The sequence below is a fragment of the Centroberyx affinis genome, unplaced genomic scaffold (assembly GCF_046629955.1).
Source record: "Centroberyx affinis isolate AG114_WGS23_722 - 3 ecotype Tasmania unplaced genomic scaffold, CSIRO-AGI_Caff_v1 ptg001421l_1, whole genome shotgun sequence".
NCBI classification, from domain to species: domain Eukaryota; kingdom Metazoa; phylum Chordata; class Actinopteri; order Beryciformes; family Berycidae; genus Centroberyx; species Centroberyx affinis.
Genome location: NW_027279898.1, coordinates 35,284 through 179,462, shown reverse-complemented (window position 1 = coordinate 179,462; position 144,179 = coordinate 35,284). Strand labels below are relative to the sequence as shown.

Sequence of the window (144,179 nt, the reverse complement as noted above, 5' to 3'; positions counted from 1 at the left end):
AGAAGATTAGGTATGGAGGAGAGAATCAAGTATATGGAGTAGGGTGTGACTGATATGAGTTTTTCAAGGCAAATGCTGATCATTTTGATAAATTTGACCATTTTCATGCCAGAAATTTAAAAAAAAATCCACGTATTCAGTGTTTCTCCCAGACATGTATTCTTGGCAGAATTGAAAAGCCTCTGATCCAGGATAATAATCATAATCCCAATCATATTCATGCATAGTCATGTGAAGTCTGATCAAAATATTGCATTAGAAACAGCTGCCATAGACAAGCAGTGTAATACTGATCAATTATTCCATAAATATGTAATGAAACAAACTGCATCATATCAGAGATGGACAACATGACTGGCCAATATCAATATCAAATAAAAGGACAATATCGGCAAATTAATAAATCAGTCTAGGTAGAAGGTTAGCGGAAGTAAAGCAGTTAAGGCAATAAAACTTGATTGTACAATGACTGTATTGTTTTCAGATACAGTATAGTGAGATCATTGCATGACTAAACATAACTTGCTTTTCTGTTGGTCAGAGGTTAGTGTGGGTAAACAGTGCTGTAAAGGCAGCATGACTGTCTCATCATTACCTTGTTCAGAGGAATTCACCTAAGTGTTTCTGGCCTGTGTTTTTTACTGAGTCGAGGTGTGTCTGTTTTAAAGGTGCTTTCCATCCAGCCAGTGATGTAATGGTAAAATAAAAGGTGGGTAGACTATGACCTCCAGTCTGTTATCGTTATCATAAAGGCAAACAACCACCAGTATAAACATAAATCAATCATATTTTTCAGAAAAGCACTAATTTATGTTTAAAAAACCCTGTCCTTATATAACTAGCATCGGTTTTATACTACTTAATATGATGTATACTATGAATTTACATCATTAACATTTAAGTCAGCCTGAAGAGGAGGGTAAAGTGGGTCAACTGTGTTTATGGGTTTACCCTCCGTTATATTCCTACATACAGGGAGCAGGTTAATACTGACAGCTCAAATGAGCAGTGATATCATTTTTATGGATATGCGTTTCAGAGCCAAAGATCTGGCCGTAACTCCATTAAAGCTTCAACGGACAGATCTAAGATTAGTCTTTTCTTCTGCCTGAACCGGCCATTTACTACATCAAACTGACGGCAAAGGATTATTAGGAATTCATTACCTCATTGTAACTCTAATTGAGCCAATCACACCCCCTTAACTTTCTCCATTTCTCTCTGTCACCTTGTCACGCCGAGCTAAACCGCTCTCCCTCCGGGGGATACTTCCAAGTCCTCCCTGCCCTTTGACCTCCCCCTCCTCCGACCCTTTGATCACATGACCGGAGGTCGTCGGCCTGAGGCTCGTCCTATGTAGCGCTGCCGGGACTGTGAATGTGCTTTTTTGCCGCAGGAATGCCGAGTTCGTCTCTTAATTGCTTTTACCTGCCTCGTGTCTTTTGTTCTCTGTCAGTCGTAATTTGTTTTCACGTCAGGCCACCAGATATCTTCTCCCCTCTTAAGCGGTGTAATGTACGATCCAACCCCCGCCCTATGCCCTCTCACTCTGCATTCGTCTGCCTGCAGTCAATGAGTCTTTGTGTATGTATTCCTGGGTGTTGTTCGCACAGAGGGAGAGCTCTGTCTCCCAAAGGCCCCATTGTCCTCTGCTTCATTGCCCTATGGATGAGCATCACAAGCCCAGCTGGAGGGGGAGAGAAGAGGTACGACTGTGAGGAAAAAGACAGAGGCAGAGAAAGAATGAGGAGGCAAAGGATTATGGGTGTAAAATCAGCAGAAACAGAACTGGAGAGAGTGATTTGAAAGTTCATGAAAGGCTTCTTCCTTTTACTATTTCAGGACAATCTCAAACAAACAGACAATATCATCTTTAGATCATCGTGTCAAAGATTAAACCAAAATAATCCAGTGCCCGCCCCAGATTATAATCAGCCATTTTAATCAAAGCCCAGCCGAGCCACGGTCAATATTTCTTAAGTGCTCGCTCAATCGTGTAAGCGCTGATTCCCGGTCCTCGCGGAGGGACAATAGGTAGCATATGGCTCCGCGTTTGAGCTGACAGATGTCCACGCCGGACAAATAGAGAGAGGAAGGAGAAAAAAAAAATAATCATGACTTTAGCTTTGAGCCGACGCGGCGGCCGGGGGGGGGGGTCAAGGGTCAGAGTTGGGGGCAAACAACAGTGGCACGAGGAAATGATGATGGAGGAGGAGGAGGAGGAGGAGGGTTGTAGGACCAGTCTGGTTAAAGAAGTAGGTCGCATTAACATCTTGTCTGGAGTGACAAAGAAGCACTTTGACTTCAGAGGGAATGTGTGTGCTCCTATGTTGAAACTGAGAAGCTGAAATGGTGAATCAAGTATGCATTTTGGAAATTCCATTATGCATTAAGGACTTCTCACACACAACTAGAATATAATAGATTGTTGTATGCACTTGTATTTTTTTTCCCTCTGGTGCAATGACATGGGAAGTTCCAGAGGTTTCCCTGCTCTTCCTATAAACGAGCCAAACAGAAAGTCTAATGAAAGAGAGGCAGCAAGCAGTTTCTGGGAACTGATTGGGACTTTCCTGTTAATGCTGAAATACTATACTGTTGCTGATAGGAGTCACTGGGTCATCCTGCCAAGCGTAATTGCAAAGTATCTGGGCCTGCTGTTTCACTTTCGCTTTCTGTCCACTTCTTATTACTCTGCCTCATTAGTTATGGTCAGAGACGGGGGAATCCCTGTGGGGAATTCCCTAGAAAGGATGTTACTGTGTACATGTTGGTGTGGGATGGGTTTCACCCAAACTACACAATACAGAGGGGATGAACTGGCAGAGGGTTTTCTGAACCACGTGTGTGAATTTTGATATTTTCCAGTGTTTGTCATGGTCCAATTTTTTTAAGATTTTGATTTTGAAATCTGTGTTCGGGAAATGTAACTTAACTTGCAATACTAACGGGATTTAAGCCTAGCTGTTAATCAACCAAGTAAGAAATGACCAGACTCATTCTCCTGGTCTGTCTTTGTCTAACATACTGTATGTACACACACACACACACACACACACACACACACATGCATACACACATGCCTGGCACATGCAGCACTGGAAATGGTGTCAGCCCAGTATAAATCCCTTTTGACATATGAGCATGCCAGTGACCTTATTACCATGACAACAGTTTCTCCAGCATAATAACGTTATGGCAACGCTGACACAATATGACACAACAACACAGACAAGGTATTGCTGAGAGGTTTTTTATTGTCTCTTTTCTCTCTGCCTCTTGCCTCTTGTCGTTCATGTCCTTTTCTTTCTCTTCATTCGCCCTGGTTTCTGTGGGTTGCTGCGTGTGTGTGTGTGTGTGTGTGTGTGTGTGTGTGTGTCGGCATGTCTCTGTGTTTGCTAATGTGTAATGCATCTTGAGAATACAGGTATATGGAAAAGTCTTAGGGCTAGAGAGCCGGCTCAGGGAAAAGCATCCTCACAGCAGCTTTCAAACACAGATTGATGTAAAGGTAGGTCAGGCCTATCTCTGGGCTTTGGCGCTCTCACTTCCCTAGTGTGTGTGTGTGTGTGTGTGTGAGTGCACGCATGTGTGTGTGTGTGTGTGTGTTTCAAATCTGTGTACACCCACGCAAGAGTCCTAAAATAAACGCTTCTCCTTTCATACATGTGAGCGCATTCAGCAGAACTGAACAACACATCCACCCCACCCCCCCTTTCCTCCTCCTCCTCCTTCTCTCTCCTTCGCTTTTCTCCATCCATCCTGAGAGTAGGCAAGAGATAGAATGTGAGAGGAAAGTAGGGGAAAGGGAAAACCAGGAAAAAGAGGAAAGGGAGGGGAAAGAGAGAGAGATTTTGAACAACAATATCTTGGGTTTGGTTTGTCTTTTTGCGTTACATCTCATGAATGTATCTCATGAATACATGTGCAGAAGGAAAGATAAAGTGGGAATACATGAGAGACACTGAACTTGGGGAATTCTGGTCGGCTGGAGCAGGAGACTAGGGGAAGACAGGAGCTCAATGGTTCACTAATAACCGGAATAATAGCCCAATCCAAGTAAAAATGCCTCTTCTAACCACCTGAAACAGAACAGACTAGCCCATTCTGAAGTAAATGTATGTATAAAACAGGTGATATAAACCTTTAACAACCTCTTCAATAGGAGAATATTAGCAGCTAACTGAGGGAAAACCAGTCAACATTTCAACATTGCGTAGATGCTGATACGACACCAGAATTAAAGTTGATTGTTTTGTGAAATCAGAACCTAAATATCTTTCTGATATCAGTTCAAAATAGCTTCCAAAGCTGTTTTAATATTATTTTTTACCATGCGATATTATCATATTGAGAAAACGTGTTGCTCTTTTGGGTCCACGTCGACCTTTGCCACCTCCTCCTTGGTGCATGAAAACACACACCTCATCAGATCCCTTCACTGGAACAACTCATTTGACTGCTTCCATCTTCCCGTCTGAAGGAATTCAATACAAATATTCTGCACGCAGCCACAGCCAGACCTGAAGAGAGAAAAGGAGAGGCAGTGAGATATATAGATCCAGCAGGCCGGGAAAAGCGAGGGATAGACGGGTGGATGGTGAGTCAGAGGGGAGATGGAGGCAGAGGGAGGAGAGGGAGAGAGAAGTGCTGATGAATGGGTTGATGGCACACTGACCCACTAATGTTGCAGCTGCATCGCCAGTGGCTGCGCCTGGCCTGGAGAAACTTACACACACACACACACACACTCATACATGCACATACACACACCAAATTAGAAACCCTTTTTGTCTGTCCTTACTAGACCCTTTACATCACTCAGCCCAAACAAGCGAAAAGGCTTTTTAGCCTTTGTTGGATATGTGGTGCTGCTGAACCTACTGCACCAAGATACTGGCACACTGGTTTACTTCTGCTAATATCGCCAACTGACTAGCATTAGAGGTCATGACAAGTCTTGCGCTCACAGGAAACATGCACCGTGTTTCACAACCGTTAACCACCTCCGAGTGTCTAATTCTGTCACATGTATTTTTAGGATATAAGACCGATTGAGACTCACTATAAGGTCTTTGTCTCAACAGTGAGGGCGAGATGGACTGAAGTTCAAGTGGAAACGATGACAAGTCTTGTGAGATATGATCATCATGTGATGTTTTCCTTTTTTTTTTTTTAAAGCCCTTTAACCTTTTTTTTTTTTAGCCCTCAGCCCTTTAGGCCTACCAAGGCACCCAGGCTTAGAATGTAAAAGTGGTTGTTTAAAGACATTATCACAAAAGTCTTTTTACTGAGAAGATATTTCATTTTGAGTTTTAAGTGAACAGAAATAACTCCTATAGAGAAAAATATCCTTAGTGTTTCACACTGCAGAAAGAAATGTGCTTTTAAGTTGAATACAAAGTGTAAAATTGGAGTTACACTTGGAATTGAAGTTGAGCAGCCATCAGATTCACTGTTACAACTCCAGTGGTTGAACTGCAGAGCCAGCATCAAGGCCAGCGTCTCATTCTGCCAAGTCTCTTTCTCCTTCATCTTCCTCCTCTTCCTCTCACACTTGGCCTCGCTGCTCCTGTGTTTCCTCTGCAGTTCCGGTTGGACAGGCTCAGGCTCCAGGCGTTTTGTCTTCCTTTTACATCCAAGGATAACAACACCAATGTCCTTGTCTTCTTCTGACTTACTCCCCTCCTTTCTCTTCCTCTTCCTCTGCAGCCAGGCTGGGACCTGGACCACCGCTTCTCCTCAGGATCCCACAATGGGATCACAGGCTGGTGGTTTTGAACCTGCTGGTCTCCATAGGCCTCCTGAGTTTCAAACTTAGTAAGCAGGGGAGGGAAGACATAAAAACAAATAAATGAAAGTGCCTCTCCGATAACAAGGACAGAACATCTTCCAGAATCTACCGGCTTTTGAACAGCAAGCTTTAAAGATAAAAATATTATGCTCCTACTTTCCATCGGTGTTCTGCAGCTGATCCTGACCTCTGACCTCTGACCTGCCTGTGGAGGAAGGCAAAAGAAAAGAGACTTTACCTACAGCATCAGCTTCAACCAATACAGGTTTTTCAAAGCCGACACCAATATTTTTGAATTGAAGTTTTCAATTTTGTGCCGATATTCAATATCTTCAAATTTGATCATTTCAATGCCAACAATCCCAAAAAGCATTGATCAGGATCAGCATTTCCCCTGGAACTGCATTCTTGTCAGGGTGGAAAAGCAAATTTAGACCATCATGAGACACTAAAACTCCATTGAAAGCCAGACTAATGAAATTCTTTCAGGTGGGTCAGCACCTCCTTAAGGCAGGGTGAGGCAGGGTTCATTGCAGCTTTTATAGACTGACTCCCCTGAAGCTGTTGAGTGAAATTACACCCTCACCTCCATTATATTTGTCATTATTATTGTTCTTATTATAAAGAAACCAGACAACCTATCGCTTTCAGGCCCACGAGTTTCTCTGCCCTGGCTTTGATGGCGGCTATTGAACGAGGGTCTGTTCAGTCGACTAATTAACTCAATCTGAGAGACTGTTTGCTGAGGAGATATAGATCTAATTAAAAGCTCAACACCTTCTAAGGACATCAGCATTTCCAATGATGGATGCCGGCTCGGAACGATGCCAAGACGTGTTATGCACACATATACACACACACACACACACCTTTTTATGCCCACACACATGCAAATGTCATGATGGCGCGTATCCCCGGGGAATGGAATCACACACACACACACACACACAGTAATACAGTCTTAGGATGCGATGTGACTGAGAGCTAGTGACAGGCCAGCGTGGGGAGGCTTGGAGGCTGGCTGGATGTGAGCTATTTCAGGGCGGCTTCACACTGCCTCTTTAATATCACCGTTAAAGAATCTCCTGTCTTTACACAACAGGCCAGACTGAGTGTTGAGGACTCGGGTCTCTGTTTGTCCTCCTGGTTGTGTGCGGATGTGTGTGAATAAAACAGATGAAGAAGGTGCGACCATATGGGGTTTTTAACCTACAGCGCTGCTTACATAAGATAAGGCAGTCAGCCGGTTAGAGGGAATAAAGGCCCGCTATGTAAAGCCTAGTCATTAAAACCACACCGTGCCCCCGAGGCTAACCAAGACCGCAGGCGGGTCACATCGTTTGCGAAGAATGCGGAGAATTCGTATCATTCTGGGTATGAGGTGAATTTGTTTGGCATGCGGGCCCGCATGACGGTGAGGTAACGAGGTCGCGCACGGGTGATGGAGGAAGGCCGGGGGAATGCGGCGAGAAAACTGTAGCGAGAAAAGGGCAGTGGCGCTGACAAAACTGGCAACGCAGCCCGAAAAAGCTACAGTGGCAAGGCTGCCCTTGCATACACACACACACACACACACACACACACACACACACACACACACACACACACACATATCGGCTTTGCCCTCCCAGCACACCCTCCAGGCTGGCACATGGAGCGGTGGGGGGAGGGAGGCTGCATGCCCAAGGATGAGAATGGAAAGAGAGAGAGAGAGAGAGAGAGAGAGAGAGGCTAGGGAAGAAGGAGAGAGAGAAAGCGATCGGGGCGGACGACAAGATGGCAGAGCGGCCGAACCCTCCTCTCCTCTCCTCTCCTCTCCTCTCCTCTCCTCTCCTCCAAATTAAAGACTGTATATGGACCAGACCGCTCCACTAGATGCACTGTGTGGAATAATTCATTCGGTGGCATCGGAACATCTGCAGCTTTCGCCATCAGCCATCGCAGACGGCCCTTTTTGAAAATGCCATATCAAAGAAACACACACATCCCATATTGGGCTCAAAGTCTCCAAATGATTTCCAGCAGATCGTTCCCACTGATTCTGTGTCTGTGAACCTGCACCTGAAAGCCATGTAATTTGCTCTTCAGTTTAGTGTACATGTGCACAGTATGGTGGGAGTGATGGAGGGGGGGGGGGGGGGGGGGGATCTTGTGCTACAGGCTGCCGATTATATAAATTACTGTAAAGAGAATTTATAATCGGGAACGTAGACGAGGCAAATGAGTTGGTAATCAGGGAAGACAGAGAGAGAGAGAGAGGGAGAGAGAGAAGGAGGGGTGTTGTGTGGAGAAGTGTTGACCTAATTCTACGCAAATGGCTGCTCGCGTGGTAGACAGAATTGTTGGCGCTATATATTGTAATGCCTGAGACTGGGTTTGAGCCAGGCTTGTGTGTGTGTGTGTGTGTGTGTTTAGGCTCTCGCATGTGTAATCTGTGCATGTGTTCAAATATGATATGATGTGTTGTTTTTATTGCCACGCTGCTTAAAAATGTATGGTTCCGGGTGGGGGTGAGGGGGAGGAAAAGTAAGAGGAGAAACTGGGAACAGATTCATGCGTTTAGGCGAGTTCTTCTGCCCATCCAGTGCAGAAAATTCCAGGGTTTCAAAGCTGAATTTAAGGTGAAATACTGGGTTTCCACTGGTCATCGAATTTCTATTATAGAATACCGTGGGATTTTGAGAGGTGTATTCCAGGGAAAGTCGGGGAATTTGCTAAATTCTCTGGGGAAGTCGGTGGAATATCAGGGAATTTTAGAAATGGGACACTTTAAAGGAACATAGCAGAATGAATTTCACTTTCATTGCCTTAGATGATGGTTTTTCACCTGTTTTTCTCTACAGTAAGCTCAACTGCAGTGGAAACCAGACTGTTTATGCTTTTAAAAATCACATTTTTAGGTCATGATGGAAGTGTTATGGAAAGTCATAGAAAAGTCATGGAATTTTACATTAGGGCCACCAAGGGAGCTCTGGAAATAAATAAGTGAAAGTGTTTATAACTTCCCCTTTCTCTCTCTCTCTCTCTCTCTCTCTCTCTGTCTGTCTCTTGTTACCTGTCTTCCCAGCTGACAGAATCATGTGTGGCACCACTTACCCCCGGTCTCAGCCTGTCAGGTGGAAGAGAGCAAAGTGAGAGGAAGTCAAAATGACAGCAGAGCGTCTCTTCACCCTCCGCTGTGGGGTTAGACACTCTCACTGTACCTGGGATACACACCTCTGATCAGAGTGTGTGTGTTTTTGTGTGTGAGTATTAGGAATAAACCAATATATCGGCCTTTTCTTAGAAATCAGATATCGGCCAGTCATTGTCATCCACCTCTGATATGATGGATATGATGTGGTTTTTATACGTATTTATTGTAGAATTGATCAATACTACACTGGTTGTCTATGGGAAGCCCTTAACCTGAATTCTAATGCAACATTTTGATCAGATTCCACACAAGTAGGCATGAATGTGTTTTATTATTATTATTGTTATCCTGGGTTTTAGTGTCTGAATGCTGTTTCAGAGGCTTTTCCACCTGACAAATTGTACATTTTGGGCATACAAATTGTCAAATTTATAGATACTGAATATCAGCACTGAATATCTTCAATCCAACAAAACCGGTCTTCAAAAACCCGTTACGGTTTAAAGTGTGTATTTTTACGTGTGCCCTTCTGTGTGCTTGTGTATGTGCGAACTGCGCCAGGAAAAGTCTTTGGGCTCTTTAGTCAAACGGCCATAAAGTGCCAAAGTGAAACCAAACAAATGCTTTTCCTCTTGCATTCCAAATGAGTGTCTATCGTGTGGAATGCATCTGCAAGAAGTGGAGAATCTCCCTTGATCCGCTGTCGGTTATCAGCAGATGGCTGATTAGCATTTCCAAATCTGTGTTCAAACTCTGGAATGATTGGGGAGCGATTGGAATTCCAGTTAGAGACTTTTTCTCTACCCACATACTATTGAACAGCCTCTTTCTCTCTCCTCTCCTTTTCCATTCTCTTGCCTTTCCTCCCTTTGATTACCAAGCCAAACATTATTTTGATGGCTCATTGATCGGCTGGGAGTTTTACACAGATATACAGTATTTATAGCTATGGGCTCCTGGAAAAAAGGCACAGCGAGACCAGCAGAATTTACTACTGCTTTCACACCGCTGCCTCCTCATCCATAATACACACTCCCTCTCTCTCTCACTCTCCGCTGGTGCTTTGTTCCCTCTCAAACTCTCTCTCTCTCTTTCTCTCTATCTCTCATATCACTTTCCAATCAGCTGAATTCCCCGGGCACACCTGTGTGTCATCATTCACTATAGCAAGGGCACATAAACACACACACACACACACACACACGGTGGCCCAGTCCTATAATGCCATTATGGCACCCACTGAGTCAAATTACAGTGAATCAATAGGTCTTGTTTATCTGCTGGGGGCCTCCCTGCCCCCAATTACAGCCCAGGGGAATGTCTAGGGACGGGGCATGCGTGTGTGCATGTATGTGAGCATGCACATGTGTGTGTGTATGGACGTGCACTTAACGTGTCTTTACGTCTTGGCGTCTTTTTTGAGATTGCCCCGGTGTTATCAGCGGCTGCGGGTTCAGTCCCTCTACCTAACCTGCACAGGAGCTCCGCATCAAGGCAGACTTTGCCAATAGCCAGATAAGCTAATTGACTCCCTGACTGTCTCAATGAAAAGCCCATTGAGATGCAGCCTGGCGTCTGAGCAGCGGCGCACAACAATGAGGGGAATGTTAATGACTCGCTTTTTTTTGACTGCAAGGTAAACAGCGCATCAGCCGACTGCCTGTTAGCGTTCGTTCAGCCACATTATCACGCAGCACACAATGCAGCTGTTGTAGGATCCGCGGCGATAAACATTCCTGGAATCACAGGCGGTTTTTTCGCAGAACGGAGTCAACACCGGGATGCAGCCGGTGGGCAGTTTGCTCTCGTTTGACAGGGAGGGAAAGGGATGCGCGGGTCGTTTTTTTTTTTTTTTTCACAGGTTCACTTTTCTCTCACTTTTCCCCTGTAATTGGATTGCTAAAAAGAGGGATAGACATTTCATTTTTGGTTCTAGCGTGTGAGATATTAGCTGGAGTCGAGGAGGTCAATTCCCTGCATCTGATCTCTTTTGCCGCCATATCTTCCAAACCTGCTTGTAGAAATAGACCAGTGAAGCGATAACTGATGATTGACAAGATATTATACTTTGGTAAATGTGATAAACGATTAGACACAGGTCACCAAACTATCAGTGTAGAGGAAACATTGGCACTGCTGTGATTTATTTTAAGATATGGCTTCCAAATGACTTTCTAGCATATTTTGCGTGATCTTTTCTCTCCATTATAGTGACAGAAGCTACAAGATTAAATTTGGACTCACTTAGGGTGAGATATAGCAAGTGCCCACATTTTGCCGTATGCAATTGACACCCATGATCGGCATATAAGGGAAGTAATGGCAGCAGAAATCACCCTATTAGTTATTTAGGCCTCTGGTGTGGCGCATATGTTCATTTTTGGCTCTGCTGCCAAAGATAGTTGTAGTTTTGTCATTGGAATCTCTGTGTCTCCACAGTGTGGGTGGGCTAGAGTGATTGACAGCCAAGGCGATAAACCCCTCCCATGGGGGGGGCGGTCAACACTTGTATAGACACATTCACAGACAAGCAATTAGCACACTGAATACAGTCCAGACAGCCAATTACAGAGCTGCCGTTAAGTCCCCCTGTATGCAAATCGTCCCAGGAATTGTAGAAATGTTTTGGTATGTGCATAAGTGCTATTGGAGATGGCAAACGCACGAGCAATGCAAGTGAAATACGAACGCGGAGGTAATTAGGAAGCTACCGGGAGTAGAGTAAGACGGAGAGTGTGACAGGGACGCGTCTTTAAAAGAGAGTAATGAGAATCCGAATTAGAGAGAGAGCAGGGAGAGAGAGCGCAGCGATAAAGGCGAGAGTGGGAGATTAAGAGAGGAGAAGCAAGGCGGAGGACAAGAGGGTGAGGGGGTGGAAACAGAGCAGAAGAAGAAGAAAAAGAGAGGGAGAGGTGAGAGTGGAGAGAGAGAGAGAGAGACTGGGGAGAGACCGAGCGTTGGCCCACATGAATGTTTCAGAATCGTAGTGAAACAGGCTTCCAGTCTGCCTGCACACTAACACAGCTCACTATGTATTTATAGGGCATGCGGAGTGTGTTTGAGCGTGTGACTGTATGCAGAGTGTGTGTGTGTGTGTGTGTGTACCTTGGGTTTAGACATTCTTTTTGATCACACAGACTATATCCGAGATTGTTGTGTGTGTGTGTGTGTGTGTGTGTGTGTGTGTTGGGTGCGTGGGAGGATAGGTTCAGCTGCAGAGACTTGATGAGAATGCTGCCATGTGGTGAATTTTGTATGGGATCACGTTACCACGCTTGATCACATGAAAGACTTGTCAGAGCGCAGCGCGGCGTATGTGACACCTTTAACTCACACACACACACACACACACACACACACACACACACACACACACACACACAAGGCCTCTATCTACCTCCCTCCCTCCCCTGTGTTTCAGCATGCTTTATTTATTGAAACACACTGCACATCTGCAACATTCGACTGTCTCAGACGTTACAGATTTTGACAATTTGAAAATTTCCTTTTTCAAATAGTTGGTGTTATTGTTTTACGGTTTTGCAGATTGTTTCCATGCAGGCGTGCGGGTCGATGATGCTCCGCCGCGTCATTAGTTCCTGTGTGTCGCCCCTCATCCCATCCACTCATGTTCCGTAATCTCAGCATGTCACACTCGCCGGCTTGACTGGAACCACGGCTTAGCAGAGGCTGCGTGTGTGTGCGGGAACGGGAATGAGCTCGGAATGAGGGGTTATGGGAACTCCAGTCACATTACTGGTATCCCCCCCCCCCCCCCCTCCCATTTTCCCATGTCAATGCTGCATCCATACTGCACTTTCTCTTTTGTGATATTTTTCTCTGCAAATATGTCCGTTTGGTTTCATATTCATTCTTAAAATCTTCCTTTTTAAAAACAAGTGATATATCAATCAAGAAAATGACGCTTGATTTAAGAAAATCCTTGACTTGCATTGGAATCCAGCAAATTTATCTCACCCCTATTGAAATTTTCTACCCGTTTTACGAAAAATAGGATTTTTAAGACTCAAGTTTAAATGAGCTGTCAAGGCAGATATTCCTGAGTTTTCTCTTTCTTTGTCTAAGTTTCTCTTTATGTCTGCTCTCTCTCTCCCCTCTCTCATATCTCCCCCTCCATTCCTCTCCTATTCTCCGTGTATTGACTCTCTGTATAGCCTCTGTTTGCTGAGAGAGTCAACAGTGGAATGAATGCGCGGGTCATCGCCAGGGGTCACTTTCCCTGCATCCTTTCCTCTCCTCCCTCCATCCATCCTGCACTCCCTGTGGCCCCCCGTAGCCCCGTCCTTCCCCTGCCCCCTGATTATGTGTTTGGTAGTGAGAGGTCTAGACATGCTTGATCAGGATTAAGGCCCGGGAAGGCAGGCGGGCCGAGGTCAAGCAGGGAGCGGCGGCTTTAGCCCGGACACATACACCCCCGCGGGCCTGGGACGGCCACCAAAACACCCAGCCAGAGGTTTTTTAGGAACGTTAAAGGGGCGTGGAGAGGGAGAGGAATTAGGGGACCGAGTTTTTTTCAGTCTCGCTCGGAGCTGATGTGCGACTGGGGCTCCAATATTAGAAGAACAAATCCTGCAGTGAGGTGGCAAGACAGCCTGGTGGATGGAGAAACTGTCTTGTCACTGAAAGGCCACAGGTTAAATCCCCACAGCTGCCAACGTATCAGAAGTGGTAAATAAAAAGGAAGGTAAACCATGACCTCCAGTTAGTAATCATCTTAAGGCAAACAATGACCATTCTAAACAAAAATCAATTACATTTAGCTTTTTTTTTTTTTTTTACTTAAATTACCCTTTCCTCATATCAGTTCACTCACAATGATGCATACTATGAATTTACGTTCTAAAGATTTTAATTTGGTCTAAAAAGGAGGGTAAACTATTCTGCAGATAAAAAGTTGCATAAATTAAGTTTAGGTGGCTGACTGTACCTCTACCTGCTCATTCATTGCCAGTCACTCTGGATAAGCTAAAGGCCTAAAACATAAATGTAAAATGAACAGAGAGGTTGGCCATGGACACCAGTGTAACTGCCTCTTAAATGTGCTACGTGTAGCATGTTTAAACATCAATATATCAGGGTCAAATTAATAGTAATACCTTGGTATAATTATCATAACCAAATCAGACCATGGTCTAGATGAGGATATTGATACGTGTCCACCCTTGCATTCCCTAGCATTGCTAAATTTGTGTTGTCTTTGGCTTTACTGAAGAGAATAAACATGTTGGAAGGGATTTTTCCATCAGCCTTTGACTTCTTCCACTGTCTGCCAATGCGAGAAACTCCGTGATGGAAGAACTTCTTTGGTGTGGTTTGGTGCCGTAAAGCAATCTCCCTTGTGCCGTAAAGCAGTCCAACAGCTTTCCCTCCAACTCCAACACTGTGGTACACAGTGTAAAATGCAGTGTGGAGGCTGGGAGTGGCTGTCAATCTTCTCAGCAATGATCTTACACTAATGTCTCCAAATGAACGTGGTAACGATTTATTGATGTTGAAATTCTACATGTCGCACCTTTAATTGTTTTAAACAGGCTGGATGCAGGATGGGGACAGAAACCACTGGAGATAATCAGGTTTGAAAATGAAGATAGCATTTATAACTCAGATGTTAGATGCTCGAACAAGGTCATCTGTTTTTCATCAGCAAAGCATTTGAAGTATGGCCTTGACATTTTAACCCTTTCATCTTAGTGTTTATTGACTCTTCTCTTTTCAGGTGTAGCTGGTTCGCTCTGTATGTGTGTGTGTGTGCGTGTGTGTGTGTGTGTTCGCACACGGAAATGCATGTGAATGTGTTTCACCGCTCATCCCACGTGTGACATCAGTTGTTGACATAGGTGGGTTTTTCCTGTGGGATTCCTGATACAGAGGAGACAACACACGGCCAACGTCCAATTCTCTAACAGATGGAGCTGATTTGTCGTTGTTCCTAAACAGTCCGGGATGAGGAAGGGATCTTGACACTGGGAATGTCAGGGTTGTGGCAGGATCCTTCAGTAAACACATGTGGACTGACAGGGGAAATAGCCTCCAGCAAAAGGAGAACTTTAAACTTAACCCTGATCACCTTGTCTTGGCCTGACATTGTCTAAACACTAATTGGGCAACAGGGTGGTGTAGTGAGTAGGAAGACTGTCCTTCAACTGGACGACTCGAGTTCAAGCCTCCATGTGGCCAATGTATCTGGAAGATACAAGAGAACTGTGGTGCGGTTCATTAGGAGACAGAATGTAGTCCAAACCAACTACAGGAAACAACCCCAAAATGCAATATAACGCAGTATAAGGACACCGATGGTGACATCTGATTACCAGCAGTTACTCATGCTTGGAAAGCCTAGCAGAACAAAATGAACTAAGGGCAAACTGAGAGTCAAGATGAGGTGAAATTCTTTGAATGAATGAAGACTGGACTGATATCCAGCTATTTCTTCCTTTGTTTTTTAACTGGTATGAAGAAGGTTAATTACAGCAAAAAAGCACAGACAAGTCCATCATCCTTAGCTAAAGTTACAGGGACTGGAATCTGTTTTCTGTAAACCTGGCGGGATGACAGATTACCAAAACTCCCCTGCTACTTATGAGAAGTCATGTGACTTTTGTTTAAAAGCCACTTGTAACTGGTCAGTGTGAACCTAAACAACTCAAATACAAAAATGCATCAACTTTTCCGCTATAGTTCAGACCAAAGAAAATCAACTGTAGGGTTGATCACTTCTTAAAATCCTACTAGCCTCAGAAAATACCTGCCATATAAATGTAGGCTGTGACATTGTCAAACACAAATAAAAAGCTTGTATCCAACAATTCACAGTATCAGTGTAATTACCGAGTACTTTTTGTTGTTAAGTATTTCGGATGTGTAAATGGATGTGTTGGCATATTAGCAAATTGTTGAAAAGCCATATATTCACGCCTCATCCCCATTCACATCTCTCTCCATCTCTCTACACATACACACACACTCACACACACACACAGGGACTCAGGGACACTGAGGGAATGATAACAGAGACATGTTAATGTGTGCTAATGATGCCGTTATCTCCTGACGAGTGCAAATGGAGCGAGAGATTAACACCAACGCAACAGGGAATGAGGTGTGTGTTCACAGTCACACGTGTGTGCGTGTGTGTGTGTGTGTGTGTGTGTGCGTCGGTGAGAGATGTGGGAGGAGGCCGTCTACTGTATGACAGACTGTCCTTTACTGATGTGATGGAGCAGGAGTGGAGATACAAGGGGGAAGTATGAGAGATAACAGCAGAAGAGATAAAGATTTTGTGTGTGCGTATATGTGTGTGTGTGTATGAGAGAGAGAGAGAGAGAGAGAGAGAGAATGATTGTCAGTCTGTTCTATTTTACTGACCCTACTTCCCCCCGACCTTTGACCACCTCTGGCGAGTCAGCGTGTCCCACAGGAAGACACACGGTCCCACCAGAGAGCGGATGAGTGTATGACCGTGTGTGTGTGTGTGTGTGTGTGTTTGTGCTTCCTTCCCTCCCCGCTGAACTGAAACCTCAACACATATTCAAGCCATATTCAAACACACATTTTTGTCTCCTCTCTGGACTGCATGCCACATACAAATTCAAACTACATAAGAACATGTGCACGGAGGAGAGCACAAGGTGTCCCGTTTTTGTCACAAGCTCACTCACATCCATTTGCCTCCGTAGCATGTCATTCAATTGCCACCGCAGCTGTATGCCGAGGAACTTCCATGCGTTTATCATTTCTCCTGTACAGCCACATGCTTTCACAAGCTTGCATCATGCACGCCCACCCGTGTACACGCTCGCGCCTCTTCGAATGAATATCTCACTCCACAGCACTGAGTGTCTTAAAGGAACACACCAAGGTTTTGGGAGAGTGGCCCGTTGGTCAACTGACATGTTAAGTGATGAGAACAAAGACATCAAAATCATCCATGTGTCCCCGGTAGATCATTGGTTCCTGTGGTCCGTGCTAACACTTTAGCATACACTGTGTTGAGTGATAGTAGACTCCATGCTAACACTTTAGCATAGCCTACACTATGTTGAGTGAGCCACTAGCATTATCTCAAAAGTGAGAAAATGAGAACTTGTAGCAGCTGTAAAGCTAACTGGTATTTCATCTTAACCTTGGATAATAATAGTGACCATCACTCAACGTAGTGTATGCTAAATCATCTACCGAGTACACTTGGATGACTTTGGTGTTTCTGTTTTCATCACTTAACAGGCTGACCATCTCCCCAAACCTTGGTGTATTCCCTTAATAATGAGACAGTGAAATCGTCTAAATCTGGGTCCATCACAACTGTCCACTATGCTAACAGAGCTGTCAGTCAACTCTGATGACTATATCCTCCTCTTCGTCCTCTTCCTCCCACTCCTCTCCCTTCACTCTGTCTGTTGAACTGTCAGTCCGTCCGACGCCGTACCTCCACTCTGTCGTTTTCCTCCCTCTCTCTTTCCTGCTCTTTCTCTCTATCATTTATGGCCTATTCCTGTGCTGCTATAACCATGGCTTTGGCTGAGGCTCGGTTGGTCGGGGGGTGGGGGGTGGGGGTGGGGGGTGGGCGAGGGTTGCTTTGCACGTTTTTCGAGCCGACTGAAATATTCATGTATGTGTGCCTGTGTCTCTGTGTGAGAGCGACTTCACGTGTACCCTTCCTTGGTGTGTGTGTGTGTGTGTGTGTGTGTGTGTGTGCATGTCTCTGTCGTATGAAGCAGAGCTGAGAGAGTAAAGAGGTTCTGTATGTTTATGTGTGTACTTTCGTGTGTGTGCGTGTGTGTGTGTGTGTAACGTTTTTTGCCAGGTGATGCGTAAAGCCCTGTCGTTTGATTCAGCTCTCAAAATAAGACTCGCCACATCAATTACCCATGAGCTGCTCTGCATGCGCTCGCGCAACCGACCCGGGGAGGACGAATTAGCAGAACATGCCTCTCTTATTCGCTGTCATCATCTGCGGTATGCATTGCACAAATATGCCCGTCATTTAATCTGATATTTGGTCTTGAAATCGAATTTTTTTTTAAAAAGCAAATGATGATTCCATGTCATTCGAGAGCAATTTAATCTCCAGCAATGTCAAGAAAATTCGAGAAATGATTGAAACAAGCTGAATTGCGTTAGAAATAAATGAAATAATCTCACTCTTATTGGCCGATTTTTTCATGTGTTTTAAGAAAAATAGGCTTTTAAGACTCAATACTAGATTAAGATTTACTAAAATAGTCATATTTGCAGTGCAATATGTACAGTGCATGCCATCAACGCTTATTGCAAGTGAACACTATCAATTATTCAGCCTCTGAATTCATTCAGAGACTGGTGTTGATTGTAGAAAACGCAGCGATACCATGACTAAAAACGACAGTGCTTGTCTTTTATTGCCTCTCTCTCTCTTGCTCCCCCCCCCCCCCCGTAGCCCACATGGCAGCGCAGGCTTTTCAGAGAGCTGTCAACCATGAGTTCAATCTCTTTTCTTTTCTTCTACCTTTGCCTCATCTCTCCATCCTCCGAGGTTTACGGACCAGCTGATCCCCTTGTCTATAGCTCTGTCTCTCTCTCTCTTTCACCCGCCCAGCCTTGTTATATCTCACTCTCTCTTCCCCTCTAACTCCATCTCACACACTCATGCACACAAACCCCCCCCAAAAAAAACCTCACACCAAATGACATGCACGCCCCCCCAATTTCCCAGCCCTCTCTCTCAGTGTTTCCTTCAACCTCCCACCCCTCTATTGCCCTTCGTCTTCCCCCCCTCTCCTCTCTTCCCTAGCGCTCCCTCCCCCCCTTCCACCCCCCACCCCCCACTGCCGAGCCGACCGGAGGCAGCAGCCGCTACATGTATAGCCGGTTGCTATGTGGGCACCATGACAACCGTCATGAATTCGACATGGCGCTCACGTATCCAGGCGGATGTGAGCCTGTGTGGATGTGGCGCTTCAAATGGCGCTCACGTATCTAGGGGATGCAACTCTGGCTCTCAAGGGGTTCAGCGTAGATCCAGACTTTGCTTCCTCTTTTTGTTCAGTGTGTGTGTGTGTGTGTGTGTGTGTGTGTGTGTGTGTGCGTGCGTGTCCATGCATGTATGTAAGGCTCGTCCGTGTCCTCAGAGGATCAGAGTCAAATGTCAACTATTTTCAGACCGTCACAATCCTACATACAGTAAGTCCCTCATTGTCACACATGGATGTAAAAGATGACTGTCGACTGTATTTCAAGCCAATGAGGAGTTATCATTATAGGTATCCAACAGAAATAGAATAGAATAGAATAGAATAGAATAGAATAGAAAAGAATGGGAAAGTAGGGCATGGAATAGAACAGAGTGGAACATAACAGAATGAAACAGTGCTAAATGAATAGAAGAGAGTTGAGTAGAATAGAATAGAATAGAATAGAATAGAATAGAATAGAATAGGAGAAATCAGACCCGACAACAACAGACCAGAACAGACAACCCAGATCAGACCAGACCGGACAGGGCCAAGCCAGTCCAGACCAGACCAGTCCAGACCAGACCAGACCAGACCAGACCAGACCAGACCAAGCCAAGCCAGACCAAGCCAAGCCAAGCCAGACCAGACCAGACCAAGCTAAACAGACCAGACCAAACCAAACCAGGCCAGAACAGATGAGACCAGACCGGCCAAACCAAACCAGACTGGAAGAGCCCAGACTAGACTAAAGCAGACAAGATAAGACAAGACAAGACAAGCCTAAACCAAACCAAACCAAACCAAACCAAACCAAACCAGTCCAGACCAGTCAGTCTGTACTGACAGCAGCCACAGACAGAGCAGATCAGGCTGTGCTGCTTTACTGTAATCTGTCTTTATGCCAGTCGTGCCAACCAGGGCACTTTGTGTGCCACCCTGTCCACATGCCCTCTTACCACCATGGCCAGTAAATCGGTCTGGCAAGGATTAACACACACACACACACACACACACACACACATACAAAACAATGTATGCACAAAAAAAATCTGAATTCATACATGCACATGTTTTCACACTCATACACTCACTCATAATCATACACAAACACCCACCCCCACACCCCCACACACCCAAACACCCCCACACTAACACACACACACACACACACACACACACTCACACACGTTTTGCAGCACTGGGCGCCCAAGGAATTAAGGGATACAGTTTGAAGGTTGGAGGCTACATGCTCTAAATATAAACTACGCATCTCTCTCCTCAGCATCGTTATGTAAGATTTCAAGATATTGTGCGATAATATACACACAAAAACAGATAAAACGCGCCATAAAGTTACAAATAGGTTTATTTCCTCTCCGTCTCTCAGTTTGCATGGCCATTTCCGTCTTCAAAAGGGGAGCAGCAAGCCTAAACCTGGCATGTGGATCTCACATGGCCATCACAACACGTTGGCAACATGTGTTTTTCCCTGCACATACTTATTATGAGTTTGTAAATACAACATTCATAGGCGGAGGTTAGATGCCCTCCATACATACACATCTGAAATGGAGGCAGTGATTGGACACCTCATAGATTAGAGTGTGTGTGTGTGTGTGTGTGTGAGCGAGAAAGAGAGAGACAGATGTTTACTTTTGTTTTCCTGTGTGTGATCCAGGTATAATGTGTTCCAGGTATAAGTGTGTCTAACTGTGTGTGTGTGTGTGTGTGTGTGTGTTTTGTATGCCTAACACACCATCATTTCTCCTCTCAAACTAACACACACTCCCTCATCGTTTCAATGACAGGAGTGTGTCGCACGTCTCCAAACTTCAAACGAGTGTATGCGCACACAAGGACGCTCCCGCCCTCCACACACACACACACACACACACACACACATACATACACACATACATACACACACACTTGACAGTGAAATGCCTGTGGGTTCGCTTTGTCATTATCAAGTGACAAATGACCTTGTGAGCGGCTGCTACATTAAAATGGAATGTGTTTTGCAAAGCTAGAGGGAATAGACCCTGCATGCATGAGGAAGTTTGGACAAGGTAGAGAAAGACACACACACACTTTTAAGTGCTCTCATTTGCCCTTTGATTTCAATTTCTGCAGTAGGTCAATGCAAATTTATTTTCCCTTCCTTTTCACTTTTGAATTTTGTTATACTCTCTTCCTTGTTTGAATTTAAGTTCACCTGCACAACATGTTATTGCCTTTTCTCTGTCTTTTCTGTATTTCATCACTTTTGCACAGAGTGTCAATTCACTAAACTCTAAGTTATGATAAAGTCCCTGCATTGAAAATCATTGACCACCAAAATGTCCAAGCCCACTTCTATTGACTAACCCTCTGGAGACAAAATGGTGCAATGACTGATGACTGATGATATTATTATTTAGTCAATGTGATAAATTATTAGACGCTGGTCACCAAGCTGTCAGCTTAGAGGGAATATTGGTCCTGAATGCTCCCTCAATATGAATTTCTTTAAGATATAGCTTCCAAATAGATTTCCGACAATTTTGTCTCGATCTTTGCTCTCCATTATAATGATAAAAACACAATTTGGACTCACTGAGTCTAAGCTACAGCAAGTGTCAAACCTTGCTATACCCAGTTGACACCCCTGATTTTCTAAGTGCAAATTAATTAACAGTAATAGCATGGGACAAAAACATGATAGATATGTCTCCTTGCTGTGACTAGCTCTAACAACTCCGTGATACTGAGGATTGACCAGGCAGCAGAGGACAAGCCACCACATTCTTACACAGAGCCACAGCGAAGTTGCAAATGTCCAGTAACAAAAGCAAAAGGTCAAATGTGTTTGTTATGAAGGACAAACTCAAAAAAAGAAAGAAATGAACCTTAGACAATCTTGGAGGGAATCGAATAAGATAAGGGTCCAACCTGTGGGCAGTTCCCTTCTTCAGTGTCTGTTTATTTTCTACCCCCCCTCCCCCCCCTGTGGAATGCTGCGGAAGAAGTGTGTGTACATCCCACTGGCAGAAGTCAAGGACCTCGTCGGGGAAAAATATGAATTCCTTTTATTTCCGGGACGTTTTTTGGGGGGATGGAATTCGCGGAATTCGCCGAGAAAGCGCGGAAGGGAGCAAAAAAAGGACAAAGAAGGGTGTTTTCTTTTATGAATGAAAGAGTGTACAGTAGACTTGAGAACAGAGAGAGAGTTGCTTTATGAATGGAGGGGAGAGGAGGCCACTCGCAGAGCTGATTAAGTTACCCTAAAGACAGGCACAAGAGACCGATTTAGGAATTTGGTAAAGCAGATTTAGGAATTTGCACATAATTTGTGCCCACCCACACACACACACACACACACACACACGCATATATTCACAAACAGTATATGCACAAACATCTTGATTGATATTTTAGATGATGTCCAAAATGACACACACACACACACACACACACACACCCCTCTGCTGACTACACAGCGTCTATGCAACAGGTCGGAGGCATATCTTACCATTCCTTTTCCATTATGATCCTCTTTACTTGTTTGTTTCCTTTGTGTTTCGCTGCTTTATTGCCAAACCAGGCCTGCTGTGGTCAATAAGCTCCTATTGTTTTTCCATTCCGGGCTAAAGGGCGCTGAGCAGCACTTGGAGAGCCTGGTGAGCGTCGGGAACTGGGATCTGGGATCAGCACACAGGAGGATTGGCACCTCTAATGATGCCAAAGGCTGGATAAACACTCCTAAGATTTCTTGGAGATTTCATGAACTAATTAAGCACAAATTTGCCATCCCAGCTAAATTTTCTAGGTCGCTACGCTGTAAAAAAAAAAAAAAAAAAAACTCTCTGAGGAAACGTTATGATGCCGGACTTTCTATCCGATCTTCTCAATTTTTGTGTGTGTGTGGAGGTAAGCTTAGTTTGGGGTTCAATCTGGACAACATCTTGTTCTTTCAGTCTAATTTGTATTGTTCTTATTAATCTGATTTTGATCTTTTTCACTTCTTCCCCCGTTTCCATCATTCACTCCTCATATCTCTGCTGTGGTCTCCATTTCTGCCCAGCTATCATTCTCTAGGTTTCAGTGGCATCATGTATCTCTCATCTGCAAACAAACTCAATCATATGCAAATAGAAATGCACATGCTCACACACGCACACACACACACACGCACACACACACACACGCACACGCACACAGAGCAGATGTTTTGCACGGACAGATGAACAGAGACAAAAGGTGGTTGTGGTTTAAGAATGTGGCCAAACATCCGTGTCCTAATCGCTTTAGAGTCAGACATGTGGAATATGTCAATGTCATTACAGCCTCTCCTGAAAGACCCGCATACACCAGACACACACACACACACACACACACACACACACACTCTATCCATCAATGCCATCCACTCATTGTACCCATCCATGGACTCACCATTGACATACCAGAGATGGACAGTTAACAAAGAGGTTTCCATTTACAGCCTTTCTACTCAATTTAAGCGAAAGTGTCGTGCAACAAGTACAAACTATCGGCAAGAGCTTATACAATTCATATCTGAAGCACGGTTATGGCGTTTATTGACTGACTGTGATCAATAGTGTTATTCTGAGAAGCGATGGTGATGAGGGGAATGCGGAGGAAGGAGGCAGAGGGACAGTGGAAGACCCCTTCAGCAAAAGATACTACATAGCCAGCGGCCCTACACACCATCTGTGAGAGGAAAGATGCCTGAGGAGTGTGTGTGTGTGTGTGTGTGGGTGTGTGTTTGTGTGTGTGTGTTATATTCTTTTACTTCCAGCTTTGTAAGAACCAGTTTGAGTTTTAGACCTTCAAAGTGAAGCCATTTCGTCCGGCCCTCACTTCTTTTGTTCTTTTAGGATTAGTTTTGGGATTAAGATTATTCCTAACATTTAGTCCGTTCTGCTACTTTTCCTTCGTCTTGGTTGTGTTTCAAAGTAATTATTTTGAAACAAACGCTGTCTACATATTTTAAGCCGTTTTATATAGCCTGATAATACCGTTGTGATGTAACTTTGATTGTTGGCTTCTTATTCACAGTGATGGATTACCTTTACTGACTGAATTAGAAGTCACCAGAGTTGTTTTCTATGCCGTTTGGAATTGAATTGAGCGAATGAGCCAGAGAAGTATAGCAAACTGCTTTAAAAATATCTTTAATCGTGGTGCATGCATGTACAATCAGTCCGAATTAGCATTAAAGGGATGAAAACATAGAGAAAAATGAGTAAAAAACTCTCAGAAACACGGTTAAGGTTAAGATAAGGAGTTCCTGTAGTCAATGGAAGGTCCTCATAAGGATAGGCGTACAAGGATGTGTGTGTGCTCATAGGATGAAGGACACCTCTGAATGTAATATGTTGTCATACTAATAGTGTCATGTTGTCACACTGTGTGATTTAGATAGCAGTAAAGGACAGTGGTGATTGTGTGTAAATGTCAGCGCTATTGAAAACACTCTGCAGTCGCCCTGGTAATAGCATTTAAACACCGGAGCTGAACAGCGGATGAGTTTCCTCGTCCAGTATCCGACCGCCATCGCATTCTCATGCAGGTCACCGTGGTACAAAAACCCCTGTGTTCTCTACTACAAAGATATCTTATTTTCTTTGAGGAAGAATCTAAATTATGTTGTTTTTGCTCAGCCCACTCCTTCCTTCCGAGAGAAGGCCGCGCGAAAAAAATGCCGAGAGATTGGAGGAAAACAAACAAAAACACTGTCCGTCCAGCGGTTCTGCTGCCAAAACCTACAGCCACAGAGCTACCATTCCAGGAGAGCCAGTGGTGTGTGTGCGTGTGTGTAGGTGTGTGTGTGTGTGTGTGTGAAAGAGAGAGAGATGGAGAAAGAGAGAGAGAGAGGAAAGATGAGAGAGGAGAGAGATTTTGACATTATTCTGGTCACTCTTCTTTTTTTACAGCGACCACAGCCACCCTGACCATTAGAGTTGGAAAAAATGTCAAGAATTCTCCTCAGAAACCCTTTAGTGTGAAAGAAAGAAAGAAAGAAAGAACAAAGAAACCAAAGAAACAACGAAATAGAGAAAGAAATAGAGAAAGAAAGAAGGAAATGAGTGGTGTCCCTGACAATGATTTTAGCCAATGAAACTATGTAAAATTGCTTTCCTAACTTTAGGGTTGTGTGATTGCTGTCATGCCAGAAATTCATGATTTAGTAAAATACATGACTGAAAATATGAAAATATTAAAAGACAACAAACGGACTGAATTTTTTTTTATTTAGCCTGGCTATGACCCTTGACCTTATACCCATCGCAGCCATTTTGAACACTCAGGGTGGGAGACTCTACAATAACATTGGCATATTTTAAATAAAACTAATATTACTTAAACCCATAAGTGGCGGCTTCAGATACATGTAAACCTGGGGAACAACTACAACAGCTGCTTGAATTTAGCAGAGAAGCTAGCTTAATAGCTAGCTAGCTATCAAGGCTAGATTCAGGTAGCTAGCTAGTGGGCCAGATGCATTACCTTAAAATCTGAACCTGCTCCTCCAGATTCTTGAGATCCATTCATCTCTAATACATTTTTCAGAGTGAAATGATAAATGTTCGGTTCCTGACGTTTGTAGCCTATAGCCTTGCATCTTACTGTAATATGTAGCTTGGCTGTTGAGTTTCCCACCGCAAATGTGATGCACGTTCAGAATGACTGCTGTGACAATAAAGTCTATGATCAAATATAGTTGACTATTCTACTTTCTACTATTCTACTACTATTCTACTATCTACTGTTGGATTTCAAAGACAGATCACACATAGCGAGAGAGTTTAGGGAGCGAGACAGAAGTGGACTCAGCTGTTTTTGTCTTCCCACCCATTCATCTTTCCAATCATAAGGCAATACTGTTCAACATTACAGCTTTATGATCATGTCAGTTAGATGATCGTGGTCTGACACAAATATCCAGGGGGAATATGGGCGGTTATTGTGACACGCATGCCTCTCACTGGTAGGCTTCACACACATTTTGGAGGTGGAAAGCTTCTCTCAGACACGTGCCAACACTCCGAGTTGATCCAGTGCCAAAGTATGCAAAAAAATTTGTTAATGGCCACATTTTCAGCCACTCTGTAGAGATAAGCCTCAGCACGAGGTTAAGGACATGAGCGTTGTGCTGAACACGGGGACATAAGGGAGTCCACCTTTCGCCTCTGGCCGTCCGAGATGTTTATCACGCCTAAAGATGTTGGATGAGTCAAGCGCTTGCTACCATAAGGTTTGAGTGACGTTTTATTTTTTTTCTAAGCAGCTCTGACAGGCATGTGGGAGTAAGTCAGCAGCCTGTTTGTTTGGGAGAGCGATAAAAACCACAGGGCCAAACATGTTTGCCTCAGCCTGCGTCCACCGGTTCACGTGGGAGCATGGGACAGCAAAAATTATGCAAAACAAACTGTGGACTGTGAGACACCAGGGTTGTTTAAATTAGGAATTTTACCAGGAATTGTTGTGAATAGGTGGCAAAGACACCAAGAATCCTCCCCAAAATACCCAGAAGTCACATCTAAAAGTAAAATTCACATTAGGGGACCACTTAGGACCAATGTTCCCTCTAAGCTGATAATGACCTATGTCTAATAATTGACCAAATCATAATATCTTGTCAGTCATCAGTCATTGCTCTGCTTTGTGCTCAGAAATGTAGTCGATTTAAGCAGGATTTTGGTGGCATACATGCAGGTACTTTGCAATATCTTAGGATTTATTGAATTGATGCCTTTGTAGACGGACCATAGAATGCAAAGCAACGCACTCTCCACACTTCATTCTTCGGTCAAGCCTTCCACTATGCTCAGTGGAAGTCTTCACAGTTTTCAAATCTGTGCAGTGACCCAAAGAAGAGTAGGAGATTCTCTTGCCATTTAAGTGAATTTGAACTCTTCTGCAAAGAGGAATGGGAGAAAAATCAAGATATGCTAAGTTGGTAGAGACTTATCCAAACAGACAGAGAAAGAAAAGGCGCTTCTACTAAGTTTTAATTGAAGGATCTGCCACAGTGCATTAGCCTTCCATTTTAATGCACTGGGGAAAAAAAGTCTGATTTAATGGGTTTTCATTGCAGACGTCAAGGCAATAAAAACTAGAAATGTTGAAAGCGAGTGTGCAGACTTTTGATACTGTGAGTTTTCACCCTCAGCGAGTCTGAGTGCGTGTTGTTCTTCCAGTCAACCAGAAAAGGCACAAACGCACTCAACCAAAAGTGCACTGCCCAAATGTCTCCTGCTCCCCGCCGCAGTCGCCGGACTCGAGGTCCGTGACACAGATAGCTCTTGTTCAGATCACACATCAATCAGCTCCATTCAATGGCTAGGTAATAGGCAGAGGAGTGGAGCGCCGAGAGCACTTGGAGGGCTCCGACGCCACGGCGGCGAACACAAACTGGGTCACCGGGAGGAGAGCGCCGCGGCCATGGAAACCCCAGCTGTCTCCATGGCAACCGCGGTGTTGACACAGCTATTACCTCCTCATCTCCGCAAACACACCACGATGAGATAGAGGCGTGTTGTATTGTGCGCAGGATGGATAATGAAAATACTCTCGAACCGCCCCTTAATTCACTGCAGCGGTACATTTGCCCTATTTCCCACATACTGGTGTGTAAGAAACGCGGATCGATTCACAGTGGTGCGTGCGTAGGGTTTTTTCATCGATGGACTGTCGTGAAGTTAGTCGTGAAATTGCTTGTGATTGCATCTTGTAGTGCGAGAAAGAAAAAGTCGGTATCACTTTTAAAAACAATAGATCCTAATTCCAATCCCAATTTCTGCATTTTAGGAGTTTTCTAGCTCCTCATGATTAGAGCTAAGTCTTAAGAGAAGCAGGCTTGTGGCCAGAGTGTGATATGAAACAGCGGTCTGTTATTCAGAATTAACAGATCTCAGCTTGCGTTCATTGGCCAATCAGAATCGAGTATTCAATGTAGGCTATAGAATGTAACGGCCAGGTTGAAGTTTGAGCAGTATGGTTGCTTTGGTTAAGACTTAAGATACCACTCTGCAAGTCTGGGTGTCTATCGCTCATAGAGAACATAATACTGTCTATATGTATACTGTCCTGTATAGGTTTATGTGTGTGTGTGTGTGTGTGTGTATGTGTTTTATCAGTCTGGTACATATACATCGCTCAGGCTGCTGGAAAGATTGGCTCCAAGCATGCCTATCATTTAATTGATCTCCAACAGGGAAAGATAGTGCTGGTCACACACACACATAGACACACACACACACACACTCAGACAAAAATATGCACACATAGAAACACAGAAATACACACACAGACACACACACACACACACACACGCAGACAGGCACAGACAAAATACACACACACATAAACACACACAGACAGAGACACATACACAATTGTTTGTAGGCATGCACACAAGCACACACACATACACATACACACACACACCACACACACACACAGACAGGATTAAAATGTAATTTTTCCCTTCGTTAGTGCCAGAAGGGTGTGTGACACGGACAACATCGTTGCAGAGTGATGTCCACCTCCTGATCTCTGACTAGGCGAGAGCGGGATTGCTCTGTGTGTGTGTGTGTGTGTGTGTGTGTGTGTGTGTGTGTGTGATATGCAGGTCACTGGCCACAGAAGAGGGTGAATCTGGCTGGACTTGATTGAAACTGGCGGTTAATTCCAGGGCTTCCCACTGAGATTAGGAGGGGGAGAGAGAGAGAGAGAGAGAGAGAGAGAGGGAGGCGGTAAAGGGGTTAGAGAGGAAGAGATTGGACAAAATGAATTGGCAATAGCCTGGTTGTCTGAAATTGTGTGGATGTTAGTGGGAGAGAGAGGAAAGAGAAAGAGCGTGCATGTGTGTGTGGGGGGGAGAGTTCTGTATAAAGAGTGGATGATGAGGAGGAGAGAGCGGAACGAGGGATGACACCAACACCCAGAAGAGGAAGAGAATTCAGATTGTGTACAGTCCCATGGTGCATATATACTAACCCTAACTAATAGATGAAGAACCCAGAAGTCATTGAATCTCATTTGCATACGATAAATCCCGTTTAAATCCCGTCTCAAAATGAATGCGGTAATGATTTATTGATGTTAAAATGTTACACGCAGCACCTGTACATTTCCCCAATAACACAACTTTTACTTTGTTTTGTTAATTAGACACTGCTCTATAATGAAGGGACTTGATTCCTACAAAATGACCTTTCCACACCATGCTGAAGCCTCATAGCGCCCAGCAGGTACAGACGACTCAAGTGTCTCTCACTTGTGGCTGAGTTTAGCTCTTGAACGCCACAGCAGTGTGGCGAAAAAGGTTGCGGAGGAAGCAAAGGAGGGGAAATAGAAAGAGGAAGGAGACAGGAAGGAAGGGAGGAGGAGAGGTGCTGTCAGGGAGAGAGGGTAGCTCCTGGTACAGAGGTTGCCAGGCTGTGTGTGTGTGTGTGTGTGTGCGTGTGTGAGTGTGAGAGAGAGAGAGAGAGAGAGTGTCTGTTTGTTGCCCGTCTGTTGCCCATTTATTCACAAGTAATTTCCCAGCACAGACTCGGTCAATACGGCCTATTATGTCCCTGAGGACAATACATCAAGTGTATGGGTGTTCTCCACTGTCTGTGTGTGTGTGTGTGTGTGTGTGTGTGTGAGTGTTCGTATGGCGCTCAGGCATAAATCCTCATTTGCACATGTGCATGCGTTTTTGAAGTCTGACATTAACAAAGTATGTCCAGCGTCACTTGCGAAATGTCAGCTCTCGCGGCGTTGATGGGAGCACTCTTACTTTACACTCAATCTGGGTCAGCCTCTCACTGTACGCCAGTGTTGGAGAAATATTGTGACAGCTGTTTTGATGCCGAGGTCTGCTGACTGCTGTAGTCTAAAGATCTGATAGAGCGCGCGGCCCGCGGCAATGTCACACCGAACGAGAACGCCCGTATCGCTTTTTCAGAGAAACCCGGGAAATTCACAAACGATATTGGCAGGGGGGGGGCGGGGAAAAAAAGAACCCGACGCCTTGAAAACAAAACTGCCCACTGCTGCTCTTCCGGCTTTAAGGAGATATTTGGGTAATTCCTTGCCAAACCTGGAACAAAGGTGCACCGTCTTTTTTTTCCCCGTAACACCGTGATATCAAAAATAAACAGCTGCGTCTACACGGGCTGGCCTGCTTTCACCCATGGCTTCCCATCACCCTGCCTCATCCACAGTGTGAAAAATTCATGCATCTTCCCAGCAAAGAGCTGGGAATGATTAAACATTCAGACTCCAACTCTGAAAATGGAGGCTGAAGTGGTCTCTCTCTCTCTCTCTCTATGTGTGTGTGTGTGTGTGTGTGTGTGTGTGTGTGTGTCCAAAGGCCTGATACTCAGTCTCAATCCTTTTCTTAGTCTTTTTTTTTTCCTCCGGTCGTATAGCTTTGTGCTTTCCTTACATGCAGGTGGCAATAGATTTGTCCAGTGGGCAGAAAGGAGTGAGAGAGAGGTTAGATAGGAAGAAAAGACAGGGCAATAGATAGATGGGATGTGGGTTAAAAAGAAGAAGAGCGGGCCTGTGAGAGGGAGGAAAAGAGGGGAGCGATGTTAGAGAAGAGAACTGACTGGAGCCTTCCCAGCCCTGGTGATAAGGAGTGGAGTGGACAGGAGAGAGAGAGAGAGAGAGAGAGAGAGAGAGAGAGAGAGAGAGAGAGAGAGAGAGAGAGAGAGTGGGGTTGAATTCACACATCACACACTGTTGCCTCCTCTGCAGGGACAGTGGGTGACACATGGGTGACACGGGGCAACATGCAAGTCACGTACCACTGCACACCTATCAGGATTAGACTGATATGGGTTTTGAAGGCCGATATTTGTGTGTGAGTGAAGCTTCCGATAGCTGATGTTCAATATCTTTAAACAGGCATTAAGAGATTAAGACATTTATCAACAAAATGTCCTCCAAAGCAGAGTACGGGCTGCAAAGTTAGTTTTAAAGTGTTGAGTTTTGATGTCCATTAAGTTCCTAAAAACCTGTTTTTAGGGACTTTCCCCCTGAATTGTATTCTTGTCAGGGTGGAAAAGCCTCTGAAACAGCACCTAGACCAGCATGGGACACTAAAACTTGAAAGCCAAACTAATGATATTCTTTTCGCTGGGTTAGCAGCTCTTTAAGGCAGGGTTCATTGCAAGTTTTACAGACTGCCACCCCTGAAGCTGTAGCGTAAAACCCACCCACACCACACTGGAATGATTTATCCGACCAACTATTTGATATAATAAACAAAACAAAAAAAAACATATTCACTAGCTGTGGTCTGGGAGGAACCTCCATCATATCAGAGATGGACCCTAAAACCTTCCCAATCTGCATCCAGGCAGACATGAACAGTCTGGCCAATGGTCAAGAAAACTGAAAGCAGTGAAAGCATGCAGAGCATTATGTATTTCTGAGTTGCTGGATTTCATCTGACAAGAGGAGAATTGGGTAATCTATTAGGGAGCTGGTGCTATTTATCAGCGCAGTATTAAATCCTGACGTCATGTGAGCTGCAGAATAGTCTCAGATTACCGGGAATTAAGATTAGCCTGGGGGTTTAATCCCATACAGGTGTAAGGCAGTGGATAAACATTTGCTGTGATATGTGGTTGTGCTAAATGACGTCCTGACGAGATGATCTCACACACACAGACACACACACATACATGCACGCATACACACACACACACTCGTACACACACACTGTTAAATTGTGACATTTAGATCTGGCAAAGAGCTGTGGCCTGCTGATACAGCCTGCACACACACACACATACACACACACACACACACACACACACTGAACTGAATACATGTCTTCATCCATACAGTACAGAGCAAATGTGTACACAGACACACACACATAACAACAGCACACACACATAGCCCACACAAGACAAACAGATTACAATGAATGCTTATAAAGACAAGCACACACAAATCCACCCACCCACACACACACACACACACACACACACATACAGGGATTACAATGAATGTTTGTGTGACCAACTGACCATGCTTAACAGTGTCAGTCACAGAGGGAACGCATGACCACCGATGAACACACACACACACACACACACACACAGATCCACAACTACAGTCATTGTACTTGAATAGATTTTGTAATGCTACTTTTTGGTTTGTTTGTGACAAATTCCTCTTCTGGATTGAATGAAGAAGTCTCGGTGCAGTAATGTCATCACTTTTCCCAGTAATGAGTAGAGTATTGAATTGAAATCTCAATTTTACTGATCATATTACAGTTACCAGTTCAAAAAAAGGAGTCATTTCTGTTGTCACCCCCCCCCCCCCCCCCTCTAAATATTGGATTGAAGTTCAATTATCCAAAAACTGTATCCCACTTCCATCCTCTGATTGGATTTCCTCATCATCAGTCTCACACAAAACTAGTTTAGATGAGAAATGGCAGAGGAGTTTACTCCCTCTGGGTAGAAATATAACCACTGTGATTTTATTAGGCAAAAAAAAGACAACAACAACAATGGACGTCAACGCAATTTGTTTCCCCTGACCATTCACAGGAGAGGAAACTGAATTAGCACAATTTTTGAAGATAAGAGAGGATGCATGCGGCGATTTTAGGGGTGTAACGTAATTACTTTTGAAATAAGTAAAGTAAAGTCAGAAGTAATCTATTCCTTTTTTGGAGTATCAAGCACAACACTACCTACAAATAGCAAGAAATCAGGCCTCTGAACGCATCATAACCCCACAAGATCCACAAAGTCAATCTACACGTAGCTTCACATCGTCTCCTCCTAGCTAGTTTAGATGAGAAATGCTATAGGTGGAAATATTCCCACTCCTTTGATTTGATTGATTTAAAGGATGACAAGAACATTGGATATCAGCATCGTGATAGCATCCGCCTACATAACCCACATGTAGCGCTAATCTCGCATGCACAGTATAGCGGGTGATAGAGCAGTGATCAGCGGCTGAAAAGCGGGGAGTGAATCGACCACTGTGGCGCGCAGACAGGGCCGCATTGTTCCGACCCGGTCGCAACAATAGGCCCTCTGTCGGAAGGGATCATCTGTTTTCTTGGCTAGTTGGCCCGCTAATAGGGCTACTTATGCTCTCTGAATGGGCTGGAGCCAGGTCAATAAGAGACGGACAAACAAACACACAAACAGGCAAACAAGCAGGCAGGGCGTGGGTGTGTGTTACGGCAGGGAATGTGTGTGTATATATCGGTGATGGGAGTGCATGTAAAAAAATTGAAAAAGTGTGTGTGCATGTATGTAGAGGTAAGGTTGTGTGTGGATGAGTGCTGGCGTCTCCGACTCCATCTCCATCTGTCCAACAGTCTCCGGAGAAACGCTTGGAAGTCTATTGACAAGAATAGGTGAGAGGGAGAAGGAGAGATGAAGATAGATAGACAGAGAGAGAGAGAGAGAGAGAGAGAGAGAGAGAGAGAGAATAAGCACACGCCCAACATTTTCCAGGTCAGCCCAAGCGCCCTGGGCTAAACTCGCCGTTCTGTTACTGTTTTTCTTCTCCCTTTTTTTTCCTCCTCCTCTCGCTCTCTCTCTCTCTCTCTCTCTCCCTCTCTCTCTCTCTCTCCCTCTCCCTCTCGCCCGGGGGCAAAGTCGAGCTGCAACAGGATTCGGTCGTTCCCACGGAGACCAGAGAGACGGTGCTGCCATGGCAACGAGGCATCGCTTGCTCAAGCGGAGAGCTACTTCGTCCGTCTCTCCCTCTCTCTCTCTCTCTCTCTCTCTCTCTCTCTCTCTCTATCTATCTCCTTGCACTCCATCAATTTGGTCTCCTTTCCCCTTCGATGACTGCTCCTCTTTCTTTCTCTCTTTCTTTCTCTTTCTTTCTCTCTTTCTTTATTTCTTTCTCTCCACATGCGTCTCTCCGGTCGTCATGTTCCTACCCTTTCATCTTCCACAGGAGGAGTATAATTAAAGTGCCGCTGCCTGTCAAACTGCCATAATTAAATATCCCAGACAACAGCACTTCTCGCAGAGAGAGGAGGGCAGATACTCACTTCACACACCTCACCCCACACCTGACCCCTCTCTGAGTGGCACAAAAGAGGACAATATTTGGATAGAATTGCCAAGTTCATGTACACTCTCCACTAATTTACCAGTCCAAGGTTTTGGTTGAATAGATTTGTATATTTTTCCCCTGCCGCCATCTCTGGTCTGAAAACGAGTGCGGGTGAAAGGTGGGGATTGAATTGTATAACTCCTGACAGTAGTGTTAGACTGATGTATCAGTTTGTCGATACTGGCCTTTTATTAAAAACATCAGCCAGGCAGTGGTGTCCACTCTGTTATGATGGATATGATGCAGTTTGTTTGATTACATATTTATTGAATACTAGTCAATACTACACTGGTTGTCAATGGGAAGCCCTTAATTCTTATGCCACATTTTGATTTGATTCAACACAAATATCTATGAATATTTTCTTTGCCTGTTCAGTCATGGTGGCTATCGCTGCTCATGCTAACTTACCCAGTTCTTCTTCTATTTATTCTAAACAAACCAGAAACATTAAATGCATCACTTTCGGTGCAGCAGAGGATTTTTCCCCCAGGAAAGAGCCACCAGACAGCAAATGTAAAAGCTTTCATGAACCGGCTATAGGTTGAATCACTGTTGTGTTTTATCAATCAGATAGCGAGTATAGCAAAACGGACGTTTATTCATGAAAATGTCACGGTTTGTTACGTTAAGCCTCGCCTATGACTCAGAGATCAGATTGAAGGCTAAACCAGACAAGCTCAGCTATATAGAGGACCCCCCCCCCCCCCCAGCCACCTCACCCCCACCCCACCCCACCCCTTCATTTCTCTCCTTTCCAGCGATCGCTCCCTCGCTCCACGCCGTTCACACTCCCCCCCCCCCACCCTCACCCCCAATGTAGATGACATTTATTGCTGCCTGCCCTTTAGAGTTTGCTGTTTCGTTTTTTTTTAAATTTTTTTTTATCATGTATATAAAAGCCTCCGTCGTCCCCCCATTTACTTTTTTCTCTCGTCCGTCATGAATCATTAGAGGAGAGACGGACGTGCGGACGTTTGAGTGTGACACTTCGTGAGGCGCGCTCAGAGCCGTTTTTTTTTGGGGCGAAAACGCGCGCGACAGTGTTAGTCTGAATTTATAGATTATTTATGTGGCTGTCAGGGACACTCATCGTCACACACACAGCGAGGGGAAGTGGGCGTAGGGGGGGAGAGTGTGTGTGTGTGTGTGTGAGAGGAGAGAGAGAGAGAGAGAGAGATGGCGGCAGGCTGAAAGGATAGAAAGGAGTTTAAGGTCATTTCTCGAAAGCCGTGTTTTTCACCTTTGCTCGCAGCGGCCGCCGTGGGGGCCGGGCTTTCTGTAGCTTGTCGTTAAGCGATGTGTGCGGCGACATGCCCTGCGGTCGGGGGGGGTCTTCACGCACACACACACACACACACACACACACACAGGTGTTGCAGAAAAGGTCGACTTTCTCTCTGTCAGTTCCTATACATCAGCCCTGAAGCATTTTGCTCACTCAAACACTTGCTCTTCCTATAGCCGATACAGTATATAAATCGCTCTGGTGCGCGTGGGATATTTATTTTCCCATGATGCCGCGGCTTTTATTGTCGCTCGCCTTCAAATACAGTATGTCAGTAATGGACTGTATGGATTTTACATATACAGGGCCATTATGGATTGTGAGTGTGCCCCTACTGGTGCCATTAACAGGAACAGTGTGACACATTTATTGATGTGCCTCAGTGAAAGCCATAGTAAGTGAGTTTGTGTGTGTGTGTGTTGTGTGTTACATTGTAAGAAGATCATCCCATACCTACATTATACTTACATTAAGCAATTAAGTTGGTAAAGGTGTTGGATATCCTTAAGATTAAAAGCATCAAAATTGGTATGCAGTACATTTACAGTTAGTTGCATTGAATATTTTAGAATTGGAGCCATCGCAAAAATGGTACTGATCGACCTCGGCAGCCATTTTTTATTACTAGCAAATGGGGTTTTCTCCATACCTGCTGAACAGACCATGATAAGAGTGAAAAATACTTTTTACTTACTTTTGTGTTTTTGGAGGGCAAGAAATACAACAGTGATAAGGAAAACATAAACTGTTCAGATCATTCGTTTATGGCGAATTCAATAATATTGTGTATAGAAAGCTTTCATTTGGATTTACTAACCTGCAATATCAAGGTAAATGCTACTCATCTCTGACAGTGCATTAAACGTGGGAAAAAAGTCAAATGGTGTGTAGAGTTTTGATTTACACTTTAAGTTCATAACACACTCTTACTGCACTGTTCATATGTTCATAACACACACATACACTCTTCTATGTGGAATATTAAACTACACTCCCTCTACACACAAAAGCTCACATAGTTACATAAATACATACGTGTGCAAAAAGGACACACACACACACACACACACACACACACACACGCACTCACAAATACACATGCACGCACCCACCCACAACACAACATGTTTGCACACACACACAGGCACACACACCTAGGTATGCAGGCATTCACACACACACACACACACACACACACACACACACACACACACACACACACACACACACACACAGATACATGCACACACAAATGCCAATGCACCCACATACACAGAAACACACACATATACACACACACACACACACACATACACACACATACACACCGACCCCCTGTTAGGCGTCTAAATAAGAATCCGCCGACCACACCGGATGTGCATCACCGGTTGTCATGGCCACCGTGGAATATTCTTCAGGGTTGCCAAGGCAACAGCTTGGGGAACTCTTCGCCAGGCCGTCATTTGTCTGGGGAGAACAGGGAGAATGAATGTGTGTGATTATATCTGTGTGTTTATACGCGAGTGTGATTGTTTATGTATGTGTGTGTGTGTGTATATGCATGCAGCGGGGCGGCTGAACAACAACACTATGGAGGAGAGTAGTGGTGATTTATGAGGATGGGTTGAATGGATGAATGGATAGGTGAAATAGACATGACAGGCATTTCATGTAAACAGTATTGTTTACTGCATATAGATGGAGAGAAGGGCAGAAGGGAGAGAGAGAGAGAGAGAGAGAGAGAGGCGCGGGAGGTGAGAGATCTCAGTTTTAAGGTCTCATGTTGAGCTCTTAATGGTGAGAGGCGATGGCATTCGTGTGTGTGTGTGTGTGTGGGGGGTGTGTGTGTGTGTGTGTGTGTGATGCGATGAGAGAGAGTGGGAGAGTGTGTGTGTGAGAGAGAGAGAGAGAAGAGAGGGGAGGCTCTCTGTTGGAGCAACTCGTATCAAACCAGCCGCCACTCAAACCGAGGTAGAGAGAGGGATGCGGGAGCGAGAAAGTAGGACCCAGTTGCCATGGCGATGCAATCGACTTTCATTCGACGCTCGCGTCTCCGGGGTGCTGTCAGCGTTCGATCCTACCTGCATAATAAACATATATATAACACACGCACACACATGCACAGAGACACAGATGAAAATATGAAGCAATTATGTAAACCTGTAGCGCAGGAGCTGACGCACTTGTTTGCCAGTTATGAAGGGAGAAATGAAAATATCTGGTGTAAACAGCATTTATTTCATTCATTCTCATGCCTGAGAGTCAGAAGGTGTCACTGAAGCCTAATTCAGGTGGATGTTTAACACGGCTCGGTCAGCCTTCACACCCCACTGATTGCACACACACAATTGATGCACGCACACACACACACGCATATGTACACACTCGTGCATGCACTGCAAAGAATGTCCATCTTAACAAGTCAAATAGTCTTAAAATTGAAAATTTCTGCGATAATTCCAATGCAGTTTTGCTTGTGTCAGGATTTTTCTAGATATAAGTGTCAGTACCTTGAAACAAGGCAAAATAACTCCACTATTATTGAGAAAATGACATTTGATTCAATTAAACTCTGGAAATAAGTTTGTTTGCTTTGGAAACAAGTGGAATTATTTCACCATATTTGTTAGATTTCTCACTTGTGTTAAGAAAAGTAGGATTTTAAGACGAGTACGAGATGAAAAGATATTTTTTGCAGTGTAGACATACTTGCACAAAACAAACACAACACACACTTCCTCTTCCTTTCCTCTACTCCCGCTCTCATTTGCTTTCTCCTCTTTCCTTTCTCTTCGTCTTCCTTTCTCTCTCCTCCTTCTCCCCCTCCTCCTCCTCCTCCTCCCTTGCTCTCCTCTCCCCTCTCTCCTGCCCTATATTCATACTCTAATCTGGTCCAGTCTGACTTCTTGTCTGACTCCAGTAATCTTGTCAGCACAGATGGCCCACACACACACACACACACACACACACACACAGATGCACATTCACTCTTTCTGTGACCCAGATTGGCCTGAAACTCTCACGTTCCGTCACGTTTCACACCGTCAGATCCTTGACCCCCCCCCCCCCCCCCCCACTCACGCCGCCCCATTCCCGAGCCCCAGTCATGTGACCCGGTCAGGAGCGGGCCGCTGGCGATCAACAGGTCAGCGGAGCAGCAGATCAATGTGGAAAACATCTCGCTGTGGATGTTCAGCTCCTCGTCCCGAGAGACAAAGTCAAGAATAAGCCATAAAATGCCAACTCAATAATAATAATAAAAAAAACAACTACATAGGATTATTGGTGTTTGGTCCTGAGGGCGGTGAGCAGGGTCAGGCTGGTAAGGGTTTTGAAACCTGCCTCAAACCTACATCAAATATTCATCCAAAATATCAACTTTTGCTAATTCTAATCCAAAAATATCAGTATCGTATCAGAATTTAAACCCATGTCGCTTTCAACCTAGATCTCACATCCAAAAAGTATTTACTATCTGTTTCCCTCAGAATTGTATTCTTGCCAGAGTGTAAAAGCTTCTGAAACAGCATTTAGACCAGGGTCATCAAACCGTGTGCCATGGAGGGCAGAGTGTATGCAGGTTCTCATTCCAAGACTACATCAGGTGATTTCACTGATTAGTTCCTCCTCTCTGGTTGAAGGTGTTAATCAGTGAAATCAGCTGCTGTAGTCTTTAGCTGGAACGAAAACCTGCATACTTTCGGCCCTCCATGGCACATGGTTTGATGAGCCTGATTCAGACCATCATGGGACACTAAAACTCTCCACTGAAAGCCAGACTAATGAAATTCTGTTCGGTGGGTTAGCTGCTCCTTAAGGCAGGATGAGGCAAGTTACAATACATATTTTACAGACTGTCGAGTAAAATCCTCCCACACCACACTGGAATGATTTCTCTGGCCAGCCGTCTATTATAATAATAATAAAAGCATATTCACCAGCTGTGGTCAGGAAGGAACTTCCATCATATCAGAGATGGACGACACTGACTGGCTGATATACGATTTTTAATAAAAGGCCAATATCAGCGTATATCCGTCTAACCTGAGTGGTGAGTGAGAAGCATGTAGTGAGTAAAATTAAAGAGAGAGAGGCTGTTTGGTTAAATAAATGCCAAGTGGTTTTGATGTAAGGTAAGTCAGAGGTGATGGAGTTGGAGAGGAGAGAAAAAAGAAATACGCCAGTTGAGCGGAAGATGGAGCAAGAGAGGTAGGAAGGCAGAGGACCATGCTAATGAATGACAGACTAATAAGTCCTGCGGCTACACTGTACAGACAAAACTAATCGATCTCCTGATCAGTCGCGCATCCTCTGGTGGCCAGTCACACATTCCTAATGAGCTAACCCATTCAGCCAGGCTCAGAGGATCCCATGTACAGCCAGTATGGATCCCAGCATATTAGATTAAGGGATTTATGTATCGCATCGATTAGCTTTGCATAAGGGTGTGTTTTACAACTTTAGGGATGGCTAGAACATTTACAACCCTGTGTGTGTGTATCTCTGTGTGTGTGTGTGTATCTGTGTGTCAGTGTGCTGATGTATCGCTCTGATATTGGTGTTTTATTAAAACTTGAATAAAGTCCAGTCAGTGTCATCCACCTCTGATATGATGCAGTTTGTTTGATTACATATTTATTGTAGAATTGATCAATGTAGGATATGTTGATCTGATTCAGCACACATATTCATGAATATATTTTCTTGTTAGTATTATTATCCTTGGTGTCAGTGGAGAGTTTTAGTGTCCTATGATGGGCTAAATGTTGTTTCAGAGGCTTTTCCACCCTGACAAGAATACAATTCTGGGGGAAACGCACTGAATACTTGTAGTTTTTGTAGTGAAATTTTAAAATACTGACTATTAGCACAAAATATCAGCTATCTTTAATCCAAAAATTTCAGTATTAGCCTTCATAAGGCCTTATGTATCTGTATATGTGTGTGTGTGTGTGTGTGTGTGTGTGTAGAGAGAGTGAAAAAGGCATGGAGCGTCATTATAGACTGTCTGAGCCTGATCATCCCTCCCCTCAATCCATCCATGTCTCTCTCTGATCACCCCACATACACACACACACACACACACACACACACACACACACACACACACTCACATACACACACACACACACATACACACACACATCTAGCTGCCTCTGCCTGATTCCCTCTATCCTTCGGGGGTTTGGATCGGAGGGGAGGAGGGGAGATGAAAGCAAGGTGGAGGGAGAGAGAGTGAAGGTGAAAACATAGATGAAAGAGGAGTGCCAGAGGGTAGCAATGGCCTTTACCATGAACTGTGATGGATCAGGAAGCTCGGACCTGAGCATTAAGATGGACAGGTCAGAGGAGAGGAGAGGAGAGGAGAGGAGAGGAGAGGAGAGGAGAGGAGAGGAGAGGAGAGGAGAGGAGAGGAGGCTGGCTCATACCTTGTTTTAAGCTGAGATGGCTAAAGCAGTCTAGACTGGGTATGCTACATTTATCCTATCCAGACTCAAGAGGATTGTAGCAACCGATAATGTAATAACTGCCAGATGATGTAATAATTGGTAAATGTGTCAAAAATGCAATAACATCTTCATATAATATGATATGCTGGAGGTGAGGAGGATTTTCCTCAACAAAACCTGCCTCACCTTAAGGAGCTGCCAACCCACCTAAGAATATCCTTAGAATGGGTTTCAGTGGAGGGTTTTAGTGTCCCATGATGGGGGAAACACTGAATCCTTGTCATTTTTTGCCACAAAAATGGTTAAAATTTAAACATCACAAAATATCAGCACAAAATGTCAGTTATCTGCAGCTTCAATAAAAAAAAAATGTATCAGTCGGACACTACTTCTGAATGATATTGTAGTTATTAAAAAAGTTACACCCTTTATGATATGACAATTGCCATAATGTAATAGCATATTATATTATCAGGAAAAATAATGTTACAATATCAGTCTGAAGATGTTATTCCATTTCAATTCAGCACCACAGTTTATTATATAAAAATGTTTTATTACATTTTTGAACTATTGAGAGGGGACAATTAATTGATTATGTTTTTGCAAGTTAGCACATTACCTGGAGAGTATTGCATTATCAGTTCCTACAAGGATCTTTCTTTATATTGTCATTTGTGTTGCAGTAGAGAAGAGGAATCGCCATTCAAATACTCTGCCTCCTTCCTACCCTTCAATTAAAAAACGATAAGGATGAGAAGGTTTACCACCATGTGTGTATGATGACATTTTCTGCCAAGAGCGTATCATCAATTCAATCAGTTTTCAAATTACTATCAATGGACTGCACTCGCTGTTAGTGAAGCAACTAATTGGACCACTACTGTCAATATGAACACTGTACTACCAGTCATGTTTATAGGATCCTATATGGATATCTGGTCTTCTTACTGGGAGAAACAGACATTGAGAGAGAGAGAGAGAGAGAGAGAGAGAGAGAGAGAGAGAGAGAGAGAGAGAGAATGCACATACACGCAAACAAAAATGGTGACAACAAATATCTAACTAGATTTCGAATCTTTGCGTAAGTACATGTTCTCAACTTTGGACTTATTATGTTATTACAAATATTGGTGATTATGTACTGTTGTGTGCTCACACTTGGCACTAAGTCAAGCTCATTCGAGGTGGGGACTGGACTCCGACAAGGGTGTGCCTTGTCCCCTCTCTTGTTTGTGATATTCATGGACAGGATTTCAAAGTGCAGCCAAGGTTTGGAGAATGTCCAGTTTAGTGGCATCTCTGCTGTTTGCAGATGATGATGTCCTTTTGGTTTCACCAGACTGTGATCTCCAATGTGCATTGGAGCAGTTTGAGGCCATGGTTCTCTTGCGTGAAAAGGTGGTCAGCTGCTCCAAGTGAAGGAGTTCAGGTATCTCTGGGTTGCATTCGTAAGTATAAGGGATTGTGAGATTGTGAGCAGATACAAGCGACAGAAATTAAGTTCCAGGGTGAGGGGCTCCACAACCTGAGAGGACCTCAGAGTCGAATTGAAGGGAGCTGGTTGAAGTTGTTTGGGCACCTGGTAAGGATGCCACCCCTGCTTCTGCCTTTGGAGGTGTAGCGGGCACGATTGACTGGGAGAGGAGACCCTGAGGCAGACCCTGGGACTACATCTCCCAGCATGCCTGGGAGGAGAAGCTGGAGGGACTACATCTCCCAGCATGCCTGGAAGCATCTGGGGATCCCCCAGGAGGAGCTGGAGGAAGCTGCTGGGGGAAAGGACGTCTGGGCTGCTCTGCTCGTCCTGCTGCCACTGTGACTTCCACTGGGAGGTTTGAGTGGCAAGAAAATGGATGAATGGATGGATGGGTGGGTGCAGTACATGTTTTCAAACCAATAATTATAGATATTGATGCTTATGCTCTACCGTATCGTACATTTTTAAACCCAGTAATATATAATCGAAATATGGTTTAAATGTATAAATTGCTGTTTGTTGGTTTTCAAAAAAATACATTTTGTATACTGCTTTGGGAATGTTGTGTCTGATGAACAGTAACACCAATAAGGTCATTGAATTGAAAGAGAGAAACAGAAAGAGAAAGAGAAAGAGGAGATTTCTACCAGGGTGAATGTGTGATATTTGGGTAATTCATATCACGTTCAGTTAGTCTGCCTTGCCAACCCATCCCCCCCATCCACACCCTCTCTGTCTCTCTGACTCTAACTCTCTCTCTCTCTCTTTCTCTCTCTCTCTCTCTCTCTCTCTCTCTCTCTCACACACACACACACACACAAACACACATACACGTAAACACATAAGGGGGATCCTCTTGAAGAAGAAAGAGAAAGAGATAGCAGAGAGAGAGAGGAGGGAGAGCGAGAGAGAGAGATTTGATGGAAAATGGTCGAGGCAGAAAAGAAAGTGAAAGTGGGGGTGTTTTTGGGGATGATGGATGATGGTGGGAATGGGAAGCAGAGGAGGAGGAATGGAGAAGCATGGAGACAGAGAGCAGGAGAGATGGAAAGAGAGAGAGAGAGAGAGAGAGAGAGAAGTGGGGGTGAGTTCATATTGGGGAAGGGAGAGGGGGAGGAGGGGTGGATGGTGGGAGACTAGGCTACATGACGTTTGTTTCCATGGTGATCGTCTCTCTGTCTCCCACACGTAGGGAGCTTTAACGTGTGTGTGTGTGTGTGTGTGTGTGTGTGTAATGGCATTTTTGTCAATAAATAACCATGCTCTTGTTTGTGGGCATAATGCTATTTTATTGATACTAAAATCACTGCTATGAATGATCATGGTCTACGCTCCAGAATGCTTCCAGGCTCAATCTGGATCATAATATGTGATGCCCCCTTGTTTTCCCTTAGTGAAGTGAAACCATGTGGCTTTCAGAGCGCAGACGCTACACAACCAACATACAGGGAGACAGTCTGAATGTAAATAAGGGCAGCTTTAACATCTAGCCTCGCCACAGGGAAAGGTTCTTATGGCCGTCACAAGGTCTCATTTCCATCCTCTTTTCTTTTATAAGCGATCACTTTCATCGCTCCAGATGCATTTCACCGATTTCTCCTGTCCTAGATGCAATCTATTGTCTCAAAAACAACAACAAAAAAAATACTCAGTTGTTCTCATATCTGCTGCTAGACAGACGCCATTATCCTGCTTTTCCAAAACCATGAGGGAGATCACGTGTGTCTTAATGCATATTGGCCGCTGTAATCCCGATACATTTGGGAATAAATGCATCACGGGGTAGGAAACGATGCTCAAAATTGTTGAGTTAGTCATCAGTCAGTGTGAATTCATTCCAACGCTATGGGATGGATTGTCGAAATCCATGCCAGAAAGTGCAGTTGTATCCCTGCAAACAGCCACCAAAAGGAATAGACTTGCACTGGGTTGCAGCGTTTTTCAATTTGGTTTCAATTGACTGATCAATTGCAATGAATCAATGTGATTTCCACCTGAGCTGTGTGTTGCTGCCCTCGAGCTTTTCACTCACTGATGACTGTAATAATGGTTAAAAATAGGCTTGTGTGGGCTGATATTATACCATTGTGCTTAGAAAACGCTATAATATGATTGGGGGTGTTTCAGTTTATCGACGCTGTATTTTCGATCTGCAGCTTGCTTTAGATGTTAGGAGTTGGAGGATATGAAGACAGGTTGGTGTGCAAGCTATGAGATGTCTGCTTCTGTGCATGTATGTGTGTATGGTAGACAATGTGCGTGTGATCATGTAAGCTTGGGTGTGTGTTACGTGTGCATGCATGTGTGTGATAGAGTGTGTGTGCACAGGCGTCTGTGTGTATGTGTGTGTGTGTGTGTGTGTGATGGAGAAACAGGCTGATATCTGTGTGGGGCGTGACCGGCATGGCGAGAGGATCTGACTGTCGCGCCGGATCCACTGAGGAGGAGGAGGAGGAGGAGGAAGAAGAGAAGGGGGGAATGTGGCTTGGGATTGGTCGGGAATCTTGAAGGCAACATTGCCATCTGGTGACTGGAAATCAAATCAACAATAAGGGTGTGCATCATGGGCATGAATGGCAGTGGATCAGATGTAAATAATACACAATACGATGTTAAAATAATAAATACAGCTTTAAAATCAATGATGAATTGATAAATCAAAAGATAGGTAAACTATGACCTCCAGTTGGTGATCATTATAAGGCAAATAACCAGCAATATATACAAAAATCAATTATATTTTCAAAAAATATTTTATCCTCATATAACCAACAACGAATTTGATACAACTTACTATGATGTATATGAATTTGTCAGAAAAGAGGTTTACATTATGTACTGTATATGCATGCAATAATTGCATACTACATAAAGTGCATATTTAAATGTATAGCTGTCTGTTTATCCAACTGACACACACACACACACACACACACACAGACAGACTTTCAGGCAGACACCCAAACACTCAATTGAGCATGCAGAGCCTGCATCGTTCATTTTGAGGATTGGCAGATTTCCATGCCAACATTGGAGCAGATGATTCAGAGTACACATCCGTTTCACTCCATTGACTTGATATATCACTGTTAACACCCGCAGAGCTTCATACACACACACGCACACACACACGCACACACACATTACTGTATCTATGTATATACAATATGCATCTGTATCTATCTCAGGTGTAAACTTTTCGTTTTCAATCCAATAGACGTTTGATTACATTGTCTTAAATACTGATATAGGGTGATTTGATTGAAAAGAAATAGCTTTTTTATCCTTTTGAGACAAATAGCAGAAGTAGCAGAGGGTTGACCTAATGCTTTGCCAAGGAGAAAGCTCAATCTGGGGGTCGGGGTCACAAGATCTTTCTGGAAGGTTGTGAGATGAAAAAAACATATTTATACAACATCTGTTTCCGACCAGGTGTTCCATGAGTTAGTGAACATGAAGTATCGTGCTAATTGCAATTAATCTGGTCCTATTGGGACGGCACGGTGGCTCAGTGGTTAGCACTTGTGTCACAGCAAGAATGTCCTGGGTTTGAACCCCGGGCTGTCCCAGGTGTGTGGAGTTTGCATGTTCTCCCCGTGTTTGTGAGGGTTTCCGCCGGGTGCTCCGGTTTCCTCCCACTATCAAAGACATGTATGTTAGGGTTAATACTCCTGTCAGTGCCCCTGACCAAGGCACTGGCAAAAGAACTGGAGTGTGTGTATAGGATGGGTCAAATGCAGAGGACAAATTTCCCCACGGGGATAATAAAGTATACAAATACAAATGACAGTTGAAGAATGGGAAAAATAAATGTCTACAGGCCCCAAATGAACTATGACTGGAATCAAGCAAAAAAGGATGGGGAACTACTTTTTTATTAGTAGAGGGACCAATTAAAATGATTAAATTAAAACCCAAAGGTTGAATCTTGGTTTAATGTAATGTATACTATTATAAAAATGTTGTAAATTGTTGTATTAAAGCCATAACATATAATGGGTTTTGGCATCACTGTGCTGCAGTTGCAGGAGCTGCAGGCCAAGCTCTCCTTTTTAATCTGTTTAATGAATACTCTCATCTTGTGAAATATAGAACATTATTACTGTAGGCTTCCAGGTTTACTCTAGGTTTCTACTCATAATTAATACAGTGAAATAGATTAAAAAGGGAATTCTGCTCATGCTCACATGCATTGGGGTGTTCAAAGTAGAAATGGCTCAGTTTTTAGGTATAAAACCACTGCAGTCCCACTCAGTCACCACTAGAGGGAGGTCTAGGCTCATTCATCGGTGAAAAAAACAACACCTCAACTCTGATGCTTTACTTCTCCTTTGAGACAGTCCTGTTAGGACCGGTGCCATCTGTCTGGAGCCTGTCAGCCTTGAGATTTTGCAGATCCAGTGCTGCTACCTGCCAGCTTTAACTCACCGGACGAATGGCTCGGATCACCCAGGAGTGAAAGGTCACACGCTCAATTTCACCATCTGGTTGTGTATGAAAATTAGAGGCCGGTCCAATCTGTATCCAGCATTCATGGTAATGAATAAAGTGGGTTTGCATAATTGCTCCATCCATCCAGCAAGTCTTATAAGATCCAGAAACATAGAAAGGACGGAGTGACCAAACTCTGTGTATAAGCAGTTTTCATTTAAAAAGGGGATATCTGTAATGATATTATTACTGTATTGTGATTCAACATTTTGATTGAAATAACCCAATTTGCTGCAAGGTTTTGACTTCCCAGATGCAAATATCATACATTTCAACATGTGTGTTATGTATTAACATATACAGTGGTGGGGTGGTGAATAAAAATATGTGTAAACCTTGACCTCCACTGTGATCATCATAGGCAAACGACCACCCAAAATCAATATTTTCAGACATGCGTTAATTTTTGCCTTTTTCCTGTAACTTACATCAGTTTAATACATTTTTGCTCTGATGTATATTATGAATCCAGCTCATAAAGATTTTTGTCAGGCTAAGAAGGTGGTAAACTTTTTTCCACAAATTACAAGGTGGGTTTACCATCCTCTACATCCCGGAACATTGCTATGAACCTTTTAAACATTTGTATTTTCTCTACAACATTGTCTCTGCCCAGCTGTCTTAAATCCTCCACATACAGCGTTGACTGTAGTGCCACTTACAATTCTCTACAGAATTAAAACCATAGAGGTGGTGCATTATTTTAGATATCATTGGTGATATCTTTTATTGATGAGAAATAGAAGGTAAAGGGGGGTGGGGGTGTCAGGTGGTGAGAGAGAGTGAGCACAGGTGTTAGTATGCTCAAGTTTTTGGCTTGAAGCAACTCAGGCGGACTCCACTTCTCTTTTTTCTTCTTCTTTTTCTTCTCCATCCTCCGAGTTGGGGTACAGCGTCTCATCACGGGAGGCTTCTTGGATCTTTTGTGGAGTATTTGATCTTCCTCTCCACAGCCTCCCAGCTCTGCCTCTCTGTTGTGGGCATCCTGTTCCATCTCAATTAACTGACTATACCATCTAGGCCTAATCAAAGATGTCCCAGGTACAAACAGATTATGTTCGTCGACATCAACAGCACAAGTGGCTAAAATACATGAAATTATCGTTTTCTTATAATTGGCATTGATGCAACTGAATAATTTTTCAACAAATGATAGCAGTAGCTCTTAGGATTCCCCTTCGTGAGATTCCTGATCAAAGGCCAGCTCGCATTAGATCAGATTTCGGGCATTTTTACCATTATTTGATAGTTTGCAGTGGAGATAGACAGGAAAGATTTGGAGCTAGAGAGGGGGATGACATATGATGAAGGTCCCAGCTAGGCTAGATTCAAACTCAGGATGTCGCAGTGCGCCTTAGGATGCCCAAGAGCAGGCATTTTTGGATTCTTTTTTATTTATTTCATATTACTTGTTTCCTTCAAATGGCCCCAGAACACTAAATTTGTATCTGTGCCAAATTTTATCAGCGGGATATCTCCCAAACGTACAAATGGATTTCCATGAAATTTGGTGAACAGACATCTAGAAACAATAGATTTTGGTGGTGATCTGGATCTGGGATTTCCATCTTTAGACAATTAGCATTCTTTTTTTTAGCCTTAACTATGAAACTAACAGAGATAGAGACTTGGTTTCAAATCCTAAGGGTGTGTTTGCAGGGTAAAGAAATCAATTTAACTTAAAATTTCAGTGAGAGGAATGATGTGTTTGGGTGTAACAGCAAATTAGAGGACTGTTCAGCATTGGCAGAGGTTTGCGCTCTCCAAGTGCCTTCTAGCTTGTGTATGGAGTAAAATAAGAAAGAACCAACAAGAGTCATCTGAGAGAGTGGTATGATGTCTTTTTTTTTTGACAAATGTGGGTTATTTTGAATACTCACCTGTAACGGGTTGATAGGATTGCAGGGTGAATAATATACAAAAATATACAAAGCCGACCTACTTGAGTTGGAAAGCTGTGGCTTAGAGGTGAGTGATTACCACTTCACTCCTAAATTAACTCATTTATTTTAAATTGCACTCAAGACTTGGAGTTATGGGTAAGCAATGAATCAAAGCATTAAGCATGTGACACTTAGATGTGGTCTTTATTTTTTATTTTATTTGATTGTTCATTCATAGTGCCGGTTAATGTCGGATCAGGGCTGCCAACTCCCATTCATGTGTGAAAGTCTTTTATTTCAGCTTTTATCACAAGCTGGCATGCTGCGAAAAGAAAACTCACAAAAATACAAAAAAAAAATTGCAAATACACTTCAACTATCATCCAGAGACGCATTACAAAATTTACCCTAATTGGCCAAAAGTGCATTTTTACTTGTAGATGACATTCATTGGAAATAATATATTTTGGACATACAGTAATTGCAGATAAGAAGAAAATATTTGAAAATTTCCAGTATATGAATAAACGTCATGACGATGTCATCTACAGTACATGTACAAATCTTTTTTTTTTTTTTGGGGGGGGGGGGGGGGGGGGCAATTTTTGGTCTATTTTGAAACTCTAAATATTGGCTGTATGTTTGGGAGAAAATCAGTAGTTATGTCAGTCCTTTGAATGGTTGCTAACTAAACACCTGTCGCCTTTAGTTTACCTTGATAGTAGTTTGAGTGACCCTGGAGTGGAAGGTCACATGCCCCCATTTCACCATCTGGTTGTGTATGGAAATTAGAGGCCAATCTGTTTCCTGTATTCACACTAACAAATGAGGCAATGAGTTGACTTTACATAATTACTTTAGGATTTCTTAAACTACCCGTAGGAAGCAAAAATGAGTCCCAGGTCTGTCTCCGCATTTAAATTCAAATGAGTACCAGGCGGAAAGAGAGAGGAGAGTCACCATGTTCAAAAAGTCAAAGCCTTTTCAAAGCAGATCCACCTTAAATGTAGTCTTCATTTCTTGTGTGTATAACATTCAATAAGTGTTAAAAGTACTGGCTGTGGAGTGGATCATGACTGTCAACTGGCAGACATTTGGTGTGAGACGCTTTTACTTTCAGCCTCTGTCTCACACTTTCACCCTGCAAAAATAAACCTCAGAAAATATCTATATTTTTACTGAACGCTTATTTAACCAGGTTAGTCCCACTGAGAGCGAGAATCTCTTTTTCAAGTGAGTCCTGGCCAAGAAATCATCAAGACAATCATAAAAGTCACAGAGCAACAACATACAAACAATGTATAAAGCCAAAGTACATTCAAAATCACGCAAACTATATCTCGCTCCTTCAGTAATATTTTTGATGACCCAGCTAAAGGTCACACGCTCAATTTCACCACCCTGATGTGTATGGGACCTACATCCTGCTTCCTAAAGACTGTAGCAAATGAATTACATTGGGTTTGCATAATTACTTCAGAGGAGGGTGGGAGAGACTGGATAAAAGTGAGCGAATAAGACCTGAAGGTTGGAGAAGTGTCAGGTAAGAGCAGAGACAGAGGAAGAGACAAATTGGAGAAACAAAAGTGGAGACAAGCTGGACCTTCCCAAAACCTAGGTAGGCCCCGCGATCATGTACATAAATTTGATGTTGTTGTTATCAATATTAATAGTATTGTTAGTAGTACAGTAATAGTAGTAGTAATAGCAGCAGTAGTAATAGTAGAAAAGGTAATAGTAGTAGTAGCAGTAGTAGCAGTAGTAGTAGTGGTAGTAGTAATAGTAGTAATAGTAGTAGTAGTAGTAGTAGTAATAGTAGTAGTAGTAAAATAAAAGGAAAAATACAGTATTATTTAACCATTATCTATAAAAACATAATCTATAAAAAAAGTGCTATCCAGTACAGCAGAAATAATGTATCCCAAGACTATGTAACTGTACTATTACCATAACAACACACATTTCCCTACAAATGCAATGGCACCATAGACTTACATACTGTGTGTATGTGTGTAATAGACAACATACAGCCTTGGTTGGATCTCATTGTCGGCGTGTTGAAGAATCACTGATGTGTTCTGCATGTTTCTCTTTTCCAGGATGAGGAAGACACTACTACTCTTTTTCACTCTCTCAGGTCAGACATGTTTGTGTGTGAAGGCTGTGTGTGTAAAAGAGTGAGATTGTGAGATAGCTCTGCATGTGTACATTTGTGAGCACGTTTCACCATGTAGCAGCTAATGTTTTTCTTCATAGAACATGATTTGTCTGTTATCAGGGCTGTCCAGCCTCTCTTCATGCCTCAGCAGAGAGTACCACTATGTGGCTCAGAAAATGCTCTGGACTGAAGCTCAGAGTCACTGCAGAGCGACGTTCACTGACCTGGCCACCATAGACAACCAAGAGGACAACGACAGGCTGCTGACAGCAGTGCAAACCCAAGCTGAACCTACTAAAAAGGCGTGGATAGGGCTTTATGATGACATGAGCAGATGGCAGTGGTCCTTGGGAAATGAAGACTACGACAACATCACAGAGTATAACTACTGGCAGCCGGGGGAGCCTAACTTCGCTGCCGCCAAGGAGAACTGCACTGTGATGGACGCACAGGGGTTTTGGCTGGACGTCCCATGTGACGAAGAGCATGGCGCAGTCTGCTATTACGGTGAGGTGCAGTTTTATTGTCTCATCATAATGTACGCGCTCATCTCCCCACCCAACCCAAGCTGCTTTGTTGGTGTGAAATACAAAAGTGCTTATTGCCGAGGCAAAGCATGTGACATTCACAACAATCAACCAGTCAGTTAAGGGACAGATCTATCTTGGGAAATATGGAACTTTTTTTTTTCCGTTGTTAATGCCCCTCCTGTCGGAAATTGTGACTAGTTAAGACCCGTTAAGACATATTTTCCTCCTCCTTCCAAGAACATGTTGCAGTTTTACATATGGGAAAAGGTTTTCCAAATTACCAAAGACAAGTTTCTTCTCTTACATACTCATAGTTATTACAGTGCACTCAATGCCTTTCCCTGACTGTGGTCTCAACACTTTGACTAGACATTGTACAATAGTAAGAGATATGTTGGAGCCATTCGGATTTGGCAAATGCATTTTTTTTGTTAAATCACTACCTTGATTTTCTCCCTGTTTCGTTGCAGATCGAGGCCCCGCCAAGTACATCTTGGTGACAGCTAAGATGACTTGGCAGCGGGCTCAGAGCTACTGCGAGGCCGACTACACAGACCTGGCCAGCGTGAGGAACATGACTGAGCATTACAACATCTCCACGCTGCTGTCAGGTGAGACCGATTACGCGTGGATCGGCCTCCACAGAAGGCCCTTCGCTTACTGGTCTGACGGCAGCACCTCCACCTTCACGAACTGGGAGAAGAAGCAGCCCGACAACCTCAGATCAGGTCTGCCGCAGTGCGTCTCGGTGGACATGACCGTGGCGAAATGGTACGATGCGCGCTGTGACAAGCCGAGCCACTTCTTCTGCGAAACAGTGACTTTTCCTCCGAGCACCACGGAGCCAGCGAGCACCACTGAGCCGCTGAGCACCATGGAGCCAGCGAGAGGCTCTCCTGCAGCTGGAAGTCGGCACAAAACCACGTTCAAGCTGAAGATCCGCTCGGAGGCCGATATGAGCGACCCTGCGGTCCAGCGTCAGGTTTTGCAGCAGGTACAGTAGGCTGCTGGAGAGGAAGGTTCGACACCATGTGGGGGTTTTGAAGCCCTATGCTGATGTTTTTGGAATGGAGCAGCTGATGAGTGATATTTTGTGGTGATATTCAACAAATTTGGCCATTTTTCATGCCAAAAATTCCCATCCAGTTCTCAGTCCAATTGGCCTCAGTCCAGTCTCTGGGTCACAGGTGAAGCTTACTCTAACTAATGTGATACATAAAGGTGAAAAATATCAACTGGAGTGATTCTCAGATTTGACAATTGTGGTTTGACCTATATGGGTTTTTGAAGGCTGATATTTTTCAGATTGAAGCTGCCAATAGCTGATAATTTGTGCATTTTCATAAAAAAAAAAAATCCAAAAATTGTAAGCATTCAGTGTTTCCCCCAGATTTCTGTTCTTCTCTCTTTTCAAACATTTAGACCATGAGAAACTAAAACTTTGAAAACCAGGATGAAAATAATATGAAAACGTATTAATGTACACTTGTGTGGATTCTGATCAAAATGTCACATAAGAAACAATTCAGGTTAAAGGTTTCCCATAGACAACCATAGACAGATGTGAATGTCCTGGTTCTTTCCTCTGTAGCTGCATGCTAAGCTGGAGAAGCACGGATTGCCAGACTTCAAACTCCGCTGGGTTCAGACAGACGGGCACACCTTTCATAAGGAGCAGAAGAGGGAGAAACAAGGAGGTATTTCCTATCTCTTTTGTCTAAATAGAAGAGATATGTTAAATTAATGAAGGAATTACACTGTATATGACTTATTTTTCTGTCTTTTTTAGGGTAAGGTGGCTGAACTTGCCCTTATGCAGAGGACAACAAGGTGTTGCAAGGTAACACTCCTCTATGGAAATAAAATGTCACTGTAAGACTAATGCTAACTGCTATTGCTGTGTAGTGTTTTAACTTTCTGACTAAATTTCACTAGAGATCTTATACATCACCAATGGAAATAAATGGGGTTTGTCTGTTGGCAGTTGAAACGAAAAAGAAGTTTTGAGACAATATGATGCTTTGTGTTACTGGCAACTTTAATGAAATGTATGACCTTATTTTTCATTAAATTTTACATTTATTATCAAAGGATGCTTGCGTTTGTATGTTGGCAGGGGAAAAAATCGTGCTGAAAATACATTTTCTGTGTTTATGACTTCGGAGTATGCAGATTGAAAGTGAGATATGAAATATGAAAATGTTTTTCTTTCTTTATTTAATATTTAAATGTTTTATGGGATGCTAATTGGGTCCTTTGAAATTTCATTTGTTCAAACCTTTAATGCTTTGTATTTACCTGCGTTTTTTCTGGCTTTGTAATTCATAATCCAATTAATGATCATCATCATAGGTCACAATTAGCTTTCACAATGAATGGCAAACATTGTGTCTTATCTTATTTTGTGGCATAAGGCCTATTTTCTGTACATTTCTGAACATTTAATAAAGCTTCCAAATTGCAGTAAGACACAGTTTTTTCTTGTTTTTTTCAACACACACAATGAGATGATGTTGTTCTTTGCTTCTGGCAGAGTGGGAATCCATGAGAATTATTCATGTTTGTCTTTATCTGCAGCGTGACTAAGAGGCTACCTTGACCTTGTAGACAAAGAATAAAAGTTCTCAATGTGTCCAGAGACATTACTCTCACCATCCTTCCAATATATCTGATCCTGATGAGTGCCTGCTTTAGCTCTGCTGTAGCCTGAGCACATAGAGAGTGAATGTACTGTACAAAACAAAAGGAAAAGACTGTATTTTGCATTTCCCACCATCATACAGTAGGTATATCATGTCAATTAGTCATGATTCAGTCATAGTTTTGACTTAACTAAAACCAGTGTAGTTATTAAGATGTCCATGACTGAAAGTGAAGTAGGTGTTGTGATATTTTTTTTAATGTTTTTTTTTAACATCTGTCTACTGTTGGAAAGCTGTATTGCTGGTGGGGGGTATGATGTTCCTCCACAGAGAGCACACTGCAAAAAAATGTCAATATTTGAAGTTATTTATTCTCAAATCTTAAAATACAGTGAAAATGTAAAAAATCTAAAATAATCTACCAGTAGAGGTGAGATGAATCCACTTGTTTCCACTGATTCCAGACTTTTGCACCTGTTTTAAGGAAACTGATAGTCTAGGACTCAATACTAGCTTAAGTGACTTGTTAAGATGGATGCTTTTTGCAGTGCAGTGCACAGCAGCTGATCAGGCCCACGGTATAAAAGTCCTCTCTGACATTGTGTAGAGGTTTCTGCCAGCACAACAATTCCTGCCATCTATAATTAGTGGAGCCGTCCCAAAAGGAGAGTGGATGCAGTCGGGCAAGCTTCTTCATATGTGTGTGTGTGGTGCGTGTGTGTGTATGTGAAAAAGAGGGAGAAAGGGTGAAAAGAGAAAATTAACAGTTAATAGACAGAGTAGCAAAACTGACATTTATTGATTTAAAATGTCAGGAATAGTTCTTATCCTACAACTAACTAAACAATATAGTGTTGCAAAACAACATTTATTTGCATGAAAAAGTTATTTTTACACTGCATTTAATTATATTACTTATATATGTATCATGTGGTAACTGAAGATCTGGCCCCAGTAAGTTTGGACCTAAAATGGAAAAGTCCCCACCTTCCTTCAACACCTCAGGAAGCCAAGAACACCCACCACATCCTGATTATATGTCACCAGTCTCCATGGTGACCCCAGAGCCATCTGGAGCACAATATGAGGCATCTCACACACACACACACACACACACACACACACGCCGGCGTGCACAAACATATGCACACACAGGCAATAATCTCTCTGTGTCATAATTGGATTCCCTGGTAATAATCATTTCTTGTATTAAACTCGGAAAAACTCCTGGGAACAGACTGCAGCTTGTGTTACTCATTACCAGCACTGTCTCCGTCAAAGTTCGTTCTGTGTGTGTGTGTGTGTGTGTGTGTTTATGATAATGCACAAGTGTATGTGCATGCATAATTGCATGAGTCACCGCAGTCATAGAGCATTGAAGCTGGCAGTCACTCAAAGAAGTCCAACCCCGCCCCCCCAACCCCCCACCCCCGCCCTCGCCCCCCCCGCCTGCTGCTGCTGTACCTGTAGGCAACAGACCCAGCGCACAGGCAGACAAACTGAGAGAAATAAAGAGTAGCAGTGCGATCATAATTCAACTGTGCTATCAGCCGGTGCGAGACCATCTCTGGCAACACCCTAAATGAGTTCCTCCGTCCCCCCGGCAAGATGGAGCACCGCTGATAATGCAGAGCCTGCAGGCTTTCGGCTTTCTAGTTTACACTGGTGCTAAATCACAGTTTGTCTCCAGCACTTCTGTCGGCTACAGCTTCAATAGGACGATGAACTGGAAACAAAGGGAAAGCAATAATATGTGTGTGTGTGTGTGTGTGTGTGTGTGTGTGTGAGTGGCAGGGCTCACAAAATTTTACTCATTTTATGTCGGATTTATAATGCAAAAGCTCTCTCACATAAACTTACATTTTATTTTTTTTTACATTTTAGGTATTTAGTTGTTGCACTTTGCCAGTGATTGTGATAGTGCGGCAGTGTGTAAGTTTGTGAGCTCATACGTGTGTGTGTGTGCGTGTGGGAGTATGTGCATAAAACAGTTCTTTGCTGTAGCTTTACCTATAATTGTGTAATTGTAAAAGGGATTGAATTGTATTTTTTACATCTTTGGCATTCCGTTTTTAAAGTGTAGTGAAGTGTTTTTATGAGTGTTTTGAGCAGATATAAAACTCCATTGCAAAATGTCCAATAAGACTTCTCCCATAATGCCTTATTGCAGAGGAAAAAAAGCGTCCTATGCGACTTGGTTTGTCTCATAACTCAATTAACTCCCTCCTTTCAGAAGCGGTAGCTGTAGAAACAACTGATCTGTTTTCATCCTCTTCCAATAAGTTATTCAAACAAAAGCATTTAATGGAACCAGTAATGGATTCCAGTTGACACCAGCTCAATCACCATTAGATATAAGCTGTTCTCCAGCCCCCTCTCTGTTTCATTTGTGTTCCATAATGTATGTTTAATGACAGTGTTTAATTGTCAGTCAGACTTGCTATTGTCATTTTCAGCTATTTGCTATTGAGGCTGATTATGACTTTAATTGAATATTGGCTGAACACACATGCTCATTAGTGGGTTGAGTTAATGAGGTGCAAATCAGAAAGTAACTTTGCCAAAAGTCAGTTGGCAGCAATTAGCGTCAGCCTGAGGAAAGGAGTATTGGGCTGCGAGGAGCATGGCTAAATCAATTCAGTATGTGGCTCTTGTTTGGGTGAATGCTAAGAGTAACCAGTGGTGATGGTGAAAGACAAAAAACTGCACATACAATAGAGTACAGTACAGTGATAATACTGCAGGGTTTGGGGTTTGATTCTCACTGGGCAGCCTCACCTGAACTCAGTTTATCCATTTTTTTATTTGCTGAATGCACTTTACCCACTTTTTTAGGCTGCTGCAAATGTTTAGGACCTAAATTCATAATATAGTTTATAGTAAGTAGTGTCAGACTGATGCAAGTTTTATGAAGACAGTGTTTTGTAAAGGAAAAAAAAAATCAAAGTTGTTGATCTTTGATTATATTAGTGGTTGTTTGCCATCTGATGATCACTGACAGGAGTTCACATTTTTAAACACCCACTATATGTATGTGAAACATGTATGTGTGCATGTTGTCATAAGGCATTTTGGATAAAAACATCCATAAAGTGGCATATAATGTGTTAAAAGGATGATGATTAGGCTTTATGCACCTTCTCACTCTCTCTTTCTCACACATACACAAAGATTAAACCTGCTCTTTTTGTACGGAGCAATTATTTTTTAACATATTTAGCGGCTGCTGTGTTGATTGCCAAACATTAGCAGTGCTGCAATTAAGTTTCATTTCATCTTACTTCACGCAATTATATCTAATGAGAGCTATTTGGAGCCGCCACTCTACTCAGCCAGCACTTAAAAAGCTACTGTGTCATGATCTGGGAGAAGAGGTGTGAAACTCTGAACTCCCTTTGATGAAGCATGGCAATCCGTCTCAAATCTGCCTTTCACTGGCAGGGTGATGGAAAAAATGTTTTGAATTGAAGCATGAGAGAAGGAGGACTTCCAAAAGAACTGTTAATTCATTTTTATCTATTAATGCCTCTGGTAGGTGAATGAACATGATTAAATATTGCACACAGGATGTTAAGGTGAAGCACCAGTGGAAGCAACACACGTAAATAGGGGGGGGGGGGAAATCCTTTCATCCAGTCAGAATGAAACTTTATATGTTGTATATGGGCACAAATATTATGACTTTTATTTATTTTGTTATTAACATATTCAAATTTGCTAATATTTAAGAGAATCGGGAATAAGCAAACTTCCAGTTAGTTGATCATTTGTAAAAAAATTAGTTTTGTGATTGTTTACAAAATACTATGTTCATCCATCAATCGTCCCCAAACTGCAGCAGACGACAACTGTCCAATCTGAAATCTAAAATTTTGCCTTCAAAATAGAAATTAGCAGCGATGTTTGTTAAGAATCAGTATGTCAAATTCAGTGGCCATATCTATAAGTAAAAAAAAAGTGTTTTGCATACAGGGAATATTATGTCATTGTAAGAAAATGGCTAATAAAGGTGATTTTGAGCTCAGTGTACTAGTACTGAAGCAAAATATTAGAATATGCCAAACTTGACCAATCCAGCCAAAATCATAATTTTTACCTGTGGTGCCTCACTTTAATTTGTGCAGATTCTACTCTTCCCTCTCTGCATTCTCCGGTCCAAGTCGACTTCGATGCTTGGCCATGATCATCACTGAAATTATGCATGAATGTGGAGGATACGGTACAATTTGTTGTGTCACTGTCTTCCCCTCACCAAGAGAAAACAAATGTGTTATCCAGTAGAGAATTATTGGAGAATCCTCACTCATATCGCAGGTGGGTATAACACTATGCATGGATACAGAACACACACTGTCACTGCTCTAGTGGATTGGTGGATTGGCATTTCATTACCTCAGCCAATGGAGTTGGACGGGGATTATGTTTTCCATCTGTTTGCCTGTCTGTTAGCAGGATAACTCAAAGTGTTATGAATGCTTTTCTACAAAACTTTGTGGAAAGTTTGGTCATGGGGCAAGGAAGAACTCATTAACCTTTCACACTGATTGGTCAAAGGGGGGCGTGGTGATGGGCGTGGCTTCCCATAAAAAGGCATAGAACTTCTGAACGGATTCACATAGTTGAGTGCCATCTAGTTTACCTTCGTAATGCTACTTTGAAGATGTATGTGCACTCTCATTTTTACACATTTTACACATAGTCTGAATACATTTTGTCTTTCTCCCATTTTCAGATAAGCTTATCATATATGACACAGAATCATCTGTCTATAAAGGACAAGCTGACCTGAGTCCCACTGCTCTAACTGCTTTCCAAAGAGGCCATCAGTGCATTTTGTAATCTGACCCCCTGCTGGCTAAGAGCCTGAACTACAGCTGCTTTATGATATGAAACAAGATGTGCTTTTCTTCCCTGATTACCCAAGATACCAAAGTGCTGGAGGGGAGAGTCTGATGGCAGACAGAAAGAGGGAAGGGAAGCAGGTAGGAGAGGACGAAGAAGAAGAAGTGTGTGTGTGTGTGCGTGTCTGTGTCTGTGTATGTGTGTCTCTGTGTGTGTTTGTGTGCTGTTGCAGGTGACTTGTGACAGTTGCAGGCTGATCAAGACATGTATGTGTGTGTATTTGAGTGCATGCATGCATGTGTTTGAGTGTGTGTGTATGTGTGTTTATGTCTGTGCACACACACCCAGTCCTCCCATTGCACAGCGCAGCCGTTGTTGTGAATAAGTAATGGTTCCAGCTGGAGTCCCATAGCTGTTACCCTTTTGATGCCATGCTGCCAAATATAGCGAGAGTGTACAGGAGCAGAGAGAAGAGGATTATTATATAAGCACTGACCTCTGCTGCTGGACAGTCTCCATGTGTTATATGTACCATATGAACTGGGGCTCAACCCTTATATAAGGCTGATATCGGCCTTTTATTAAAAATCAGATATTGTCCAGCAAGTGACGTCCACCTCTGATATGATGGATATGATGCAGCCTGTTGTATATTTACTGTATAATTGAACAATACTATACTGGTTGTCTATGGGAAGCCCTTAACCTGAACTAATTCTAATTAAACATTTTTATCTCACTCAAGAATGCTTGAATATGTATCTATGTATTTATGTATTATCATTACCATTATCATTATTATTATTACCATGGCGTTTCCATCCTTCCAAGAATAAAACACAGGGCAAAAAACACTGAATACTTGTCATTTTTTGTAATATTTTGTCATATTTAAAGATATTTTAAGCTACTGAATAGCGGCTATTGGCATTTTGAACCCCTTTAAAGTCCATGGAGAGGTAATTCCATGGCTGTCTTATATGGGGGATGAGGGGATGAGGTGTGTGTGCGTGTGTGTGTGTGTGCGCATGTGTATGTGTGTGTGTGAAACTACAATGGGTGAGGAGTTGCTCCAAAACCAAGTACAGGCCAGAAAGTGATTTCTGAAAGCCAGACAAATCAGCACCTGGCCAAGTAATGGTTGAGTCATTTGTATTGATCAACAATACTATCCACCCCTGCAGATATATTATGGTCATTCTGTGCTATGGGGCGGTACAAATCTTACTCAGCAGGACTTTTAATATGCAGAACTTACAGATCGATGCACTTCTCAGTTGCTACACCATCACGGCTAATGAGGAAAACACCCAGATGGAGGTTGGGTGAACAGCAGGGTCATTAGACTGTAGTCTAGTGAGTCGGAGGAAGAGGAATAGTGAGGAAAGAGAAGGTGAGAGGTGTGTGTGAGTGTGTGTGTGTGTGTGAGGGGGAGAGTGTATGGAGCTTTACTGGATATGAGGATCCATTCTACAGAGGAGCAGAGGAGTGGAGAAAGAGAACGATTTTTACTGTCCTCAATCCAGCCAGGATGGTAAATGTGTTCCCATTCCCCCCTAATGAGAGCACACTGGCAATAATGTAAAAGCCCGGGGCTAAGAGGGAGAGAGACAGAGAGAGAGAGAGAAAGAGAGAGAGAGATGGGGGAGTGTGTGTGTGAGAGTGTGTGTGTGTGTCTTGGGGGAATCAGTGGTGGGTTGTAGATTGGAAAACAGGTCTGTGTAGTGAACAGATTAGAAAATTGGGTTCTCCTTTGCTCAAGATGTTGCTCATTGTCAGCCTACAGAGAGAGAGAGGTAGAGAGACATAGAGAGAGAGAAAGAGAGGGGGAGAGAGAGAGAGAGAGAGAGAGAGAGAGACGACGATGGCAGAATCCCATTCATCAAAAGCTCTGTGAAACGTCATGGGACACGTCTGAATCTCGGCGGCACCAGGATAGTTCCTTTAAAAATCCTGTATTTTGCACAACATTGACAAAAAACAGAACAGGAAAAGGCACTGATAGAGACACTGGATTCATGTGTGACAGACAGAGACGGCGACACACACACACACACACACACACACACACACACACACACACACTGGGTCTGATACTGAAGTGTGCTGTCAGCATCAGTACCGCAGTTATTCATCAAAGCCTTCCCTCCCCCTGGTTTCTCCCCTCGTCTTTTCTGCTCCTCTTCGCTCCACCTCTTGTTCACTCACTCCCACGTATGTGACTGTGGAGGAGCTGAGGTAGATGTGTGTGTGTGTGTGTTTTGGATGTGTGTGTGTGTGTGTATGAAAAGCCATGGATTAGAGGAATAAGGGGCAGAGAGAGAGAATACAAAATGACTAACTCAAGCGGCAAAGCACTTAATCCACGATTTGGGTGCAAATGCGTAATCCAATAAGATTACAGGTGAGAGAGCAGGTTCACCTTGGCCGTAGTTAGATATAGATTCATAACTCTATGTAACTGACTTGAATAAAGGCTGTATGGGGGATTGTGTATTCTATGTGAGGTTAAAATGATGTTGAGATCAGTATAAGAATAGTTCTTAGTGTGATTCAAGGACCACCAGGGATCCTTGAGGAGTCTCCCAGAAAAAGCAAATGAGGAATAGTTTCATTTCACGATAATTTAATTTGCAAAAATGATTCCCATTAGAGAATATATAATGACTATTCTAATCATAGGCTCTCAGCACTATCATCTCCCCACGTGTAGACAATCTACAATCCATCCATCCATTTTCCATACCTGCTCATTCCCTTCACGAGAGGGGGTGGGGGGGTGGGGGGGGGGGGTGCTGGAGCCTATCCCAGCATGCATTGGGCAGAAGGCAGGGACAGACCAAGACCCTAGACAGGTGGTCAGTCCATCACAGGGCAAACAGATAGACAGACACACACAATCTGATCAAATGGGGGTCTATGATAAGAAGACATTTGACATGGGGGACACAGACCGAAACACACACACACACACACACACACACGCTTGAAAAATGTCATATATCTCATCGGGACTGATAAAATAGAGAACCAGTGCTCATCATGAGCCAGTTAACAGTTTAGCTTCCCTTCACATTCTAGATGGATTGAACTGAAAGTGACTTTAACACTGTCATACAGGGACACACACACACACACACACACTCACACTAAAACATATACATGCCTGAAATGTTATGCCAAAGCTTGCATGCACGTGTGTGTGTGTGTGTGTGTGTATGTGGGCGTGTAGATAGCAACGTCCCTTTCCTGTTAGGTAACGGAGGGTTTGCACCCTCAGCACTGGGCACCTGTACATGTCCTTGTAGGAAGAGAGACAGACAGAGAGAGAGAGAGAGAGAGGGGGTTGCTAAGAAAAGACGCTGACGTCAGAACAACAACCATTTACCTCTCTCTCTCTCCACCACACACACTTTCTATGTCTCTCTCCCCGTCTCACCGTCTTTTCCCTCCTTCTGTCCCTCCTTGCGAGGAGGACAATCGCTCCGCCTGATGCCAACACCACTTAAGGAAATACACTCCCTCCATCCCTGCATCCCTCTGTCCTCCCACCGGGGACACAGGTGCAGCACTACACTGTAAAAAAATGTCCATCATAGGAGAATACACCTAGCTTTTGGGTATAAGTGATGAGAACATAGACACTGATCTCTCCCTCTGACATTGTCAACTGTACCTTAGACTTTCCACACATCACCAGCACTATCAGGCTTACAAGGCTCAGCAAAACCTTTAATTTGTTATCTCAAGATAAGGAGATAATTAAATTGCAATCCCGAGATAACAGGATAAAAATAATATGAGCAACCATGTCCGCTCTCAGCTTCCGTACCGCACTGGGCCATGTTGTCTGCTTTGTAAAATTTGCAACATCTGGGTTGCTGCATCTGGTGAAAGGCCCTAATAAATCAAAATATCAAGCAGAAATGTAGGTGTATTAACCAGGTTATGCTTACTATTACTACTAGTTACTTATGACGTTACTCCAATTAAGACAGATAAAGATCAGATAAAGGCATTTACATGACAATTTCAACAGTATAACATGCAATAATAGTATTGCATGCATGTAACTCAGCATCCTTTGATTCAACAAAATTCTTGAAACAAGTATATTGGTGATTATTAGTGATTTTTTTCACATCATTAAACATAAATCTGATTTAGAGACAATATTAAACTCAATGACTTGATGGATATTATTTTGCAGTGTAAACTGTGCTGCCTGCTCACCTACAGTAATGTAATGTGGGGGGACGAGAGAGGTGAGTAACTTTAGGCTATTGTGATGAGCCTAAAGATGAGCTTGCACTGTCAAGGAGAAAAGGGCGAGAGAGAGGGAGAGAGAGAGAGAGAGAGACAGAGAGAGAGCTGAACCAAATATTCATGAATGAGAGCAAATCCGATGATGTCAGCTCTTTGGCGGAGCAGTTTTTGGGATCGCTGCATACGTGGGTGTGTGCACGTGTGTGTGTGTGTGCGTGTGTGTGAGTGTGACATTGCGGAGGAGGTCCCTTACTGCCTATAGGCCGAGTTGAATGGGTTCAGTTTGGCATCAGGGAGATTTCAGTAATGGACTGAAACTCTTTATTATGCCTCCATCACACGCTTCACACTCTTTCTTTCACCAACTTCATTTCCCTCCCTCCACTACTTCCAGCATCATTCCCTCTACTTGTCCTTACACTCTCTCTGGAGAGCTGAGAGCCGTGCCGCTCTCTCTCTCTCTCTCTCTCCGTCTCTCTCTCTCTATTATTCACTTTTTTTCACTCACTTTTTTCTGTCCAATTTCTACTATAATTTGTCACCTCATTTCACCCGTGATCCTCCTTCATCCTCATTTGCATGACTCGACCATAAATTCTTCTCCCTATAACACACACACACGGACACACACATGGACCCACACACGCACACACACAAACATACATGGTAATTAAAATGGTCCGGGGGCAGTTTGGGGTTAGCAGGGAGAGGAGGCGAGGAAAAAGTGAATGATAACGCTACTTCAAAGCGACTGCAAACTTCCTCATTCCCCAGCGACTTCAGATGGATTAAGGCCACTTCAGGCCTGTTTGTCCCCCATCAGCTCCCCTTAAGCTCCAGACGCAGCACAGCAGGCTCTGTAGGTCAGCTGTAATGTTCCCTGTGACACTCCATACCATTAACACTCTTATCAGAAAGAGCCCATACAGTAGGCTACAATAAGGCCTCTTTAAACTCACTATTGAGTACCACAGACACACTACAGTCCTTATAGGAATATTGTAGGAATAATAGTGATTTTTCATTATAGATTAAGTTCACTGTGACACAGTAAACTGTCTTTAGCCCTAACTTCTACTCCAAAGCAGAGTTGTTGCTTGAGAAGAGTCAGTTCAGTTAACCTTAACAAACTGTTGGTTTGTGGCTTTGTTAGCCAGTAGTTAACTAGCCAGCAGGCTAATTTAGTTAAGTAGCCAATGTTAATATGGGACTAGCCACTATTAAAGGTCCCATATTGTGGAAAACAGGATTCCCCTTGCCTCTTTGATTATAAAGGAGTTGGATGGTCTATCTAAACATGGTGGAAGTATCAAAACGCACGGTCGCCAAATAAATCCACACAATCCATATTAGAAAAGCGAGCCTCTAAACGAGCCGTTTGGACTTCTGTAACTTTGTGGCGTCACAAAGGTCCGCGCATTATCATTTCTGTAAGAAATAACAGACTAACAACGTGTTTTTTTCAAAGCGGTTGAGCGGTTGTCATTGTTTATTACCGGAGAGTTTTCCCTACCTGTAGCTGCCGGGCTGCGGTGTCTCACGTTTCACTCTTGAAACGGTTAGCCAATCAGAACAGATGGGTTGTAAATATTAATGAGCCTTAAAGACACAGCGACAGAAACAGCCTGTTCTTGGTAAGGCTCAGAGAGATGCTGGAAAAAATGTGTAAAAATGGATTGAGAGTGTTTTTGGTACATGACACCACACACACAGCTTTGAATGGACCTCAAGACAAAAAATGAAACACTGTAAAGTGAAGAATATGGAACCTTTAACATCTACTAGATACTGTATGTTAGCTAGTGTGCAAATTAGATACAACAAAATGGTGATAGCTAACACTAGCTAGCTAGCAAACTGACATTATCTAAACGCAAGATTTATCATATGTATCGTGGCAAAACCATATATAGGCCTATTGATGAGATGACCAAGTTGTACATTTTGAAATGCAAACTACCTGAAAGCCCTCTATAATAATACCATATAAGATAAAAAAATATATATATTTACATATATATATGTGGACGCACAGTCACTAAACTCACTGCTGTGTACCACAGACACACTATAGGAACATTATAGGACTATCACAGTGATGCTATGTGATGTAGGCTACAGTAGGCACATGTGTGTTTGTGCAGAGGTCAAACAACAATCTTCCTCAATTCAGTAGTCTTTTAACTCATCTCTTTTATTCCCTGACACAGTAAAACTCTCGCTGTACCTGCATACAATTTCCTATATCACTGCTCTTATGCACACCAAACACATTAACCTATGAAGGAGTTTCTCCAAAATATATAAATCTCGTTTTGAATCACAACGCCATGGACCGTGAAAATAACAGATGAGGTCCACAAAATGCGAAAAGGGGAAAGTCGTCTTTGCATGCCGGAACTGCTGAAACCTGAGGTTTGCTGAGGAGATTTCACTCATTTGAACCTGCGCTGAGTGATAAAACTGTCAGTAGCAGAGAGAAGAGATATGACTGTTGTTGGCCAAGGCGAACAAGATCATTCTCATAACCTTCAGCTAAAGAGAGAGAGGAGGAAAGAGAGTTAAAGACAGAGAGAGTAGCACATCCTGCCTCCCTGTCCCCATCTCTCCTCTCCTCATTGAAATGAAAGAGACATTAAGTGGCTTCTGTAGGGAATGCTAATCGTCTATTGATCTGTGTAATCTATGTCTCTTGTCCCAGGGCTCTTGTTCCAGGGCCCCTAGTTACGTGTGAACAGTGAATGCTATTCAGTGACACATAGGGGCCCCTGTTTCCTGCTTATAGACCAGATATCGGACCCCTATTCCCTGCGTATAGACCAGATAATGGGGTCACAATTCCATGCTTATAGACCTGATATATCCTACATCCTGATTTCTGATTAGTTGGTTGGACAGGATAACTTATGTCACTTGTGTCACTTGTACAGTGCGGTTGTCACAGCCTGTTAGACCTGACCTGAGAGATTAGCAAAAAAACAAAAACAAAAAATATCACCATCATTTGCAAAGCGCTTGCTGCTTAATGCTGCACTCTGGGGGTCCAATGGAGCTTTCAGTGTCCTTCCACTGTGCTGCCATCCTGTATCCACTCAGCCAGGATTCATAGACTTTGAATGTAGGCAGTCACAACTAAGTGATATAAGAAGTATTTGAAAAACAAGGTATACAGTTAGTTCATACTTAGGTCATGTATGTATATAGTTAGTTCATAATAGTTCATAATTAGCTCATGTATGTATATAGGTTATACACAGTAGTCTGACATTTAAACAAGGAAAACAGCCTAGACTGCAGTAAAGCACACTGTGATATGAATAAAAAGTTGCCCACCCCAAATCTCTGATTGCTCCCCCAATTGCTTTAATTTGGAGTCTGTTTGTCTTCTGATTTCACTTTAAATTACTTTAGTTCTCCCCACCACCCACACACACATTTTTGTTTTATTGAATCTTGTGCCATTTTAGGCAGTATTTTAGCCTGCGCCAGACACAATTTATCCAGCAGAGAGTGGTTGAGAGAGTGGTTTTCATACTGATTGTGAATGCGCTTTACAAATTTCCAGCAGGTTCTCTTCCCTAGGTCACAGTCCTGGACCACAGAGAGAAATGAATTGAAAGTAAATCTTGGTCATTTTATGTCAGATTTCCCCTTCAATACCCAGTTTCATAAATACCGTACTTTGATCAAATTGGCCAATACTCTAGTCTAGACTAGACTAGCACTATCATATATTTGAGAAGGATAATTTCACAGCAAAAATGATATGATTACCTATAGGAATATTCTAACCATAGCAGAGAGAAATACCAAGTATGAAAGTCATAATAAGCTCACTATTTAGCATCATAGACACACTTTAAGCCCTATTGAGAATATATAAAGTGATGTTTTGTTAGGGGAAGAGCAATCATTGATGATGTCTTGCCACAGGTGAGAAAGGGAGAGAGAGAGAGAGAGAGAGAGAGAGAGAGAGAGAGAGAGAGAGAGAGAGAGAGAGAGAGAGAGAGAGAGAGCGAGCAACAATACTGAAGGAAGAATAATAACACTGTAGATAGCTAATCTGTTCTTATTGTTACTGCTCTATAGTGAATGACATTAATTTTGTCACCTGCTTTGGGGGAGAGATGGATGTAGAAATATTGATATAGTATTTTCTTCCTGACATTGCAATATCCTACATTATTATATAACTCGATAATTTATATATTTGAAGGGGTGTAACTTTTTTTTTTTTTTTTTAACTATTATAATATCTGTAATGTCTGGAGATTTTATTACATAGCCATCAATTAAGACGTTTTATTACATTTTTGACTCATTTAGAAGGACATGTTATTACATTTTGATTACATTTTGACAAGTTATTTCATTATCCGACAGCTATTACATTATCTACAGGAGAGAGAGAGAGACACACACACAGGGAGAGAGAGAGAGAGAGAGAGAGAGAGAGAGAGAGAGAGAGAGAGAGAGAGAGAGAGAGAGAGAGAGAGAGAGAGAGACCATCATTTCGGCTGTGCACGTTGCACTCTGCAGCACTTGCGCACTGCTTTTACGCACCGCTCCGCACACCTCTCCACGTAGTAAGGATCTCCACGCCGCTCCGTTACCGGCAGACGGGACTGGGTCTGCCGGCGGAGCCACCGAGGCACCGAGACACCAACCGCACGGCACCAAAAAAAAAACCCTCTCTTCCTCCTCCTCCTCCTCCTCCTCCCCCTCCTCATCCTCCTCCTCCTCCGGTTGTTGTTGCGCTCTCCGATGCGGCGGCCAAGTTCAGTTTAATCCCCGGCACAACAAGTCCCGCTCCGGTACCGAGCGAGATGGTTCCTCCCTCCCGTTAAATGGGATATTATACATGGGCCGTGCAGGATGTGAAGCGTCGCTAGAAGAAGGAGGAGGATGGGTGAACCGGGCTTCTCTGCGGCGGCGGTGCTGCTGCTCCTGCTGGGCTGCCTCTCGGTGGGCTCCGTTAATGCCGGTGAGTTTTACCACAGGTTGATGAGCCGATCATCACGGATAAAGGCCTGCACCTGTCAATGGGCAGTGATTTACGAGCTGATCACAGCCAATTAAGCAATAGGTGCTGCTGCTATGTAGCGTATGGGATGTGTTAATGAGAGGATCAATGGTGTTTAATGTGATGTGTGGTGCTTTACAGTGTAGTGGATCCTTTAGTCATAGATTGTTAGTGTGTCATGGATCTGTGTGTGTGTGTGTGTGTGTGTGTGCAGGTAATGTAGCTACCAGACACTTGCACAGCACACAGCAGCAAGGCAGAACCTTTGCACTGTCTCAAAATCTCCTTTTTTATTTATTTATTTCCTTTATTTTACCAGGTAGGTTGTTGAGAACACATTCTCTTTTACAATAATGACCTGCAAGTGTCTTAACAAGTCATTTTATCTAATACTTGAGTCTTAAAATGTGAAAATATGTGGAAATATTTGCCAGCTGGTTGAAGTAGTTCCAGTGTCAACATCTTGAAAATCTGATAACAGGTCAATTTGCATTGGAAAGAAATGGAAAGATCTCATTTTTTCACTTATTTTAAGAAAAATACGATTTCAAGACTCACTGGTATTAACTGACTTGTTATGATGTTAAGATTTTTTGCAGTGTGCTGCCCCACCTGAAAACTTAATTGCCTTTACAACTCCACCATCCATCAATGTCCTGATATGGAATTAGATTGATGAAGATGAGTAATACTGTAGGCACGAACCTCTTCATATAGTATAACCATCCTCCAGTGATCATGTATCATGCATGGATATGGATAGCCCCTCGAATATCTTTAACGATATTGGATATTATTAACCTGCAGTGTTTTGTATCCAAGGAGAACATTTATCTCTAGAAGATCTCGGTTACATTACATCACACAGAGATGAGAGATAGATCTGTGAGAATCCCATATCTGCCGTTTGGGGTTTATCTCGGCCTGAAGAGATTGAATATTTGGTTTCCAGAGGCTGGAGAAGGATGGAGCCTTGAGAGGGGAGTTTTGTGATTCTGCAGCCAGCTTCGGCTTTGGCAGCAAACGGCATAAAAATGGATGGGAATCCCTCTCTGGTATTGTTGTGTGTGTGCGTGCCTGTGTGTGTGTGTGTGTGTGTGTGTGTGTACACGTGTGCATGTGTGTGACTCCTATACCCGAGTCAGGAAGATAAACAGTGGAGGCATTCGGAAAACATCTAGTCAACAGCAAAGCAAACAGGGACTCCTACTGTAGCATTGTATCACACACACACACACACACACACGCTCACTCACACCCAGCCACTCTGCCTCGGCAAACACACAAGGAGCCTCAGGGAGCCTCGGAGAGAGTTTTTCCCCCACACAAAATATTAATTCCGCCAACACTGTGCAACACTCCGGCTTCTCTCTGCTGTACTCTGCTGATTGAGTTAGCATTGAGCAGACGGGGAGCAAAGCGGAGCGAGGGACTACATTCCTTTTCCCCGTAATGCCATTATTTTATCGACTCCGCAAACAAGTCGGCGGCCGGGGCGTCGACTGTTTGCGGAGGTGTGAGGGGGACGTGCAGATCTAATTTGCCGGATGTGACAGGCTGCGCTTTCTGGTGGTAATCTGGAGGGTAAACACAAAGAGAGAGCGGTGTGTGTGTGACACGGTGGGTGTAGTCGATGCATTTCCATACCAACAGTTGCCATGATGACTCCCAATTGGGGAAGCACCTGCGTTAATGGCAGAATAACACTCAGATTAGTTCATTTTATTTCCCAGAATGCCCCTGATGTTGTCGAAACTCTGGGCGTGTGTTGGCTAGAACTTCAGAGTAAAATGAACTAATTTGAATATTTTTCTGGCATTAATGCATGTGCTTCCCCATTTACAGCACATAATAGAATGGATGCACAGTGGAACGCTGTTTGTGTGTGTGTATACCTGTGTGTGTGTGTGTGTGTGTGTGTGTGTGTGTGCTCCGGTATGTCAAGGTCTGGTTTGTTGGTTGCTTTGAGAAGTCGGGCTCGTGGGATATAAAGCCCTGACTCTGATCATCAAAGGCCTTGAGGTGGTCTCGGCTCAATCTCACAAGGCCGTTACACACACACACACACACACACACACACACACACACACACACACACACACACACACCCTCCCAATGTGCATTTACTCTATTCTATGCTCCCTATACACCCAAACACTACTATTATGGCTGTGTTTTCACTATTGCTTCTTAAAACACTGTAATTTGAATCTTATTAAAAAACCGTAGTTACAGTAAACAACTAATCAACCAACGCATTGCATTCTGGGATGCAAGCTTTTTGACCCAAACCCCCAAAAAACAAGTGGCAAATGTGACACGAGAGAATGCAGCGCCATGACTCACACTTAATGAGATGTGCGTGGGAGAAAGAAAGTGAGAAAGAGAGGAGAGGGTGAAGAGGGGAATGCGCGTGTATGTGTGTGTGTGTGTGTGTGTGTGTGTGAGAGAGAGAGCGGGAAACACTGAGAGAAAGAAAGATGAGAGAGAGAGAGAGGGGGAGGCTTATCGAGGGAAACACCAAGAGACCCGTGTGTGGTTAATTAGGCCTGGTGTTAATGAAGGGAGAAAGATTAATTTGTGGGAGGAGAGGAGAACATCTTAAAGAAGGCGGGGCGAGAGAGCAAGGGGAGAGAGAGAGAGAGAGAGAGAGAGAGAGAGAGAGAGGAGTGGAGAGGGGAAGATGTGCAGGTCTACATAGTGGCACCTATGTATTACGAGGGTGTAAAGACAGAATATTCATGACCTGTCTGTTCTGATCTCTTTGGCTGTGGTGTGTGTGTGTGTGTGTGTGTGTGTGTGTGTGTGTGTGTGTGTGTGTGTGTGGGTGTACATCAGACACCCTGCTGTCTGCTCCGCTCAATGTGACGATCAGAGAGCTGGAGGTCAACTCTGCGGTGGTCACATGGGAAATCCTGGAGGGAGACCCCGTCATTGGATTCGCCATCACCCAACAGGTGCCTTTTTAGTGTGTTTAGTACGTGTGTGTGTGTGTGTGTGTCACATGTGTGTGAAGTGTATTTAATTACTATTTTCCTATCGCCATTATTGCCTATGAAGAGAACCCACTGATGTATTTGCCACAGTCAGCAGCTAATTACTCGTTTAAGGGGGACTATTTTCACTTTTTCCATGAGGGCGCACTGTTACATGCTTCTGGTGGCAGTGAAGAGGCAAAATGGAACTTAAGGTGGGAGTGGGAGTCAAGCTGGAGACGAGCAGTGATCTCTTCACGTTCGACTAGCAGAATGGAACTGCCTCTGACAGGACTGTAACTGCAGTGACTGTGGCGTCATGAAGTCATGTTAGGAAAAATTTGAATAGTCGTGTCATTTAAAATGATGGATTAGCGGAGTCGAGGCAGCAGTACGGCTCTGCAAGCTGTTTCGAATGGATTTTTGAAAACAATGGGAGCCTATGAGTTCCTGGAAGTCAGGCAAACCTGCAGCAGACAGAGACTGTAGCAAATAGGTGGGGTTAGACTCATCATAGGCATTAATGGCGATAGGGAAAACATAAAATGACACTGGTATTATCCTTTAAAGCAGTGATGAACCTTTTTCATATCAAGGACCCCTAATTTAGTCCACATTAGAGCCACAGACCCCCATTTGATGTGATTTTGTCTCTCGAACCCAAATCTGAGAATATTTTTACTGTCAGATATGATTTTGTCCAGAATCCCATGACTGTCTGTATCGTAGGTAGAGAGATAACAGAGAAACTATGATCAAAACAGTCATTCTTCTACATTCTCTAATTGTGTTCTTGTAAATTTAATAACGGTGAAGTTTAACAATTCATCAGTTTGCATTGAGAACCACTGCTTTAAAGTGATCTGCACCTGTGACTTCTTCATGTAAATAAATGTCTGCTTTGCTACTCCCTATCACTCACTCACTTACATTTCCGGTTTATTTGGAATAACTAGAAGAAGAACTGGGTAGTTAGCATGAGCAGTGATAGCCACCATGGCTGAACAGACAAAAGAACAGAGCGCCACCTACAGAAACTCAAACTGCATCAACAGAGAATCCAAGTCAACAGTACTCTAGTGTCTATAGCACTCCGGGGAATTCAACAGATAGGAGAAATCCCATAAAAGCGATCTTTAATGGATAAATACAGTTAGTTAAATCACTGTTAGACAGTTCGTTAAATCACTGTTTCGGTCAGTGGTGTAAACGCTCTCTCAGCTGCTTTTTGAACGTGTATTTATTTTGTATAAGTGCCATTTAAAAAAAAAACGTTAAGGAATTCCACTCTGTAATTGGCCTGTAAATAAAAGTGCCCCTAAGGAAATTTGCTCTTGATCTAACGGGAGCCAATTGACCTGAGCAAGCAGTCCTAGTTGGATAATGATGTACCCTGCTAGTGGAGAGTATTTGGTCTGAGAGGCACTCCTTTTTTTTTAAGCATAATTACATTGCAGAAAAACGCCAGCAGGCTTTATTTCAGCTTTTTTTCCCCCCCGACTGTTAACCAAGAGAGACGTTGTACGCATTTGCACCCTATCAGCTCTAAACAGAAGGCAATTTGCTGAATTTTAACAAGGAGCATCGTCAGCGGGCAAATTGGACTTTTCCATCATATTTTTTATTTTTTTTACCCCAGAATCTGCAGCTGATAAGAGGGACGCGTTCGGTAAATTTGCGTTAACGAGCGGAAGAGCCTTTCATCTTACCTTGAAGCAGCTGAACCTGACCTGTGACTGTAGGGTTCAGCCGATATGGGTTTTGCAGGACTGATATTTTTAATATCTTCAAATTTGAACATTTTCATGCCAAAAACGTCCCAAAAAAAAACAGTGTTTCCACCAGAATTGAGTCTTAGAACAGTGGGAAAGCCTCTGACACAGCAATTAGACTGGGACACTAAATCTCTCCACTGAAACCCACTGAAAGGATGATATTAGTACTATTACTAGTAATAATAATAATAATAATAATAAATATGTAGTCAAACAAACTGCATCATATCCATCACATCAGAGATGGATGACACTGACTGGCAGATATCCAACTTTTATTAAAGTGTAATATTAGATATTATGAGTCAAACTTCCTTTCTGACCTTTCTGTGGAGGGGATACAAAAAAAAAGAGAATTTCCCTCCAGGGATCAATAAAGTTTCCCATTCTAATATCTGCAGCTCATAAGAGGCTTTAGCGTTTCGTCCCACCTCAAACTGCCTCCTGGCACCTAATGCCTTCTCCTCCTCCTCCTCTTCCTCCTCCTCCTCCTCCCCCTCTTCTCCGTCATCGCCCGGCCGCAGAAGAAGGACGTGCGCATGCTGCGGTTCATCCAGGAAGTGAACACGACCACGCGCTCCTGTGCATTGTGGGACCTGGACGAGGACACGGAGTACATCGTGCACGTGCAGAGCATCAGCATGGGCGGCAGCAGCCCTCCCAGCGAGCCGGTCCTCTTCAGAACGCCCAAAGAGTCGGAGAAGCTGGCCTCCAAGAGCCCGGGTGAGTGGCACAGCACACACACACACACACACACACACACACATACGCATATACAGTACATACATACATACATACAGGGATGTAGTGGAGGGTAAATCCACCTAAACTCATTCACTTTTTCAGTTTCATTTGCAGAATAGGATTTACCCACTTTCTTTAGGGCTGATATGAATCTTTTATATGTAAATTCATAGTATATATGATAGTAAGTAGGATCAAACTGTTATAAGTTATATGAAGATTGGGACTTTCAAGGGAAAAAGTAATGCTGTTCTGAAAATATGACTGATTGCTTTGTTCTCAGACGCACACACACACACACACACACACACACACACACACACACACACACACACACACACAGGTAGGTAGATTGGTAAAACGCGTGCAAAAACACACATATGCACACAGAAACACAGGAACACACACACACACACACACACACACACACACACACACAAAATTGTTTTATTGTTTTATTAGCATCCCCATTAGCTGGCAAATTAATGACAGCTAGTCTTCCTGGGGTCCTCAACACATGCAAAAACACACATATGCAGGCAGGAACATGTACACAGGGACACACACATACACACACACACACACAAACTCCTCTACTCGCAGTTACATGCACACACACAGTCATACACACATGTACACCCACCTACACACACTCATACCTGGAACACACAAATGGGATTACACAAAAAAACCCCAAAAGGAAAAATCTTTAGGCTCTCTCTCTTTTTCCCTCACACACACACACACACACACACACACACACACATACACACACAGACACAGAGTGCTAATGTTTTGTTTCCAGCACAATGGGGGAGCATCAGGGACGAGGAAAAAAGGGCTATTTGGCGATTTAATAAAACACGGACGCGGCTGTCTTTGTGAGAACACCCCCTCCCTCCCTCCCCCCAACCCTCCACCCCACCCCCCCCCAATTCCCACACACACAATCTAACTCCTCGTTCCTCAGATGCACGGGCCTGCGCCGTTATCTGGAGCGACTCGCAGCGCTTTTCCAATTTTATCGGTGTCCTCGGCGACCCAGTTTAACTGTGCCAAGAGCCGCCGCCGCCGCCGCCGCTTCAGAGGGGCCGGAGCCAAATGCTAAACGCTCATCAGCGGCGAGGTGATAAGACAGGAAACAGTGAGGAGACATCGGGCCAGCGGCGTGTTTCCCATGAATCACGCCCTGGGTGGTAGTTCAGTCCGCTCCCTGTGAGGGGCGAGAGAGTTAAAGTGGCGTATGCACTGTAAAAAAAAAAAAATATCCGTCTTAACAGGTCATTTTGCAGTGCAGGTGAGATCATTTGTCTTGATGTGGACGGGGGCAGACTCGCGTTTTGTTTTGCTCCGACTTTGATGGAACTCCCTCGGTATGCGTGTGTGTGTGTGTGTGTGTGTGTGCGTGTGTGTGTGAGGGTGTGTGTGAGGGGGTAGCATTCATTAGCCGTCCTGATTAAATCTCCCGGCCATTACTGCTCTCCTCCCCTTCTAAGTGGGTATTAATCAGCCTGACACCGTTTTAGTATCTGCAGGCAATGTAATGTCTGTCTGTGCTTCTGTCTGTCCGTCTGTCTGTTGATGTTTCCGTCTGGCTCTTTGTCTGTAGCTGCTCAGAATGGGACAACTGCACATATTGAAACTGAATGTGATAGTGCCTATAATGTAGTACAATCGACAAAAGTACAGCATAAAATATGAGTCAAGGCATTTTCTGAAGCTTTAGAAGCCACTCTACAATTCAACATACTTATTATCCATCAAGCAGCACTTGTTCTAAAAAACTTCAACTTTGAGAATTGGTTTTCCTGTTATTCCCACAATGTTCTTCCAGCCAAAATGCACCATGCTGGGTGGGTAGCGAGCAGTGTGAGCCACTTCTGAAAGTTGAGATTGGGGACACAGTTGGTGTATAGCTGAATGTGCAAAGGCTAAACATAAGCTATATGTCTCTGTATGACTTTGGGAAACACTGCTGCTGGTGGAACATTGACCAGAAAAATGAGAGAGAGAGAGAGAGGGAGAGGGAGAAAGAGAGAGAGAGAGAGAGAGAGAGAGCGAGAGAGAGAGATAGAGAGAGAGAGAGAAAGAGAAATTCATGCAGAATAAGTTATGAGATGGCTCATACTCATAAAGAAAGAACATGATATACACTTTGTGGCAGCTGATAATATAACTGCTGAATAATGTAATATTGGTCAAACATTTCAACCATTTCAGTAGGTTGAACAGGTAATAAAAAAACTGTAACAAATGGCTGAATAATCTAATAACTATAAACCATTTTTATGTAATAACAAAAAAAAAAATATATATATATATCCCTTTTAATGTAATTATTATACACACTGTCAATCAAATAAAATATTCCTCTGAATGGTTTGGAAATGTAATAAACTTTTAATATAATAACTTGCTGGGTAAAGCAATATCATCTTCAGATTGATATTGTAATTATTAAAAAACCCTTATAAAATGTTATAGCCCTTATAATGCAGTAATTGTATGTAACAATATATTACAATATCAGTCTGTTACACTATATGGAAAGCTATTACATGAACAGGTTTTAGTCCATTTTGACACGTTACGACATGATGCGGTAGTTATTACATTATCAGTTATCACATCTTAACCCACTGTATCACAGACCGCCCACATAGAAACCATTTCAAAGAAGAAAAACACTTCAAAGAGCAAAAAGCTGTGTGTTGTGTTCCTGTGGCCCAGTAGGTGCTTGTGTTCCTGGTAAGGCTCACAGCTCCAGAGCGCCTGCTGCCCTTTGCCTGCAGTCAGAGCAAGTGTCTGACGAGCCCGGGGTTTCTCCAGAGGACACTGAGGATCTGGAGTACACAGCCTGCCGCGGCGCTCCATGGAGCCCACAGTTCACCGCATGCAGAGTAGGATTACCATGGCAACAGGAACTCTGAGAGCAACAAGGAGGAGGACCGGCGTCCAACGTCCATCGTCCATCGTCCATCGTCCATCGTCCATCGTCCATCATCCATTGTCCATCGTCTTCAACTCCTCGGTAGACTGCCTGCCATCACCAAAAACAAACCGTGACGAAGAAGAAGCCAACTCCAGAACAGTGCAGATGATGGATGGCGACTGGCAGGGAAGCAGGGGAAAGCCTCAGAGACTCAAGAGCCAAGACCTGAGAAAAGTCTCCCCTGACCCATAGTTAAAAAATACCAAGCTAAATCCTTGAATCTGGACTAGAGGTGGTGTGAGAGGATGATCTGCACTATAATGAAGTTGCAGAGTTTTGGTGTAACATCAGGCTGTCATCTGAACAGTTGAATGTTTAATGTTGAATGTTAATATTATCTGCCACAAGGTTATACTGTTATGTGTGCAGCATTTTACTACATTATGGGTATTTCATTTTGAGGCTTTATTACAGTTTTTAGTATATAGATAACAATATGTGCAGTTATTGCATTATGAGTTGCTACAAGGTGAGCAAGAGTTTAAAAGATATTGCTGTGGCAGTTCCATAAATTGTAGTAGTAAGCTGTAGTAGCTGAGGAATAGTGTGGATAAGTTAATCGTTAATTAGTGTGCATGTAAACGTAATCAATGATTACATTTACATGCACACTAATTAACGATTATGTAATAGTCAGAGAAAGGCATTACTCCGATTAAGATGTTTACATGAATCGGCAATTCCAAATCCTGTTTACATGCTACTTGTGGTTATTCGATTTTTTGCAGAGTTGTGGGTAGCCTAGTTTCTAAATCCGTCCCGCCACTTTATACTTCTATTGTCCCACCATCAGCAAATTCTATCACAAGTGACAACTATGCTGTACTCCCATTTCATATCTGTTGCTGCCATTTTTATTGGCCTATTCCAGCTGCAAAATGCCGTCCTCTTGACACTTTTGTCTTTTGGAAAGGAGCAGACGCCGTGATCAACCAATCACAGCCTCGCTGGTACTACCTGCAGAACTTGGGTTGCCTGCGTGTGACGTTTATTGATATGCGTGATATGATGTCCTCTTTGGTTCATGTGCAACTTGGTCACACTGGAAGAAATGCGATGTAGGTGTATACATGCCTTTATAATGTGATTAACATCGCAGTACTTAACATATCTTACTGTAATTATGGTTACTCCGACTATGAGCATAATCGCAGATATGTATGTAGGTATGGAGTGTTGATTATAACAACAAAATCAAACGTTTGAGTCCCTAGCTTTCATATATATCTGTTTTGTGTTTACTCAAGGAGGTTTTTGACCAGCCCCTTCTTGCCTCACCATATGTGGTCAAGATTTCCTCAGAGTTTTCGCATACTAACTCAAGATGTGAGTAAAAACAACAAAACGACAGCGATGTCTTGAGGCTGTTCAGGCCACCCTGTGGATACTAGTACAGCAGCACTTGTACTTCAGGCTCTCTCTAAAAAGGCAGGGGAAAATGGAAATGCTCAGGAAAGAGGGAGACATTTGGACCGGGGTAAATGGGGTTGCACCATGCCTGGTGCTGGCAACACAGAGCAAGAGGTTGTGGTCCAGAGTGTCTCCAAACCTTTGACCCTCTGATCGGCATTATGCCTCTGCTGCCAGAATCCTGTCAAGGGACACGCAATGAGTGGTTGGGTTGGGATCCAGCTCTCTCTCTCTCTCTCTCTCTCTCTCTCTCTCCCTCCCTCTGCAGCTCTACCTCTGGTCTAACCCAGCTTTAATTACACTGGCCAGAGCAGAGAATTTACACTAGGCAGCCTCTCTGCTCCCTGTTACCCTGTTTGATTCTTTTATCTTTCCCTGTAGAGTTTCAGATGGATGGCAATTTCACATTGGCTCTCTGGGACAGTGAATCGTGCTGTCCTCCGTGGCACTTGATTGATTGCATGTATGTGTGTGTGTGTGTGTGTGTGTGTGGCTGTGTGCTCTCTCTCCCCAGACGAGGTGACGATGGAGGAGGTTGGTCAGGCGGCCCAGCTGAGGGCAGGAGAACTCATCATCATTGTAGTGGTGCTCATCATGTGGGCAGGTAATAGTCCTCTTCAGCAACATACCTTTATCACAGCAGGCCTTATGGGAATCCACTGACTTTTTGGGCAAATAAGCTCTCTGATTGAGGTACTGTGGTGTTACAGAGAGTGACGGTTGTTTCATCTCTCTGTGATATAAGTAGTTGCGGTGCTTTTGGGATGATTTAATGCTGGCTTCTACCATTCACCAAAAGTACCATGTTCGTTTATGCAATGTTGTGAAGTAAATAATGGACAAACAGAGGTGAAAGTGCGACTAAGTGCTACTACACCTGTCATTAACATGCATCCTGGGTGATTGGATGAAGCAAAAACACATTATATATAAATAAACCAAATGTAACAGGTGGCAGGCAGCTCAGATAGTAACATACTTGTCAAAAATGGATTGTCAGGATACTTGTGGATGGTGGACAAGCAAGTTGTTTTCTGTCAATTTTAAAGACCTGAATCTGTTTTAGCGAAGGAAAGTAAAGTCTGATTTCATTGTGTATACCAGAGATGCATTTTAAAGTCAAGTGTCAATGTAATTCTGTATAATCATATATGCATATATGACACAATGCAGAGTCCGAGGTGGATCCCGACCCCTAAGTGGATCAGATTCCCACACATCATAAATGTGACACGCTTCAAAATCCCCGCTACACATTTTTAATGCTTTAGAAACTCCACTAGAACATCCTTTCAGCTTCAGATCTCTAACCTTTACGTAAACAAAGCTGCATGTCAGTATAGCCATAGGATTCATCCAAATGCAACCTGAACGCAGCAGTATCCCATCAGAAAAACAGTACAAAGACACATTAGCGATGTTTACATGCATGGAGACTTCGACTCATTAGCGGTATATGTGCAGAGATATGAACCGCTTCACAGACAGGCAGAGAGTTATAAATGTTCTCTCCTAACCCACTTTAATGAGATACAAATACGGCCCAAATGCTGTATATAGCATATACAGTAGCAGCAATTACCCATGAGAGAGAGAGACTGAGAGAGAGGGAGAGAGAGAGCAACAGAGAAAAGGTGGAAAAACTGAGTGATCGCGTTGAGAGAAGCGGAAAAAGGAGGGCAGGACGGTGAAAAAAACCAGAGGAGTGAAGGAGGCGAATTGTGTTTTCTCGGCTTTAATTGGGCCCGCGGGGCATGCTGGGGGATATCACAGTGAGATATCCCACCATGCCCTTTGGTATCGCAGTCATCAGACGAGCAGAGGCTGACATAAGCAGAACGCCCAGACTGAAGCCCGGTTGGACCAGCTGCCTCCTCCCTCCCTCCCACCCACCCACCCTCCACATCCTGCTCCGCCGTCATGAATTATTCCCTTTCTCCATTTCCACACTCTCACTCTCTGTCTATCTCTCTCCTCATCTGTCTCTCCTCTCTGCCTGGTTTTTAATCTCTTTGACTACAGGCTTCGTGCGGCTATCTTCACCATCGGCTTCATATCTCCGTCTTCGTCGCTTCACCCTATTCACGTCTCTGCCGCTCGCAGTTCAATTCAATTCAGTTCAGTCTTTACTGACGTGAATGATAGATGAACAGTATTGCCGAAGCATGGAACTACAATGGAATGAAGATAATAGAAGTAAATAACTAGTAGGCCTAGATAACATCTGTTCCATCTGTTAATAAAACGTCTGTGTGTTAGTATTTCAAAGTGTATGGGGCTACAGTGTTTCTTTCACGAGCCAAGGACCACACCATCGATTGAATGCAAATGAGGATGTTTATTTAACAGATATGAATGATGAAGAGGAGACTGAGATGAATGGAGGATGGAGAGATGTAGGCGAATCATCTGCGGTGTGGGGAAGGTTTCGGCGACGGATCCGCCCTTGCTCCCGGGCACAGCAGCAGACCCCAGGGGCAGGGGGCCCTGTAGTAGAGAGGAGGAGTGGAGAGAGAGAGGGAGAGCGAGAGAGATCGAGAGAAAGGGGAGGGAGGGTGGGGCAGGTAAACGAGGAATGAACAGGTATGCTGGGCAGGTAGGCATTTAAAGGGAAACGACAGGAAGGGGAGTGATTGAGGTGTGGTCCTGCTCCTGAACCTCAGCTAATATGGCTCCAATTAAAAAGAGAGAAAAAGACAAGAAGTATTCAAATAATGAATTCAGTTATGCAAAAAAGAAACGATCATTGCAGGATGGATATGGAAAAAACAAATCCGCATAGTAACTTAAATTGCTTTTTCAATTCAGTTCAACTTCAAAATGTTTGCACTGGCTTGACTATAAATTTACAAAGCAAAAATTATGTTATAATGAATTCATATAATGTCAATATACGATATAACCAAAGTAAACAAATGAAAATAAATAATTAGTGCAGGCTGTTTCTAGAAATTTTAAAAATCAGTGTAACACTCAGGTAAAATTGCCCCTTTTCTCCTGTTAGTTCAAATTCAATGCATTGGCGTGACTGTAAATTTCGGTTGACAATGCACAAATGGTGTTAAATTAAACAATAGAATAATTAAGATAACATAACATAACATAACAAAAGGGACGGTGGGGGAGGGGGGGGTGTCCTTGTGGTTACTGTCCTTCCACTGGACGGCCCAGGTTCAGGGTTCAGCGAGCATCCTCCCTGCTGGATCCCTCCCAGCTGCAGGGCTGCTGTTCTGTAGCTGAACCTGACCTCTGACCTCCCTGTGGAGGGGGGAACACAGAAAAGAGCATTTCCCTACAGGAATCAACGAGGTATCACATTATTATAATTCTAACTATATAATTAGTGTGTCCTCTTCCTCTCCCAGGGGTGATCGCCCTGTTCTGTCGTCAGTACGACATTATTAAAGACAACGAGCCCAACAACAACAAGGACAAAGCCAAGAACTCCTCAGAGTGCAGTACTCCCGAGCACCCACAGGGGGGGCTACTGCGCAGCAACGTCTAAGACCAGCCCTGCATCGCCTTCTGCAATAACCAACTCTTCGAACCTCAGGACAGGTGAGGAACACACCCTTTAGTCTCTATCCAAAAGCTCTCGTCTTATATCATGCCCCATTTAAATACTTTTCCTCTATTCATGTTTCTATGCTCGTTTTGTTGGCTCCATCAGATTACTTTTTGCTGTTGCAACAATCCAATTTCACCACAGGGATCATAATCATCATCAAAGTCCAAAGACAGCTTACAAAGCTAAATTAAGGCTTTGAATTAGTCTTGGGAGAATGGGATATTTCCCACAGCTGGGGAATAATTGTTATTTGGAGAGTACAGCAAAAACAAATGTCGAAATTAGAGCTAGAAGACAGAAGTTTCCCAAAGGGCACACATGCTGTGTGCAATCACCATCAGAATCGGAGAGTCTTTATATGAGCAAACATTATGCACCTACACAACCTAGTATGCACTATCATTTTCACCTCTCAACAGCTCTGAACTGCAGCGTTGTAACTCTGTCCTTTGCATCTCATTAAGTAGAGTCAATTCTTCTCTTTCAGACCCTGAGACCAACAGAAAGCCATTCTCAGATACCATCGTACTGAAGAACAGATTAACCATTGCAGAAACTCTATTCCACATAATGTAGAGCTGTTTCAAACCAATGGACCCAAATCTGAACTTGCAGAATCAAAGACTGCAAACAGGCAAACAGGAAACGGTGGAGGGCAAAACTAGATTCACTTTTGCCGTGACTACAACTGGACTGTGTGAGAGAAACTGTGGCCTTCGGGGGCCCCTTCGGACTTTTCCGTGCGAAGAGCCGAAAAAAGACACAAGGAGAATTAAGAAGATCCTCCAGCATTGGACATAAAATGGCCATCGGTCCAAGTATTGGAGGGCGTTCCTGAACACGTTCCCTCTTGGCGAGACCTGCTCACTTCATAAGTTCTGGTTCCCCTTCATCAGAGGCATTGAATCCCAGGAACGGATCATCGGAAGTGTCTTTGAATGTTTTTTTTTTTCCTATTTCATGAAAGGTTTGTGTCACCAGTCAGTGAAGGTGGAAATGTAGGTTGGCTTAGACGAATAGTGCGTCCTCTAGGTCCAGGTATCAGTCAGCACAAAACAAAAGACGTTCCACTCCGTCTCTACCTATCTCTATCTCTCGTTCCTTCCTTTCTCTTTCATCATCTCATACTCTCTCTCTCTGTCTGTCTGTCGGTGTCTCTCTAATAAGCACATTGCAGTTCGGTGCTCCTCCTGTTGTGATTGTTGGAGTCCTCACAATCCCAATTTTGACTACAATATTGTGTTATTGTTGGGCCCAGAAATATTGCACATTGTCTTGTGGAGTCCTGTCTCCATTCTCTCTTTCTCTCTTTCTCTCTCTCTCTCTCTCTCTCTCTCTCTCTCTCTCTTCTGTCATCAGTTAAATGATGCCCCTGTTTTTCCCTCCACTCTCTGGACTGGAACCTTAATGCCCTTGTCACTTCGGGGGATAAAATCTGACAGAATTTTTATGACACCCCATATTTTCCTCGTATGAGTTGGATGATCCTGTCTGAATACGACCACGATCCAGACAAAGGTCAAGGATGGGCCGGGCAATCCCCTGCTGAAGGGGCGCCTCACCCCAACATTAAAACTTTGAAAGCGACCGCCTAGTTTCAAATCCAAAATGTAAAAGTTTAAAAGGGTGGCACGGCTGGAACATCGTAGCTTTAACGGGGGAAGTTCACATCGAGGTTTGTTGGTGTTCATGCCTCCATATTCAGCACCATCTGCTGTCTGGGGTCTGCAGTAGGATGTGCAGAGAATAGGGATGGAGATGTGCAGGGCGCCATTCCTAATGAAATGTATACACTGGGCATAGTTTGGCATGGTTTCTGCCTGATTTGGCTGAACACCAGCAGGGATGCCAGGCTGTGGAAGCCCAAGGCTGGTGCGCTTGGCCAAGTGGCTGAACCCTGTTCTGAAGTCTGAACCGTGTCTCTCAGACCCCCTTTCCATCTAACATTAACATGCGTCCCGAGCGACTGGACTGTCATGGCACAGAGCAAAACATCCAGGTGTAAATACAGCCAAGATGCACTGCAGATCTAATCGCCCGATAGCATTTGTGCCACTTTAGCAAACAAAGTGCAAATGCAATTCTTCTCCAATCTAATCCACAGGCACTGCACACACACAGAAATAATACTTTAGCATGCAGAACCGACCAGAAAATGCAAACAAATCAAACAGGCAGCAGGCAGCTCGGAAAGTAACTTGTCAAAAATGGATTTACAGGATATTGGTGGATGAGGTACAAGCGAGAAGAGGCGTTTACTGTCAGTTTTAAAAGGCGTAAATATTACGTGAGGAGGTGACGAGAGGCCATCAGTGTTTTGTCAAAGGAAAGAGAAATCCTGCTCAGATGTCAGGAGTAAAGGCGACCTGGTTGGAAATGAGGTTCTCCTCATCTGGAGAGCATCAGAGCGTCTGAAGATAAATGTGCATTATCTTCAGTAGGGGCTGCTCGTTCAATTTATTATGCGTTATCCACATAATTGCAAATAGATTGGATCCCAACCCCTGGATACTGACGTTCACTAGTTGACTTCACCGCAAAGTCAGAGAGAGAAAACGCCATGAAGCTGAACTCAGCAGGGCTGCAGCCATATTAGAGATAATGAGCAAATGTCTTGATTGCCTCACTGGTTAGGATGACTGCTAATCAGGGACACACACACACACACACACACACACACACACACACACACACACACACACACACACACACAATTCAAGATTTAAATACCGTCCTTTGTCGGGAGAGAACAACCATTACGTCCCCATCTCAATCATCTATTCTGTTAACGCTCCGAACCCTCACCCCGACATCCATTTTTCACTATCTCCCTCTCTTTTATCACCCTCCCTCTTTCCTCCTCTATCTCCATCCACCCTTATCCCCCTTCACTCTCCCATTTATGACTTTCCCTCACTTTCCCTCTGCCGCTCTCTCGCTCTCTCTCTCTCATATATCACTCCCTCCCTTCCTGTCTGCTCCCCTTCACCACTCTCGCTCTCCCTCCGCCGCTCGGCAGCTTCCCTCGTCTTCCCTCTCTCCCATAATTTCCACTCTCAGCCTTCTTCTCCTTCTCTACGTCAACGCTCCCTCGCTCGTCCAGCCTCGGCCCTACCTACCGCCCGTCCCTCGTTCTTCAGCTCATTTATCACCTTTGCGTCTCAGACAGGCCAGGAAGGACACAGATAGACTGGAGGGAGGAAGAGAGGGAAGGAATCAATGAAGGAAAACAAACAAAAAAACGGGAAAGGAGCAATGAGAGAGATGGGAGAGACCACAGAGAGGAAAGACAAAAAGAAAGGAGGAAAAGTTTATATAAGAAGGAGATGAAAATAGGAAATGTGATCAAAAGTGGCAAAAAAAAACTATAAAACATAAGAAACATTGCAGGTAGTCAAAATAAATTCAAAAGTACTTATGAGATGAATAAAAATGTGAGGAGTAAATCAAAATGCGAACAGTAGATAAAGAAGGAAACACTAAAGGGCAAATGCACAGAATAAGAAACAGCAAGCCTTGTAAAAGTATTTTCATAGAGGTTGAAGAAGTAGGGATGAAAATGAAAAGCAAGGACAAAAAATAGCAATATGGGGTGAAAATTTGAAAGATTTGCAATATCCCATTTTTACAAAAAAAAATAAATATATATATATATATAGGCCTGATACACCGGCACACCAATATATCGGTCTAACTAACAGAACTTGAATGGATAGAATGGTCTTTCCCATTCTAATCAACGTTCCAGGATGGTCGGAGCAGCAGCCATTTTTATATGTAGGCTACCGTTGTATAAACCGACTTATGCCAAGTTGCTGAGGCAAGAAGATTTGCAGCAAGGACCTGAGCTTCTCTGTCTCCTTGCTGCCATGGATTGCTAACGCTAATGTTGACTATAGGAGCTAGGGAGAGAGGTAGTGATAATGCTACTTTAGCCTCGTTGCTTACGTTAGCTTTCAGTTGAGTTTTGACAGTTTGCTAAGCATTCGTGCAACAGACACATCTGCACAGTTCTCAAGCAAGTGTGACAGACTTTATGGCCTTAATGCCCAGACTTGTGTTACCATAGAAATTAACTCTTAAAATTCTATAATCGGCATTTTATGCTGTATAGACCCATTTCACACTACCGGGTTCTACGCAACGGAAGTCGTCACAGATGGGAAACACCGCAGCAGTAGCGGCGTATCAATGAGAATAATAGACACACCTCGAGTGTTTTCGTCTTTACTGCGATATCTACCAGATTTTTCACCTAAAGACATCGTTCTTTTGGTGGACCAGTTTTCGATCACAGACAGGACGAAGCTTGACAAAGCTACAAACTCGTTTTTGAAAATTACATCCATACGAAGGTAAATGATCTCTTGTCTAGTTACCTAACGTTTGTTAATAATGTTACCAGGATACGCAGGTGGAAGGCAAGGTAGCTAGTATAGTATTCTTCATTCTCTTTCAACATTTCTGTGCGACTAATGTTAATACTGTTATGTACAGTGTCCAGTGTTGTTAATGGCCAGGTTGTAGTCAGAGCTCGGTGCTACAGATCGATGAGGAAGAAAGAGGGGCCAATCCAAAGAATGTGGATATTATAAGCTCCTAATGAACCTTGAGCTTATGTGGTTTTCTTTCTTATCGACCTGTAGCACCGAGCTCTGACTGCAACCTGGCTGTTTACAACACTGTACAAAACAGTATTAACACACAAACAGTATTAATCCTGTCTGTGATTGAAAACTGGTCCACCAAAAGAACAGTGTCATTGGTTGAAAAATCTGGTAGATATCGCAGTAAAGGCGAAAATACTCAAGGTGTGTCTATTATTCTCATTGATAAACGCCGCTACTGCTGCGGTGTTTCCCAACTGTGACGACTTCCGTTGCGTAGAACCCATAAGTGTGAAAAGGGTTTATTAGCCACATTACCATGATAAACAGTGAAAGGACCGTTCTATTCATTCAAGTTCTGTGGTCTAACATTAAAAACTGGTGTAAAACGAGCGCTGCTAGAGACGAGAGATTTAAAGAATGGCTCTGTCAAATGAAAAAGTGACTCTAGTCTTGTGCTATTAACTCAAACTGGTAGCACAGAGAAACATGACACTGAGAAAGCCAAATAGAGTGTGTTCCACCTGCACACACACACACAAAGAGAGATAGGGAGAGAGTACGAGAGCAGACTTTTTGATTTTTTTTTAAGCATATATAAAACTGGAGGCTGTGTCAGGAGTGCGGCGGCTTGGCCAACCTCTAGAAACGGGAGCATTAAAGAACAAGCGTGTACGACAAAGTGCACTCTGGGGATTTGAATGTCGAGCCTTCCAAGGGGAATGTAGTTTGTAGTTGGAGGGAGCGTGCTGGAGGCTGGAGTGATAGTGTGGTTGTTTGCTGGAGCTGCACAGATGGACCAGGTGGATTTTTGAAAGAGGGAGAGGAGCAGTGAAAGACTCCAGTCAGCAGATCCTGGAGTATTTTTAAACCTGAACCCTCCCCTCATCCACTCCTGTTTCCTGCTCGCTGTCATGTCTTTTGTCTCCTTCTATCATGAAGACGAGAACTGGACAAGGCCCAGATTCTCATTGCCCACAATGTTGGCCTGTAACCACACACAGACACTCACACACACACACACACACCTTGTTAAATTTAGTGTATGCATAAGCTCTCCTACCGTCTCTTTCTCTCTCTATCTCCACCACACACACCACAGCAGTTTTGGGCTCATTACTTTAAATTACATTACCGCCCAGAGAAAGTTAGCTCTCCTGCCATTTCTCATCTCATCAGGTGGATGGGGGATAATCATAGTTTTGGGATAATTCAACATAAATCAGATTTTTAAAGGCAGGTGATAACAAAAATAACAACTTTTATGACTGGTAACTGTATAATTATTGAACTTGAAGTGGTGATTTGTTAAAGTATTTGTTACTAGGAAGAGGAATAACTGTGCCGCAGTATTGAGTTAGGTGTTACTAGTCAACACTTTACATTTGACATACACTAGAGTTCAACCGATGTGAGTTTTTGAAGACCGATATCGATATTTTGATTGAAGATATTCAATATCTTTAAATTTGACCATTTACATACCTAAAAATGATTCAGTGTTTCCCCAAGACTTTTAATATTGACAGCATTTAGACCATCATGGGACACTAAAACCCAGACTAATGAAAATTTTTTTAGGCTCCTTAAGGCAGACTATTGAATAAAATCCTCCCACACCACACTTGATGATTTCTCTGGTCAGTCATGTGAAATAATCATAATCATAACAGGGAGGAACCTCCATCATATCAGATACGGAGAATACTGACTCGCCTATATCTGATTTTCAATAAAAGGCCAATATCGGCAAGCCGGTATATCGGTCTAACCCCAACACACACACACACACACATACACACACCTCACACACTCTCGGAGTCCATTCTCCGGCTGGCTGCGGTCCAAACAGGAGCTGACACATGGGGAGGCAGCAGAAGGCAGGTCTGGCCCAGACAGCTCCGTCTCTGTCTATCTGAGGCTGCAGGAGGCGACTCAGCAGCTGCTCAAGGTGAACATCCAATGAGGCATGTGTGAGTACGGAGCCGGCTGGAGCCTCACTCCGGGCGAGAGACCTGGAGACAGACAGAGAGAGAGAGGGGAAGATGAGAGTCAGAGGGAATAAAATCGACAGACTGACACGGGCACAGGGGGAGAGAATATCATTACGTCCGCTGGGAATCGCAGCGTCTGACCTCCGAGTCCAGTCCCCAGACGTCTGGATGTTAACAGGGGCGTCAGTTGGGTGTGGCAGAGTATGGGCACTGAGCGAGTCCAAATTCCATCTTGAAGGTTTCATCATTATCGTGGAGAGCAAACATCAAGCAAAAATCGGCAGAAATCTATTTGGAATATCCATCCATATCTTAAAAAATCACATCAGGGGAGCATTCAGGACCAATTTTGCCTCTAAGATGATAGTTTGGTGATCTACATCTAATAATTTATCACATTAACCAAATACAATCTTTTCATCAGTCAATTCTCCACTTTGTGCACAAGCAGGTTTTGGATGTTTTGGTGGCAAATGATATTAGATGCCATGGCTTAAGGCTTTGTGAATTGACGCTCCTGGATTTTTACCATGATCTCATTAACTCTCACAAAAAATCCCCCAAAGTGGCTGAAGAGAGGACATAATGACAGATGACGCTGTTTATATGGAGATTATGAACCCCAACTATATATAATACAAATAATCCTAATTCTAATAATCCATTAGTGCCATTTGTCCCGCTGCAACACGTGCCATGAGCTTCTCAGTAACCCCAGCCTTAAACCGACCAACCTTGAATCAGCGTAGGCTTACCTAAGCTTCAGGCTCCCTTACGGCTCTATTCACCTTATTCACATGGCCGCCATTTTGAACACTTTGGGTGGGAAATTCTACCTGGAAGATCTGCATAAATCTAGCGTTACTTCAACATATAAGTGAGGACTTCAGATAGACAAGCAGTTGCCGGATTAGCTAGCAACATCGACAACAACTGCCTGAATTTAGCAGGAAATTTGCTAGTTAGCTTACTAGTTAGCTTCTAGCAAGCTGCCTAGACTAGACTCTGGTAGAGATAATGGGCCAAATACATTAAAATGTGAACCGCTATCCCTCTGATTCTTCAGATACATTTTGTTTTTCAGTGTGAATCTGTTAAATACTAAGTATAGAGCAGCTGGACCTGCTCTTCCAGTTGGAGTTTCCCACCCTGTTCAAAATGGCCGCCGTATGGATAAGGTCAATGGTCAGATCAAAGTCATCCCATCCCCACTGGTTTGCCTATAGATGACTGGTGTGTGTTCGAGGCTGCTGAACAGATGTGAAGAACCCCCGAATAATCACCCCAAGGTCCTACGCATACTCCAAATAGGACCGTTTACTTAAGGTATATATTTGTACTTTACGTCCAAGTAAATAACCAAGACGCATGGATTTACAGCAGAATAATGGAGTCGATGTTTTATGTACAACCATCAAGTCTGTGTTGAAACATTTTGATGTTCATGGGACAAAAACTGTTCATGAGGGCTAGCATGACTCGTTCACACCCATGGTATATACTATTTCTATGGAAATATAAATGTCTAATTATGTATTAACACAGAAAAGAAATAAAATATATGATATTTTCAATGCACTGGTTGTGTGACTGGGTGTTTTACTGTTTATTAATGTACTTGGAAATACGAAAAAACACTGAGCATGTCTGGCAGTGAGAAAGAAAGAGTTCGACTGATATGGGTTTTTGAAAGCCGATAGTGACATTTTTGGACTGAAGCTGCTGATAGTCAATATTGAAGCAGATATTCAGTATCTTTTTGACCATGTTCATATAAAAAAAAAATCCAAAGTATTCAGTGTTTTCCCATTTGATTCTTGTCAGGATGGAAAAGCCTCTGAAACAGCATTTAGACCATCATGGCACACTAAAACTCTCCATTCAAACACTGGAAAATAATGATAATTTTAAATAATAAAACATATTGATGCAAAGTTGTGTGTGATCTGATCAAAATGTCACATTAGAATCAATTCAGTTTAATTGCTTCCCATAGACAACCAGTGTAGTGTTGATCAATTCTACAATAAATATGTAATCAATCAAACTGCATCATATCTATCATATCAGAGGAGGACTGCTGGCCTGGATCTGAGTTTTAATAAAAGGCCAATATCGGCCCCATATATCAGTCTAACCCTGCATCACTATTTGGCAAGACGTTATCTCTTTGAATACTAATGCAGAGTGTGGGTGGTCAGCGTGGGCCCGGGCATATGGGGCGTGACAAGGCGAGATTGCGATGGATGCGGCCCAGGCCTTCGAACTCAAGGCTGGTTTATGAGGCTGGATCAGCAGCCGCGGTGCATCAATATAACACACACACACACACACACACACACACACACACACACACTCACACACCCATCCTGGGCACTCTTTGGAAGCAAAAACATAAATTAGACTGGGGCTCTAGAGAGTGCACAACCGCAGGTGTTCAGGCACTTCTAGACATAGACACACACACACACACATTCGCACACATACTAATAGTGTCGTGTCCAATAAAATGGCGGTATTTGCTTTATAATGAATGAGGTAAACAGCAGTGGCAGATGATGACTCAGTGGATTGTCAGAGCAGGCTGACAGAGCCTAATGATGCACACAGTTTCTGTTCTTGGATGGCAGCAAGCGCTGGTGACCGTCTGGTGTGGATATCGAAATGAACTCTCTCACACACACACACACACACACACACACACTACACACATCCCAGGGACACACAATTATTCTCACCCCTATTCTCTATCCCTCAAGTCTTTTTAGTCCCTTTTTCAATCCCCTTGATCTCGTCTCCTCTCTCATTCTGCACTCACTCCTGTTATCCCAATATCCAGACTGAGGAACAACGCAAAATCAATGTCGCTCTATTTCACCATCCAACTGCTCCAATACATTACCCATGGCAGGTTACATTATGCATGAAACCTATTAGATGTATGAATTAAGAATGCCATCGATCGGAGCCACTGTAGATTCATCTTCTTTGAAACTGAAGCTATGGATTAGTTCGCTTAAATGTTTACTCAAAGCCGAGCCGTTTTTACCGCATTGCTCGACTCCGCCATACATTAACACTGAGCACACACCAATACAGTTGATGGTATGTGTGTGTGTGTGTGTGTGTGTGTGTGCGTGTGTGTGACGCAAACACTGTATATCCTCTTTGACCGCTGCCAAGTCTGTTTACCCATGAGACTTTGCTGTTGAGTGAAAGCCAGTATGTTTTGCTCATGTCGGTCTGCCTGCACGCTTTGTGCATACTCTATGTTTGTCTTTATGTGTGCATGTGTGTCCTTTTGGCTCTTGCTCAATATTTGCCCTCTGTGTGTTTGCCCTAATGCACATCGCAGAAGGTCAAGGTGAGCTGGAGCATCACTTAATCTTCCTGGCACACACACACACACACACACACCTACACACACACGTTTCATAACCGCACGTTTTGCGTTTCTGCCTCCCTGCCTCTGCCTCACACTCTGCCAGATGAAAGGGAATACTGCTGGAATCTCTTCCTGGAGGTTATTTGCTTTTTCTCTCTGTATAATGAGCAGGAAATGTGCTCGGGTTTAGAGCAAGGTGAGGTTTTTATGCACAAGCAATGTTTCTTTAAAGAGGCCAGGTAAAAACTGATATTCAGAGGGTCCTGGGAATGCTTACTGCTTATTTTATATCAGTGTTTTCATTGCACAGGATCGGTTTTGTGTTGGTCAGAAAGGTAATATTCACTTTTCAGATAAATATACCAACACAAACAGAGGGATTGTAAACTGTGGCCCTTGCTGGAAATGTAGGCTACCTCGTATTTCCCTGATCTGATCCATTCTGAATCATTTGACCTTGATGCTTGAAACTCACTTCGAGTCTTTACCCCACATTGCCATTTGTGTGTGTGTGCCTGTCTGTCCGTCTGTCTGTCTGAGGGAGACTTTCCTTTGCCTGGTTATATCTCAATGTGCATGCTTTCAGCAAACTTGCAGAGCGAGACAGAGAGCCGGAGCTCCCTTTGAGGAAAGACGCCGTTAAATAATGCAGGTGGTTAAGTAAGCTTGTCGGGACGAATTGTAAAAAAGCCCCTGCTTCACTGAGCCAGAGCCTGTTAGAGGGAGAAAAGAGGGGGGTGTGTGGGGGGGGGGGAGGGGACCGCGTGACTTTCAGCCCTCCAGAGTCCTGTTCACACACCCGGGTCGAATACAGAACGTGGCTGGGAACGTGTGTGTGTGTGTGTGTGTGTCTGTCTCAGCTGTGATGGGGAAGCCAGACAGGCTGAAGCCAAGTCCCTGCTCCCTCCTGCCATCTTGTCCCTCTCACTGGTGGTTTATAGATCACAGTCTAACACGAGGCAGCCTTTGGTCTTCCCTCCTCCTGACAACCTCTCTCAAGGCTAATAAAATTGCATTCATTGACCTGTGCAGTCACTTTGAATTTAGGAAATGGGAGCAGGCGGAGGAAGGATTTATTTAGCAGAACTTGGGAATGTTACACCATCATCTTCAGCTGACAGTGTCTCAGTCCAGGGATAAAGAGGAGGCCAGCAAATATATCAGACATCGCCACTTTATGTTCCATATGCACTGGGTAGTGAAGTGCTGCCCCCTGCTGCTGAAAAATACAAACTGCACTTTCATCTCTGCAGGACTTCTTGGGAACATTAGACATTAGATCACTCTGCCATCCTGACAGCAAAAAAAATACATGGTGTTGCCTATGATTCCAGACTTTTTGGACACCCTGGAGAAAGCTGCTGGATATTCATGAAGCAAACCACACAGCAATAAACAATGCATCAAATTTGAAGTGATCAATCAATGCAATCTAGCTGCAGCCAGTGTGTGAATGTAGTCATTGCACTTTTAACACTTAAATGAATATGCCACAGCAAACAATGTCATATTCATGATTACATTTTTATTCTGTGTAATACTGGTAAATAATATTGAACATTGAACTGGCCCCACTGAAACCTCTGACAGACCTGAATACTCGTCATGGGCTTCATTCAAGAGTAAAATGTTACACTGATTAGAAATGCACAGTGCAAAGCTACACCTATAGCAACATATGTCAATACACATCCTCTTGAATAACCCAGTGGTACAAACTTGAATTTACATACAACTGCTTGATTGTTTTTTAGCTTTTTACCCCAAAACAATCTTAGCATTAGCAACCAATTTAGATCCAAGGCAGTGGCAAGGCCAAATCCTCACATCGTCAAAATCCATTAATACTCTGGAGATGCAAAAGGTAGCTGGGTTTTTGTCATTCACTTGTTTGTTTTTTTTGTTTCTTTAAACTAGTAACAAAGATATAGTGTAGCTGATTGTCCTGCTTTTTCTCCATTATTAAGGCTTGGTGATACAGACTGTGGAAGAAACAAGCTTGACACCTCTAGATCAATCTGAATTAAATCCTACTATTGGCTTCATCCATTAAAAAAAAAATTATAATAAAACTATAAATTATAACTAAACACATATACATAACATAACACGGATTTTGATGCCAAAGCTACTGAAGCACAGAGAAATTAAAATAAACAAAAAGGAAAACGAAACAAACGGCGACATACGACAGACGACTCGGCCAACAGAAGGTTGTAAGAATGTGTGCAGTCTAATAATAATAATACAAATGATCTAGTGACCTTATGGGATGTTGTTATTGCTTTGGTGTGCAGGGGGACGCACCCCACGGTCTTTCCACAAGGAAGGGAGCCATCGTCCACGTTCAGAGTCCCACAACAAGGCGAAGAGGCCGAAATCAATCTCACAGCTCTACACCTATTCCCTTATGGACTCGCCCACACAGATGTCTACATATCAGACACAGTGAAGCCCTGTGAATCCAAATCCCTCCCCCTTAATCATGTTCTTTCTCTGCCGTGTTGTGGTGGTCAGAAGCCGAAGATGGCGTCCACGGGCGGGCTGATGCCGCTTGGAGTGTTTCCGTTGGCGGTGTCCCAGTCGGGTTCGGTCAGCCAGTCTTGGGACGTCACCCCAATGTCCAGGACCTGGGGGTTAGTACGCGACACTGCCAGTCTGAGGAGGAGAAGAAAACCGAGTGTGTTATGTGTTGCTTTATAATAACTCCGAACCATAAAACTAGTGGAATGAATGATATGATACATGAAAATGTTCAATGATTTCATTCAGTGACTCAAAAGACTCAAAACTACCCGCAATAACTTGTTGAGATGAATATTTTTTACACTGTAAACAGTTGAGATGAATATTTTTTACACTGTACACAGTAATATTGCAATGATTCTCCAACGTATTGTGTTTGAATTAAATAGTGAGCAATATAAAACCTTTCTAGGCAAGGTGGCCTTGTAATTTTTCAGCCCAGGATTCAAAATGACATTTAGTCCTTGCCCTGACACTGAGGTGTATAAAGACAAAGTATGACATGTCACCCAATTTGGCAGATTGGAGTTTTAATTATACAAACAGGCATAGCTCCTCTGGAGGGAGAAATAATCTCACTGGTTGAGTAAAACCTAAATGGGCAGAGCCAAAGAACCACAGTTTTTTGGAGTGCAGATTAGCTAACTGGCAAACGTGAATGGCAAAAAAGGAACTCTGGTGTTAAAGACTTCTTTTTTCCCCATTCATTCATGACCATGGCATTCATGATGTTGGAAGGTCAGCAGCTAGCTAACTAGCTTACCTAGATAGCTATAGTCTAGTATGGCTATAGTCTAGCATGGCTAGTTTGAAGATCTCAGCTAGCCAACCTAGATAATTTAGTATGGCTAGATTGCATTTTTACAGTTAGCAGCAAGAGCACTAGGCTTCATAATATTTTCTAGCTCCTTTCTTTGCCTTTTTCACTGGGCTTCAGTGTAACTTTAAGCCAGAAAAACTGTTGTTCTTTAGCTCCGCCCACTGAAGTTTAACTCAACCAATACAATTATTTCTGCCTCTGAAAAATGTTTGTAGAACTAAAACTCTAATCAGAGCAATTTGGATCCCTTGGTATAATTTAAGAAACCCTTTTGTCTCAGGGATAATAATGTGTACAAGGTCTGGGTGAAGTTCAACAGGATTACTTCAAGACATTCAGTTCATGTGAGTCATGGGATAAATGGTGTGGTCTGTAAGAAGAGTGTCACTGAGTTCAAGTGGCCCACTGAGCCACTTTAACACCAACGACCGCAAATATGATAATTGCACAACAAAGCCCTTTGGTGCACAGTGGAGTCACGTCACACACACTGCTGCAGTCCATTCAGAGCTACTCCCACACAAACAGACTATATATATCACTGAAATGGTTATCACAAAAAATATTTTTGGACACGATGAGATGGGCAGAGAGGATGAGATTTTTCACTTTGACTGAAATTCAATACTCTAAATCAGCTTTCCTTTCTTGAATCTAATGGTCAATACTTCCATCTGGGAGTGAATAAAGGATAGAGAGTTATTTCAGACTATTGAAAGCCAGCCAAGACTAACGCCATTACTGAACTGTAAAACAGTGTTATTGGGTTTTGCAGAAGGTGAGTGGGATGTATACAGATTATGTTAGTAGTTAGGGTTGCTACAGTAAGTAAGGCTTTAACAGCTGACAGTAGTACTCAACTTTACCTGGAGATGAACCATAGCTATCCAGAGCACAGCTGGAGACACAAACACACAGTGGATTGATGACAGTTTAAAGCCTGGCTGTCAACCAAAGAGTTTCTCATTGTTAGTATTAATTACCTCCTCTGCCCCTGTTCAGTCTTGAGGCTACGACTTAATTTCCTTCACAAATTCAAATTTCTTTCACATACTATCTAATCCCAGCAGGTAGGACTCTGGTTTGTGTAGTACACAGAAAGAATCAATAAGTGGCGCTGTAGAGTCACACAGTATGAGAATCAATTCTAGGGGAAGAATTTGATAAGGCAATTTATGGTGAACAAGCAGCAGGCGGAAATCACATTAAATTAATGTAAGCATATAAATATTTATGAAAAATGTCTCACCTGGAGAAGGCTTCATCCAAACCATCTTCTATTCCCTGGAAGACGAAAACAGATGACTATGAAAAGGCTATTGTAGCTGAATATACTCTCAGGGAATAAAAATGTATCTGTTGAAACAGGGTGTCTGTGAGTTTCATCAAATTACATGAAATACTTTTTAGCCTGAAATAAACCAATGTATAGACCAATGTGGCAACTGAAATAAATGTCAGAATGAAAACCTACTGGAAAATACTTTTGGTCTGTGAGACTAGGCTGATTTCTCACCAGAAAAACAGCACTCCCAAGAAACCAAAACTGAATTTAAGACTTACCTATGCTATATTTAACTGTATTCAAGACCTTTTGAAGCCTTATTAGACTCAGACATTTTAAGACTTTACAGGCACCTGTGAAAAATCAATGTGAGACACTGACAACTTGAGTCACACTATGGGGGCACAAATCTCAAACGAAGAATTCAAAAAAACATTTCAATTTTTAAGAAAGGTTGTGGGAGAATTGCTACTGTCTACTTGATAGAGCCGGAGGAGGAAGGGGTGGGGGTGGGGGTGGAGGGGTCTTACCCAGGCAGGGTTGTTGTTATTGTTGTTCTCAATGGGCCTGTGGTTGTCCACTTGACTCTCCTCTACATTCCCATTGGTCTCCAGTATCACATCCACGTTCTCTTCAAAGTCCAATAGGTTCTCTGTGGCAACATCTAGGTGAGGGGACAGGGAGTGACAACCAACGGTTTATTATACACAGGTCATTTGTCACTGACTGATCCCAGCTTTAGCATTCATTTACCATTCAAAATGTCACTGTGCGTTTTTACCTGTCCCTTTAAGGCTGCCCAAGCTGTTTGATCTCTCCGATTGGGAACTACTGCTGGCCTCTCCTGCTGAACCAGACTTCACCCTCTTCTCTTTCTCTACAACGGAGAGAATACACACACTCATTGGTTTCTAAGGTCAGGAATTGTATACTGCAACCTTGCAGCAGATATCAGTGTCCTTGGTGGATAAAGGCTGAGCTGGACGGGAAAAACACAAACATAAGCTGTCTCAAATCCCTCTAAAAACTGATAAAAAGAACTCCTCCACAGACTGTGCTTGTGTGTGTGTGTTTGTGTGTCCATCTCCAGGCTTGTGAGCGGTGGAGGGTGAAGTGTGTGATGCCCACCTTCTTTGGCCACTTGCCAGAGTTCGAAAGCCACTCTAAAGGCTTGGGCTACTGTCAAAGTCACTGCCTGAGCCTGGAGGAGAAGAGAGCAAATACACTTTGTAAGACACCATGGCTGAAGAAGAGTGCATTAATGTTAAGCAACTCCAGTGACACACACATTTGTCATACTTTAGCATCTTACCATGGTCTATACTTGGCTAGAAAGAATGACAGGCATGACTATATGTGTTGAATGTCAGTAAGTCATCTGCATATTTCTAAATACTTTTTGGAGACACCTGTCATCACTGGAGAGATGTGTGACATTTGATTTTGCAAACCCTTGAAATTTCTAAAATTTCCATGTTTCCTTGTTTGTGAAAAGCAAAGGTAGCAGAAGGCTTGAATTCTGTTGTTCTGATAGCATTGGGGAGCAAAGTAACACTTTCAACAAGGGACAGTTGCAAAGTCAATAATATGTCACCAGCCAATTCTTGTGCCCAATTTTTGTTTCCATTTTGCAAAGTGAAGACTGTACTTTCATTGCATGTAGCCACTGGTGGTATAATACAATAGAAACACACATGTAACAAAGCAAACTAAGCTGAAACACTTGACGAAAGGACAAAAACAGTGATAAAAAGGTAGGTAAACTATGACCTTTGGTCAGTGGTCTTCATCACAGGGCAAACAACCAACAAAGTAAACAAATATCAATTATATTTTCAAAAGAGTAATTCTTTTCCCTAACAAGACTATATTTACAGAAACATACAACATCAGTTTGATACTACTTAATATGATGCTCAACATAATTTTCCATAACAGAAATTTATGTCAGCCTAAAAATTTGGGTGAACTATTTCTGCAAATAAAAAAAGGTGGGAAACAGAGTGAAGGTGGGTTTACCCTTCACTACATCCATTGACATAATGCTATTCATAGATAGTCCTAGCCTGGGGCTAAGTAGATAGATGGAGCATTTATTTCAATCAGTGAGAGGGATCATAAAATAGTGTGGCTATGAGATGCACCAATGACATATGACATTAACATACATCAGTATGAAAGCAGGTTGTATCAAACTTGACAGGGCTGCGACTGAAGAGCTGCTGTAGTAGAGGACAACAAGAGGTCAGCACTATCTCACTAATCTCCATAATAGGAAACAAGCAAGTATTATTGAAAGCGGCAGGGGGTATTAGCATGTTATCCTAGAAGAGAGAGGGGATGAGTGTGGAACGGAGGGAAGATGAGAGGAAAAGTGCCCTTCTGTTTTCCAGAAACACAGGAAGTTAACAGACGGCATGAGGAGCTCAGCCTTCTAGGGTTTCCTCTGGAGGACAGAGGATGAGGAGAAGGGAGTGCTGTGGCGTCAGAGGTACTGAAGGGGGGCACAGATACAGGAGAAAAGACGCCTGTTCCAAATAGGACATCTGGGCACTCACTTTAGATCGAAAGGCATTTGGATGAATAAAAGGGACCTGGGATGGGCTGGGTGTCACAGGTGCAAGCAATACAACTCCACTGAACTAACTTACTTAACCAAGACCCAAGGCACCTTAAAGGTCCAGTGCAATCCAAGTCCAGTTCAATCTCATGGTACTGTTTTACAAAAGGGCATGCTGATGTAAAGTTATCCCTAATATTAGAACTGTCAGTGTTGTGGAAATTTGACAAAGCCACTTTGACTTTGACTCTCCCTCAACTGAATCAGACCATTTTGCATATCCAATCTACTTCCCTGTGTCAAACATACACATATTTTTATGGATGCTCTGATTGGTCTACAGTATGCATAGTTAATGAAGTGCCCTGTAGTCTGTCAGACAGTAGCCAGAGCTGCTTGCCAAACTAGCCAAAATCATGACGATGGGTGCTGAAGTTCCAACACTGGATATCTGTTCCCCAAAGATAAAAAAAAGGAGGGCTTGGAAGCTGGAATCATAAAAAGCTCGCATTTGGTAGTAATTTGATGTTGAAGGAAGGAGCGGTGCCATTGGTTTTCATGGACCAAGAAGTCACAAAGGCAAATTACACTAACGTTAAGTACCTTGGTTAGCTAACATGTGGTGTTAGGTGGTGCTAACTTTGTTGACAGGGCCACACCCCCTCAATCTACAAAGAACTGGCTGAGCATAGAGAAAGGGCCACTAAAGCAGTTACAACAAATTTGATGAACCATAAGAAAACTGAAACTCATTGCACTGCATCTTTAATCCTCCTAAAACTCACCACTTTCCTCTTGGAGCAGAGGTAGGCGTGGCACTCCAGGGTCCCATTGAGGGTGTTTTGAGCGATATAGGCAAACACCTTGTCATGCAGCTTGTCCGCTGTGCAGTAGGATATTCTACAAGCCAGAGGTCAGAGGTCAGGCACGGAGCACACAAAGTCAAACAGAGTTCAGAGAGCAAGCTACTCGCCAGACAAACTAAACAGGAACACTCTCATAAGGTTGTGAACTTGCAGGTAACAGCTTCTGAAGTCCATTTATATGCAAAGCACATGCTGCTCTCTGCACACACCTGTATATGGAGACGTTTTCTAGGAGTTTGTTGGTGAGGCTGTCGTACAGGATTATTCCCTGAGGGGAGACCTTGAGGGCAACCTTCTGAGGCTTCTTCCCACTCGCTTTAGCCTGGCAGACCAGCACAAATAGAAATCGGAGACATCGGTTTGATAGCATGTTACGGTGTTGGACTATGGCAACAGGTACGGTACAGTCAGTGGCTATAAAGATAATTCACCCCCTGCTTATTTACACATCTTCTTTGTGCTACAAAGCTCAAAATACATTTAGTTGTGATTTTTGTGTCAAAATTGAAGCAAAGTAGTCTTTTCTATCAAAGAAATTTATGTGAGTTTAAAATTCCAATGGCAAAAGTATTCACCACCTTTATTAGCTTGGACTAAATTGTCACACTGGCAAAAACATGCCATAATGTATAATTTATTTATTTATGTATAATTTAGATTGGAAGATTTTTATGCTTTATGTTTTGCAGAAGGATTATATGGTCCTCTATGGGTTGAGGGAATTCTACAACCCTTAGGCTTATGAAACCCACTGGATAAACATAAAAATGCACGGTTGCCAACCTAAACACAAGGCTGTTTGGAGACTTCAGTTTTTTACCCTACAACGGCAATATGTTTTGTGCAAGAAGTCAAAGGAGAGCTTTTTATAACCACTGTAAGAAATTAAATGCACACAGTAATAAAGAGAGCAACAACAGACAAATGTCATGCCATTCACTGCACTTCCTGAAATGATATCATTATCATGTTTATCATCCCAGCTCTTACCGTGGCAACAATCCTCTTGACGGCAGCTGCTGATAGGTCCTCTCCCTTGGGCTGGTCCACGAGGGTCATGCCAAGGTGACGAAGGTTAAAGGTCATGCCCTCCAAGATGGTCTCCCTCGTGTCGGTCCAGTTCTCTGGAAGCTCTAGAAAGAAAAACACATCTCTTCAGAGATTTTCAGGGAACAGTGTGTTATTTAATCCTGTCTGCCCACGATTTCAATCTTGAGAGAACGCAAAGAGCTTGAGAAATACACAGAAATTAGGTGAAATGTAAACAGCCTATATTAAACTTGACGTTGAGCTATTTCAGCTGCTTTCTCACCGATGCGGCTTGGCAAAACGAGGGAATCTAGGTCAGAGGTGGATGTAAAGTAAATGTTTTCACTCCAAAGTAACTTATAGAGCTTGACAATAAAAAGGCGAGGAGTTGGGCGCAAGTATACATGGACTCTGACATGCTGTGATAAGAGAAAAGCCTTGTTTTTCTATTCCAAATGTACCATCACAGTTCTCTCTCAAAGTAGGTCAAGGATTTCTTTCTGAGGGCGCTTCACACTGTCTCAACTTCTGTGTTACCTTTTAACAGAAACAAAAAAGATAGCATGTTGAGACATTCCTACTGTGAAAAACCTTGAGAAGAAACGCCTATGAGGAGGAGTAAGGCAACAGTAACTGTTGAAGGAACAGCTGCTACCTCTGTGTGGTTTCTTATCAGTTTCTCTCTGGTGCAGCCTGCCCCTGACCCTCTCCAGCTCTGTTTACAGAGGAGATTTCCTCAGAGATGCAGAGGGAGGGGAGGAGGAGGAGGAAAGAGAAGAGCTGATTTACCCAGAACCTCACAATTACCTAGAAATTAATCCTCCTAGCATTTAACTCCTGTGGGATCCAGGGCACACCACATACTCATACACACACACACACTACAAATCAAAGACGACTGCACTGTGTAGAGTCAGACCGATATGGGTTGTTTTATGGCCATTTTTTGGAGTGCAGCTGCTGAAAGATATCTTGCGCCAATATCAATTATGTTGAAATGTGACCATTTTCATTCCAAAAAAAATGACAGCAATTCATGTACACTCGTGTCACTTTGAAAGTAGTCAAGTTACAGGTTTTGCATGATAGGAGGGGTGGAAGGGGGATTTGTTCAAAAATCTGTGATGGTATTACTGGTTGGAATTTTTATGTACGCCCACTGGTAAGTCATTAAGTAACCACTAAAAACAGGCCGTAATGAGATTTTGATACAAAATATGATGACATTTCCATTTGCATTTATTGTTAAACTGATATACGTTGTGGTATGAAGAATTAGCCAACAAGGTGAAGGCTAGGTAGGTTAGGCTATATAGAATAGGTAGGCTGTTATGACTTGCTAAAATCTGTTTTTGTGCTTTTCCTGATGTCTGTCCTACATCATTCTGTCCTACGGTTGATTGTTGATCAATTAGATCTAGTTAGGCTCATTCTCTGTGATAGAGGGCTATATAAATAAACTTGAACTTGAAAATGTCATTTTTCATTTCATTGTGACCTTACGGCAGGGTGAGGCAGGTTTCATTGCAGATTTTACAGACTGCCCCCCTTGAGGCTGTTGAGTGAAGGAATGATTTGTCTGCTGTGGTCAGGGAGGAACCTCCAGCATATCCTAGGAAGAAAACATTGAACGGCCAATATCTGATTTTTAATAAAAGGCCAGTATTGGCAAACAGATTGATCGGTCTAACTAAGCGTAGACTGCAGTACAGCATGTGGGCCAGGTTTTGGGTTTAGACTGGCCTTGGAAACAGCGGCAGGCAGTCACCGGGTACCAGGCACTGCTCAGCCAGAAAATACAGAGGGCTTTGGGTTCAAAGGTCAGCAGCAGTGACACGTGAGAGAAAACAGCTGTGCGCACGTGCGGACTGAGACCGAGTAAAACCAGATGACCCAACTGTACATACAAGTCAATCTCACCATCTGCTAGGCATCAAGAGATTAATTGGGGTGTAGAAAATCATGACTTCTCTGATAGAAGTTAGAGGACAGGAAAAGTGGAAGCGAGCTAGGTGAGAGACAGAGAGAGAGAGAATAAAAGAAATTAAAAAGAAAGACAAAAGGAGCGAAAACCCAGTCTTGAGCTCCAAAGTCATCCATCAAATCCAACAGTGATGGATGAGTGTCCACTCCATGCATCAGTGTAAAAAAAACAAAAAAAAACAAAAACTTGTCTCCGACACTGTGACAACAAACATGCTGATCCACAAGGGCCCAACTGACAGGCAATTCACGTCCAGAGTGATTTGTGTGTCCACACCAAACACTGAATCACTGTGGAAACCAACTGTTGGCCTACAACTCAGGATCACACCGGGACCGGGTGCCAAATACCCCCCCCTTTCTTTTTTTTATCCAACTTCTGCCACAACCCAACTTTTCTTTTTAACTCCACTGAACTATAAAACTCCACACAGCGCTCCGAGTTCAGGCTTCTGGGAGTTTCAATGCATTTGAGTTGATGTCAGGGTTTCTGTCGGTGCAGAGAAATAAACAAATGAGCGATAACATGGGCTGGTCGGGAACTCTCGGCGGATGCAAAGCTAAACAAACATTTCAGAGGCATCAAGTTCACAGATATCAGCCTATAAAGTTGCTGGGCCAAATAAACAGAAGAAAATTCAAGGAACACTAACTTCCATACTGGCTAGCACTGCAAAAGATATCCATCTAAACAAATAATTTAGTCTAGTAGTGACTCTTAAAATCCTATTTTTCTTTAAACAAATGGAAATGTGTCAACAGAGAGAGACAATTACACTTATTTCCAAAGGATTTTTTTAATCAAGTGTCATTTTCTGCCTTGTTTCAAGATTTGTTTTCAAGAGATTTACAACAAATGAAACTACAAACAAGATTTTAAGGCTGAATGAGACTAAATGACTTGTTAATATGGACATTTTCTCTCTCTACATAACAATTGTCAATATAATAATATTTGCAGCTTTTTATAATCGAAGCCTGCAGAATCAGGAAACTGACAACGTCTGTGGTAATATCAGATGGCAGCTATCATCTGTCCTGCCACTTAACAATCAGCAGAACTATGGGAAGTCCTAAACCCTATATGAATTCAGCTACTGTCTGCGGTTTGACAGATATAATCTAGCATTTGTCTCAAAATATTGCAGTGTGCTTGTCCAAAGATCCCCTGAAAACAGAAAACCTCAGAACCAGAAAGTGGCTGCCCTCTGATTTTGGGAGGACCAGCTCCACATCCAGCCTCCCTAGAAGGAAAAAGGGAGAGAACTTCTAGGTATTGAGTGGACGCCGCTATAAATCTGAACACCAAGAAAGACCCATAAACCACCCCGCTGATCTACTCCCCTCTCTTCATTACAATGCAGCGCAGACACACACACATCCTGCAGGGAACTTGTGCAGCTTTCTACATAGGTGTGAACAGGGAATACTGTTCAGCTTCTCCATATTTGCGGGGATAAGTCTATCTAAATGCCACATCCAGGTCAGATTAAGGGCATGTAAGGTTGATCCTGACTCGGCCCCGTAGGCGTCGGGTCAGGTCTGGAAGTCTGAGTCGGCATGGGTGATATGGGTCAGTGCTGGTGAGGAATGTTTGCCCTGTAACCTAGAAAAAGACCCTGCCATCTATACTACAATGCAACAAGTGGGTCATAGTGGGTGATAGCAGTGCATAGGTAACTACATTAACACATCTGGTCCACATCTGAACTCTGAAAGGTGCCAGCAAGATCTGTGCCTACCTGTAAGATGTAAGAGTATATTTCAAATTTCATGTCTGTGCTATTTTGCCTTTGTGAGACCAGCTACTATATGCTTTAATATGGATATTTAGGTAACGCATCCAGTGTTTCCTAATGACCCTATAGGTTTTATAATGGTATTCCTGGTGGAGTAGAAAACAGACCCACAGGAGCGGTGCACTGACTGACCCGCAGCATTCCTGGCCTGTCCCTTGGTTGTGCAGACAAGCAGGGAGCTCTCGGGCTTTCTCAGCTGCCCGGTCATTCTTCCAGACCCCTACAGCCAGGATCAAGTGAGATTTAGCTTACAGGGCTGGCTAAGTGGCCCTTGAGTCCTACAATGGCAGTGTGGCAGGGTGGCCGAGTAGTTAGAGACCGTTTCGGGTTAAAGTACCCGTGTCGGCAAGAGACACCAAATCCCCACAAGTTCCAGGGATGCAGTTCCAACCATGACCTTGAATTTCCCTATATGGGAATCAATGAAGTATCACATTATTAAATAGGAGCCCATACAAAACAGTGTCTGCATTTTCACCCGGACAACAGAAAGTCATCTGACTCCTAAAAACGATTACATGTTGAGCAATCAAACCTGGAGGACAACAAATTCAAACTAGCAGTGCAGTGGGTAAAAGAGAGTTTACAGGCGAGTGCATGCACTTGCCACATCAACACGATTTACCATGACTACAGCTCCGCTGCAAAATAATACTCATTTTAAGTAACTTAGTCTAGTATTGAATATTAAAATGAACCAAAAGTGAACCAAAAACATTCAGCCAAAGATGGTGGTTGAGATGATTTCACTTGTTTCCAATGCAAATCAACTTGCGTCCTAAATCAAGTAATCATTTTCTTGGAGTGATCTAGCTTATTGTGCCTCGTTTCAAGATAATTACACTGTTTTCTAGAAAATTCCTGAAATAGGTGAAACTGTATTGGAAAGATATGGTATTATCTCAACCCCCACTAGGAGCATTTCTCACGTATTTTAAGAAAAATTACACTTAATATGAGACTAAATTGCTTTTTATGATGATTTTTCGCAGTGCACTTAAACTACTCCCTTGGTCTGCCTGTCAGACACAATATGAGAAATAGCCTACTGTATAAAGATGAAGTCAAACAAGGTTTGGATAACGATGGCAGTCGCAACAAAATAACATGCTTTGGTTTGCTTGCCTTCTGAAGGGAAACTTAAGTAACATTAAGTTACAAATTTAAGGTAGAGTGTCAGTTCATTTCCATATAATTCCGACAGTTAAGGTGAAATGGCCACAACGGTATGGCCAAGTCAGTTTAGGTACGGTGAAACTGGCTGCATTGGAAAACCTGGCAGGCAAAAAACTATAATTTTTTAAGTTTTCCACTCAAGCTAAAATATCTTACTTCTGTGTCTGCCGGCAGTCCAGGACTGTTTCGCCATACTTGGACTCCGGATAATGGCTCTTCCAGCCGACTTCAGGGCATCCATGTCGGTGTTTTAAAGCGCAGAGACTCGGTCAAGTTTTTTGGTGTGTCTTCTGGGAGGAATGTTGTTGATCTGACTGCTGATGGCGAGCATGAACTTATGTTGCCTTCCCGTGCTGTCGGACATACCGCTATTCGTGAGCTGAACGCACGTGAATGACCCCCTCAAGGCGGTAACTACTGGGAGAGTGGGAATCTGCTATTGCTGCATTCGTGTTACATGGGACGGTAGAAACTTGAATTTACCATTGACGTCAGCTTTCAGGTGGTAAATACTACAAGAAAATACCATTCATGTCAGCCTTTAGGTGGTCAGCGCTACAACAAAATACAGTTCACCTCAGGTTTCATTTGGTAAATAGGCTACTACCTACAGTTTATCTCAGGTTACAGTTGGCAGGATACAACTTGAATTTACCGTTCACATCAGCTTTCATGGGGCTTGGCTGTTTGGTTATTGTGAAAAAGACATGAGTGACCTAACCAAAGTCTACAAACAACTTTTAATTATGGCGTCTATTACTGGCTTCAAACAAGAACATTAACAAGTAATTGCCATTACAATGAAACAATTAAGTCGTTGTGACAGTTATTCCAGTATGACATGAATGCAGCATAATTATGCCCGAGCCGCTGATGTGATGTTTTAAGTGGATGGAGACTATAGAAGCCATATCAACAACTGATGGTAAAAGTGATGCAATTTATTTATTTATTTTTTAGAAATTATTGTTTAACTTTCTAAATAATTTGTATTGTTATACAGCTGTAATCAGTCTATAGTTCATTTATTTTGCTATAAAAGATATATGACATTCTTTGTCTGATAAATTATAACAAATAAAATCTTACTTACATTAATTAAAACATCAACTACGCCTGATGTGCATTTTCTCCTCTTCCTTCTGCCAAAGTGGCTTCATGATTTCTAAAAATAAAGCAACAGTAACTGTCATCCAAAAACTTGAATTCAGAGCAACTCATATTTACGACGAGCACTTGAGGGCAGCATTGGAACCACATTTGAACCACTGGCAGTAGGCGGGGACAAGATGTCAATCAAAAAAAGGTGCGCTTCTCAGGTTCAGGAACAAGGGAGGGGAATTGTGTCAAGAAAATTAATTGATTGATTGAACCGTTACCTTCCATCAATTTATGGATAAATGGACATGCAGCCCCGATACGCGCTTTCTCTCTTGTACGGAGATACGAGTACGCCATTCAGAAATATTTTGTTTGCAAACATATTGTACAGACCTTTTAAAACATGACTTAAGACCTTTTATGAATAGTTAGCAGCCACCCTTATATTCGGCATGCATCTCAATGTGCCAAGCAGCACTTATTTAAATAAAACTTCACAAGTTCCACCAAAATACACCGTGGTGGGCAAAACATGACATTTGGTTGAAAGCAAGTACTGCTCGGTAGATCATCTGTATGCCGAATTTCAGAGTGGCTCCTAACGATTCAGTGAAGGTTTCGCGTTGTGTTTTGCGAATTATGTTCCTTTGCTGATAATCATTTAAAAATTAAATTGGAAGATTTTGATGGGAATTTGGCGTCACGTTGCTTTGTTTTGACATCTGACAGTGCTGTTGTGCTGGACCCACTGTCGCCATCTAGTGATCAATATTTGGTAGAAAAGTTGGCTTCCTGCAGAAATATTTGTAAAAGATATAGTGTGAATCTATGTAAGGAAATGGAACACTGGACACACAGAACATGAGACACAAACGGTTTAAACGGCTTGCATTGCCACCAGCGAGACTTTCTTTAATTGTGACGCTCAAAGTGAGAGGACACAGCCACCGTCACTTTGAGTAAAGAAAATAAACATGGTGGAACAATGAAAGGATCAAACAAAGCACTTCTTTTTTTTTTTTTTTTTTTTACCTCCCTCTCCTTCCCCACAAACTTGTAAAAACAACTGGAGAACTAAATTCACAACGCCAGAGCGATCCACATAAATACTTTTCCAGGTAGGCAACATGAGAGCACAACATGATCAGGGGGTAACTTTTCCCAACACAACACATTCACAGAATCCTCCCTGGTAAAAAAAACAAAACAAAACAAAAAATAGTCAGGAGAGCAATCAAACATGATGGGAAATATCAAGGAGGTGCCACTGAAGAGAACAGAAATCTGTAACAAATAAGTAAACGCGAGAATAACACAATCGATCCACCTGACCGCCTGCTTGCTTTACCATGACCGACCCAGAACCTTGTAAACACGAGAACACCATCCAGATAGGTTCTAATGACAAAAATAACAATACTCTTCTGCAAACATTATGCTAACTACATCGATCAAAGTATGGATGGAGACCAAACCGAACATCAACACTTGGCACTTAAGAACTGAAATGAACGAACAAAAAAACCCCAAAAACAAAACATTCCTCAGCAAGTAAATGTACAGTTGTAAACAACTAAATGCCAACTCTAGGGCATGATAATAGACAATCAGTTTGGTTGGTGTTTGGCATACCAAGACTATGTCACTACAAAATGACATGTACCATGTCCAGTGTTGTGTTTTCCCTTTGAGACAAACATAAGTCTGTAAAATCGTGACCAATCAGTTGTAGACAGATTGAATGTGTCTGATGTACAAGGTGACCCTTCATTGCTTTAGCCTTTCGGTACTGTAACTTGAATTGAAATGATCAGGGTGTGAGAAAATGCTTGACCTTGTACGAATGAGAACAGAGTAAATCAGAGCTAAAGAGAGAGAGAGAGAGGGTGAGAGAGAGTGAGAGAGTGAGACAGCCTTGAGGCTTGACACTTTTAGATCCCAGGATTGGGAAGTATATGGTTTCTGCATCTTATAAAAGAGAAATTGCAAGGCACTGTAAAAATTGCAAATGGGTAACAATCAGTTACCTAGACATCATTAAATCCGGTGAATAGTATGGCCTAACGGGTTCTAATTTGGTCCAGAGGGAGAGGACGGGTGTGTCTGCAGCAAACAGGTGGAATTCCTAAAACGTTTTGGCAGTGCCAGGTCGAATCTATCACAAACTTATTTTGAGGACATAATCCGCATCTGCTTTGAAACACTTCCTGATAATCCACTATTCCAGCATTAAGAGAATAAATTGTGTAAGTGTTGGAAAATCTGAGGAACAAAGCAAATGTCTATCTGTTCAATATCACTATTTTAGAAAACAAAGAAAAAGTACAATTGTCATTAAGTGAACTGAAACATGTTCATTACAAAAACAAACAATCACTGATTTAAGCTATGGTGATATCAAAACATGAATAGTACTTTTACATTCATCTATCTCACAGAGGGCTTTACTTTACAGGTGCGTTTCAAATTCAAATCTGAACTGAAAGCATGTTTTCTGCCATAAAGATAAAACATCATGGAAAGCCAATTGCTATATAAACTAAAAGTCAGGGTGTCAATTCAATATAGAAAAAATATGGCAGAGGGGGATTAATATAGGGCAAAAGAAGACTGACACAAAGCGATGCATGATGGCTCTTCAGAAGACATTTGGCCAACAAACTGTGTCCCCCACCCCCCCCTCCATCTTTGTTTTACCTCCAAACAGATCACACTGTCTAATGGCTACATCCCAAAACACAACAAAAAAAATCTTACACAGCCCCCTCAACACAATCCAGTTCACCAAATGAACCAAAAAGGACCCAAATACACATACTATGTGTGGTGGGGTTATGTGTGTGTGTTTTTGTCTAAGACTGTCTCAATGTGATACATTTAAGCAATGTAACACCAGAGAGAGTGCTGATATGCAGTATAACAGCAGGACCTCCAGTGTGATATTGCTTTTGTAGAACAGTTCTAGAAACAAAGCTATTTATCAACAACAGATTATGCTTTTTGTCTTTTAGTCCCCGTCAACAAAAACAGTTCCCTCAGGATTCGAGTGATACATATAGTGAAACGTCCCAGTGCTGCTATACTGTATATCAGCACTCACGGAATGCCTCCTGTCCAATCAAATTACCCGACCGGAACTAACTGTTGTATAATAAGAGTGCAAAACAAATCGTCAGGGGGCTGGTAAACTTAAAAGAACCCAAACTTGAACTGAAAGCTTGACCAAAATAAAGAAAGGAAAAAAATAAAAGTTCTGTCTGAGGAAAGTGTGTACGCCGGAGTCACTTTTTGAGGGGCTGGTAGACTGAGGCGTTGGGGTCCAGGGAGGAGGGACTGTTGTCCATGAATTTGGAGGAGTAGTGCGGGGTGACGGGGCTCAGGTTGCTGCTGTCTGCCGAGTAGGACAGGCTGGGCATCACCGCCATCACCTCCGCTATCTTCTGCTTCAGGTCGGCGATCTCCTGCTCCCTCTGGTGGATCTGGCCTGGATGAGGGGGGGGAAATATCACAGCATTAGGACATGGGCTACTGCTGGGGCTGTATGAAAATTTGCAGCTAAGGTGATCAGATCCATAGCCCAATTAGATATATACTATAATACAATAGATGTTGAACATGTTCTTAAATGAATGACAACCCAAAACAGCAGTGCTCCTCCACAGGTGTGCGTTTCAGCATGAATCAACAGTCAACATCTACCTTGTGCGATCTCCAGCTGCCTCTTGGCGTCCCCCAGGGCGGAGAAGAGGTCCAGTTTGATCCTGGTCTCGGCGCTCAGGCTGTTCTCCAGGTGCTGGGTCTTCTCCTGCATGGCCGACAGCGCCGACATCAACACCTCCGTGTCCTTCTCATTCTCTTTATACTTCCGCAGCTCCTGCATGGGACAGGATATGAGGATGAAGTTGAGTGGGTTAAAAGAGGGGAGTAAGAAGTGGTACACATACAGTATTTGTGCTTGTTTTGCATTTTACTCTACCCACATTCTAGGTATGGGTGCCAATCTAAAAAGTTAGTGAAAGTGACTAAACCGTGTTCATTTTCACATCGTTTTCACCCCGTTAAGAAATGTAGTCTTAATCTTTTAATAAAAATATAATTAAAATTAAGTCAAATTTTAGTCACGTCATAGACCGCCTTTCCATATGGCATTAACACGCATCCTGGGTGATGGGACTGTGTGTGTGACACACAGTTGGCCACATAAACACCGAAGTGTAAATGCAATGCTTCTCCAATCCACAAATAGAAATTACAGAAACAGATCCAACCAGGAAGCATTTGACCACATTAACAACAAAGAGTAAGTGCAATGCATCTCCAATCCACAGATAGTAACTAGGCAAATGGCACATCGATCCAACAAGGAAACACAAGCAAATCACAGAGTTGACAGGCATCCAATGATTAGCATGTATTTTCGTTTGCTATTCTGCAAGAGTAAATGCATGTCTGTGAATGAATAAAACTAAGTTTGTTAAGTTTGTGACGCAGCTGAACTGAGCCCAAACAATTATCCTATTAAAAAAGAGTTTTACTATCTTATCTCACCTGACACTTGCCCTCCAGATCCCTAATCTGCTCCTCCTTCAGCTTCATGTCCATGCTGAGCTTCTTACACTCCGTCTCCAGCTCTCTGATGCGACCACGCAGAGAATCAGTACACTCCCCTCTGATGGACGGAGAAAAACAGTTTTAAGAGTGAAACAGAAAAAGTATCTCCAAAATTCAATAGCTCAAACCAACAAAGACTCAAATTCAGATTCACGTTCACTTCATATATTGACATTCATTGATTCATTACATCCTTCATTCAATCATCTTATCTAATCTAAAGTCTACCTGGTGGCGGCGGCTAAGGCTACGGCCCTGGCAGCAGTGGCCTCTTCCATCTTCTTCCTCTTCCTCTCCTCAGCCAGCTGTTTCTCGGCCAGGGCGCGGGCCTCCTGCTCGGCCTTCAGCCTCTTCTCCAGCTGGGAGATGGTCTGCTTGTCCTTCTGCTTGGCCTGGACGGCACTGTGGAGCCTGAAGTATGGGGAAGAATATGGTCAGCCTGGTTGGATCATAGGATGAACACACTTTTGCACTGGGTGTGGGACGGAAATGTTTTCGGGTTGTCACCTTGGACAAGGTATAGTCCTACTTTAACACTTCCTCTTCGGGAGTGTTCACATTTTGCTTTTTTCTGTAGAAAAAACGCTGCCTCAAATGCATTTTATGCTTATAAAAAGAGTGGTTTCACACCACTAACTTTGTTTCCTAATGACTAGCTGCAAGAGCCACTTATGTCCAACTCTTAACACTTAACACCAACTCAGAAACACAGCCAATGAGCTTCATACTGACTTTTTATCAACTTAATACTTTATTACTTACTTTACCAACAACTTTTCTACTGCTGTTTTCTCCATTGTCATCATGGTTGTTGCTGTTATCGTAAACTGTCATTTGCCTATGCAGTGTGAACCCAATCTTGTCTTTGTGATTTGTCAGCTAATAAAAAAAGCAAAGCACTTGATCTCCTTTTAAAAGGTGACCTTCTCTAAACTATGGAAAGCACTCCGCTCTGCTTAAAAAGACTCCAGGTGCAGTACTTTTCCAAAGCAGATGCTTTCCACCCACGTTGTGGCTGCTCTCCTTCAATGTAAAAAAGGCACTGGCAGTTTGAAAAAAGTGGAATAGTGTGAAAGCAGTCTATAGTAACACTGGTGCAATCATAAGATCAGCACACTTGGCACTGGTTGTCGCACTGAATATAGAGTTGTTGCTTTTAACAAGTTATAGTGCTGCTCAAACACTCCATCTTTCACTTACATGCTTCCGTCAATCCTTCATGAGCCAAGTTATATATTATGAGAGATCCAAATAAGATCTCTGCTCTAATTAGCTAGATTACTCATCTCTATTGTGGGACTTTATTGTTTGTCAATTACAGGCTAATTCAAGGAGGCAGGAGGGGTGGGAGCTGTGAGAGTTGTGTAGGATGAAATAAATTCTATCGACGTTGTTGCAAATGCTACTGGTCGCTAATAGAAGTTGATAAAGGTCATGGACTAATTTGTTCCCCTTTAAGCTGGGGCCACACCACATAATATTTATGCTGATGATAGCCACAATTCAGCCATCACAACTGATTTGCGAGATAGGTTTTCTGTGACACTAGAACTCTGTACTGTGTGCGCCTCTAGGACGGCAAGACAAAAAAATCTGCTAAAGCCAGTTAAGTGTGTGATGTCCAATGTTTCCACAGTCTGCTCAGTTGCGTAGTGTGTCCCAAGCTTTAGTTATCAAAATGTCTGTGCACCAATATCCCCAAGACAAATTGCATTTATTGTTACTTGGTGACGCAAGTGATTCTGATCGGAGTCTAGGTGAGTGTATATACATGCATCCTCACTTGTTCTGCAGCAGCTCGTTGTCCTGGCGGAGCTGGCCCAGTTCGGAGCGAAGGCTGCGGTCCTGGCTGCTCAGAGAGGACAGGTGACTCCGCAGCTCCGACTCCAGCTGTCTGCTGGCCTGAAGATCGGCCTTCAGACGCTTCACGTCCTGCTCCAGCCTGCAGGGGAGGAGGAGGGAGGCAGAAAGAGGGATGGAGTTGAGTGGGTGAGATGAAGTTAAAGAGAAGGAGAATTGGGGTAACAGCAGGGAAGCGGAGTGACAGGGTGTGGGGTTAGACAGATATTGGCCTTTTATTAAAAATCGGATCCCTGACCACAGCCAGTGAAGATGTTAGTCTTGTTGTTATTATTTCAATTTTAGATGGCTGACCAGTGTGGTGTGGAAGGATTTTACTCCACAGTCTGTAAAACCTGCAATGAAACCTGGCTCATCCTGCCTTAAGGAGCTGCTAACCCACCTAAAATAATTGAATTTGTCTGGCTTTCAATGGAGAGTTTCAGAGCTGTTGCAGAGGCTTTTTCCACTCTGCCAAGAATAAAATGATGTGGGGTCACTGAGTCCTTGTCATTTTCAATCAAATTTATAGATACTGAATATTGCTGATATCAATATCGGCCTTCAAAAATGCATATCGCTCCAACCCTAACAGGATGTGTGGCAAGAAGAGTAATGGGTGTTTTGGGGAAAGTGTGTGTGCGTGTGAGTCTTACCGTACTAGTGCGTCCGGCTTGCCCAGCTGGTTGTTGGGGATGCAGTTCTCCACGGGGTCCTTCTGACCCTTCCCGGACCCCTTCTGCTTCTTCTCGTTCTTATTGGACGACGAGCCCGGCGGCACGCTCCCGTTGGTGGAGCTGTGATTCCGAGGGGACGAGTTGGAGACGCTGCCCCCGCCTCCGCCGGCGTTTTTGTAGTTCTTCCCCGTCCCTCCCGTCTCCTCTTTAGGAGAGTGTGTGTTGGTATCGGTGTGTGTGTGTTCTCCCGCTAGGTCGTTGTTCAGTCTCTTCCCCCCAACGTGGTTCTCAATATACTCCGTCTCCTGTAGTTTGGAGTCCAGTGTATGTATAATACTGTTGTTATTGATTCCTACTGTGTGTTGTTTTTTGCCCTCGCGCTCTTTTGCATTACTGTCCTTCCCCTTTTCCCGGTACTCCAGTTCCGGTAACGGGACCGGAGTGTTTTTCTTTCCGGGAGGTGCTCCGTTTTGAGACACTGGCGCGGGATCTACCTCTGAGATCCCTTTAGCTAATGCTGCTGGAAGAAAGGAAGTGGAGGCAGGGTTAGAAAGAGAAAATATGAAAGCATACTGGAGAGAATTAACCAAATTCCAAAGCAAACTGGAACTATACTTGACGCTAAACAGACAGTAGATGATGATAAACTACTGGACCATTGTGACTAATAAAAACTTGAGGAAATTCTTGACGAGATACAGACTCAGCCTGGCAGAAAACCCACAAAATATGTCTTAACCTGTCACAATTTCAGAGAGGATGGACAAACAATGGAAAATGTGGGGAATGCAGAGTGTATGTCACTGGATATACAATCTGCCAATCACCATTAATCAATCATTAATGGTTTGATTAATCCAATAATTCATTGCGTAATATTTACGTCCTTCAACATTGACAGTAAACACTTTGTCTCACTTGTTCCCTATCCACGAGTATCCTGACCTGATGTCACACTGTCATGGTTGCTCACTGAATCTATATTTCGAGGGCTTGGAGCCAAAGGCGCGTAAGTGCGATTTTGGGCGAATATGAGTATTATATATCAATTGAAAGGTCTCAGTGAGATCTTTTCAGTGCCAAAAGGACACAACTGAAATCATGACCCATAAGTTTTAATTAAACAAAAACTGAAAGCCGTAACAGTAAAAGTAGGGTTTTGCTTGATGTCAAAAGGGCGTAACTGCACTTATGCCCTTTTGACACCAAGCAAAACCCCACTTTTGACACTGAACAAGCATTGTGGGTAGAGGATTCTAACAGCACTTAGGTCAACTCAAAATGCATGCTGACGTAATTAATATTCTAGGTCAATATTAGATGAATGTAAATATGTTAATATTCCCATGAAATACTTAGGCCTATAGATTCAAAATGTTATTTTATAATGTTAGGAGTGTGAACTGGTCAAGATGAGCTCTGATAGTAAGACTGCTGGTAGTTGAAGTTCTCCCTCAGTGTTATGAGGAGTTTTACAGGTCTTTGAATGTGTCCCAGGACACATCAATAAGTGATGCATCCTGGGACACATACACAAATGTATTATACTAGCAAAAGAAAAAAACAGTAGTAGTTTAGAATCAAAAGTCGTTTCTTATGTCTATAGAGGTTTATTAAAAAGGTTTATTAAAAGTTTTTAACAGAAAAAAATGTATCAATCAATTTGATATGTTCCATGTAGCCTACAATTTTAAAGGCCTTGGTGAAATTTGTTGAGCATTACTTCAAGATAAAGATATTCATTCTGATCTTGTTTTATATTTCTTTTATATTTCAGTGTTGATTGAAGTGTAATTGCTAGATTTGTATTAAAATGAATGTGTTTTACAATTGTTTACTTACATACGCCCATAGTCTGCATGGCTGTATTGGGACAAAAAGGCGTATTTCACTCTTTTGCCATTTTTAAAAGAGTTAACAAATATAATTCAACTTAAACTGTGGCAGTATTGTTTTTACAGTAATGCTCAATCTGATAACACAAAAAGTTAAAATATTGTGCTTAGTATGTGGTAACAGCAGCTGATCCAAGTTTGATCAAAATTTGTTTTGGCTCTCCTGTAAAATCTACTATAACGCACTTACGCCCCTTTGGCTCCAAGCCCTCAATTTGTTGCGTTTTGCTTTGGCAGTAAGTAGTTTTGTATTTCATGCCAATAAAGCACCACTGAATTGAAGGTCAGGTAGCGTGTATAAAAGCTGTATCCATGTTTTATCACTTCTTTTGCACTAGCATCTGTTGCACAAGTGACTGTATATATGTGTATGTGTGTGTCTCACCCTCCTCTGCCTCCCTCTCCTGTCTCTGCAGCATCTGTTGCTCTGGCGGCAGAGCCTGCTGTAGGAGCTGCATGTAGAATTCATTCTCCTTCTGCACTTCCTTCTGTTTCCTCAGTCGCATCTTGTAGCTGACGTAACTCTTGAAGCCGAAGCCCAGAGTCACCACTGGGTAGCCGATACTGGAAGGTGGAGGGAAACACAGAGGGTGAAATTTTAATACAGGTGTGCCGGACGCATTATTTAGGCAATAAGCCACGAGAGGCTGTGGTTTACAGTGATTTTAGAAGAGCTGAGAGGCGCTGTTAGGCACAACGCCAAGCAGAGTAAAACCCTCACTGCAAAGCTTGGCATCGACTAGCTTGTTGCTTTTATAAAATGGAGGTAATACACCATCGTATTAAATAGAAAGAACACAAATATTCAATAAATCTTTCGTTTTTTTAATTGATATTTAAATGTTGATCTTCCACCAAACAATATAGTTCTTGAAATGTAGCTAAATAATGTTGCTGTTAAGCAAAGTACCAGCATGAATGCCAATTTTTGGTCAGCACATTAATAATCAAACTCACCGTTATGCAGTCATAGGTGTGTGTTTATTTGTTAAAATACTATATAATTCATATTTAAATTAACTGCAATGTGGTCAAAGATGTGCATTTATTGTTTATTTTACGGCTTCCTTGTCTCAGCTAATCAGAAGTGAGGATTGAAATGATATGTTTTATAATCAGAGAATTTTTTTTTTTTACTATTTATCATGGGCAAAAATTGTTGTAAGGCATGAACAACAGCACAACAATAAAACAAGCTGACATTTACCAATGAGCAGCGAAGGGTCGACACAGGTCCACATGAAAGTTCTTCAGGTCTTTGAAGCGGATGGCGGCTTCGATGTACACAAACAGGATCCACAGCGATACAGTGGGTAGACAGACTCCTCTCTCTGCATGGAAGCAAGAGACAAAAGAAAAAAAAAATCAGCACTCTTGAGTTTGGCACCGAAGAAACCTGACAGGAACACATTTCTTCTTGTACACCAAGTCTTTGAGGTGAGAGTGGCTGGTTCGCTGGCAGATATAGAAAGAATCCAGAGAGAAAACTTGGACTAACCTGTGTGCCAGACATACTGGACCCATACGTAGGTGCTGGCAGCAAAGAACAGCCATTGGACGGGGATGAAGAGGAGGCAGATGATGTCTGACGTAAACGCCACACACACAAAGAAGACAGAGAACGCCTGAGCGGAGGAGAGAACAGACAGAAAGGTAAATATGAAACAACAACAGGGCAGAATCATTTTCAGTATAGAGAACACACATACAGTATATGCCCTATGTCCACAAACACAGCCCCCTATTACACCTGATATTAACATGTGTCTTGTACCCAAACGTGTCTAGATATTAAATGCAATCTGCACCTTACATTAAATGTATACAATAAAAAAAAATTCTTTCCCTTGTCCAAATGCAGACTGCCGCACACTTCCTTTTGTAATATTTACATCCTTTAAAACTGACAGTTAAAAGTATTTTACTATCTTAGCTGCCTGCCACCTGTTTGATTTGAGTGTGTTTCCATGTTGGATCAATGTACTGAAGTTCATTTCCATTGCATATTTGCCATGTGGTTTGGAGACGCATTGTCTTAACGCTTTGTTGTTAATGTGGGCAAATGCGTCTTTGACCTATGTTTTGGGTGCACTTACACCTGGATTTTATGTGCTTTTGCTGTATCAGAATACAATCCGATCACCCAGAACGCATGTTAGTGCCAGGTGGAAGGGGGGTCATACAAACTCTTACCAGCCCCTGATATCTGAAGGAGTCGTAGACACTTCGGATGAAAAGCCAGAAGGGCCACAGGTACTCAAACCTGAACTCCAGCACAAAGTCGGCCAGCAGCACCAACACCCACACTACCAGGAACTTCAGGTACAGGAATGTACTGCAGGAGAAAACAAGATAGAGAGAGAGAGAGAGAGAGAGAGAGAGGGAGATGAGGAAAAGACTACCAGACTAGGTTAAACAGAGAGAGAGACAGTAAGAGGAGCTACTGGACAAAGCCTGTCATGGATTTAGATGATATCATCACAGGCATTTGGACATCAGGTTTAGAAAACAGTCTAGTGTTTGTAAGAGCAACATCTTTAGTGTGACAGACAGTATGTGACCTCATGCTCCAACTAGGTCTGAAGGCTGACAAAATCCAACATAATGGTGCCCATGCATACAAATCTGGCCATTCTGAACGAGTCTAATATTTTTAACCCTTTTTTTTCCAGATTTAAATAGATAACAATCTACAAAACTTTTAGCTCAGGATCCAAATAAGGTGAAGATTGAATTTGCATATTGTGAGAGAGAGAGAGAGGCAGTGTCATGTCAGGGCATGTTACTTTCTGCACATCTGTTTTCACTATTCCAGTTTGCCATCAATGAAACTGCAGGCAAAGACATATCTTGAAATGAATGAACTTAATCTGCTGAGATAATGTGTGCAACATAACATCATGCTAGCTTATCTTGAAATTCTCAAGGTCCATGTACTTAACGACTTTGATGGTAACATTTAATCTTAAATTTGCGCTTTCAGATTTAGAAATCTGCCAGACAAAGCAAAGGCTAGAGCCCCGCCGTCGGCGTTACCCCGGGCTTTAAAACGAGCGCCTCCGACGTCGCTGCTGTCATCTCTCAAGCGTTATCATCCATACAAGTTAACGTTTTATCTTTTCACTGCAAGAATTTCCATTGAGGGGAATGTGCTACAGTGCATATTTTGATGCTCATACAATCTCACTGCGAGGTTTTAGACAGAATTGTATGCATTTAACTAGCTAGCTAAGGACAAATCTCTAGCTAGAATGTCATGTATGAGATGTCACACAAGCAGGCCTATACAAAATTGACAGTATGCGGACACGTTCATTCAAAGCTTTTCTAGCTCCGACCCGAAAAGTGCTTCATTATGGGTATAACACACGCTAGCGGCCCTATCTTGACATATGCAGAGAGGCGCCATTGTTATACAATAACGTCCCTCCAGCCCCGTTTTTCGTACCTGCTATATATACCCTCGGTGATTCGGTTCCGTTTTAACGGCCGTCGGAGTTTGCTGCAGTCCGCATTGCGCCGCTTCATCCTCCCCCTGTTGATTCACCTGTGATATCAGTCTGGTAAATGTAACAGGAAATGTCATACGGTCATCCTAATATGCACACTTCTTCAATTATCCACCATTGTTGTTGTTTTATGCACATGAAACAAAGAAATAAATAAAAACAGTCCGCGGAAGGCCCTCCCCTTTTCACGACACGCTGCGTCCCTTTGCTAACGTCTGACGTCACGCCGCCGTCAGCAGCGTACGAAACATGGCCGCTCCCTGAGACTCAACGTTTTGCTCAATTTTAAAGTTTTATAGTCACAAATTAAAGGTAAGTGCGATACCAGTTGGTTACGGTGTTTTAATTCTATTACATTTGCTGCAGTCTGTTCTGGTAATAGCGCAACTTGACAGATAACCTCATTTACACAGTGTTACATGGTATCAACTTGTCCATGCTTACTCAGCCACGTTTGTTTTGGCAGTCTTGATATTTGACAGATATTTAACAAAATTATCAAGGGGTGCTTGGAGAAAAAACAGTTGTCATATGCTAGTCGGTATAAAAGAGAGAACAGAACGTATTGGGGTTAGTTTGTCCTGATCTGTCTCTGTTTTGGTCCTAGTTTTAGATCCAGTGCATGTTACAGCGTTAAAACGGTTCTTTTTTGGATACCTAATTATGATAAAACACTTTTTATCCTAGGTATGGTGCAGACTAAACACCATACCTGTGTTCTGGGAAACTGTAGCTAAATTATCAGGTTTTCCCCTATTATAGTTTTTCCTGTCAGTAGTGGTAATGGTAAATAATGTTCTTCAGGTTGCCAACTTTCTCAATGGGAAATTGTGATGTTGCATAGGAGACTTCCATTCATGGTCAGTTATAGTGACCAGTGGTTGAACTACTGATATGAAAACTATACATTCATGAAATATTCAATTAATGTTCTTTTCCTTGTGTATTGTCCATTCATTCATAATCTAAACTGGGCTATGTTTCAACAGATGTTACATACTGAGATGAAGATGGAGAAAATGGTGCAATCCGCTGAGGAAAAAGAGAAGGAGGAAGAAGTGGTGGAGGAAGAGGAGGAGAAGGAAGCAGAGGAGGAGGAAGAAGTGGTAGAAGAGGAGGAAGAGGAGGAGAAAGTGGTGGAGGAAAACGAGGAGCAACCGATGCCACAGGCCACAGATAAGACTGAGAAACGGATGCCATTGCCTGGTCAACCGAAGGAGAAAAAGGATCCTGAGGTCCTGAACCTCAACAACGAAGTGGTGAGGATGAGGAAGGAGGTGAAGAGGGTGAGGACTCTGGTCATCAGGAAGCTGACGCGGCAGATTCCGGCCCTGAAGAAGAAGAAGGGAAAAGAGGCGGACATGGAGAGGAACCAGAGGAGAGCTGCCAGACTGCTGGAGGAGATCCATGTGATGAAGGCCCTCTTACCAGACCTGGTAGGTTCACCTTTCCCTTCCCATTCCTACACTTCATAAGTTCTGTTTTACAGATCAAACTCAAGTTCCCTAACAATTCCACGTCAAATGAAAGAATGATTTTGATGAATGATGATGATTTTTTCTTCATTGTTAGGTGACCAAGACAGCCTTGCTGAAGAATCTCAACTTTGATCTAGTGTGTAAAAACCCAAAGTCTACTATTTCGGACCGGGCCATAGCGCGCATCGCCACCCACCCTCAGTTCAGCAAGAAGATCGAGGTCATCAAAGCTGCTGTCAAAGCCTTCAAAGAGGAGAGGATGAAGGGTGGGAATCGGGGAGAACAAAGGGGAAAGGCGCAAAAAGAAGCTGAAAAGGTGACTGTTCAGTCAACAGACAGCGATAGAGGAGGAGGAGAAAGGAAGGATGAGGAAGAAGAGGAGGACAGTGCAGTGGAGGAAAAGGAAATGACGGATGATGAGGAGGGAGATGGTCTCCTCAAAGACGGTGAAAACACAACAGTTGATGAACCTTCTGAAAAGGAGGAGGAGAAAGCAACTCCTTCAGATGAAACTACTGATCTTCAGAACAAAGAAATGCCAGCAGCTCCAGAGACCAAAAGTGTGAGAACTGCATCTGCAAAAAACACAGAGGCGAAGGTCCTTGTGAAAAATACACCACAAAAAAAGAAACCCAATCTGAAGCCTGCGCCTAAAGTGCTTCAGCAAAAGGAAGATGAGGAAGAGAGTGACTTGGAGTCGTCAGGTGATGAAGAGAAGGAGTACTTCGATGACAGCACAGAGGAGCGCTTCCACAAGCAGTCCTCCCAGTCGGAGAGCGACGGCGAGGACGACTTCTTCCTGGGGAAAGTGAGCAGGTTCAAGAAGAAGAAGAAAAGTGGAGAGGGAGAGGGGGAGGAGAAGAAGCAGGAGAAGAGCGAGGTGAAAAGCGACTCGACAGACCCGCTGAAAACGTCGGACCAGGGGCAGAGCGAGCTTGATGAGCTGGAGTCCAGGCTGAAGTCGAAAGCGAGCGGGTTTCAGTCTGTCTTCTGTTCTTCCCTGTCTGGGTCTAAGCCCGGCCGGGGCGGGCAGGGCCGGGGCGGGCAGGGCCGGGGCGGGCAGGGCCGGGGCGGCGGAGGCAGGGGTGGGAATAAATTCGGGGGGCGAGGAGGACAGAGGGGCAGAGGCGGTCCTGACAGATATTCTGATAGGCCCTCTGAGCTCCAAAAGCAGGACAGAAGGCCAGAAGGAAAACCAGGGTTCAGCAGACGTCCCGAGTCGGAGGGAAGGGGCTCTGCCTTTGCCGGGAGAGGGAGGGGACGGGGCAGGGGTGATGTTGCCAGGCAACAGGATCGAAGGGGGGGAGGTGCCTTTTCTCATCAGGCACCGCAGCAGGTGCTGCACCCATCCTGGGAGGCCAGTAAGAAAAGGAAGGAGCAGCAAGGACAGATCCTGGCGTTCCAGGGGAAGAAGATCAAGTTTGATGACGATGACTGAACCCAGTTGGTTCTTTATTGACACTGCTTTGGTTGAGGGGGCCACATGGCATATTTGGGTGATTCTCATTATCTGGTACACTAGTAAAGTGTCAAGGTTGTCATGGTGGATGCCCAGTCTAGTTGCGACTACAAGTAGTAGACTCAGGCCAATTCAGTGACTTGATGTGTTGCGATGTGTAAACCTCCCTTCCCCCCCTTTGTACTGGAAAAGGAAAACCAAGCGTGGTGTTTACGTATGAAACAGAAATATGTTAAAATACTGTGATTCCTAAATATGATTGAATTATACTGTGTTTGAATTTGTTATCTCTGAGTTCTTTGCTAATTTTTCCAACGTAATTGAGCACCCAAATTGGATCACGTTGTGTATATGAATTGACCATGTAATACATTTACCAGTTAACAGTTTTGAGGAGCACCTAGCAATTTGCAAGGATGTGCTCCAGCTCTACACAAACATTTAAGAAGTGGGGATTTAGTAAGTAAGTAGTTCCTCTACTATGCCCAAACCCACATACCCTTCTGTTTCTTGTGATGGTAGAGCAATAGTTATTGTATAGATTTAATACTATGGGTTTGATGTATGGCAACACACATAACATCATGGGCAGCAAGGCCTTTAATCAGATGACTTTTACTTGTTTTTGCTACTTGTTGTTTATATTTGTTGTGTTTAAACAATAGAAAAGTATCTCATTTATATTCTTTATCCTAAAGGAGATTGCTTATCTCTACATTAAAATGTTTTTATCATCTGTGTTTTTATTTTCCTTTATGCTGTCAGTTATTTTCAAATTCATTACTTTCCGAGCTTCTTGAATTTTCCCCCCAGCGGTATTTATCGTGGACATTTATCATTGCTTGTATCATATATGTAGCCGTTTGAATAAAATACCCTTATTTTATAAAGAACGAAAATACTTAAATATGTCACTGCATTACAAAAACGTCCATTTCTCAATCATAAAAACAGAAATACAGCACATGAAGTAAAAACGTATAAAATCGTGTACCAAGCAAAAAACATAAGATACTTTATTTTTCGTTCCAGAGCACTGTGGCCATTGGCTGGCTACCTGTACGTCCTTGCGTATACACTGATACGTCTGCAGCGTTGGCCAATAGCAGCTTACATGCAAATCTGTTTCAAAACTTTCCCGGGAAATCTGAGTTTCGCGGGTAAACTGCATCCTCTCATTCATCGGCAGCTTCCTGGAACCATTTTTTCAGCGGCCGGAGAGGCGCTCCCCGCCGACTAATATCCGTTGCATCTGCCTTATTTAGGGAGCTAAGGGCAAATAATGACAACCGAAATGCTCCGTAAGATGTCGAACTAGCGATAGAACAAATTATTTTGTTTGGAGTCGCGGTGGGATTTACGTAAAACGCCCCAAAGTTGGCGGAGGGACAAAGGGGCATTCGAGCCTGGAGGATAAGATGAGAAGGGGGGTTGCCTCGGTCCCAGAGAGAGTCATCGTTTCAGGGGTCGGGGGCTCCTCCGCAGATAAAAACGCGGCTTTGTCGACGTTATACGAGTGCTGCCCGACCGCTGCCTATGTCCACATCCTCAGCCCTCCGTCCTACCCGGGTCAGACTGTGAATGTCAGTCTCTCTGAGCAGACCGACAGTCTCCGGTACGCTACCCCCATCGGACCGTCAACAAACGGGACAGGGCAGAGATCTGAACTCGGGCGAACCCAGGTAATAAATCAACCCGCTAACGTTACAGCGTTTGAATTTGAACGTGCCATTGCAATTCAGTAAGGAACATGTTAATGTTAGCCAACTGCAGGTGATTGTAACCATTTCGGTTAGGATGCGGATTAGCCAGACTTGCTGCTAGCTAAACTGCACCACTACTTGACTGCTAACGTTACATGTCAGCTAGGTTAACGTCTCATTCCTTGTAAAATTAATCGTTTTCATCCCGAATTTAATGTGAATACCGTGTACATTAAATTAAATAAACACTGCCTAAACTTAACCAGTCCACTAGCTTGCCAGGTATGCCCGCTTTGACAGATTCATAACGTTAGTCGAGGTTTGTAAAATACTTAGTGGCTGTTATTTACGTGGTTGGCTAGCCGAATTAGCCACCGGGCCAAGTTGTTAAAGCTAGTATGATAACAATATGTGCTTAATGGCATTTAACACTTTCGGCTAACTCGGCGTGTCACTTTAGTTAGCAACGTAAAGGTAGTCAGGGTTGCCCAGGACAATACCGGAAACCTTGTCTTCAAAATAAAAAAAAATAGGTTTGTGAAACGTGCCGCGTGCGTTATGGTGGGGCTCGGCGTTTCCAAAAATCAAGGCAGCGTGAGTCTAATGTTAAAGTAAAACAAACCCAAGTGCAAGGAGAGAATGTTTTTGTCGTCATCTCACGGAACTACACTTAAAATGGCAAAACATGCGCTTTTATTTTGAAGGCAGAGTTGCCTTCAATTTTCCTCAGGTATTTTGTGTATCTCTGGTAGCTTGACAGTTTTTTTTTTTAACTTTAGGCATCAAAGCTCGCTTCTGGGAACTTACTTTCGACTCACTTTAATCGGCTAACGTTGGCCACGGCGATAACATTTCTTACTTGTTGAATTATTCAGCGAATACACCGGTAAGGACGTGACTGTAAACTGGAATATGTACATGAATTGCCAGAGAAGCAGGCCTTGGATGAATATGGAGGGGGATGGGAGGTTCAGCTCCCACTAAGCACACTGGGGAACGAGGCTTCTCTGCCAGCCCCCAGTTACAAAGTTAATCCTCAATGCCAGTGAATCTACAGCTATGGCCCAAGGTTTTGCATCACCCTTCTAAGTTTGCAAGTGTTAACAGATTGATTTATTTCCATACTTCAGTTAGGCTAATGCATGAAAATATTTACAATCAAAATTATACTACTTGTGTACTGTTCTTGCCAGTGAAATGTTCATTTTCATACTCTGTCAGTTGAGTGTTTTTCTGGAGTTAGGGTTATTTCTCTAATTGTTTCTCTATTTTCTGGTTGAAGATGTTATGCTTGAAGTATGTATGGTCAGTCGCCTGACATATTTTTGCTTGCTTAATTCATTCATTACTGATTAATCATGGCACAGACACACACTTCCCCAGAAACAAGAGCTGCTGTTGCTCTTGACAGAGGAGGCTTCAGTACCCAGCAGATTGCCAAATTTTTTTTAAATGAACCAAAATACAGTTTCCAGAAATTCCAAAAATCAGGATCCTTGTAATCAGCTCTCGGATCAGGCCGCCCTAAATTGAGCGCAGCTAGACAAGACTGTTACCTACAGCAGTCCAGTTTACAGAATAGAGCTGCCAGTAGTTCTCATTTGCTGAGAGATTGGAGAGATGGAGGTGTAGTAGCTTCAGCTCACACAGTGAGGAGGCGATTGTTAGATTCTGGGTTGGTCTCTCAGACCGGTGAAGAAACCCCTCCTGAGCTGCAAAAACATTGCTAATTGTTTGCGGTTTTGTTTTGCAAGTCGGGAATGCACTGAAGGCTGGGGAAAAGTTATTTTCTTGGGTGAATCATTTCAACTGTTTAGGGAACAGAGGTGGGATACGTGTCAGGGGACAGAAAGGAGAAATATTCAACAACAGCTGTGTCATGCCTACTGTGAAACATCCAGAAACTGCACATCTGGGGCTGTTTTTCTATCAAAGGAATGGGACAATTGCAAATATTGCCCAAAGGAACTGCTATGATTGGTACCTGAAAACACTCAATAATAGGCCTAATCCTTTACCAATAACATACAAAGTACTGAAAATAAACATTTCCTTTATCATGATCCAGTGTGGATCATTTTATGTTCAGTATTTATATAAATATATTTGTGCCATATATCCACTGAATAATAATCTTATTTCAATTATTAATTGCATTTTTGGCAAGTTGTGTGGGTGATGCAAAACATTTGGCCATAGCTGTACAACAGCTCCAGATGATACTAACTCAGTATTTTAAAATCTTCTTTGCTCCTCATTACATGCAGCGTCAATCATAAAATGTTTGAGACTTGTGCATCCCAAATAGTTATGCAAAGGAATAATGGTGGTAGGGTGATGTAATGAGTATGGAGGCTGCCCTTCAACTGGAGGACCCGGTTCAAGTATCTGCCCTGCTGAAGTGTGCTTCAGCAAGACACTGAATACCTACCAGGGTTAATGAAGTGTCACATTAATGGGATTCTTATGTTCTGCAAATGAGATTGAAGAGACATTCGAAGAACTGTTCACCACTGGTTGTTGGTCTCTATTGAGTTCTTTACTTTCTTTGTCTCAGGCAAAGAGAAGGCTGGAGCTGGACGTCGGCGACCCTCAGTACCTTCAGGATGTCGGCAGGACCTCCAGAGCCAAGAGGCCCGCAGCATCTCTCCCCCACAGGGGAGTCAAGAGTAAGGCTTTGTGCTGGGACAATTTGGTGATTTAGTTCGTCATCGGTGCTCATGTTTTCACATGTGGTCCATTTTTAGAACAGCCTACGGGAAGTCCAGGCAACGTGAGCAACCCTCTGCGATGAAGCAAACTCAGATCTCCTCACTCTGGAGTCCACCTGGCAGTTTGCTTTAGTTGCTGTTGTAAACACCATTTGGTTTCAATTCATTTGTGGGGTTTACTTGCATAGACGAAAAGAAAGCAGAAGTTGGGTGGCATTGGCAGTAAAATTGTTTAAAATCTATTTGAGCCTAACAGTTCCCTCTCGCAAGCCTTTGTAAGCATAACCTGTAATTTTCAATCAACATGTTGATGGGAAATGGTCTGCAATTACTGAAATTAGCATACGGCTAGAGTTAAGTCAAATTTAGCCTGACTGAATTCAATGATGGGCTTATTTCTACCCTCTGATTCTGACTGTGAATATTATTAGATCAAGAAGTGCCAGTTGCTACACATAACCACCATAAAGAAACTGAGTCCTAAAGGAAGATGGATGGTTTGAATAGAAAGTGGAGTGGGATGTTTTCACAGCAGAAGATCAAGAAAGATGGTGTCCTCTGTAGCAAGGACAAAGCAGAACCAAATACAAGACCCAAGGTTTATTGCTGGTGTTTTTATAATGGCAAACCGATAACATCCGTGTTAGTGAGCTTGTGCTGGAGTGTGTGTTCTGTTCAGTTTCCTTGTAGCTGAAGCACATACAATAGCAGCAGAACAAGGATGGCAAATGTTGGAAAGATGTAGTCTTTGATAAAGAGGACAAACTTGGCTAGCGCTGCACACTTCAGCAGCTGCAAGGTTACTGGTGCCTTGCTGCATAGGACTGATGATTGTACTCTGTCACGTCATAACCATACAGTCACTCACACACACACACACACTTTACAGATGTGTGATGTACAGTGGCCTGGGAAAGTATTCAGACCCCTTTGCTTTTTCCACACTGTTGTGTTATAGACTTAATTACCTCTGCCAAGGAGGTTATGTTTTTGGTGCCCTCTGTTTGTTTGTCTGTTAGCAGGATTACGGAAAAACTACTGGCCCGATTTTCTTGAAACTTCGTGGAAGGGGTCAAGGAAGAACCCATTAAATTTTGGAGCAGATCTGATCTGACTCACGATCAAGCAATAATAACACAAACCTTGGCGGAGGTCTGCACTCTTCAAGTGCCCTTCTAGTTTAAAATGGATTATTTCTTTTTTTTTGTCAATCTACATGCAATACCCCATAATGACAAAGCGAAAACACACTTTTAGATATTTGGGCAAATTAAAAATAAAAAAACGAAATATCTAGTATTAAGACGCTTTGCTATGACACTCCCATTGAGTTGAGATGCATCCTGCTTCCTTTGATCATCCTTGAGATGTCCCTTAAAATTGACTGTGATCTGAAGACTTTCTGAAACCACTGTATGTACAGTGCTGGAAGCTGGACTCAATGGTATTGTGACTAATGCAATAATAAAGTGGTGGTGTTTGTTTGATTATGATTCGAGATTATTTTTGGGGTGGTTTAAAGCAAATGTCAGCAAGGAACCGATAAGGTAATCATTAAGAAATTGGGTTGTTTTGAAGGAATCCTAAAAGAATGATAATTTTCCTTTCCTTTTGTCCCGCCCACCTCTGTCTCAACCCCCAATTCTGCAGCGCCCAAGTCCCCGGTGGAGAGGACGCGCTACGACACGTCCCTCGGCCTGCTGACCCAGAAGTTCGCGCAGCTGCTGGCCCGCTCTGCTGACGGGGTGGTGGACCTGAACCTGGCCTGCCAGGAGCTCAACGTCCAGAAGAGACGCCTCTACGACATCACTAACGTCCTGGAGGGGATCCACCTCATCAAGAAGAAGTCAAAGAATAACATCCAGTGGTTGTAAGTAGCTCTGTGTGTGTGTGTGTGTGTGTTTGGGCATGGAGCTTGTTGTACAATGCACATTTTTGGGGTTTTTTTTTCTCATTTCTGTGTATACAGTACACAAAAGTTTAACGATCCGCTTGGGGAAATTGGGTCATTGCAGTAGTAATAAAAGGCTACAGCAAAGAAAATGAAATATGAATGAAAAATATAGCAACTGGGTAGTATGAAACATAACGTATGTTCTACTGTGGTTATTTTGTTACCTCGCATCTTTAAAATTTACTAGATGAAGGCTAACGATGTACATCTTGGTGCTCTGCGCATATTTCTGTACATAATGTGAAGACTCAGCTCAGAGCTACTGCCACATCGCACAGTCGCATCTCTCTATTTTCTCCGTCCCTGATTTGCTGCTTCCCGCTAAGTGTGCGGCGTTGAAAGTCACAAGAGAGCCGGAGAGAGATTCTTGACAGCAGGAGAGTGGTGTCTTTTCTGCAAGGAAGTGGCTAGCCGTTGAGTAGAGGGAAAAAATGCAAGAGTGTATCTAGTGTGGTGTCCGATTCTGTCGGGAGGAGAAGCTGTGTTGTGCTCGCTCATCTTTCTGGTTAGGAGTGCTGGTCATGAGTGGAGGCTCTACGACGTTAACGTTGAATAGATGTGACTACCTGACTGAACATTGTTTGATTGAGTAGATCTACCTCTTTATTTTCATTTTTGGGAAAGAATATTTTTGGTTGAATTGATTTCTTGAACGGTCTGAAACTGAACGAAGAGGTTTTTTTTTTGTTGGATCATTATGGATGGATCCTTCTCTCTCATCACATGCTATTGGCTTGCACTGCTGACTCTCCTTGAACTGAATATACTGAGCTAAAATGTATCTTTGCTTCAGCGTGACTGTTTTTGTTACTGGGATATTTTGCATTTATTACTTGTTTATTGATCATACAGTGTCGCCAGGGTGTATAATGTGAACTTGTTAATTATGTTCTTTAAATATGCATCCTTTATGTGGATTTAGGTGACGTGAGTGACCCGACGTCACTCACGTCACACAAGCCACACACGCAGCAGGAGGAGAGGTGGAGAAGATCCGGTAGGACCAAAACAACTTTTTGTTCCCGCAGCAGCGATCTGAGTTCAGACGGGCACAGAGCAATAACTAAAACATCGAGGATAGTGATGTGAGGGTCAGGTTTTTTTTTTTTTACCCGCGACCGCCCGATCCGACGCGTCAACATCCGAACCCGCCCGTTCGTTCTCAATATTATCTTCAATCGAACCCCCCCGCCCCACCTGCGGGACCCGCATGTTTCGGGTTTACCTGTGCATCACTATTTGGGTGTTTATAGCAAAGATTTGTAGCCCTATTCAGTAGTGGAAGATTTTAGTAGGTAGGCCTACATGATTTAAGTTGCATTTTATGTTGATGCCCTGGAGTAAAGCCACTGAAGTTTGCATTTTATGTTGCTGTTGGCGTACATAGCCTACAATGCAGGGATATTTTATGTGAAAATAACAAAGAGCCAGTAGTATTTACTTTACTTTTGAAAGAAATTCTGTTGATTTAGTTATACTGGGCTTTCATTTTCAGTGAACAAGTTTTCATTCAGGAAAACTTAGGATAAATACATTGTGTAAATTGGAATTTGCAATTGTACTTCCCCTGCCCAGTGCACCAGATATACGCCTATATACCAAACCGAAACGGTGATATGAACCGAACTGAGTTTTCTGAACCGTTACACCCCTGATATTTGCACACCCAAATGCATCTCTTTATATTTGTTTTCCCATAATAGGAATTGCTGCCGATGCACACGTGAAATTCTGCTTCAACCTCTAGATGTGACAAGATGCTCCCTCTGTTTGCTGTGTTATTCTCACTTTCTTGTCCTTAGTAATCTTTTTTTATTTTATTCTTATCTATATCGTATTCCTTAATGCTGCGGTGACCCAATTTCCCCATGAGGATCATTAGTTTCAGCTAATCTTCTATTAGTGCATGTGTGTTTGAGTGAAGTTGTTACAATGTTAATCCTCTATTGCTGCTTGTGTGTGTGGACAGGGGCTGTCAGCTGAATACGGACGGTCATCTGAATGCGGCCAGTGATCAAGTGTTGCAGGATCTCGGTGACGAAGAGAGGAAGCTGGATGAGCTGATCCAAAGCTGTACAAATCAGATTCACCAGATGTCTGTGGACCAACCCAGTCAGAGATATCCTTTTTTATTTCCATTTGATTTTACCCTATAAGTACTGAATAGTGTCTGTCAGGCTGGGGCACACTACACAACTTTTAGGCAGATTATTGCCAAAATGTAATCTAGTTTGGGGCTTTCACAATGGATGATTGGCGCACATGATCATGTAGTGTGTCTGCTCCACGTTCGTTTTCATTCTGTGTTGTAACTTGAGAGCTCATGTTTTTGCCAGATTTAGAGGTGGGTGGAACCGATTTTTGTGCTTTTCCTTGACCTTGTGGCTCACTTTTGCCTATTTGACGTATGAAGATGTAAAGCAGATCCCCAGCTTGAAAGAGCAGACGGTGATCGTGATCAAAGCCCCCACAGAGACTAGACTGGAGGTGCCAGACCCAGAGGAGGTAAAACACTTAACGTATTGATCATTTGTTGGTTCCATCCCATTTCTTTACAGAGCTCAACATAATGGCTTGAAACCTCAGTGAAATAGTCCAGGGCTCAAAAGTGCAACCATTTGGGGTGCAAATGCAGCCAAAATTGAAATTTTGCAACCTGGAAATTAAAGTTGGGTACACTGGTGCGCCTACAAATACTTGTCCTGGTGTGACTTCTTCACTATTTGAATAACTTCTTAAGAGCTAGCCTGGCGGCTTGTCTCCTGTTATTACTTTTTTTTAATTGGCTGAAATTAAATCACCTTCCCGAGGTTTCCTCTCACAAGAAACAGCACTGCAAGCTGGTGCTTGTGGAAAGTGCAGCCGGTCCGAAAGTGAAACTTATGTTTCCATGCTCTAAATTGTGTACGTGTGTTTGTAACGGTGTGTGCTTGACAGTAACTTGATGCTTTTAGTTGTCAGATGTGTAAAATTGTAACACTTGGATAAACAGTCAACATGAGTGTGATACCACTCACGGACAGCATTATTCCCTAGTGGTCAGTTTGTTTTGACCCCAGAGTTGTGATTTTCTATGATGCACTAAGTTTTTGATGTGGTGTTTAGAGGGCAAAGACCATGGAAGCAATGTCAACAACTGATTGCAAATGTGATGCATGTTCGTTTACCCTTTGTAAATGATTAGTTTAGTTTCTATCCAGATATGGAAAATGGAAACGTAAAGTATGTCCAGAATATAATATTGCTGTACCTACATTTTTGCTCCAAAGTTTTGAGGTTGCTACCAAGTAAAAGTTAAATTAGCATTTTAACCTGCTTGGAGTACCAGATGAGTAGGGCACTGTCCAGTGACTCTGAGAGAAATGGAGTCTTTGAAGAATTGATGAGCACTGGGTTATTATGGTCCCTCGATATATGGGTCTATCCCTAATTGAGACTCGTGTCTCGGCAGTGAGAATTCAGAGGCTGTACAATGTGAGCACTGTGTCCATCTGTCTTATGTCCAGATCCTCCAGATCCACCTCAGCAGCACCCAGGGGCCCATTGAGGTGTTCCTCTGCTCTGAAGACCCCGTCCCTGAAGACGCAACAAACGGCTCTATCGCCAACGGTTACCACGACAAACGCTCTTATGCGTCTGCCAACGGGAACGACCCGGCCCCCCCCTCCTCTTTGTCCTCCTTCGTCAAGGTGTCCCAAGGTGAGTCTCATGTCTGAGGATCCCTTGGCCCCTGTCAGACCAAGTTCTCGTGTGAATATTATTAGGAATGCTCCAGCTGATCAATCAGTAGTCAATAGAGCTTGAGTTAGGTTCACACTATTCTGCTTTGGGGAGTGGCTGTAAGGCAGTCAATTTGCATAAAAAGCAAGGCTTGTTTTCAGCAAGGCAAATTGGACTCGTATACATTGTGTACGGGGACCTTGAAAGGGTTTTCGGGGGGGTCCCTCAGCGAAAAGAGGAATAGTTTAATTTGACTATAATTTAATTTGAAATGGTCACATTTGGATAATTTATAAGAGTAATTATTCTGATCTTAGGCTTCACTCTCAGCTCTTTCATCTTCCCTACATACAGCATAGACAGTTTTACAGTTGAGTCCTAAATCAACAGCAGAAATCGTTCAGTGATGCGGTCCCTGGACAATATCTTAACGAATGGTGGTCTGTGGCCAGTTAACTTTTTACAGGACTATACACTCCGACTAACTAGGTGGAGAGGAAATACTTTCTGTTCTAGTGGTTTTGTAACTTTTAGACTAGGCTTTGACCAATACGTGCACACGTGTGAAATCTTATCAAAATGTTTCATTAGAATAAGTCCAGGTTGGGGGCTTCCAGTATACATTCAGTGTAGTATTAATCAGTTATACAATGTGTAGTCAAACTCCCATCCATCATACTGGAGCTGGACGACGACTGGTCCATATACGATTTTTGCTGAAAGGCCAATATCGACCTGATTATATCGGCATACCAATATATAGGTCTAACCCTACTTTAGATCATTCTCATTCTTGTTTTGGGTTTTCCTGCCCACATCAATCGTCTTTGCTTTCCCCTTGTCTCCTTTCCCGTTCCTCTTTCTTTCCAGACGGTGCTAACCACTCTTCCGGCAATAACGGCTTCTCCAGCGCGCTGTCTGGGCTAACACAACGCTCGCCGCCGGTCACTGTCACCCCCGTCTCCCCTGTTCCCACCTCCCTCACCTCTCTCCAGCCCCCCTCCGAAGACCAACAGACATTTGTCACCCTCACCCCGCCTCTGGCCCTCTCTCTCGGAGGGGAGGACTATCTCCTGAGTCTGGGCGAGGACGACGGCATCACTGACCTCTTCTCCTCCGTTGACCTGGACCAACTGCCCCTAGACATGCCCCTTATCTGAACTGTCCTCTCCCTGTAGCACTCTGCGGGCCGCCATTTCGGAAATTCAGCCATTTTGGGGGACACGGCTGTTTTTTGCACAAACAGGATATCAAGGGCAAACACGAAAGGAAAAAAAGCGCTGAATTGACTTTGTTGGTCATAATGTGGAGTTTGTGTACCCTAGAGAATGTGACTTGGATTTACTGATGCTCAGGTGTGTGGAAGAGGTGCCGTTACCCAAAAGCAGCTTCCTGTAGGGGAATCTGAAAAGCCATGTCCTCTATTTCCAAAGACTGAGCGAGATCGTCTTCTTGCGGCTTCTCTCCTGTCCTTTGGACTTGTGCTGACAGGCATGTTGTCAAACCAAACCCATCCTTTCTGCAAGCCGTTACATGTCCGGGAGTAATACTCACAGGATCCAGTGTGCTCCTCCTGAGTCCAGGCCTCGCTGTCCCAACGCAGGACTCGTGCATGACCCGACAGTGTTGTGAGCCGGTACTGTCGCACTCCCGGCATTGGAGCCCGAGGATTTTAACCTCTCCTGGAGTTGTGAGTCTGAACCGGCTCTCCTTGATCTTCCACACATAGCAAAACGGTCCGGAGTCGTTGCTATGAGACTTGAATACTTTATACTTGTGCATAACTTTCGTGAAGGGAAAAGGTACAATTGGTGAGAGTGGTTCAGCACACTGCGGCTGTATGATTAATAATTGTGGATTATTGCTCATGCTTGGTTTTGTGTCCGTTACTCTACTGCCATTCAGGATATGAATATTGAATCAAATTCTGTGCCTCCTTACCAAGAGTCAGTCTCTCACACCACACTTGCACTGGTGAACATGCCGAGAACCCTGCCTGTGTTGGGTTGCCTCTGCAACCCAAGTCAAATTGTTCAACTATTACTCAGTCTCTGTATGAACCCAGTTTAGGCTTCATAGTTTTCTCAGGGCCCTAGTAGCTTTTACTTGAAGTGAAATTTTGTATCTTAAGAGTTGGTTCACTTCCTTCATTGGTTCATTTCCTTGCATTTTTGACTGAATCCCTCAGTTTGTTTACATCTTATCCTTTTGGATTCCTGAATTGTTGGCAATGTTTTGTCTAAAATATTGCTGCAATACTTCTTGGTTATCAATAAGAAAGCCTACAGCACTGTTCAATTCTGTTCCCTGTTTTCTCATAGAAATACAATCTGTGTAAGGACCCATCTGTGATGCTGTCAAATTTATGAAGCTGCAGAATGGGTAACAAATGTAGATGCATTGTAAGGGCATGGAAATGTCAATGGGCATCTGCCCTTTAACTTTTGGAAGATGAAAGGGCTTTTCATGGTGATAATATGGGGTGACATGCTCTAAAACACTGAGCGCTTGCATTTGCCATTGTGAGCGTCTCAAATGAGTGCACAACATTGCAGGTGAGCCCCCCTCCCCAGCATTTAAATATTAAGTTACTGTTTTGGAAAACTATATGGTAAAACCTAGGACGTTAAATATGTATATCCTCTCCACAAAACATTTTATTGATATGTAAACGGTAAGCTTTTAAACTAACCCTAAGATTTTTTTCAAACCTGGATTTCAACCCAAGTCTGTGCCATTCTGTGCACATGTCCATCCAAGCCACTATGAGGCACTGAACAGCTAATGAATGTTAAAATGGAAGACCAACTTCAAAGCCATTTTAAGAAAAGTCTCATCCACCCCAGCATAGGAGGCTAGGTCTCTTGGCTGTCACCTGAAGGTACTAATTTAGCCTACAAACCAAGGTAGTCTTGTCATTTTTCCCAGCTGTAGCTGAACAGGCTTATTTGAAAGGTTCATAATGCCATGAAGAGATATACTGGTTATGAACATGCATTACTATGTGAAGTACTGGACTTAAGCCTGTTGGGGAGAAACTTGAGTGTTTAACTTTCATAATTTATATATGAACTATGAGCATTCATGTGATTCTCAAACATGTGACACTACACAAGTCTGTTGACAGAATATTTTTTTCCCCCCACCTGCCCCATGCCATAATTATCCTATTGAGTTCAATTAGGTACTAGATTCTTATATACTTGATAACACACTTGGTGAGTACTGTGTATGTAAAAATACCTTTTCTCCAAACCCGTGCCTTTTGCACCACTGTCCCCAGAAGAACAGGGCTAAACGGCATTTCTTTAACACTGTAAAATCACTTAACGGTTCTGGCGAAGTAATTGTCCAGTCATTCAAGTACTGTATCAAACTGCAATAACTGGAGACATGCCATGAATCTCGAATTCAAATGTGCTCACTCGATCTTATTCATAATCAATCCCATAGTGTTTTGATGCTTTGCTCATTTCTATATCAGTCAAGATCAAGATGTGTACGATGTTGAAGCAGCAGTTGAAGTACAAGCTTTTATTATAGTTCTCATTTTTTTTCCATAGAGCTGGAAGGTTATCCACAAGTGTGCACTTGCGGCTTTAGTCCAAAAGTGTATTTTATCATTACAGTATTTGTTACATTTACATTGAGCCTTCCTTACTGAAATAGATCCTTGACACCCGTGTTCATCTTACTGTTTGCATTTTTTTCCCCTTTTTGTCCAGGGCTTGAGTTGAGAATTACACTGATGTACCTTGAGGTGTTACTGTTTTGTGTGATTAGGAGATGTTTGAATTATGAGTGAAAAAAATGTGTGTGTGGTAATAAAGTTATTCAGCATTGTATTTTCACCAGCTGTCTGGGTGAGATTTCTATATAAAGATTATTCTGAATGTCAGCGTCCGTCTTGTGTTAGTATTTAATAAAGAAGAACTTGGTTGAGGATTATGTCCATGCCGTCTCAAAATCATCTGAATTCTGACCTTCAAGGAGGGTTCCCTGCCTGAAAACGAAAATGTAAGGAAATACATAGGCGGATGGGGGGAGTGAAGGGGTTGACCTATGCGTTGCGGAATCATGGATTTCTTCATCGTGGCCCTGAGAGTTTCCTTGGATCTTTTGTTGTGATGACCAGCATTGAGGTTGCCCCTACACTCCACTGAGCACCTCTCCATTCCACACCTGACTGAAGCCACGCAGCGTTCCTTTTCTGTCCCTCTTGCTTTTGGTTCTCCAAAGGTTTCCAGAGAGTGAAGTTCTGTATTTGGTCTGGTATGATGCAGTTTCATTAGGTCAGGAGGAATTTATTATCTTAAACTTTGGCATCATGCTATAAAATTCACAAAACTTTCATCTGCTTGTTTCTAAATTATCTCTAGTCCACTTATCCATTAGCATTTTTCTGGCCCAGTACCGTCATCAGTGTTGCTTCTAGGCCCCTTGGCCCTGTGTCAAAATGCTTGGCAACCACTAGTCCACAACTTTCCCCCTACACTTTGTGCAGTTCAGTGAAGACCATTCTGGTGTAATATACATCTAGACACTAGGAGGCAGTGTGATCCCACAGAACTACTGACCTACAGTCACAAGGTGGTGAGGATGGTGTTTTGAAACTGTGAAAGTGTCACCCATCCTTTTCTGCGAATTGGCTTTTGTGAATGGGCATCCAGCTGTAATGATTCTATGGACCAATCTCTAATAAAGATGCCTGAACACAAGGTAGCTCTTATGGCAGCCACACCAAACCATGGCACTGAAGACATTTTAGGGTCAAATTGATGGGTGGTGGGGAAAGAAAGCTACAAAAAGCAATTGAAGCATACCAAGGAGCTTGAAGAGTAATTCTCAGAATCTGAATTGGGCTACTTGATTTTAACATTCATTTTTGGAAGTCAGGGTCAGCTACAGAACCACACCGCTGGAGCTGGTAGAGATTCAGTGTCTTGCTCAGTGACACTTCAGCAGGACAGATGCTTACTGACATGGGGGGGGCTTCAACGTGGGTCCTCCAGGTGAAGTAAAATCACTGTAATCAGCCCAGGATACTTTTCAACATGAAATCTGATTTGTTTTTCAAGGATTTCAGTCAGTGTGTGAATTACCTTTTGAATTGGAAGGTCAGCTCAGCCTTTCTAACGGACTGTTTTAGAAAAGGCAGAACTGAAAGCCACATGAAAGTGCCTGCTTTCATCCCCTTATCTACAGCTCAAACAGGCCTGTTAAACATCAGTAGAGCACCCTCTTGGAAGTGTAACAAGACTAAGGGTCTAACAGCCCGGTGACATTGAATTTTGTGGAAGCGTCCCCGCTGGGAATCGAACTCCGGTCTCCCAGTTGAGCGTTTGCAATCTAACTCCCTGCGGCACACTTTCACCCACGTTACTGAAAGCACCCAGGTTTGACTGACATTAGTAGCTCCTCTGACCTGATTACCATTTCCTCAAGCAAACTACAGGGCAGCTATCTTATGGACAGCACCCTATTTTTGATGTGATGTGATGAAGACGTTTGTTGCTTAGTTACTGTCAACCACACTTCCAGTAAATAGACGTTACTTAGATGAACCTCTTCCAACAGTCAGCATGCACACAAAAACAACTCCTTGAACCAAAAGTAAAGAGAAAATCGTGAACCTGTGCTGTGACCTGAGTCGGAATGCCTGTGCTTTCCTTAGTACACACGCACTTATGCTTCTTATACACCCCTCTGTGTATAGGATCCATCCATCCCTCTCCCTGCTTCTCTTTGTCTGAGCCACAGCACCTTTTAAAAAAAAAAAACACAGCAGCACCCTCGACATGATGATGTAATCCAGCAGGAGGCTGCAGCGTCCAAACCTTTCCATAGATGGCAGTGTTGAACCTCGGAATGCCCCCCCGAACCCTTTTAACCCAGTTCCCCACAAACACTGGCACACACACTTAAGTTCATGGAAAGTCACTGGATCACTGCTATTATTGATTCATGTGTGTCGTTTCTGTTGTTTTGTTTTTTTGCCCCCTCTGTGCCAGGAAGACTTGATTTGCACATGAAAAAAAAAAACACAAAGTGAATATTGAATCGGGTCATATTGAATTAGGCCTGACGTCAGCCCCCCTCCTGTCTCAAGAGGGTTTAGTTAAGGATCAGTCAATATAGCTGTCAATCAACCGATCAATCGCTTGATGGAGTTTCATTTTTAGAGTGCTTCTCCTTGTCACCTACAAACAAATGACGGAGCAGGGTTTCAAACCGCAGAACCAGATACATGGATCGCTGGACTTAAAAGGAGAGATGGGACTAACACTCGGTCCCTCAAGGGTTTTGGGAACGCTTCAGAGCAAGAGCAATCTGCAGAAACTATGCGTTCGATCGCTTTGCCCGGCAGAGTCCCATCCTCCAAAAAAAATAGTTGCTCCTGTGCCGCGTTCTCTGCAGCCAGACTGTTGTTTTGACTGCTGTTATGCACTGAGGCAGGGAGAGAGAGAGAGAGAGAGAGAGAATGAAAAAGAGAGATAGAGAGAGAGGGTTAAAGAGGGAGCATGAAAGCAGGCGAGAGAGGGAGAGAGAGCGTGTACTATTTGCCTCTCATTGGCTGCCCGAGAGCGCGCCGTCTTTTTGCGTAGCGCGCGCTCAGCCAATCCGTCTGCCTCTGCAACATTTTGGGTTTATGAATGAAAGGAGTAGTGAGAGAGAGCGGGACAGGAGTAGTTTGATTCATCAGCCGGAGCTCGTAGTGTGCGGAGTACGCCGAAGAGAGAGGTGCGCTTGTTCGGTGAGCAGGGGAACTGAGGTGGCCCCTGTGCGGTGGATACAAAGAGTGATGCACAGGTGACTATGACAGTATATGCACAAAAACATACAGTCAGACCTCTAGCTGTCTTTAGACTGCTGTACCTTCTGCATCGGACACTGAACTAACCACTCTGACAGACATTTCACTGCAAAGTTAGGCCCTGCTCAATACCTCTGGGCACGGTTGGAAAGGGTTCTGACATTTGTGTACTCAAGCAGAAGTACCGCTACTTCAGTTTTACTCAAATCGCAGTGCTTTCATAAGAAAACTGTGGTCTAGGTTAAGTCATGTAAATACTCCATAAAAATGACTAAAATTATACTCCATAAAAATGACCCGAGTGCTACGGTAAAACGTGCTTCGCTACGTTCGAGAGGATATTATGTTCCAAGTAAAAGTCATACCACTTCACTTAAAATGCCCAGCTACATGGTTTCAAAAGAAAATGCTCTCCACGGAAAATTATGTTCCATTATGCTTCAATATCTTCCACTCAAAGCATATTGCTTGATTACACATGTTGACACGGCTCTGAACAGATGGATGATTTCATGGGTCACATCAGGCTGAGGTTTGTGTTTTTTATCTTGTGTCAGTTAAGTTACAGTACCGGATATGGGAGGTTTTAACGCCAACTATCATGCCTAAAAATAAAACTTGCTCAAGTAAGAGTAGGACTGAAGTAGAAGTAGGAATACAAGCTTTAAATATACACAGGAAAGGAGAAAAACTCAAGAAATCTACTCGAGTACATATCGCAGAAGCTGTAACTAGTTACCTTCCACCTCTGTAGATGGTTGAGAGAGGAGGGCAGAGGATCAATACACGGCTCCTGTCAGCAGGAATCCATACTGTAGGTCGGTGTATGGATCGAACATTAGAGAAAGTGTTTTTCTTCTGTCACATTGTCTTTAGGGGCTTGTCTGTACAAAGGTCTGACCTCTTCACAGGAGCCTCTGCTTTTTGGATGCATCCTCTGTCAAGTGTTAATAGACTCTGTCGGCTGATTGCCCGGTTCGTGCGCGGGCCTCGATCTCTGGAGCGAACCGCATGCGACACCGCTCCAGATGATGTAGGAGTTGCCTGGATCGCACACACACACACACACACACACACACAGCTGGGTCCTGGCTTTGGTAATGTTGGAGCGGTTGGAATGTAATGTCTGCTTCCCTCTTGTTCTCTGGTTTGAGGTTTGTATTTTTCCTCTCTTTAACCGGCTGCGTGGTGTGGGTGTATAATGCCTCAGTTGTTGTGATGACAGCCTCGTGACCTGTTGTGAACCCTCTCCACCCCCCCACCCTCCCCCCACACACGCACACACCCTCTACCCCTCTCCAACGGGTATTTACTTTCTTTAGTTCCACTTGGAAACATCAAATATTTGCATAGACAAAACTAGACGTGAACCCGAACCCGTAGGCCCCGTACCCTTTAGCCAATAGAGACAAAGACAGCCAGTTGTCATTTGCATGCGATTTGCATTGGATCCCCCCGTGACTGTTTGCAATGTCAGGAGGCCAAATTAACCAGTGTTCCGTTTTAGCTGGATTTGCATCTCATTTGCATGGGACTTGCTTAACGAGGGTTACTTAGCCGAGTGACCCCCGTGGAAACTCCTTACCTCGCGCGCGAGAGGCGGCGGACGGCGCGAGCGGCTAATTTCATTAGGCCAAACGTCCGCTTGACTGAGAGAGTGCCTTTGGATGTAATCATTAAAAGGGACGAGGATGTGCAAGCTGTTCCTAATCAGGGTGTTTTTTGCGTGCATATGGACATTGTGTCATATTTACTGTAAGGATGAAAGATTAGGCATGGAGGGGATAGCGGGCGGCATCAATCTCACTCAGGATCTTAGAGCGGGCACATTAATCATCCCATCTACGGGAAAAAAAATCATCCTCATCAGACTCGGGGCCGCAGTCCTGCACACATGGTGATGATCACTGGATGCAGGGATGGACAGAAGGAGAGTTAGTGGCTGACTGAACAGAAGCGCAGCAGCCAATACTTCTTCATTGAACCCAGGGACTTGGATTGGATGTTAGACGGTGCTTTTGTCCTGCTAATGTGTTCATATGGTGGCGACTGGCTGTACAAAGTGCCAGCACAGCCAGCGGCGGCTTCAGACGCAGGCCAAATGGTTTAAGTATCGTCGGACCCCCCCCCCCCCCCCCCCCCCCACTCCCCCCAACACACACACACACGCCCCAGGTTGATCGGCGCTTCCTTCCGCAGAGTGGCTCCCTTCTTCTTCCCAGTCCCTCTCCCGCAGCCTCTTTCTTCCATCCTTCCTTGTGATCCCTTTTATTTATAGAGGGCACGAAGGCTTTATGGGCAGATGGATTCCCTCAGATATTATGTGGTGGATTTCAATAAGGAGAATCAATTCCGGCTTTGTTTGTGCAATCCTCCCACACTGCACACTGGTACACAGACATCAAACAGGGGCAATATATCATCCGCGGCAATTTCATCATGTTATTTGTTTGTCTTAGAAGGGAGAAGGCAGGGAATGGAAGTCAGGAATCGGGCCCATATTCCAAAAAGGAGATGTTGGATCGTTGTCGAAATATACGCTGTTTTTCTATAAGCACTACCTCTAGTTCTGCGTCTTTTTTTTTTAATGAAAATAATGTTACATCCAGAGAAAAACTGATTAAATCTCCTTTTTTTTTTATTTTGCTCGAAGGATTTATCCAATGCTTTCATAAATATTGTGTATGGTCTTTCGGGCACGGTTCCAGCAGCATTTTCCGCATTTTCTCTCCTGTTGAGTGGTTTTATTAGGAAAATGTGACTCTTGTTTCTGTATGTGCACTAATCCCATCTATACAGGGAATGAAAATGCCCTTGTTGGCTAAATCTGCAATTATTCCCTCTGTAAGCGGACTAGCCAGCACTCACACTCTCATTACCAGTGTTTATAAGTGTTTAGCGTTGTGTGAGGTGCTTAGCCATGAACACGTACTTGCACAGACACACACACACACACACACACACACACATGCTGGGAGGCCAGTGGTAAGTCTAATGAGGGAGAAGGCCTTGAATGGTTCCTATGCTGTGATGCATTAAAGCTTAATAACCTGTCCTTTCAGCTCCCTCTTAAGAACACGCTCTAGACCTGATAATTGGAAAGAAATTTCCCTCTCTCTCTCTCTGCGACTCTTTACCTTTGTCTCTGTTGTTCAATATGGCTGCTTTTTGTTCAGCTGGAGCCACTATTTGCCCTGAAAGGATGATTTCTCTTCTTTTTCCAAATCATATTCAGTCGGCTCTTTACCCTGAGCTCGGTTTATTGATCAGGTGAAAGTGGAATGCATGGTTCAGTTCTGTGGTAATTGCCATACCAACATCAGTCACATTCAGCCTTCAACAGTAATGCAAAATGAATCAGTGGCGGTCGAAGGGGCAGTTGCCCCCTGTTGCATAAATCTTTTTTGTAATCTCATTACAGCAACTTGAAGCTGCACCAGGTGAGATTTTTCTATAAAAATACACCCTTTTGTATCAGCCTAAATCACAAAATGGGGCCGTTACAGAGAAGAGTGTCCCATCCCCACTAACTGAGACCCTGCAGATTTCCCCAATTGAAATTCTGATGTGGGGTAAGGACACTGGATCTTTTGCCTCTATTGTCCCTTTGGTATCTTTTGTTATAAAGCAGCACAGACCGGCCGGTTGCTAAACATGAGTGTGCCGTGTGCAGTTTACTGATTACAGGAATTTTGGGTGTTGAAGTCCTCAAAATACAAACCGTTACCTCTTGCTGCCACCAGTTTTGCAACAACCTGAAACATGTCACGACTTCCTCTAAGATTCCCATCACAGTGGTTTCATTTTTACCGATGATATGCACGGCAAACCAGAAATTCCAGTTTAAACCAGTACAGGCAGCATGCTCCTGTTGACAACTCTGTGACTTCCGTGTCACTCTAGTCCCACATATTCCATACCATGTCCCGTAACACTGCTTCCCGATGTTTATCCCTTCAGCGGTATTCCCGGGACCGTCACCCGTGACAGTTAAGGTTGGCATTTGTGCCGGTTTGTACGTCAGCCCCACCGCCGGCCGGGGCCCGCTAAGATGTAGGTCCGCGTTGTCCCTATATGCTGCGGGTTCGAATAAGAGCGCGAACTTCGTGTTGTTGACGCCCTGAGCGCTGTCTGTACGGCTCGCAGTAAGTGCCTAATGTGCGGTCACAGTCGGCCGAGGCCCCGTCCACATGTGCCGCGTGGCCACGGGGGCCCGAGGGCGACGGCTCAGCGCGGCCGCTTCGCTAATGCGCTCTGACCCAGAAACTGCCGGTCTGACCTCTTTAGCTTCTGCTTATAGAAAATCTCCCTCCCTCTCCCTCCCCCCCCCCCCTCTCTTTTCCTCCGTCGCCCTCCTGTCCCCTTCTAATGTGACGTTACACCCACTTCCCTCCCCTTAAACTGTCCTTCTAAATCAGTCTCGGACTTTGCAGCCCTTTTTTTTTTTTTTCTCCTCCTTTCATAACACTTTTCCTGCGATCCAAATCCTGGCTTTCTTGAGTCGTGCTCTGAGGTTTTCGCTCCTCTCCGCTCTCAATAAAAAGTCATTTTTGTTGTCACAGCCTTTAAATATCAGATTGAAGCCAAATTATCCAAAAACTATATCCCACCCCGATCCCCTGATTCATCCATTCACACTAAACCAGCTTCGATGAAAAGTGACAGAAAAGTAGATTTTCTGCATGTAAAAGGACAACAAGAGCATTGAGCATCAACATTATTTGGTTTCCCTCATTATACACAGGAGAGGGAAGTGACTTATCCTGATTCTTGAAGATAAAAGACGATGCAACTGGCAATTGTGCAACAGAGAAGTAACACTAGTAGCCAAGTGTAATGAATTACTGCTCCCAAGAAGTAATAATAATATTACTTTTGAAATGAGTAACGAGTGAAAGGCTTGAAAGAATAAACAGAAAAGGAGTAGTTGCTCTGAAAATCTCCACACACACACACACACACACACACACACACACACACACACGCACACACACCTCTCACTCTCGCTCCCCCCTGCTCCTGTTATTGTGACTTGTGACTTATATAAGCTGTGTTACTGTTGCTCCGTGACCTCTCGCTGTGGTGACAGTTAGTGCTGTGAGAACGCCGCCCAGTCCCGTTCAATCAGACTCAAGAGGTCTGTGTGTGTGTGTGTGTGTGTGTG

The 144,179-nt window shown here is 43.2% G+C and overlaps 6 protein-coding genes across 8 annotated transcripts; 4 read left to right on the top strand and 2 right to left on the bottom strand.

Annotated features, from left to right (window-relative positions):
- The first annotated feature begins 50,142 nt into the window (after positions 1-50,142).
- On the top strand, positions 50,143-59,004 carry LOC139649989 (putative C-type lectin domain family 20 member A). Its single transcript, XM_071526511.1, has 6 exons — positions 50,143-50,207; positions 50,689-50,726; positions 50,868-51,254; positions 51,748-52,271; positions 52,869-52,974; positions 58,994-59,004. The coding sequence occupies exons 2-6, from the start codon at positions 50,690-50,692 to the stop codon at positions 59,002-59,004; spliced, it is 1,065 nt and encodes a 354-aa protein (XP_071382612.1). The 5' UTR covers positions 50,143-50,207; position 50,689.
- Positions 59,005-67,932: 8,928 nt separating this feature from the next.
- Positions 67,933-81,451, top strand: fndc5b (fibronectin type III domain containing 5b). 2 transcript variants are annotated; one of them, XM_071526525.1, is made up of 6 exons: positions 67,933-68,011; positions 70,073-70,075; positions 70,889-71,007; positions 73,325-73,523; positions 78,461-78,550; positions 81,312-81,451. In XM_071526525.1, exons 1-6 carry the CDS (start codon positions 67,933-67,935, stop codon positions 81,449-81,451), a joined length of 630 nt encoding a protein of 209 aa, XP_071382626.1. The 2 variants fall into 2 exon arrangements, with proteins under 2 accessions (XP_071382626.1, XP_071382627.1); XM_071526526.1 differs by lacking the exon at positions 70,073-70,075.
- An 11,582-nt stretch (positions 81,452-93,033) lies between these two features.
- ldlrap1a (low density lipoprotein receptor adaptor protein 1a) lies at positions 93,034-105,838 on the bottom strand. Its single transcript, XM_071526521.1, has 9 exons — positions 105,701-105,838; positions 100,548-100,690; positions 99,767-99,879; positions 99,477-99,591; positions 97,260-97,332; positions 96,913-97,008; positions 96,662-96,795; positions 96,096-96,130; positions 93,034-94,158 (listed from the first exon to the last, which is right to left on the bottom strand). The coding sequence occupies exons 1-9, from the start codon at positions 105,783-105,785 to the stop codon at positions 94,014-94,016; spliced, it is 939 nt and encodes a 312-aa protein (XP_071382622.1). The 5' UTR covers positions 105,786-105,838; the 3' UTR covers positions 93,034-94,013.
- A 1,746-nt stretch (positions 105,839-107,584) lies between these two features.
- Positions 107,585-119,249, bottom strand: maco1a (macoilin 1a). Of its 2 annotated transcripts, XM_071526519.1 has the most exons (11): positions 119,116-119,249; positions 117,861-118,002; positions 117,166-117,292; positions 116,875-116,998; positions 116,053-116,231; positions 113,752-114,289; positions 113,040-113,198; positions 111,485-111,667; positions 111,194-111,314; positions 110,345-110,519; positions 107,585-110,129 (listed from the first exon to the last, which is right to left on the bottom strand). In XM_071526519.1, the coding sequence occupies exons 1-11, from the start codon at positions 119,193-119,195 to the stop codon at positions 109,927-109,929; spliced, it is 2,031 nt and encodes a 676-aa protein (XP_071382620.1). In that variant the 5' UTR covers positions 119,196-119,249; the 3' UTR covers positions 107,585-109,926. The 2 variants fall into 2 exon arrangements, with proteins under 2 accessions (XP_071382620.1, XP_071382621.1); XM_071526520.1 differs by lacking the exons at positions 113,752-114,289; positions 116,053-116,231.
- A 171-nt stretch (positions 119,250-119,420) lies between these two features.
- srfbp1 (serum response factor binding protein 1) lies at positions 119,421-122,901 on the top strand. Its single transcript, XM_071526524.1, has 3 exons — positions 119,421-119,488; positions 120,166-120,612; positions 120,749-122,901. The coding sequence occupies exons 2-3, from the start codon at positions 120,166-120,168 to the stop codon at positions 122,090-122,092; spliced, it is 1,791 nt and encodes a 596-aa protein (XP_071382625.1). The 5' UTR covers positions 119,421-119,488; the 3' UTR covers positions 122,093-122,901.
- Positions 122,902-123,368: 467 nt separating this feature from the next.
- On the top strand, positions 123,369-136,144 carry LOC139649998 (transcription factor E2F3-like). The gene is made up of 7 exons (XM_071526522.1): positions 123,369-123,795; positions 126,374-126,485; positions 128,178-128,397; positions 130,451-130,600; positions 130,872-130,986; positions 131,988-132,180; positions 133,072-136,144. The coding sequence occupies exons 1-7, from the start codon at positions 123,532-123,534 to the stop codon at positions 133,359-133,361; spliced, it is 1,344 nt and encodes a 447-aa protein (XP_071382623.1). The 5' UTR covers positions 123,369-123,531; the 3' UTR covers positions 133,362-136,144.
- Positions 136,145-144,179: the final 8,035 nt, after the last annotated feature.

Bases quoted from the DNA above. Each gene is read 5' to 3' on its own strand.
- ldlrap1a (XM_071526521.1), bottom strand. From the start codon at position 105,785: ATGGATGCCCTGAAGTCGGCTGGAAGAGCCATTATCCGGAGTCCAAGT. The intron at 97,009-97,259 runs GTGGGCATCACA...TCTCCGTTGTAG, and splicing joins CTGGCAAGTGGCCAAAGAAG to AGAAAGAGAAGAGGGTGAAG. The intron at 96,796-96,912 runs GTAAAAACGCAC...CCCCTCACCTAG, and splicing joins GGGCAGCCTTAAAGGGACAG to ATGTTGCCACAGAGAACCTA.
- LOC139649998 (XM_071526522.1), top strand. From the start codon at position 123,532: ATGAGAAGGGGGGTTGCCTCGGTCCCAGAGAGAGTCATCGTTTCAGGG. The intron at 128,398-130,450 runs GTAAGTAGCTCT...GTGTGTGGACAG, and splicing joins AAGAATAACATCCAGTGGTT to GGGCTGTCAGCTGAATACGG. The intron at 132,181-133,071 runs GTGAGTCTCATG...CTTTCTTTCCAG, and splicing joins CTTCGTCAAGGTGTCCCAAG to ACGGTGCTAACCACTCTTCC.
- LOC139649989 (XM_071526511.1), top strand. From the start codon at position 50,690: ATGAGGAAGACACTACTACTCTTTTTCACTCTCTCAG. The intron at 51,255-51,747 runs GTGAGGTGCAGT...GTTTCGTTGCAG, and splicing joins TGGCGCAGTCTGCTATTACG to ATCGAGGCCCCGCCAAGTAC. The intron at 52,272-52,868 runs GTACAGTAGGCT...TTTCCTCTGTAG, and splicing joins AGCGTCAGGTTTTGCAGCAG to CTGCATGCTAAGCTGGAGAA.
- srfbp1 (XM_071526524.1), top strand. From the start codon at position 120,166: ATGTTACATACTGAGATGAAGATGGAGAAAATGGTGCAATCCGCTGAG. The intron at 120,613-120,748 runs GTAGGTTCACCT...CTTCATTGTTAG, and splicing joins AGGCCCTCTTACCAGACCTG to GTGACCAAGACAGCCTTGCT.
- maco1a (XM_071526519.1), bottom strand. From the start codon at position 119,195: ATGAAGCGGCGCAATGCGGACTGCAGCAAACTCCGACGGCCGTTAAAA. The intron at 111,315-111,484 runs GTAGACTTTAGA...TCCGTCCATCAG, and splicing joins GCCTTAGCCGCCGCCACCAG to AGGGGAGTGTACTGATTCTC. The intron at 110,130-110,344 runs GTAGATGTTGAC...CCCCTCATCCAG, and splicing joins GCAGCTGGAGATCGCACAAG to GCCAGATCCACCAGAGGGAG.
- fndc5b (XM_071526525.1), top strand. From the start codon at position 67,933: ATGGGTGAACCGGGCTTCTCTGCGGCGGCGGTGCTGCTGCTCCTGCTG. The intron at 73,524-78,460 runs GTGAGTGGCACA...CTCTCTCCCCAG, and splicing joins GCTGGCCTCCAAGAGCCCGG to ACGAGGTGACGATGGAGGAG. The intron at 78,551-81,311 runs GTAATAGTCCTC...TTCCTCTCCCAG, and splicing joins GGTGCTCATCATGTGGGCAG to GGGTGATCGCCCTGTTCTGT.